Genomic DNA, 144,179 nt, shown 5'->3' with positions numbered 1-144,179 from the left:
TTCACAATGATGTAGGAAGCAAGATTAGCCCGCGTTCTCCACCAAAAAAAAGAAGGGTTTAGCTAGTTGAAAAAGCTCCAGCTTCTTCTGAAAGCTCAGCAGTTTTGGTTGGTAATGTGTCATAGACCCCATCCATTTGACTATCATTTGCATTTCAGAATGTGCATGTTTCATTTCCCTCAGAGAAGACCTGTAGAGAGGCAGCAAGGCACATACTGGCCATTCCCAAACTGAACTGTGCCTTTCCATTGGCTGGAGAATATTCAAGCTGTGCATGTGCTGCCATCAGATCGCTGTTCCCTAAGGCAACATCAGAGATGGGGCTCGGGAAATTATTTATGAGCTTGCTAGGTGTTCACTGCTGGTGCTGCTGTATATTATAGCATATAAGTCATGTGGGGGGGAAAGGGATGACTCAAGCTTTGTGGGGGAAGCTGGAAGGATTTATTGGGGGTTCCCCCTCCTTCGCATGAATTATTAATAAATTACAGGGCGAGGGAAATGTTTTGAGTCATACTGATGGATTTCAGCTTCCTTGTCTTCGTGTTGCTAAGAGAAATGAAAAACTGCAAAGTAAATGTGCTTGCAAGGACTCTGCATCTATGATGAAGAGCACTTGTCACAGTGGATTGCTATGTTTGGCAGAGATGTCAGTGGGCCAATATTCGTTGTCTAAACATTTCCTGTCTGTTTAAACATGCATATTCTATCTATTTTCAGATTAAATGTACTGCAGTGAATAGATTAAAATTCAATCAAACATAGAAGAGACAGAAGAGCTCAATCCTCTATGTGGATCACAGTAGGGAATACAGTTCACATGTACTCTTTGTTGAGTCTAGAACAATGCTGGGCAACTCTGTAACCCTTGATTTCCAGTTTCCTGCAGAGTTTAGCTCCGACTATCAAACTGACCTGCCTGTTTTCTGGTAATCCTGGAAAACTTGATAAGCTTGTGCTGGTGTATTTCACAGGACAGTGGATCTTTAGGGCCAGAGTTGAGAACCCTTGCCCTAGTACAGTGGTTTCAATCCCTGGTCCTGGAGTATCCCACTGCAAATTTTGGATGTCTCTCTTATTTGACTCACCCATCTTAGGTCTTTACTAACCAACTGATGAGTTGAATGAGGTTTGATTAGGGCAGCATCTAAGGGTACAACGACCTAAGTACAACGAAGGGTACGACAATGATGTGCTAAAAAATAAAACGTTTCCACGTTCACACGACAACGTTGTCAGAATGATCCCCGTTCATACTAATCTACCAAAATGAATAAATACGCTGTATTATGCAGCCAGGCCAGTATAGTTGGCAATGTCACTTTGTAAAGAAACACTACGTGCCTATAGACACATAATTCGCATGCACATGAGGTCACCGTTTTCTCACATTTGCGTTTTTGTAGTTTACACAGAGACGATAACATCATAGTTTTGAAAAACTTGCACTTTGAAATCCGTTTTCAAAAGTTTGTGTTTTCAGGCTTCCAAAAATCGTAAATGATTATCTAAAACACCTTTTTTTCCTGTTTGGGTTGAAAACAGTGTCATGTAAATGGCCCCAAAAGTGTGCAGTGTCAGGGGGACTCCAGGACAAAGGTTGGGACCCACTGGTCTACACTGTAAAAAAATATTTAGCAAAAAGTTACCTGGTTGCCTTAACATTTTGAGTTCTTTGAAATTAACATTTTGAGTTAATACAATGAAATTTTTTTGAGATTCGACAACCTTTATTAAAATATTATTAAAAATTTTTGTAAGCATATTGGGTAATTGTGTGTGTTTTATTTCTGATGACGCAGTGAAACATGCCAAATACTGCTATTTTCATGATTTAGCTCATTTTTTATGTGGTTCAGATACAATAATATTTTGAGTTTCTATTTATAAACAAATTTCCTTCATTGTATCAACTCAAATTTTTAATTTCAATAAACTCAAAATTTTAAGGCAACCAGGTTACTTACTTTTTTAAGTTAAACCAACAAAAAACAACACTTTCTTTTACAGTGTAGTATATGCAATGTTTTAGGTTAATAGTGGAACAAAATTATAATCTGTCCATTTTTTATCCTGCCTGAACTGGATTGAATAATTAACAATTCATTTTAATTGATTAGATGTGGAACGATTGTTAGATACTTTCCATTAATAGCTTCATAAGCCCTTTTGGACTGTAATTGTTTCTCATGTACAGGGGCTATAAGATTGTATTGCCATCCGAATCAAGAATGTCAGTGTTTTTTTCCCACCACCCATGTAAAAATACAAATTATCTGACAAACACCAAGGTCATGTGGTCATTTAATTGACATCCGAATCCACAGAATAGATCACTTCCAAATTCTCAGTTTAAATCTGTTATTGTGGCAGCAATATATGCAATACAATTTTAAAATATGTTTTATACAATTATATACATTAAAAATATAAACCAAGCAGCTTTATGCTTACCTCATGTAAATAAGAGGGTGCATTAACTTATTTCCACTAATTTCCATATTTTCAAAATGACATCCAAGATAGAAAACCATTTCAAAATAGAGTTTCTAGCCCCCCTTTTTTAAACAGTTGATTTAAATAATTAAATAATAAATAGGTAATCATGTCCTATTATTACATTAAATATGAATTTATTCTAATTGTTCCAAACACATGACATTTTATTTACAGCAGACAATAATGCGAGTTCCTGGGTTCCTAGGATCACAAAATGGCGATTCCTCTACCATGAATAAATCGGCATCTGAATTCATGAGTTTTATCACTGAGGTGGCATGCAAATTAATTTTTAGATGTCCACATGAGAAACAATTACCATCAAAATAGAGCTATAGATTAAGTTGCTGCATTGCGTGGAATATGCATTGGCAAAGTATGCTAAGGTCTGAATCTTTAGGCCAGAAATGATTCTGCAAAGGTGATACACGAGGGATGGTGGACAGAATATGCAAACATAAGGTAAAACCCCAATTATCTTCGCAGTTTATTGCAAATGGCCAGTGTGGCCCTGACCCCCTCAGTGCAGCAAATCTGATGTAACACTGTGAAATCACTTCTTCTTTGTCCTTTTCTCTTCTTCTACACAAAAAAAGGACTTGACAGCCATTCACGTTTATTTCAGAGATTACATTTCAAAAGACAGGAAGTCACCATATATATATATATATATATATATATATATATATATATATATATATATATATGTGTGTGTGTGTGTGTGTGTGACAATTAGCAGAGCCCCCAAATTCACATTACCGTAATGCATCGAAATGTTTAGTTTATTTTTTTAATTCTCAATTTTCTCATTGATGATTCTCAGTAGATTCTCGTTACTGTTCCACAGCAATGAAAGCAATCCAGTCTGGACACAGTCTTTCTTTTTTATAAATTGGTATAGGTTAAATAAAGTGCATATATAATTAATTAGCAATTTAAACATATCCTGTCTTTTCACATTAATGAGAATAAGGTGCTCGTATTGCAAAATATATTCATTCAAAATATAAATTAAAATTTTGGAATAGAATATGTTTTAGACATTATTGTGAGGTACAGTATATCTGTAAAATGTATGCATGCATGGCCATTTCGAAAACATGGTAATTGTAATACAGCTTGCAATAAATGATATGTATAGAAATATATGTATAGAGATAATATTACAAGGATGTGTATTAGACCGATCTAACAGAAATCTGCTTAGCGTAATCAGGGGTATAGTATTGGAAAAGTGTGTGTTTGTGGAAACACATTACAACCAGGGTTTTTGAAAAGTATTATTTAGCAAAAATTTTAAATGATGCTACAGAATCACAGTTGGTTTACAAGACCAAGTCCAAAATACATGATCATTCTGTTGGTTTCAGTTGATGTTGTTTTACTCCATTAGTTGAATGATATCCGCAATGACGTGGCTTGAAACAATGTTTTGCAGCCTTGGGCTCTGATGTTCTCCGTCTGTTCTGAAGAATCGTTTATTATAACCTGAAAATAACTATTTTTAACACGTGAGCTCGTCTGTTTGTTCTTGAATATGTACATATGCCCGCATGTTCTGAATTTTCTCAGTACCGTTTAGCCTGCCAACATTCAGCTTTGCAGGCTTAATATTTTATATACTAGCAGATCCCTGCCTCTCAGGGACATTGCTGGTGTGTGCGTTAGTATTTTCTTTTGTTTAAAAATACGAGGAATGCGTACATCAATGAAACGGTTGAACTGAAACTGTCAAGAACATGCGCACTTATATTTCACATCAAATGTAAAAAATGAAAAATTATGATATCTTAAGGAGTGTTGTGATTTTTTTTATTAATATTGTCATTAATTTGTTTTTTTTCCCCAAAAATATGTGTTGATGAGATAAATTTATATTAAATTATTTTAAGAATGTATATAAACATTTAAGCCATTCATTTGTATTCATTTATAGTATTCATTTATTTTATTTAGATTTTAGGCGTGAAATATGATCGAGACATGTTTCTTATGAGTTGCTGATATGGCCAGTGTTGGGTGTAATTAATAAGTATTCTAATTACTTTTCCCTTGAAAAATTAAGGGATTACTCTTCATTTTTCTGTAATTTAATTACAGATACTTCTGATGTAATTGCATTAAATACTTTATATAGACGATAGAACAAGTCGATAAACAACAGTGGATTTAAAGCTGCAATCCGTAACTTTTTGCGCTCTAGCGGTTATTAAACAGAACTCCACGTGTCTGGCAGTTCAATAATAATTTATGCAATTGTATATTGTTTATTTGAAAGAATCAAAAGTGCGGTATCCTGTCTATCCTTGCATTGTTCAACTGGTCGAGGATGATATGAGATTTAGTAATGAGTAATAAGTAATAAATCAATAATTTTTAAAGAGCATAATTACAATAATCTTATTACACTGTTGAAGATTTTTTAGAGTAACTCAACACTGGAGCTGTCCACCATCCTTTGAGTTTTTGAAAAGTTGTCAAAATTGTTCTCAAAACTATCCCTGTTCACATGGATTCAAGAAAATCATTAAAAGCGATGTATTATGCTGCCAGGCCAGTAGTAGTTAACGTCACTTTGTAAAGAAACAAACATGTATGTGCATTAAATAGTAGTGTATACACACTAAAGAGTACACAATTGTACCATTAAGGGTAAATTAGTGTAACTCTAAGTAAGGGGCAGGCATGTTCTGTCTAGAGAGCTGATGTCCTGCCGAGTTTAGCTTCAACCCTACTAAGCCACAACAGTATAAAACTCATGGCTCCCAGAATGCATTGCAGCATTAAGTATCATACCATTATTGAGATTCGTACACTGATTCTTGAAATCTGTGTGCGTCTAAACTTTGGTTCCCCTAGATTGTTTTTAAAAATCAAAAATTTTAGTCAGGGATGAGTCAAACATTTTTCTTTATGGTTTATGGCTTCTTTTAATTGAACAGAACATGTTTTGTTAACACTGTAACCACAAACTCACATAAAAAGCCAAGAGTCAAACTGCCCAACTAGAAGAAAATACTGATCACCATAATGGTGACCAAGCATTTTTAATAAAACTTAAATTCTCAATAAGAGCTTCTATATAGACATCTTTCAGGGTTGGAGCCCAACTCTGCAGGACAGTAACTCACTAGGACCGAACTTGACTTGCCTACCCCTGCTCTAAGTAGAGGAAAATTGTACCCTAAGGACCAATTGTGTACCTTTAAAGGTACTGTTATATGTTTTGTTCCCCAAGAAACAAAATTGTACCTCCACTTTACCTTTTTTTCTGAAACTGAAGAGATGATAATGATATTGTTCAAAAACTTGCACTTAGTATTCAAAACGCTGTTGTCTTGTAAATGAATGGCCAAAATGCATACAAAGTTTTCAGTTTTTGTTTGAAAATGGCCGCCTCGTTTTGAAAGTATACTAAACCGTAAATGAAAACCTTGTTCCTCTGGGATGAAACAACCCATTATCATTCTGTGCCATGACAAGATGACGTCCCACAAAACTTTCCTATCCTAATTTTCAAGCAATTTTCCACAAAAATGAATCTCAATCCCACAGCAAAAATGACTCCCAGTTGAATTGCTGGGCACCGTGACACATTTTAACATGGCCCTCGGCGCAACGCGTTGCTGCTGCTTCTTGGAATCCCATTCCACCCATCAGATTTCCGTTGCTCATCCTCAATTCTGCCCGGATAGACTGTCCTGATTCTTCTCCTTTCCGTTTATCTGCCATCTGCAGGCCGCATAATCCACTTAAGCCATAATTATTCCCCGCTGTTTGCAAGTGGGTGGCTGGTGGAAGGAGGGATGATGCGAGATTGAAAGTGAGAGTGAGAGATAGAGGCGAGAAAGACAGCCAGAGTAACAACAAATCAAGTCAGTGCAGATAAATGACTGGATTGTTACAGTGTGTCTTCTGTGAGTCTTTTCTTTTTAAAGAATGAAATGGCATTCACAAATGGTTGTACTTCCATAATGTGAACATTCAATGAGAAAAAATGTAGGGCAGGACATGATTGTGTCCATTGGGAATTGAGTGCATTGTAAAAAGTGGGCGTTTCATGCCAGAAAGGAGCCAGACCTGAATACGAGTTTACAGTTGATTGTGGAGGAGTACTTCCGTCTTGACTTTTGAGGAGGATTTTTGGCTGGGAATGTGGAGACTGAAGCTCTAAGTTGTATTCGGTAAAACAGTATACTGAAATAATGCATGGATAGCTATTTTTCAGTGTTGCCAGATTGGGTCGACAATTTCCAGTCGCAAACCCACCAAAACCCGCTCACTCCAAGAAAAAAAAAACCGCCTAAAACTTTAACTGCCAAAATAATGTGATAGAATTTTATTGCCGTACCAATCAAGGTTGAAAAGTACCATTTTATCTCCTTAAAACATAATGTTGATGAAAGAAAAAAAAATCAAAACAGGGCAAATATATTAAAGATATTTAGTGAATATGACTAAAATGTCCAAGTGGAAACTGTCAAAGCGGCAAACCCTTTGCATAATTTTCGATGTCACTAGTAAGAATATGCCAATTTAAGTGCAAAAAGTGCCCAAAATAAGAGATCGGAAACAGCAACGTAATTATTCACACACATTAATGCACACACCACTGACAAAATGTGTCACTCATTGATCCTGTAAAATAATCCGCCAACAGAAAAAAACCTATGCGCTCACCTTTGTGTTGCGCTTTGCTTTGACAAAACTACAGTACTTTTGTGAAGTACATAAAACACGCACTTAGCCCAGTCAAAACAGATGAATTGTGGATTAAAACCTCTTTCACCAGCTGTCTGGGGCTGCTAGTTGCAGATGTGTAAATGACGATGGAAAGGAGTCATGGTTATATTTATAAAGAGTCTTCGAGTCACAGGTGCAATCTACGTTTGAGAGTTGGATCTCTCTTTACTGTATCACTCTTTACTGTAGGTACATATTTATGACACTTTGGCATAGAGATTACTTGGATATGCAGCTACAAGCAAAAAACCTGTCAGTCATGTCTGCCTGCTGATCACCGATTGGCTGAAAGTGATTGCTCGCCAGCCGTGTCAATACCTACGCTAGCTGACTTTTCTTGGGCCTGTGTCGTCATGATGACTGGTTTAATGGAGTACAAGCACACTTGAGTAGTTTATTAAGCAATTATTTAGAATTTTGAAAAGCGATGAACTGACCAAAAACCAGGCTAAATTTTGGGAACCCGCCCAATCTGGCAACACTGGCTGCTTTGGCTATTTCTTAATGTTGTGTGCAGTGTTTCCTTCACAGAACAATAAACATGCGTGCACCATCCAATTCACAAACAAATGATCCAATTCTCCACAGATTCCTTTTAATAATTCCTGTAATTTCTGGTTATGTACGATCCAAATGAACCACAAACTGTGATGTACACTATCGTTCAAAAGTTTGGGATCAGTATGATTTTTTTATATTTTATTTTTTAAAGAAATTAATACTTTTATTTAGCAATGATATAATAAACGTATCAAAAGGGACCGTAAATAATTTTTTTAATGGTTTTCTTTTAAACTTTATATTAATCAAATGATACCTGAAAAACATGCATCACACACAAAATAGTATTATTTAATAATAATGAGAAACGTTTCTTAAAGGGATAGCTCACCAAAAAACAGAAATTCTGTCATCATTTACTCATCCTCAGGTTGTTGTAAGCCTGCATTAAAGGTATATATAGTTCACCCAAAAAAGGAAATGACCCCATGATTTACTCACCCTCAAGCCATCCTAGGTGTATATAACATTCTTCTTTCAGGGAAAAACAATCTGAGTTTGTCCTGATTTAAAAAAAAAAAAAAAAAAAAAAAAAAAAAAAAAAAAATAATTCTTTTTATTTAGCATGGAAGGACATAATAAACTTATCAAAAGTGACAGTAAAGACATGTTACAAACCATTTCTATTTGTTTTTTAAATGCTGTTCTTTGAAACTTTCTATTAATCAAATGATCCTTGTAAAACATGCATCACACAAAAATATTATTATTATTATAAATATATTATTATTTAATAATAAGAAATGTTTCTTAAAGTGATAGCTCACCAAAAAAAAAAAAAAAAAGGAAATTCTGTGATCATTTGCTCATCCTCAGGTTGTTGTAAACCTGCATTATATATATATATATATATATATATATATATATATATATATATATATATATATATATATATATATATATATATATATATATATTAAAAAAATTTACCCCAAAAATTATAATAAGCCCATGATTTACTCACCCTCAAGCCATCCTAGGTGTATATGACATTCTTCTTTCAGAGAAATACAATCTGAGTTTGTCCTGGCTAATCCAAACATTATAATTGTCAGGGTTCTGCCCTGGCAGTCTGGTCTGTTTTGTCTTTGTTTAATGTTTCTATGTTTGTGTTGTGTCTTAGTACATGGATCTGTCTCTCTTTGTGTTTGTCATGTGTTCCTCTTGTCCTGCCTCCTTGTTTGCTGTTACCACGCCCCCTTGTTTAGTCTGGTCTTGTCCTTGTTTCACTAATTGTGCTCACCTGTTCCTCATGTGCTCTGGTCCCTTTATATTGTGCTACCTTCCCTCATGTCGTTGCTGGTTTGTTGCATTTGTTTTGTGCGTGCAAGTTTCTAGCTCAGTGTCAAGTCAGTTCTAGATTTAGGGTCTCCTGGTTTTCTAGCTTTATTTATTTTCAGTTTTTTTCTTTGTTCCTGAATTTTTTAGTCTAGTTAAGTTTCTGACTTTATTTTGCTCATTTTTCTCCAGGTTTTATTTTGGTATTTCTTCCTAGCCCTATTTTTCAGTTTTCTTGTTTTGGATAGCTTATCTTTTATTTGATTTGTCTCCAGTTTTCCCCTTTTTACTTCATTTATAGAGATTGGTTTTGTTTATTTTTCTCTTTTGCTAGCTCCAGTTATTATTTAGATTTTGTTTTTCTTTATCCATGGTTGTTTGTTGGTCTGTTATTTCTTGTTGTGTTGTCTGTGTATGTGTGTGTCCTGTGTTTTCCCTGGCCGCTGTCTCCACTGCCTGACAGCCAAGACGGGAGGTTTTTGTGAGAAAAATCATCGCCCTGCCTGTGGTGTTGCCTCCCAAGCTGTCCTCAAGTTTGTTGGCTGCCTGGACTGGTCTTAGTGGTCATCTTCCCCTGTCAATTATTGTGGTGTCTGTCCCCTGCCCTGGTGTTTGGCCTGTCACTCATCCACTACCCTCTTGTGTCTTGTTGAACTGTCTCGTTAATACACCATCATTGTTCACTCTGCATCTGGGTCCACTATTTCAGCATTCTTGACAATAATGGCAGTGAATGGCAGCCAAAAATTAGTGAAGCCTAAAAAAAGTGCATTCTGAAGGGAATTGGTGAGTTTGTGTAAGAAAAATATCTATTTAAAACTTTATGAAGTAAAATATCTAGCTTCCCCCTTCCGTATTCAACTTGCGAAGACCGTGTAATTCCTCTCGCGGTTCAAAATGCTTAAGCAACGTCCGACGTCATGCATCGCAAATGACATCTTTTCTGTAAGTAGAATAAGGAAGGCGCTCTGGAGAAAGCTACACTGTAAATAAAAAAATATATATGTTGGTTTAACTTAAAGTAACCTGGTTGCCTTAAAATTGAGTTAATTGAAATTAAAAAGGAGTTCATACTATGAAGGAAATTTGTTTAATAAATAGAAACTCAAAATATTATTGTATCTGAACCACATAAAAAATGTGATAAATCATGAAAATAGCACTATTTGGCATGTTTCACTGTGTCATCACAAATAAATACCCATTATGCTTACTAAATCTGTTAATAATATTTGAATAAAGGTTGTCCAATCTCAAAAAATGTTCATTGTATTAACTAAAAATTTTAATTTCAATGAATTTTTTCTAAATATTTTTTTTACAATGTAAATATTTTACATTTTATTAAGTTTTATACACCTAGGATGGCTTGAGGGTAAATCATGGGATAATTTTAATTTTTGGGGGAATTATCCCTTTAAGTTATGTCTTCTGTTGAACATAAAGAAAGGTGATAACCAAACAGTCCCCACGGACATCCATAGTACAGAAAAGAAGGAAAAAAGTACATATTTAAATATGGTGTTACTGATTACAGATACATTCACAACATTTTGTCACAAAAATGTTTTTATTGGTGTTAATGTAATTACTGTTTATCATATGAGATCCAATTGTAAACTTGTTCCATGTTGATGCAATGTTGACTTTTAACTTATACAATTAGACTGTTGTTTAGTTGATCCATTAGTGTTAGGTGCATTTTCAAATCTATGTCTATGCAGCAGTGTGTGTGCGTCTGTGATGAGGGGTTTCCTGGGAGATAATCTCCCTGCGTTCATAGGCTCAGAATACAAAGTGGAGGTGATATCTGAGGCCGTTTCACACCTCGTTTTTCTGTCGCACTCATTCTGTTCTTCCGTCTCACTCCTCCTGTCCCTCTAATGTTCCAGCTCCACTTGTCTTTCATTCTCTCCCCTCGCACCTCTAAAATGTCAGCTGCTCTTTCCAAAAGATCAAATGCAGCCAATGCAGTGGATGCAGCCCCTCGTGATATGAGACGCATTGACTTCCATGGCCTGTTGTGGGAGTATACTTGCCCCTCGTGATGTGGTAAATGTTCGTGGGGGAGGATTTAGGAAGATGTGTTATACTGACGCCCTGCAGTGATTCAGATGGGAGAGAGAAAAGAAGTGAGTGTGCGATGAGTCAGAGGTGGGGGAAACCAAAGAGAAATGCATAATCAATCGTCGCAAACAATCTCTCCATCCATCCCCGATGGACTATCTATAGATGGCAATAGGGACAGGAAAGCAGGGAAAATTATGGCTTTTATGCAGAGCATTTAAAAAAAAATTAAATGACCCCATAAGCACTTTCCATGAATAGGGTGCAATAGGGTCTTATGCTGTCAAATCTAATCAAAAATGGATAAAGGATGTATTTTTGGATTTTAAGAAAGCTTTTGATACTATAAATCATAATATTTTGCTTTCTAGGTTATCTCATTTAATTTATTCAATTGAGGCCATGGAATGGTTGGAATCGTTGGAATCACTTTCAGAACGATTTTATCCAGCTGATTAACGATAAAAACATTGACAGCCAATCAGAATCCATCCTGCTGTAATGAGCTGGAGCATTTAAAGTACCAGACATGCTTAGAATAAACGGAATAATATCGCCTGCTAGTGTGGGCACTAATATAATTATCTTTATATGTGTGAACAGGCCTTTAAAGCTTTAGAAGAAAAGCCAAATAGTCTTCATCACTGTAGTGTTTTAACTCAGTTTTCTGTTTTGAGTTGGGAACATCTGAAATCATAAATTCATAACATCATAACTTTACATATTTTATGTATTATTAATTTGTATCCCTGATTAAATAAAAAAATAAATAAAAAAATGGTATCCCATTTGTGTGTAGATTAATCCAAAACAGAGTGTGATGGAAGAAGGGTCAGCATTCAAGAAAACTTTAAACACAGAGCAAATACTACATATTCACATATACACTATATTGCCAAAAGTATTGGGACACCCCCTCCAAATCATTACATTCAGGTGTTCCGATCACTTCCATGGCCACAGGTGTATAAAATCGAGGACCTAGGCATGCAGACTGCTTCTACAAATATTAGTGAAAGAATGGGTCGCTCTCTGGAGCTCAGTGAATTCAAGCGTGGTACTGTGAAAGATTGCCACCTGTGCAATAGGTCCGTTCGTGAAATTTCCTCACTACTAAATATTCCACAGTCAACTGTTAGTGGTATTATAACAATGTGGAAGCAATTGGGAACAACAGCAACTCATCTACGAAGTGGACCTCCAAACTTCATTTGGCCTTCAGATTAGCTCAAGAACAATGCTTATCGTGGGTTATCATGGCCGAGCAGCTGCATCCAAGTCTTACATCACCAAGCGCAATGCAAATTGTCAGATGCAGTGGTCTAAAGCACGCCGCCACTGGACTGTTCAGTGGAGTGGAGGCGTGTTCTCTAGAGTGACAAATCACGCTTCTCTGTCTGGCAATCCAATTGACCAGTCTGGGTTTTTAGCAGTTGCCAGGAGAACGGTACTTGCCTGACTGCATTGTGCCACATGTAAAGTTTGGTGGAGGGGGGATTATGGCATGTTTTTTTTTTCAGGGGTTGGGCTTGGGCTTGGCCCCTTAGTTCCAGTAAAAGGAACTCTTAATGCTTCAGCATACCAAGACATTTTTGACAATTTCATGCTCCCACCATAGTGGGAACAGTTTGGGGATGACCCCTTCCTGTTCCAACATGACTGCGCACCAGTGCAAAAAGCAAGCTCCATAAAGACATGTATGAGCGAATTTGGCCATAGAGTCCTGACCTCAACCCAAAAGAACACCTTTGGCATAAAAGAAAGTGGAGACTGTGAGCCAGGCCTTCTCATCCAAAATCAGTGTCTGACCTCACAAATACACTTTTTGAAGAATAGTCAAAAATTCCCATAAACACAATGCTAAACCTTGTAGAAGGCTTTTCCAGAAGAGTTGAAGCTGTTATAACTGTAAAGGGTGGACCATCTCCATAATAAACCCTACATATTAAGAATGGGATGTCATTAAAATTCATGTAAAGGCAGGCATCCGAAAACTTTTGGCAAAATAGTGAATGTTGACGTCAACGCAGAACAAATGCTGCGTTCCAAACGAGGTTGGACGTTGGAAATGTCCCAGGAAATCAGACGTCATGTTCAGGGTGCGAACTACGGGGGAGCTAGGGGGAGCTCGGCTCCCTTAAATAAGACATGGGCTCCCCTGAAAATGTGATTTGTGAAATTTTGGGGGGTCTCAAAAAATATTGACACTGTTATATTTTGAGGTGCAATTTCAGTTTTGTGTGCCATCGTGGATTATTATATGTAAAATTGCTCAAAAAATATAATTAATTCATGGATGATGGCGATTTAAATCTAATTCACGTCAATAAAAATAACTATATGCTATTCTAGTCCTGACCATCAAGGTGAGGTGGCGCTGTGGTGCAAATTCCACTCGTTTAATACATTTAGTAACAGCAAAGGAAGCGTACCCCAGGCCTTTGTGGTCGATTAGTGTTAAGTTAAGGCATGTTTTTTTCCAATTATGTGTTGTAGCCTATTTGAATGAAGGAATTATGGTATTCTTTTGTAGCCTGACGAGAAACTTTAACCGTTGTTCATGTGAACTCAAAGACAGCCGGATGCTTGGTTTATAGGCTATTTGAGGGTGGCTTTTTGACTTATCAATTCGTGTTTTTTTTCTTTTTCTTCTTCATTAAAATCAAAGATGTTCATCGATGATTGTATATTAAGAGTCTCCGGAATGGCATTAAGCGATAGATTGGTATGCTTGTCTGTGTGTGACGACTGTGTGCACGAACCAAAAGAGAACGCAAGCAAACCCCGCCTACTTTGATTTGATTGGCCATCTCAATAATTTTTACATTGACGAGCACCGTTAGATCTGAGGCAAACCAGACTAAAATGTAACTTTTAAACCTTTTTGGCATCCTAACATACAGATATCTGTGTACTGAAGTGAAGCAGAGCAGTGCAAGAATATCAAAAATATAGATCAATGACTATGGTGGTTACCCCCCCCCCCCCATCCCCCATACACAAGTGGGCTCCCCCAAAGGCCATGGTATAGTTCGAACACTGGTCATGTTCACATGTTGACTACATGAAGTTGCTACGACACAACGAAAACTTGTGTTTTTGTGTCAATTATGGCAAAAACTGAATAAAAGCAACATAAAATTGCTTTAAAATCAGCTGATGAAATCATGGTAATATATGAATGAAAAATGAGTGGCCGGTTACACAAAGCTGTTTTCAGCTAAAAATGGAAAACTTTATATTTGTTTTGGCCATTAATGTACACAACAACGGCATTTTGGGGGCTTGAAAACGGGTTTCAAAGTGAAAGGTTTTGAAAATGATACCATAAACTAGAGAACTGCAAATTTGTGAAAACGGTGACATCATGCTTATGTGTATATAATGTACAGTCATTAGAGTGTGTTGGGTGTTTTTTTTTATTATTTTTTTTTACAAAGTGACATCGCCAACTAAAGGCCTGCAATGAATAATACAACGTTTATAGTTGTTTTCACAGATCTGTGTGAATGGGGATTGTTTTGACAATTTTGTCATCTGTATGTGGAAAAAGGTAGCCTGACAAGCCAGACCCACATCAAGATGTTTGGTCTGGAAACTCACCATTGACAGGGCTCAATCCGAGGGGCGGGATAAACGGTTGTCTTTCAAACTCCCTCTGCACGCGATAGGATAACGCTACCACCAACTAGAGCAACGAAGGTGAAACAGAGCTTGTTGATAGATTAAACATTCGCCGTATCCGGTCAGCAAAACCCCGAACACATCTTCCCTTTTTAAGAATGACTTCAGTGCCGTTCTTTGTTCTTTTCTCAGAGAAAAGCTTAACTCCAAGTCTTCCAGAATCGCGGTCAAAGCTGATTTGAAAGACCGCCGTTCGCCAGTTTCTGTGTTTACTAGAAGCACGCAAACGCAACTCGGCCGTCGTCATTATGGCCCCGCCCGCCGACTCTAAACACGATGTGATTGGCCCGTCCAGAGCGAGGGGAATACAACTCAGAAGGGTATTGAGAGTTCCTAGACGACACTTGAGGGCAGATTAAATTTGCTGCCGCTAGGGTGCGTCTAGATTTCTAGGCTAGGAAAAAGGAAAACCTTTTCCTTTATTATTACATTGTTGGCATGTAAGCGTACGCTAAACAATACAAAACTATTTTTTAATACTAAAAAGTATTTCTTAGATTGTCTATTTGCTCTCCATCTACATACTAGCAGGGTTTTTATTAACTAAAACTAAAATCATTAAAAAAACTTTTTCATTACTTAAATGCACTGTATTTAGCCATGAGGCAACGTTCTCATTTTAGTTGAAGTTGAAGTAATATAAAAACTACAACTAAATAAAATAAAGTTAAATATACATAAAAAAACGAATTAAAATGACACAAATATATATGATATAATATATGATAGTCTGTCACTGATACAAAAATAACATTGACAATTAGATACTGTATCTTAAATTAAAACACTTTAAATGTCCGCAAAAGTTTTATATTTTGTCCCATAATTACACAGAAACTCTCATAAGTAAATTTACATTAACCAAGATGATCAAATCATGTAAAAATATAGTAACTAATGATACCTAATTTAGAATGTAGTACATGCTTACTTTTTATAAATGTATATGTAATGGAGTACATTGATGGGGGAGGAGAAGGTGGGAACCGGCAAACACTTAAAGACTTTTACAAAATAAATACACACAAAATTAAAGTAAAATGCAGGCAACCCCTCACGGACGACTGCCACGTGCACTCATAATAAAACATATAACGTAACACAACATAAAATCCAGGCCTGGTCCTCTCATCCTTCACTGTCGTCGCTTAATTTAATGTTTATTGTGATGTTTATAACAAAAACACTTTAATCTGGGTATTCAATTTTTAATATTAAGACAGGTTTTGTTAATTCTGGAAACCCAAGTTTTGGTAACAGGGTCACAAAAATATCAAACCTCATAGAACATTTTGACCCAAGAAATTTTGGACAATTTCATGCTCCCAACTTTGTGGGGGGAAAGGCCGCTTCCTGTTTCAACATGAGGTTTTCACAAAGCAAGGTCCATAAAGACAAGGATGATTGAGTTTGGTGTGAAGGAACTTGACTGACCTGCATAGAGTCCTCAACATTTTAAGAGTTTCAGGCCTTGTTTCGAACCCTATTAGTGGAAAGTGTCATAAATGTGCAGTATAAATTCCCTAAGCTGCATTGCTCTGTAGATTAACTAGGCGGATCTACGTGCACTGAAGGTTGTGCATGTGAATGTTCTTTGATGAAGTCGCAAGCTGTCTCAGCGCGTCCCTACCTTAATTCATCTCAATGCTCACGAACGCACTTGTGCGAGGGACCCCTAATCAAACGAAACACCGGCGCAGTGGCATTGGCCCAAAGAGGTTAATTAGGCCTGTCGCTGTGCGCTCATTCTCGCATGCATGAAGCTTCAAGATGAATCGCAAGTTTGATGACACTTTCTTAATTGCTGTCGCTATTTTTTTGTAATATGATTGCAAGCGCCACCCGGCACTCTCTTTGCTCTGTTGGCAGGATCTCCAGCGGTCTGTCAGGACTGCATGGGAAAGGTAACCTCAGACTCGAGCAGGAATAAGTGGAATCCCAGATAGGGAGCGGAGAATTTATACACAGACCCTCATGAGAGGGTGCCTACTGCGAAAAACCATGAAAAAGATATATATTGGGAAAACCGCCCTTAAAACCTCTCGAAATGGTTGTAAACATCAGAAAAAGAGGTAAGATGCTCTCTCAACCCCGTCGTCCGCCCACCACAGTCATCCCATCAACCATGTGCATTCGTCGAGTGCTGTGAGAGATTGGTTCTACCTTTACCATCATAAGTGCTGTTGCTACAAGTGTTGACCAATGAATGTGCTATTGTACACACTACATACAGTATGATAATCACGCTCTCCCATCCACTTGTGACTATGGAAGTTTTATTAGTTTGCTAAATAGCAGTGTTTGAAGAAATCAGTAAAACAATAGCTACGCAAACCAACACAAATCATGCAGTGTCATATACAGACTGTGACCAGCGTAGACACATACTAACCTCCATCTTATCTCCTTTATATTAAGTAGAGTCCGGTCTAGTTGTCACACTATATGTCAGTAACTGCCAGGTTTTGAGTCAAAAATACAATGGCATATATATTTAGGAAAGGGAAAAAATATTAACTTGTCTGCTTTTAATCTGTCATTCGGTTGTTTTGAGATCCTTTAATAATTTGGATCTCAATATCTTTTCTAAATTTATTTAATATATTTTGTACCTCCACAGGTTAATCATAAGCATGCCGGCTTGCAGATTCACTGTGTGATAATGTGTGATAATGAAAGTTGTTTTACTGAAAACATGATGCAATTTCCATATCCATTCTGATTCTTGTTCATTGTCGCTGGTTAAGTCTCACCTAAACTACCACATGTAAAAGTAAATGTCAAATAAAATACATATTTATAGATTACATAAAATAAATATATATTTATACATTTATAAATATAAACACATAATAGGTTTATGTGAATATTATAGGTTCACTTAAAGGTGCAGTGTGTAATATTTATGAGGATCTATTTACAGAAATGCAATCTAATATACAGGTCCTTCTCAAAAAATTAGCATATTGTGATCAAGTTCATTATTTTCCATAATGTAATGATAAAAATTAAACTTTCATATATTTTAGATTCATTGCACACCAACTAAAATATGTCAGGTCTTTTATTGTTTTAATACTGATGATTTTGGCATACAGCTCATGAAAACCAAAAAAAAATCTCAAAAAATTTACATATTTCATCCGACCAATAAAAGAAAAGTGTTTTTAATACAAAAAAGTCAACCTTCAAATAATTATGTTCAGTTATGCACTCAATACTTGGTCAGGAATCCTTGCGGCGTGGCATGGAGGCGATCAGCCTGTGGCACTGCTGAGGTGTTATGGAGGCCCAGGACGCTTTGATAGCGGCCTTAAGCTCATCCAGAGTGTTGCGTCTTGCGTCTCTCAACTTTCTCTTCACAATATCCCACAGATTCTCTATGGGGTTCAGGTCAGGAAAGTTGGCAGGCCAATTGAGCACAGTAATACCATGGTCAGTAAACCATTTACCAGTGGTTTTGGCACTGTGAGCAGGTGCTAGGTCGTGCTGAAAATTGAAATCTTCATCTCCATAAAGCTTTTCAGCAGATGGAAGCATGAAGTGCTCCAAAATCTCCTGATAGCTAGCTGCATTGACCCTGCCCTTGATAAAACACAGTGGACCAACACCAGCAGCTGACATGTCACCCCAGACCATCACTGACTGTGGGTACTTGACACTGGACTTCAGGCATTTTGGCATTTCCTTCTCTCCAATCTTCCTCCAGACTCTGGCACCTTGATTTCCGAATGACATGCAAAATTTGCTTTCATCCGAAAAAAGTACTTTGGACCACTGAGCAACAGTCCAGTGCTGCTTCTCTGTAGCCCAAAAGTGTCTTGACCTGGGGAATGCAGCACCTGTAGCCCATTTCCAGCACACGCCTGTGCACGGCGGCTCTGGATGTTTCTACTCCAGACTCAGTCCACTGCTTCCGCAGGTCCCCCAAGGTCTGGAATCGGTCCTTCTCCACAATCTTCCTCAGAGTCCGGTCACCTCTTCTCGTTGTGCAGCGTTTTTTGCCACACTTTTTCCTTCCCACTGAGGTGCGTTGATACAGCACTCTGGGAACAGCCTGTTCGTTTAGAAATTTCTTTCTGTGTCTTACCATTTCGCTTGAGGGTGTCAATGATGGCCTTCTGGACAGCAGTCAGGTCGGCAGTCTTACCCATGATTGCGGTTTTGAGTAATGAACCAGGCTGGGAGATTTTAAAAGCCTCAGGAATCTTTTGCAGATGTTTAGAGTTAATTAGTTGATTCAGATGATTAGGTTAATAGCTTGTTCAGAGAACCTTTTCATGAAATGCTAATTTTTTGAAATAGAAATTGTGGGTTTTCATGAGCTGTATGCCAAAATCATCAGTATTACAACATGACATCATGACTTTGCGTAAACATACATGCGACTTTCTAAAGGCAAGTGGCGTGTTATCTTTAAGCTATCCACGTGTATGTCTACACCGTGTGATTCCGCTTGTATGTCCTCGTGTACGCCTAAACGAACCATCATCTCTGCATGTATGTCTACGCCGTGTGATTCTGCCAACCTGATCTGACAGAATTAATATTTATAGCCAAATTTTATATTTTGGAGCAACTAACTCCACTCCTACCCTAAACCTACCTACTCTCAACAATATGAAACACATAACAGGCAAATAAATGTACAGTCACATGTATTTATTGTAAAAACGGCCCAAAAATAGTATACAAGTATTAATTCATGTTGCATTCCAAGTCTTCTGAAGTCATATGATATCTCCATGTGAAGAACAGAGTTGATATTAATGTTTTAGTCGCTGAAATGATGATCACGCCCCTTTGTGAACAAAACACACACGCACTCGTTAATATTTCTGATTCAAATGATACACGAGACGACAATGATGAGAATGACGCGATCGGTCACGAGACACACGAGAGCGAATGGCATTTTACAATCAAAGCTGCCATATTGACGCAATTGGTCACGAGACACGACAGCCAATGCTGTCAAAGCTGACCTGACGTTTCTTCCGGCAGCAATATTTGAAATGTATTAATCTTTGGCGGATGGACTCGACGTTACTGATCGCTTTTGGGGATTTTCTTCACACAAATCAATCGTTTGGCCTCGGAACACTTGGAATATTTGTACTTTCTGAATAAATTATGCCTGCAGTCATATCTGCCTGTTATACTGTTTTTTATAATACACAAATGGGTAGGTTTAGGGAAGCGTTTGAGTTACTCGTTCAAAATGTGTCTGAATATGTGTGTCCACAAGGTAAATGGATTTATAAACATCCTAAATTTTTTTTTTGAAAATGTAAAAATGCAGAATGTTTCTTGTGATGGGTAGGTTTAGGGGCTGTGTGTGTGTGTGATGGGTAGGTTTAGGGGTAGGGGCAGTGTAGGGGGGTAGAAAGAAACAGCGTTGATAAACACGCTAAAAAGCGATTATGCGTCTTTATAGCAGGCCAAAATGGCATACGAAATGGCGTGTCATACATACGCCATTTCATGAGATCAGTCTGAGTATTAAAACAATAAAAGACCTGAAATATTTCAGTTGGTGAATCTAAAATATATGAAAGTTTAATTTTTATCATTACATTATGGAAAATAATTAACTTTATCCCAATATGCTAATTTTTTGAGAAGGACCTGTACATAATTATGTTTTCAGTGGTGTTCAAAGACCTTACAACAAACTGTTATGTTTTAATTACCTGAGAATGAGCCATTTCTGTGCATAGGTCATGGGTCCCCTTACAGTGAATTCGCCATTATGCACCGCCATGTTTCTACAGTATCCCTAAATGGACAAACGGCATGCTCTACAGAGCACTAGCTACACTGCTGACAGATGACGACGTCTTTGTCCTGTGTCGGGTGAACGATGGGCACAACCTCAAATTCACAACCTCAACACTAGATGCCGCTAAAATTTACACAGTGCACCCTTAAATAAAAAGTTGTTTAAATATTTTTTAATGTTCTAAAATGGTTAATGAATGATAAATTTATGTTTATTTACAACATTCTGTATTTATGTTGTTTCCACTGTAGGCCTACATTAATTTACAATTCAATGTAACATTATATTTATGATTGCAAATTATATTGTTGCATGTGATTATTTGCAATTATTTACAGAAATCTCATTAATGTGTGATTTTTTTCAATCATGACAACTCTAGTTTTTACTATTTAGCACACAGTATATGATTACCACAGTGTTCTTTGACATTTCTTAGAGTATTATGAATAACATGATATATAAATATTGTAATTATTCATGATAATATTACCATGGTACCAGCTTACTATATTTTGTAAAGGGAATTCAGCTTTCATTTTAAGTCGGGCTTAATGCTTTGGCTTAATGCAATGCTCCCCCCCCTTTTTTCTCTCTAGTCTCTATTGAGGCAGCACAAGTGATAATAGTGTGTGAAACTGTGGTGTGTGTTCTGCTGTACATGTAGCCTGCTGAGAATAAGTGTGTGCGGTCTTGCACGTATGCTCGCTTCCAAATACATGTGTGTATCGATTGTCAGTACATTTATCTCTCAGACGTGTTACATTCTCGCCGCTTCAGACACGTGTTGTTTGACCGTCTGATCAAGCTTGGTTTGTGGCATGGTCAGAGCCGCAGCCAGAAATGTCATTACCACTCACCACACATCTGTCTGTCAATACAAAGCCATTAAGAGCTGTCAGTGCTTCTCTTACGTAGCGTAAAAAGCTGTGTTTGGTAGGTTCCATCCATCTCTCTCACCCCATCCCCGCTTGTGTGTTAGATCTATAAATAGACCGTCGGTACATGCCATTGGTCATGTGACTAAGGATCAATGTGGGAAATGGGAAAAAAAAGAGTGTTGCATGGGCATTAAAAAGATTAGTAAACCTGATTTATCAAAACAATCTTGACACAAGTGTGTTTGAGTCACGCTAAATGTGATCAGTGGGTTGTATGGCAGTTATTAATCACGTCAATGACAATAAAGCGAAATGGATTCATAAACCTGGCCCAAACAGAGGTTCTGCTGAGATTCATTTCTCAATTTTCTCAAGTTTTGTTTTTCTCATTTTCCCATTATTGATCCTGAATCTCTGCCTGATCCATGTAGAAAGGATTCAGGGACTATTTTTGCTAGATTTTGTCACTGAAGTGAATGTAATCACATCCGCATCTATATGTAGCTCTCTGCAGGAACAGAAGGAAGACCTGCGGAAGCGTCTCTCCTACACCACTCATAAGCTGGAGCTTTTAGAGCGCGAGTTTGACTCCACGAGGCAGTACCTGGAGACTGAGCTGCGCCGAGCCCAGGAGGAGCTCGACAAGTTTACCGACAAATTACGCCGGCAAGTAAAGTGTACACAATAGCATCTGGCTTTAAAACAGTGGGGCTTTCCATCCACATATGCTAACTAACTGAACTTTTTAATCAGGACAATGAACCAAATTGGCCTACTTTATACTATGTTGGTGATGGAAAAGAACATACTTTTGAGTGTGTAGCAAAAGAGCATGGCAGTATGCTAGCATCTATTTAAATTCATCTCTATAAAAATTACTCAACTACAAGGTTAACATTGTGGTGTGAAATGGTATTTGATTTAGTCTTTTATTGCATGTTTCTCTCACAGTATGAGTATGGTTTTATATTAGTCAAAACACAAATTATACACTGTGAACAAATATGCGTGCTTCCCTACTACTTCCCTGACATATAAAAACATGACACAAAATGATTAGTACACTCACCTAAAGGATTATTAGGAACACCATACTAATACTGTGTTTGACCACCTTTCGCCTTCAGAACTGCCTTAATTCTACGTGGAATTGATTCAACAAGGTCCTGAAAGCATTATTTAGTAATGTTGGGCCAAGTTGATAGGATAACATCTTGCAGCTGATGGAGATTTGTGGGATGCACATCCAGAGCACGAAGCTCCCGTTCCACCACATTCCAAAGATGCTCTATTGGGTTGAGATCTGGTGACTGTGGGGGCCATTTTAGTACAATGAACTCATTGTCATGTTCAATAAAAACCGATTTGAAATGATTCGAGCTTTGTGACATGGTGAATTATCTTGCTGGAAGTAGCCATCAGATGGTTACATAGTGGTCATAAAGGGATGGCATGGTCAGAAACAATGCTCAGCTAGCGTGTGGCATTTAAACGATGCCCAATTACCACTAAGGGACCTAAAGTGTGCCAAGAAAACATCCCCCACAGCATTACACCACCACCAGTCTGCACAGTGGTAACGAGGCATGATAGATCCATGTTCTCATTCTGTTTACAGCAAATTCTGACTCACAGAAATTGACAACATTTTTCCAGTCTTCAACTGTCCAATTTTGGTGAGCTTGTGCAAATTGTAGCCTCTTTTTCCTATTTTTAGTGGAGATGAGTGGTACCCAGTTGGTTCTTCTGCTGTTGTAGCCCATCCTTTGCTCCATATCTTGGTTGTAACGAGTGGTTATTTCAATCAAAGTTGCACTTCTATCTGCTTGAATCAGTCGCCCCATTCTCCTCTGACCCTTAGCATCAACAATGCCCACAGGACTGCCGCATACTGGATGTTTTTCCCTTTTCGCACAGTTCTTTGTAAACCCTAGAAATGGTTTTGCGTGAAAATTCCAGTAACTGAGCAGATTGTGAAATACTCAGACCGGCCCCTCTGGCACCAACAACCATGCCACACTCAAAATTGCTTAAATCACCTTTCTTTCCCATTCTGATATTCAGTTTGGAGTTCAGGAGATTGTATTGACCAGGACCACACCCCTAAATGCATTGAAGTAACTGATTTGTGATTGGTTGTTTAGATAATTACATTAATGAGAAATTGAACAGGTGTTCCTAATAATCCTTAAGGTGAATGTCCGAATTTGTAGTATTCATAAACAGTAGGCAAAAGGTGGGTTATAAATAACCCAATACTTCAGCCAAAATATCTGAATTTGTGCATATGATGGACACCTTACTATCCCATTAAGCCACGGGAGAGGATTTTTGAATGGCAGTGAAGTGGCACATCGGACACTGTAGGTCACAAGACAAAGCCAACATGGCAGATGAAGTATGTCCATTCATGAAACTTTCGTATATAAACTACGAGCAAATTTGGAGTAATTTACGCGTAAAATGGACCTTTACAAAAACTCTCATCCCGATTCACAAACACTTTATAACACATATTCTGTAGTTAAATGTGCATATTAAAGAATTTCAAATATTTGTAAATAAGGACCTGCATGCAAGCTTATTCATAATTAGCATAATCCCAGCCCATGAGTTACAAATAACGCAAATTACGTGTCAAGGAATGCTGTGAAGTCTTCTGGACGTCCTTCTCAGCATTGGCTCCAGTAATAGCTTAAATGCAGAGAATAATTGGCCATATGCCTAATAATAAATATTAAATGATCATGTGTCCACCAAAGCATTCTTACAGAGATACTTTGGTTGCTATGATACAGAATATCCATGGCAGTAATGTGGTACTCATTTTGAAAACAGAACATGTTCCTGAATCTGAAAATTTAAGTCAGAGCGGCTTTTCGAACGATTTACACAAAAATGAATTCTGCTTGTGTTTCATGAATGAGGCCTATTCATTCAATATACAACATACTTTTTAATGGTTACAAAGTACATTCCTACTTAAATAATATATGATTTTGGATGCAGCTATATATTTTTAAATCATTGTTTGTTTGTTTTATAGAAAAAGTCACCAATTATCCATACTGCTGATAAGAATTTGGGGATCATATTCTGTACACAATAATCAAAATGGAAGTTTTCAAAGGTTGCAAGTCATCATGTATTTGGTCGCAAATGAATACAGGATGCCAATGTGACTGTCATACTTACAGTGAAACATGATTAGCCTGAAAAGCCAGACCCACATCAAAATGTTGGGTCTGGGAACTCACCATTGACAGGGCTCAATCTGAGGGGCGGGATAAACGGTTGTCTTTCAAATTCCCTCTGCACGCAATTGGATAGCGCTACAACCAACCAGAGCAAAGTAAAGCGGAGCTATTGGTTAAATAACACTTTCGCCGTGTCTGGTCGGCAAAACTCCGGACACATCTACCCTTCTTAAGAATAATTTCAGTGCCGTTCTTTGTTCTTTTCTCTAAGAAAAGCTAAACTCCAAGTCTTCCAGAGTCGCAGCCAAAGCCGAGCCATTCGCCAGCTTCTTTGTTTACAAGTAGCACGCGGAATCTTTGCAACTCTGCCGTCATTATGTTAAGCCCGCCCACCAACTCTATACATGATGTGATTGGCCTGACCAGAGTTTGTTTCTTTCCAGCTAGCAAGTCTATGGAGAGTTGCTAGACGAAACTGGCTGCAAATTAAGCTTGCTGCCACTAGGGTGCGTCTAGATTTCTAGGCTAAAACATGATGGCACTGCAAGCTATTTTGCAGCCGTTGCCCTGGACGACTTGCTATCATTCAAGAAAGTGTAATTTCTGATACATGCCGGACCCTCCCTAAAGAGAAAACCCACATCTGAATGGCTAAAAACAAACAAAATTAAGGGTTATGGATTGCACTATAGTCAAAGCCCTGCCTTTAAACCAATAGTTTTATACTTTTAAACAGGGGTGATATGAATTTATTATAAAGGTGCATTCAGTAATATTTATCCTCATTAAAAACGTTTTACCTCTAAAGAAATAAATAGTAGGCTACATTTGAAAAAAACATCCAAAATAAAAGCTGTTTTATTTTTTAAAGAGCCGGTCAACTTACTGGGTCTTCCATGTTCAGATCCTATGACCACTATTATCTACACTACCATAAAATTGAATACTAATGGCTGACTGCCAGTAGCACATTTATGAAATTTCATCAGTAAAACGGTAAATTAGTTTTGCCGGTTCCACACCACTTGGTGCCAGTATAATGAGATGACTTGCATATTGGCTAGAGAAACAAACTATTACTGAGTGAACCTTTTAACTGTTTTTGAGGAAAGAACAAAATAAATGCCTGCAATTCTCTTTATTCATTTTCTGTGAAATAGTTGTGATTACTATTAAGTTCCAAATAGTGAATAATATCAGATGTCTTCACACCCTGTACTTTTAAAAATGGCTTAGGCAGAGGTTTGTGGACATTATTCAAAAATAAACGTCGATGGTTGCACACTTCAAAAATCCACTGGAAAAACTAAATCATCTAGACAACTTTGCCTTAATATTTGAAACATACCATGATTCCACAAGTTTGTGTCTCCATATAATCTTAGTGCAGGTGGAAAACATACTGCTTGCTGTCTGCTAAAGAACAGCTAAGGACATTCTACTAGGGCTCCAAATTCTACTAGGGCACTATTTCTTACCTTGCATACTATTTGGATTTATAGTAAGTAAACTGGGAGACAGAAATTGTTTCACTTAGGCATCTGCTGGCCAATGCCAAGTGTGTAGGAGTAAGTTGTACAGTTACATCTTGGCAATGTTTTGGGCTCCTTGGTCCATTGTAAAATAAATGTGAATTGCTATTGCAACAGATACCATAACATAATGTGAAAGATGAACAGGTGCGCCGGAGAGAGTTTTGGCAAACGACTTGAAAGAAAATTGGGAATATCTAACAGATGTGTCTAAGGAAATAAGGATAAGACCGTCCTGTGCGTGCTGGATTTGAAGAAAGACGTTTTGTTCGTGTGTTTCCCACAGAATACAGAGCAGTTACTCAGCCCTGCAGAGGATCAACCAGGACTTAGAGGATAAAATCCACCGAAATGTGAGTGCACACATCGGCCACACTCAAAAAAGGCATAAATTATACAAGAGGTGTCTGGGCGAGCGCACACGCACCGCTTTTTGTTTTAATGTGCGAATGTTTTGGCTCGCATACGTGTTTACAAGTACTCATCTCCCTCTTTAGGTGTTTTCCTGTTTAAATGGGTTTTTAGATGAAAGTGTTTACATCGCTGTCCGCACTTCTGTCCATGTGTGTATGTGTTCCGTGGTGTGACATATTAGTGAATGTGTTAAACATGTACAATAGCACTGAATGCACTAAGAGTCTATTTGAATATCAATACACTGCCACTGGTGCGCCTGACATTAATTACAGTCCATTACAACAGCCTGTCCGCCTTCACATGACAGTGTGATAGTGAGTCTATTATACTCACTGAATCTGCATCACAGCCTGTTTGTTAATTTGAAGTTCGAAACAATTAAATTATAATTAGCCTGCCTGCCGCAGTACATTGTATGACCATTACATGTCTGTATTAGGATCCACCCCTCAGGGTTTACTCCGAGTTTGTTATAGTAAACACTTTTTTTGTGCAACATATTGCGTCAATGATGACCCTGAAGGTTATGGTCCAGGTATGAAAGAAAATTATGTGAAAATCATCTGATATTAGCCTCCTATTGATGTTCTTTTGAGTACGCCAATTAATTCCAATCTGCTGCAGGAATATCCTAGAACGACTTAACACGTGCACTGAATTCTCACTGTGTAAACTTGTCTCTATTCCTACTGGTGGTCTATCAGGGGCTATATCATTGCAAATTTATATCATAGAGGTTCTTTTCTGAAAATGTGCTCCTTTCATCCAGTCACAGCACCACGATGATGAGAAACGAGCTCTCAGCCGAGAAATCATCGTCCTTAACAATCATCTCATGGAAGCTAAGATGACCATTGAGAAACTGAGAGAGGATAATGTAAGAGAAATAATGAAATCTGCTTTCTTTTATACACGGAGGCTTAATGGCAGCCCTTTGGAGGACTATGTATTGGCTTTGGATAAACTAATGTTCCTTTTCTACAATCCTCAATAGGACTTATACAGGAAGGACTGTAACCTGGCTGCACAGCTCTTGCAGTGCAATAAGTCACACTACAGGGCCCAGTTATCTGAGGTAAGTCAGCATGCAGGTAATTCAATTAAATTAATTTAAAAAAAAATGCATTTATATGGACTTTTTTGTGCATTATGACAGATAAAATTAAGGTTTGATTATTTAAAAAAAAAATATTCATATAGAAAAGGATGCTAAAGAAAATAATATTATAGACCCATTATTGTTTCTATGGCACAAATAATGCACTGTACCATGCTTGAGCTGGGTCTACTTCTAAAACTACTCACATGCGGTAAAATATACATGTGCTACAGTAAAAATGGACAATACATTCTATATGTATGTCTATATAACATTGATGAATAACATTAGAACACAGTCTGTCAATGTGGTGGATAATAGTTATTTATAGCACAACCTCTAGTCTATTTATATAGCCTGTTTGCACGTCATCCACACACACTACCTTTTCCAAAAGATATTTTATCTAAATAAGCCCAACCATCCCCTTTAGTGCCATATTGTTTAACCACTAACTCTTCAAACTACATGTTTTGGGCTGATATGAATGTAGGAAATCAAGAGGAAAGATTATTTTTATTTAGTGGGACATACTAGCATTTAGGTCAATTATAGTAAATCAAGTTCTTGTTTAAAGAAATATTGAGGTTCTGTCCCAATTAGAATGAGCGACTATTCTGGCAGGGTGGAAGTGGGATGAAGTTTAAGTAATAATAGTGTGTTTCAATAAACTTGGCATTTTATTCATCAAATCTGCTCCACGCCTCATGCCAATACCATGATGTCTAGAGCATTCTGCCTGCTTTGAAAAAACCTGTTCATACTTGGCAGATATACCTAAATGGAAGCATCAATGTGTCTATTACACAGCATGTTCAGGGAATTCAGCCTTGAATATTGTTTTATATGATAATGTCAAAGAATTGGCACTAAGCATTTGTTAAAAATAGTCAATTGGACATAGCTAAAGGTGTCTCATATGGTTATGAGGAAAAACTGAGTTTCTGTCATTTGAATTTCGGGTACATTTCTTAGAACGCAACCCAAAAGTCTCAAGATGTCATATGAATTAGATATCAAATCGGATTTGTTGAACCAAAACCAACCCTATTGGTTTTGAAGGAACACATTTTTGCTTTGTCTTTGCTCCTCTTATTTTGCTTATATAATTAGCCATGTTCTGTTAGCTAATTAGCTGCAATTTACTTTCTTCTTGTTGCTATGGTGAAAGAACTGAGAAGTAAAAAAAGAAGAAAAAAAAGAAAGAGTTGTGATATTGGATTGATGCCTAGTACTCAGTGTGTAGTGTAGTGTGTGTAGTGTCAGTGACAATGAAATCTGTGGTTCTTCCCTCTGGCCAATTTTCGCTAAATGGAAAACTAAAAACCATGTACTTAAGTAGACCATTAGTACAGATTTGAAGACTTAATATCTTTGGCTGTGTTTTGCAAATGGGCTCTTGTATGTTTCTTACAGCCTTTTAAGGATATTGACCTGATCTATGCTATTATTTCCCTTTAACCTCTGCCAGATAGGGTTCCATAACAGCCAGCCTACCTTTTTCTCTTTGTGTGGAAATCTCTTAACATTGTTCATTGGGTACATCTAATGGACATCTGTGTTTCACTCTCTCTCAGTTGCCTGCGGAGTTTCAGGAGCGTGTGAGCTTGCACATGGAGGGTTCTTCCCTCTGCCACTCCCCATATGCCGACACAGTGCCTGCCTCTGTCATTGCTAAGGTCCTGGAAAAACCAGATGAGGTCTGCAGCAGTCAAGCCTCTCGCTCACCAAGCCCACAACCCCAGGAACGCCAGGGCTTCCTTGTGGGCACTAGCCTTGTGGGTAGCACTGAGCGCCTTGGCCTCCGAGCTACTTACAAGTCAGACTTGTACAGCAGTGACACAGCACTTTATTGCCCTGATGAACGGAGACGAGAGCGCAGACCCAGCATGGACCTCCATGGACAGCGGAAGGTTTATGAACCCCAGAACTCCACTGATAGCAACCCAGAAGAGGGATCCATGTCCCTGCAGCCTGGCTTCTCGCAGGACCACTTCAGAAAGTTTACAACCTCTCTGGGAGGCGGCTCTAGCTCTTACTCCAGCTTTAGTGGAGGAGGATCAGAAGACAAGGGTCAGGATCATCCGAGCAGTGCTGCATCTTCTCCTCGCCACCATGCCCTTTACATGGACTGGAGGGATGGGGCTGAATACGAGCACAAAAGCGACTCTTCCTGGGAGAGGGAGAGTCCAAGCGCCTTCACAAAGGCCCATGCTTTCCAACCGCCTGAGACCAGCCACCATCAGAATGGTAGCTCACCTATCTACAGCAGAACAATGTCCTCCTGTTACAGTGAACCTTATGAGCCCCTGCCAACTTCCACCTCACCCAGCATCACCTATGGTGACAGTCGCCGTGGAAGCGCTTTTGCTCCTGAGGAAGAAGAGCTGATTGGTCGGTGGAGGCAACTGAGTGTGGAGGATCTAAGTGCCCACTCATACCGCAGTCCTGGGCGGGCCTCACCTTACAGTTTCTCTGAGCAGCACTTCTCGGTCCGGCCTGCAAAAATTCGCCTTGGTCCTCTCTACAGTAGCTTCCAAGAGGGTACTGATGTATACCACCATCATGCTGGGGTACTAGACCCCTTCTCCAGCCCCAGCCCTGATTGCAGCCCAGGCATACGGCAGCAGCAAAGCCAGCCTCACCTGTACCGCTCTAAAGAGGATAGCCAAGAGTCCGAGCAGAGCCTCTACAGCCCCAAGGATGGTGTGGCGGCAGCTGGGGGCCAGGCAACAGAGTACGTTGATGTAAGTCCCAACAGTTCAAATGAGTCACTGGACCATGGATCTCTGGAGATGGCTGCAGAGCTGCAGCATTATCAACCTGAGAGGCACAGCGTGTCCCCTCAGGGAACCACCCCACCACCTCCTCCACAACAACCGTACCAAAAATTTGGCACACTAGGGCTGTCACGCAAGGACAGTCTCACCAAGGCACAGCTCTATGGTACTCTACTAAACTAAGAGCAGGGTTTCCTGGTTACCCTCTTTTACAGCTCTGTGGTACTCTACTAAACTAAGAGCAGGGTTTCCTGGTTACCCGCTTTTGTCAGTAGTTTTTGAATGTTAAGCCACAGTTTGAGCCAAACACATGATAAGAATTTTCTGTTTAATATTTTCAGTCCATCAGCTCTTATCTTTTTATTCTCTATCTGTTACAGTGTTTTCTAAACATCAAACATGAATTCCTCATGTTTCTACAGTTGATATGAAGCTCTAACACTCAGCACTATTTGTATAGCCTATTTTGAAAGTTTATTAATGGTTCTTTGTGGTTTGTGAGAAAGTATTTTAAGTGCATTAGGTGCATTATGGATTTTTGGAAACTTGTCTTCAGAGAGAGAATATATTTGTTTTACCAAAAGCCTTCTGGGCTCAAAAGGGTTTGTGAATGGACAGCACATGCTATGTAAAAAGAAATGCTAATTTTTGACAAGAAATTCGATCTTTTATTATATAACTTATGAATAGCTGTATTTATTGTTAAGTATGCTATATCTATAATTGTTTAATACATGTAACACTATGGAGAGATTGAGCAATCTATATAATTGTAAATTATTTTTATTGCTATAAATAAGGCAATCAGCACAATTATACATACTGAAAAGAAATAAAAAATGCCTCAAACAAATTTAAAAACAATTTAAAAATATCTAACGACAATCTATTGGCTGATTGTTTCACAGATTTGTGAAAATAATTTTGAGAGTAAACTCTGCACGGATTAATATTACACTAAATCAGCTCTTCAAGATCAAGTGATACTTCTAATCTATTTCTATTCCAAATAGATTTGGTACTACTCAAATCTATTGCTTCATCAAGCGAGTACAATTTCTTGGAAGCACTGGGCATTTTATTTTTAAACTCCTGATGTGTTTTGTTGGGCAATGGAATTTCTGAGGTGATTGTTCTTTTGATGTTTTCTCTCTTTTGTTCCTCAGTGCTGTAAGCCCCCTCCCTCAGGCCCTCTCTACCTCACGATTAAATCCCTCTCTTCTTTCTTAATCAGCTGGGATCCTGTGTCAGTTGACACAATGATGCATGACTCTGTTTCTTCTGTTTCGCTTTCTATATCTAATAAAGCACAATAGTTGCACCATGTCTGCCTCTTTAACTCCCTTTTGTTTCCTGCTCTACTACTGTTGGAGAGTGAGGCTTGCTGCTGAGGTGAATTGGGGAAAATGTATAACTTAGAGTTCTTTTTTTTCTCTTCATGAAATGTTTCCTTGTACAGAGTGAATGACAGCATACAAAGGAAGGACCTTGGTCCTCCTCCACAAACGACCAACTTCTTTCGCAGCATTCAATTTATTCAGTCTTTACAGTATAACAGAAGCACTGCATTTACACTCAAAACATTCATGTAAGTATGTATGATTATGGACTGTAGCCAGTAAACTCCCTATGAATGTGAATGAAATAAATCTAATAATGGCTAATGCATAGCAGTATATAGCGGAGGTATTGAAGATTAAACAGTCATTACTCTGGTTCATTTGAGTAGTGACACCACACAATCTGTAGAGCACCAGCCTACACATTTCCTTTTTTATTTCATTTGGACACTGGGATGTCACAAACTTTTTCAAATATATCTTGAAATAAGTCACAGGGTAGGAGTTGCCAGGTCTATATAGCATTATGAAAAGGTGTTATTCTGAGAGGCTAAAGTGTCCCTAGTTCACCTCATGAATGAATAAGTCTGTAAAATGAATTGCAGAACAACATTCAAAAATCTTGATCTTTAAACTATGTGAAGAGATATGGAATACTGTTCATGTCATTCTGTATTCGTCTTAGCTCTGAGCCATATGTTTCTTGGGCACGTTGCTTCTGTCATTTGTATTCAAGGGATATGTTGGACTCGATACTTTCAGGCTCTCATTCACAGAGAAGAGTGAGTCACAAGCCGGAGGCCATCTCTGAAAAACACTGCAGCAAAGATATGGGGAACAGATGGACATTTTAATTTTCTGTCTCCTATCCAGCAAGTCCCTTAGATACTTGGCCATAAACACACCCCAAAAAATCCATTGCACTGATGTACGACGTTTAAATTTGCCACACTTGTGAAAGGCAGTTCTGCTTCTTCCCTTCACCTTCTAAGGCCCACCATGCTTTCACTCAGGTCCCACAGCCGTTTGGCTGTATGGTCATCTGTGGCTTTAGAAAGCAATTGTTCTTCTTTGCAATTAGCAAAGCATTTTCCAGACACACCCTCAACTTCAGGCGAGCATGACAGATATAGTGGGGTCTGAGCACCCTCCAGTGGGCTTTTGAAGAACAACCAAGAGACCAGCAAGAAAAGAGGCTTAATCAGCAGGGGTATGTTGACGTGACGACCCAATCTGGTCCTTACAATACCTGGAGTGAGGGCATTTACAGTTACCCCAGTACCATCCAGCCTTCGGGCCAGCTCGCGAGTGAAAAGTAGGTTGGCAAGCTTGCTCTGGCTGTAGCAAAAAGCCTTGTTATAATTCTCTTCACTGTTCAAGTCCTCGAAGTTGATGCTGCCGTACTTGTAGAGTTTGGAGGAAACCACCACGATACGGCTGGGAGCCGACTGCTTCATGAGGTCAAGCAGGAGATGTGTCAGAAGGAAGTGACCCAGGTGGTTCACTCCCAGCTGCATTTCATAACCCTCTTCTGTCCTACTGTAGGGGCACTGGTAGAGACCAGCGTTGTTGATAAGAACATCAATCCTTGGCTCCTCCTAATATTGTAACACAATTAGAAATGTTGGTTTGTACACATCCAATCACTCTTTGTAAATATTGCATAGCAAGTATTCTACGTGAAACATTATTAATACATGATGTAGCTTTTTATCTTGGTTGAAATTTAATACTGACATATTGTGATACCCTTAAGTTTTCTGGCAGGCTGTTTCAGACATGAATCAGGGATGGTGAAAACACTAACCTCAAGGAGGCTGCCTGAGGACTACAGGGATCACCTTTGAGGTGGAGGTACAGCTACGAGGGAAAATTATATTCTATCCAACTGAATTTTGTGTATCTAGGCATTTAAACACTGCAGACAATTTTACTAGAATGGCTTCATTAAAATATCTTAAGAAATACACACTCTTAAAAGGGGTCATGAATTGAGAAAATGTCCTTGATTTTTTTGATGCCCACGACACACCAAGCGATCAGCCACTGGGCCATTTGTGAGTGTCAGCGGACTTAGTTTTTTTGGTGTGTTCTGCATTGTTGGCTCTAGTTAGACAGCGTCTTGGTTTTTTAGGCTGATTCAACATGTAGAATTGGCATTGGGCTGTCGGTGAGAGAGCAAACTCTGATTGGCTGAACATATTAATATTAACATGAGAGGAGTGGAATGAAAAGTGTTCAGCACGATTAATATTCAAAATGGTAAGCACACTAGTGTTGTCAAAATATTGATATTTCGATATGTATCGATACTGAAATTTCTGAAACGATGCCAATACTCCTTTCTACAATATCACTGATACACTTACACCAGCTGTGCTTTCTGTGATTTCTCCTCTCCGACTGATAGCGAGTTGACACGCACTCACCTCCTCTCATTCACTCTAGTTAAATAGTGTTGGTGTGAAGGGTCAAAAATTTGCACGAGATTGCACACAATACTTATTCCCGCAGATTTCACGCTCACATCTGAAACACACACATACAGTAATAAAGCCGCTTCTGACATACAAGTGAAAAAATATGCTTCTTTTTCCAGCTCATTAATGGTCAAATAATTTCTGTAACAGGATCCATGCATGCATCAGGTCTAAAAGGGACTTTTTTAAAATTCAGTTTCTAACCTGAATAATAGTTTTAGACCTACATAGTCTATTTAATTTGTATCTTTATCGAATTGTAATTATTTGTGCTATTGTTAGCAATTTGTTTTTTGTTCTAATTGTATTACTGTTTACTTTTTAAATGAAATGTATAATTTTAAATCAAACTTCCTTTTGCTGTGTGTAAGCTATTGCAAAAAAATTGCCATTTAACACAAAAATACATTGAGTTAGGAAATATTTGTGAGATAATTGAAATGGCAATTGTATGGAGCTAGAAATATGACAAAATTATCTGAATTTGAATTGTATAATGTGAAAAAAGGGAAGTGCAGTCTGCTTTACACGGAATGATGCATCACCTCACCTTTCCTCATATTCTTAATTTGTCCGACTTCATGCACTGGTTTTCATTCACTCGTTTAAGTTAACTCTATTAATGGACTAAAGTAGGGAATAGTGAATGAGAGTTTAGGGGGCGATTTTGGATTCAGCCCTGGGGAACGACAGATGACGTGAAATGCTGAGATTTTCTTCACTAATCAGCGATTTGTAAACCAGACATGAAAATAAAAAATCTAGCCGAAATCTCATTTTCTGTGCATTAATCTAAACTAAACAAAAAAGTATTAAAGGGCCGTTTGATCTATTCTCTTTATCCCATTACAAATAGTAAATGAAATGATCAGATGGTGCTCCGTTGGACTTTTCTGACATCCTTTACTCTTCCCTAATGATGACCTCTGGCCTACTTTCTGTAAGATCTGAATTTCTGCGGTTTGAATTTAAGAATATTGAATTTGATGTTCTGAATTTCTTCTTCATCTGAAATCTTGAATCTGTATTTTCAAAAACGGAATATTTCCAGTCTATTAATTCAGAACAAAATATCTGCTGTTTGAAAATACAAGTCTATACAATTTCAACATAATTTTTTTTAGATGTGTTCAATTTTAAATGTTCTATATTCAACATTTAAAAATTTAAATTCAGAACTATGTAAAATGCAACATAATATTCAATTTTGTTAGATTAAACTTGTCAATAATTCAGATTTATACAATTCAAATTCAGATAATTGTCATATTTCTAGCTCCATACAATTGATCAATGTTTATGTATGAAAAAAAAGCTTGAGTTTTGAAAGTGATCTCTTCAGAATATTTTTTTATTGCCTAGACTTGAAAAAAACTTTTATTAAAAAAACCTTATTTGACAGTATATGCAGTGTTTTTTCCCTGTGGTATCGAATATCGATACTTTTCCAGGTATCGTATCGAAGTTAGAAATTCCAGTATCGTGACAAGACTAATGCATACGCTGCTTTGTTTGCTGTTTGTGTACCTACAGTGTCTGTTTTCCTTTTGAATGATAAATAGACAAATATATCTGCAGAAATTGACAGCGTTCATGTTCGTGTACAGATCATTTAATATACTCACTTTACGGAAAATTATGAACGATGAATATAAGAACGATGGTGCGACAAACAATGGCCATTTATTCATCCTTCATTTACATGGAACACCATAATCTTTTGTCAACTATACAGTATGTGGTAACTCCAAGTACTTTCATTTTATTTGCCACAACCAAGACTTATAAAATATGTTTAATACATGTTTCACAGTTGGCAAATGTTTCAACTATGCAAAGTGATAATTATCTTTCTGTTAATTCTTAAATATTTACTATTCTTTATTTATTGTCTTCTGATTTGGGATGGACTCTGGCTCAATTTTTTTCTTATTTATGGCTGTATTTCACCGATTGCCATTATTTTTAAAACAATGTAATGGCGTGTACCGCTGAAAAGTATTTTAATATTCAAAACAGTTATCCAGTCATAGCAGTGGGTATGCATTGGCAAGTCTTGAATGTGGCACACCTATCAAAAGTGTTTCAAAGAGCGGTCAAAAACGGGATAGAAAATAGCCTATTACTTTTAAATAAGATTAGTTTTTTTTTAAATGTAAAATTCATGCTAGTATAAGTGGACCTCAGAGAACAATTAAAACAAAAAGAAAAAAAGTTCACGACCTCTTTAATTAAATCTACATACAGGCCAGGGACATTGGGGCTAGTTGTTACATATGACACCTAAAAGGTTTTTGAGTCAAAGTAAAACAATGTTGACATGTTTTATATGTCGTAATTGCATTTCAAAAGCAATGATGGTTGAAATATACAACAAATCTAGGTGCCTCCTATTTTCATCTATGTAAGCAAAATGTATCAAGGTAACAAAATACCACTTACTATGATGCTGTTATTTATCATACTAATATGTAATAATAATAATAATAATAATACAAATATCCTAATATGTAAAAATAATAATAATAATAATAATAATAATAATAATAATAATAATAATAATCATATGCAATCCCATAATATGTCATTTATGATAGTGGTCGATAATATACCACAGCTAATAATTGTAGGGTAACAATTATTGTATTAGTGATATAACATATTTCATGACACTAGTGGATAGCTCATGTCAACACATTTACCTTTACTTACACAACATGTTAATTGATGTGGACTAATTCAGCCATTTTCTCTATAAATTTAGCATGGTGTGTGCTATTTCTGCGTTAATTAATACTCCATGGTGCAGTAACCTATATTTTGTATCCATGCAACACAGTTTCAGGTAGTGAAAGTGAAGGCGAATAATGTAAACAAACCATGATAACTTCATCGCAGAAGCTGCGCACGGACTGGAGCGACGCGAGGTCCAAGTGTTTGATCACGACCTCTCCCTGATTCGGACCGGCCTGATTCTTGATGTCCTGGGCCGCCTCCTCCGCACTTTGCCTGTCCCGACAGGCCATGATCACACGGGCCTGCAGCTTCAGCAGCTCCGCTGCTGTAGCCTTCCCAATGCCGCAGTTCGCCCCGGTCACTATCACAGTCTTTCCGCGCATTAGACCCGCTGGGTAACTCAGTAATTTCAGCGCTTTCCGCCTGAAGAATATTCTCCTGGCAATGAAGAAAACCCCACCGCCTAGGACAGCGGCTAAAACGACCGCTGCCGACATCAGTGCAGGAATACCAAAGTATTGAATGACAGCGTGCTGCGATTGTGAGCACCTTGTACCACATTACCCAGAATGCACTGCTCTGTTACGGTTGAAAATAGATATCCTTCCTACGCGACACACAGCGGAGTGTGGAGCACAGCACATACATAATAGTTTAAAATGATAATCGAACCAATAATTATATATTTTAGATAATTTCTTAAAAAAAAACAACAATACATTTTGTTTGACCTTATCAGCGGTGAAGTAAAAATCCATATCCACACTCCAAACCGCTCGTCTTTTCATGGTCGAACATTCAATATTTTTGACCCATCAAGCCCAAAAGTACATTTTGGTTACAAATGTAACAGGTGGGTTTAATTATTTTAAGATATCTCATTAAATCTATAAGCCAGTAGCTTGGCAGATCTGGCAAGCTTTATTTTCTGTGAAAACATGGAGATCAAAGATGATATTAAGCCTATATACTATTATTAATTATAGTTATATAACAGCATTTTTTTTTTTTTTTTTTTCATTTAACCTACCACAATAATGTTGGTTTTTATTTTATTTTCAATTTTTTTTAGATTGAGTTTTCGGTAGGCTTTATATATTTTTTTTTTTCAAAATTTAGGAAATGTATTGGCACTACTTACACATTTAAAGCAGCAGCTAAGTTAGGTTGCCTTTCTTTCTTTCTTTCTTTCTTTCTTTCTTTCTTTCTTTCTTTCTTTCTTTCTTTCTTTCTTTCTTTCTTTCTTTCTTTCTTTCTTTCTTTCTTTCTTTCTTTCTTTCAGCATATCAAATGTGAAATGAAACAAAACACAAAAATACACTTAACAATATTTTTAATTACAAATATTTTTTTAAATACATAACATATCTTAAGTGCAAAGTTCCGAAAGCATATACTGTCAGTGAAGTATAATAAATAGTGTAAGTGCATGTGCTAAAATGCTACACAACTAATGACAAAAACAATTTATTCTAAACTAAATGTTCTTGTTACCTGTAATCTAACGTCACAGTCAGAAAAAAAAATCAATACCCAAACTACATTATTAAAAATATATATATAAAAAACTTAAATACAGCAAAAAGGCTAAACACATGTGTCTGTTAGTAATTAGTAATACTAGCTCCTTTTGAGTAGAATTAGTATATAAGTGGCACTCTTAACAGGATAAGTGCAGACTCACAAAAGAGAGGAAGATTTAAAGGAAGCAGACAAATGGCTTGAATCTAAGGTTGCTAATACTGTAATACTACTGGTCTGCTTGTAGCTCTTAGGGCTGGCTTTCAGTGTTTGGGTCCTCGTATATGTAACTGCCAACACCTCCAGTATTAACTCCTGAACAAAAACAGGGAGAAAACAGTGAACAAAAAACAAAAATCATGATGAGTACTGTATATATCAAATGAAATTGGAAAATGCACCTTTTGGCCCAAAGAGAACAGCGTAACAGGGTTTATGGCAGTAGGGCTGGCCATCATGCTGTAGTTAAAACAGAAACCATGTACAATATTAAATGATACTTGTTTCCACATGTCATTTTCAATCTGGATGCACTGCACAACAATATCATAACTGCATCTTTATTATATTACAAAGTACTGAGACATATACATTTCCACTTAACCCACATTTTATTTGACAAAATTATATTTCATATTCAGAAACATGATAAATATCAACATAAAAAATATCTGCAAACCCTAACACTATTATTTAACTGTGTAAACAGAACTTGCTCTGCTGTAAATGATTATGCCATTTCAAGTTTTGCAGATAATACTTAATTTTTTTGTTTTATGCCTGCAGTAATAAGTAAAACGTCACTTGGTTGATAAAGTGAGGTATGCGTTTAAGGGTTAAAGCGTTTCTTCCCCTCACCTCTGCATGACTGCCTGGAGCTAGAGTCTTACTGCACCTCTCACAGCGCAGACAGGGTCTGTGCCAGTCTTTACCCAAGGAACTGACCTTTTCAGCTGAAACACAAAGAAGGAAACACAGGCCCTTCTGTAAGCATCAGTCAACCCCAACAAAATGCTAATGTGAGTCCTGGCACTGCTGAACACACACGTCCCACACAAGTCCATATTTGGTGAACTTTAATGTCTGAATGTCAGCGCTTACCAAAATACACGGTTTTGTTGCACCTTGGGCAGATGTTCGGCTCACCAGAGAACGAACTGAAACTAGCAGCTGTAGGAAATGAGGTAAACAATTATTCTCACAAATAACATTCATTTAAATCTTCACATTTTAATTTATTCACCATTTTATTCTTAAAAACGTGAGAGAAATCCTCTCAATAAAAACCTTTGACGCTAATATGTCAACAAAATGAAACGAGAATTTTGAACCTGGCTTTGGGCCCTATCATACACCTTTTGTTAGTTTCAGTTTAAGCAGTTATCATTATCACGTCCTGCGCCACGTTGTTTAAATAGCAAATGCATTCGTTCTCGTTTTTTGCGCCCATGGGCGTGCTGGTCTGAGAACGATGTGTGTTAAGGCGCATTGTTGGCGTATTGCTATTTATAAACTGCCATGGTGCAACCGCAACTGGCTTTTAAAGAGAATGCAAGGTGAGAGTCTGACTGGTTTGTTGTACGTTATGCCCAAAACACACCCATGACTCAGAATAGGGACAACCCTTTTAAACCATATGCCGGGCAGCACTGACCATTTTTCCAGACGTTAAACTAGCAAAAGTGGATTCTGACTAGGGCTGTGATTTTTGAGAAAAACCTAATTCGAACGGATATCAAATATCAGCAATGCATTCAAATATATTTGAATATCTACGTAGGCCCGTGATTTGATCATGGGCCTATGCTACAATGCGTTTAGAGCGCCCTCTAAAATAAAAAACAAATGGTCTAATCATAAGCCACGTTTACGTGCACACTTTTTTGTCATTCCGATTAAAATAATTACAATTGAAAAATTCAGTAGACTGTTTAACATGAGACGCTATCTAAACCGATCTGGGTTTTACATGTGGTGACTTTCAATCAGAATCATTTTGTGACATGCGCACACAGTTTGTCCGCCGCATCACCAGCAGAAATGTCGAAGCTCTCCTCTCCAGCAGCTGGAAGGTGTTCACGGATACCATAGAAACTCTCAACAGCCACCAGGACTTATATGGTTTTATAAAAGCTATTTATTTGTTGTAAAGTGTAATAATCATTTCAGAAAAAAATGTATTCTTCTGTCAGGTGCAGTTGAAGTAAAAAGTGCCCGGGACAAACGCTGTCAAGATAAGAGGGTGTAGCCAGGCTGTGTGTCATTATGCCCACATCATCTTCATAACTTCTTACGAAATAAAAAGTTTACCCCTCATAAAAATGAACTTTCCTCTCTTGTCAACATAATAGCCTGATATGAGCACGGCGCGCGCTCTTCAGCGTGCTGAATATCACATCATATCAGAGGTGGAAAGTAACGAATTACATTTACTCGCGTTACAACGCTTAACATTTTTACGAATTAATGATAAAAATAAGTTGTTAATCTAATTCATAATAATTTATTGAATTTAGTTTATTAGACATGTTTTATTGAAATTTTGATAAACAAAATAAACAAATGGTTTTAAGTTTGTTATAATAAAGCATTTGTTCAACCAAATAAAAAAAAGACCAATCTTCTTCATTCATTTAACATCATTTTAACAAGTGATAATAACCATCATTTAATAATAGGTACAGTAAATGTTTAATTGATGTTTTCTGAGATAGTTGTCATATCGTGAAAATCTCATTCTATCACAACCCTACAGGGGAGAGTTCACAACACCCACTGTTAAAAAAGTAACTAAGTAACTTTTACTCTGAGTACATTTTAAATGAGCTACTTTTTACTTTTACTTGAGTAAATTTTTAGACCAGTAATTTTACTTGTACTTAAGTAAAATTTCATTGAAGTAACAGTACTTTTACTTGAGTAGAATATTTTGTTACTCTTTCCACCTCTGCATCATATAAGGAAGCTCACTCAAAAGTAATCGGGTCAGATCGTTTACATGGTGAAATTTTTGGTTTGATCGGTTCATGAAAAGATTTATCCCACCCCTCTCAAAACAGATTACAATTTCATTTGGTTTGCTCATTTTTGTTCCGATTACAGGGAGCATTTTCATTCGGATTGGACTTTTTAAACCGATTACAGTGCTCTATGTAAACGCACAAATAGATTGTAAAAATGCGTTACATGGCACTTTAAAACCAGATCGTTTATTTATAGTTTGATTACGGATATTTCACATCATGTTCGAATGCATATTTGAATATCGAATAAAAAGTGACAGCCCTAATACTGACACGCCCCTGTTGTTCCTAAGTGCACTTGCATCATGCGCTTAGATCGATAAAATAGGGCCCTACATTTTCCGAACCCATGCCTGGTCCACACTGTTTTTGCCAGCACGCGGATGGCCAACAACATACCGGTATTAGGCTGGTGGTTATAATGTTTTGGCTCACTGGTGTGTGAACAGTGCTTGTGAGAAATTGCTCACTGCACCTTTAATTAGACAATGATTCATTTGCATATTTAAACTAAAACATTTCAGAAAACCTAGTTTTACATAAACAAATGTATGTAATTCAGTGTCATCGACTGGGTAAGTATACTGATATATCTTACATTTACATTTTTACCCTATTCACTCACGTTGTCTTGCCTTAAAGTAACACTATTATAAAAAAAGTTCATTATTTAAAAAAACCCTATGACTTTAAGTCTCTGCATTATTATCTACAGCAGTACAACCAATATTTCAAACAAACTTACCCTTCACTGGACCCCTGGTAGTCTTTTTCTCTTCAGCCTTTTTGGTTTCCATGGCAACTGGGGCAGTATCATCGTTGACAGGTGTTTCATAGACATACGATCCCGCCCCACCAATATTTACACCTACAGAAAGACAGGAAGGCAGTACGGTTGCATCTTTTCTCTATTATATGGGTGGTATTTAAACATTTCAGTAGCCTATGTAAGAATTCAACATGGGCTTTAAATCCATGTAGCGTTAATCCGCATCTCAAGATCAGAGATTTAAGAGATAAAACTGCTTCTGTGCAGGCTGTCTGCCTCATTAAGAATCTGTAGCATCAAAGAAGAGAGTGTCCTACTTGCTGCAAGCCCCACAAATTATGAATAGACAGATCCAAGACACTAATTAGATGTACTGTACCTTTTGGTCCATAGAGGGCAGCATAGCATGGCTTGTGGCAGTATGGCTTCCCATCATGCTGTTAACAGTGGATAAAGTACATCACTGAGATTAATTAGGCATCCAGTTCCTGCCATCCTTCTCTGTTGTCATCAAAAATTAACACTCATGCTGTCCAAAGATTAGAATATGAAATAATCTCAACATTGAAATAGCAAACAACCGAACAACAGAAATAATATATTTTAAAAGATCATCCTTAAATGTAAACTGAATGTAATGTTTATGGACACTTAACTACATATTATTTACAATGAAATGAAAAGTGTTATAATTTAAATTCTTATTACATGCAATTAGTTCAACTTAAAGGTGCAGTGTGTAGAATTTATGAGAATCTTTTGAAGATTTATGAGGATTTATGAGGTATTTATGAGGGTCTTCTGTAAACAGACCTTACATAAAGTACCGTTATGTTTCTATGTACATACACCACGGGTTCCCTTACAGTGAAATCGCCATTTTGTGCAGTCATTTTTCTACAGTAGCCCTAAACGGACAACCTGCTATACAGAGCACTAGCTACTCTGCTGTATTAATATTAACATGATTTCTTAATGTCTAGTGATGTATCAGGGCTATTTTATGATTAATTGAAATGCATATCTTACATACAGTTCCTTTAAACTAAACTTATTAAAGCCTTGCCAATTTAAACATTCAAGAGCAAGATGCAAAAGAAAACTAGTGCGCTGAGAATAGATTTGTATTAGTATTTGTGTGTGTCTGTGTGTGCACACTCATCTGAAGTGTGCAAACAGCGCAGATAGCCCGCAAATATTGAGTTCTATTAAGTCTTGCGTTTGATCGGACAAATTCCGATTACTAGTTATATTTATATTCCGCTTGTAGTTTTATTATTTGTTCTTCTTCTGTTTATTTTTATTTGACAAATGTCCTAATTTCCCTAAACAATGCACATACCAAACCATACCGATACCGTGACCCTAAAACTATGATAAAAACCAAACCATATATATATATATATTGATATATATATACATATATACAATATATACATATATTGAACCATTAAACTCCTAATTTAAAAGTTAATGACCAAAAATATCATTACAGAAGTTTACAATGCCTGTTGCATATGAAATATAACATGGACAACATTGAATACATATCTTTTCATCAGGTTAGATATTGATTATTAATCACTCAAACCCCTTAATCTATACCTCGATACTGTCAGACTTCCACATCCCTCATGTTTTTTAACACTTTCGTTGTAGTGTTTGTAGTTCTAATCGAATCCTCAACCAATGTGCACTGGGTTGTGGGCCGTTGAGAGTGCGCGCGGATCTGCAATTTGGATTCTATCCGGAAAAAGTAGACCATCCAAGAATCTTTGGAATACTAATTTCAATATACTAAGATTTGGGATACACTAATTCTAATTTCGAATACTATTTAGAACAAATTGTAAGTCAATTGGGACGCAGCATTCTCCTGATTTGTGTGGCCAGGTCTCATTGGCGCTGCCTATGTCTTCACCTCTGTCAGCTCTGTCTCCATCTGTTGTCCCCTGGTTAAACTAGCCAAATCTCCACCATGGTTTCTCTCGCCTTTTACTCTGCCATGAGCTTTGGTCCTGAGTCCCCGCCAGGCTCCTCCTGCTCCTCCCACCATCATTGGTTTCTCCCGCCACCATCTCCTCTTTCCTCCTGTCCTTTGCCTGTCCCTTGTCTTCCTCCAGAGCCCGTGCACTGCCTGCCTCATCAGTTTATACTATTATCGGCGTGAGGACGCAGCTTCCGGAAGGGGGAGCTACTGTAATGGTTATTGTCTGTTTAGTTCTGTTTTATTATCATTGTGTTTTTCCTGTTTGCCTGTCTGCCTGCCTGTTTTTCCTATTAGTTTCCATTGTTCCTAATGAATGACAGACCTTTTATTTCTGGAAAAATTCCTCCCATTACGTAAATATCGTCAATTTGCGCCATGGGAGGAGTTGTCTTCTCTCTAACTGAACTGATTTTATGAAAATGAACGCGGTCGCGGTGGGAAAGTGATCAGTGATTCAGTGGGTGGCTTTGCGTGTGGCCTCGTAGGGCAGCAAAGCATTCTGGGAATTGTTGTATTTCATCAACATACATTTTCATACATTTTCTGTCTTTTCTCAGTCTAGAAAGCACTAAATAAAAAAATTGTTTTACATTTCTACTATATGAATGACCCAGTTTAAATACAAATTCATCTTCCCAGCGCTGAAGTACTCCTCTATGTCCTTAGTTTCCTCAGTTATGTGTTCCATGTCATCTTTTTATAAAGCAGCTTTCTTTTTTGTGCAAGTTCTCTCTTAAAGATTATTATTAAAAAAATGAACAATTAAGTTTATTATTTTTATTTACTCCTTGTCTTCATGCGCTCATTATAACCACATTATGACACCAATAAGAAAATCTGCTGCAGTTACATAAACAGTGAACCGCCTCTCTTGTCTCTGAACTCTTGCATTTGACATTGTGTGATTAAAAGCATAGTGAATAACAAAAATCTGAATGGATGTTTAAAGACATGTAAATAACGTTTGACTTGTTTTGTGTACCATAGCAACTGGGGTGACCGCTATATTTCTGCTTTTCTGTAAGAGCCACCCACTGTCAGTTTTCATGTTCATTTAGCTCATCTGCTGTTCTTACATTGTTCTGAACAGACAAATGGATTGTGAAAATCGGATTGAATTTTCGTGTCAAACATTTGTGTTTGTGTGAACAGGCCTTTAGTATAGCACACTACTCTTACTCTATAAAAATACGACAGAAATACTAAGAGTAGCATGCTAATACAAATTCAGCCAGAACTTTCTTTACGAGTGAGTCATTGAATCTTTCACTTAACTGATTTGTTCAAAAACACAGATTAATTTGAATGCCACTGTTGCTGAAGCAAACATAGAAGATGTAATTGTGAAAATTATAACTAAAATGTAAATAACTCAATATGAATTATTGTTTATTGAACTGTTGAATAAAATATAAAAAACTGTAATGGATGTGACTACTTGCTATGGTTTCATCTGTGTTGATATTTGGAACAGAACTCTTGCTCATGTAATATTGCTTAATTTATTTCAGACTATCGATATATTTTGTGACCACATTAGATGCAATATTCGCCAGATAAACATATGCATATGCACACCTCACAAAATAAATTTGTGTTTAGTAGAATATACATTCATATTCATGGTTAATTTTACACAGGAAATACAGTTTATTTTATATGGGGTTTTATCTTCAGCACTTTCTTTTCTCAGTCTTACTCTCACCTCTGCATGTCCTCCTGGATTTAGGGTCTTGTTACAGCGTTCACACTTCAGACAGAATTTGTGCCAGTCTTTCCCCAGAGATGTCACTTTTTCCGCTACAAGACACAAAAAAATTTAACACTTTTACTCCACTTATTTGAAGATGTATATTAAGATGATGGTTTAAGATTTTTGAATAAAAATGTTAAACTGAAGCATAACAACTGAGCTGTTAATTACTCTGTAGAGACCCTTACCAAAATGGTGCCTGGCAAAGATCAGAGCTTCTATGAAATGGTGGTTTGAGTGTCTGAGTCTCATTAGAAAAACAAACAAAAAAACTGCCTACCAGGCTATAAACCACATACACGTGTTTATCTATTTAGTTAACACATGACTAGTTATTTTGTATTTTAATATGTTTTCCTTAAAGTTAAACATATAGTTACTATTAAAATCTAAGTTGACCAGTCTTATTTGTTAAATGGAATATTACATTGTTAATTGTAAATAATTTATCTGTGCACACCTTTTTTTTTTTTTTACACTTTATGTGCACTTGTAATCTTTAATAAAATTACATTCCCCTCCATCTTGCAGTGACATATTTATCTTATGGTGTTTACTGGCGTGAGGGCAAGGAAACCTGTCACTCGCATGAGACCCACCAATAGCAATCCACAATCATCCAAATCATTTCCCCATGCACAAAATGTTTCACTAGGATATACTTCACAATATGGAAGAAAAGACTATTACAGTTTATTTGTGTTTTATTTATGCCGACTTTAATGTGTGTAAGTGAGTCCACTAAGATATATTAAGAAGCCTAATGTCCATAAAGTCAGGGATATGCAGACAACAGCAAAACACTCTTAAGGAGTGAAAGGTTCTTATCAAACCTGACCCCTTCATATCAAGGCCAGAATATTCCAGGCTCATGCCTGAGGGAGCACAGAATACCCTCACGAGCCATTCTTCACAGACCAGACATCACATCACGTCAGTTTGAGTCAAGACTAAAGAACTGCACAAAAACATTTTAGGTCAAACTTTATGAAATCCATTCAGGGATGTTTGGGAAAGTATGTTTATTTTTATGTGTTCTATTGCAAGATGTTGCCTCAGGGTAACAAATCCATTTTCTTCACTTTGCAAGCACATGATGCATATAAGGCAATAAAACACTAATAAAGAAGGGATGACTTTGAATAAACCAGGAAAAAGTGTTTCTTTTATTTCACTACATTCTTGCAATTATTTATCTTTTTTTTAAAATCTTTCTCTGGCATGGTACACCATGTGAAAGGCATATCTCTTTCTGTATAGATCTATATAAATATCTAACACAACACATGGCACTGAAGACTGGAGTAATGATGCAGAAAATTCAGCTTAATTTACAGCCATTAATAGCCTGGAAATCTAGACGCACCTAGCGGCAGCAAATCTAATCTGCCGAGTGTCGTCTAGCAACTCTTAATACCTTCTGAGCTGTGAAAACTAAACTTTGGTCTGGCCAATCACATCGTGTATAGAGTCGGTGGGCGGGGCTTAACATAATGACGAAAGAGTTGTGCTTGTGTGCTACTTTTAACACAGAAGCTGGCAAACGGCAGTCTTTCGAATCAGCTTTGACCGCGACTCTGGAAGACTTGGAGTTAAGCTTTTCTCTGAGAAAATAACAAAAAACGGCACTGAAGTCATTCTTGAAAAGGGAAGATGTGTTCGGAGTTTTGCCGACCAGATACGGCGAAATTTTAATCTATCAGCTAGCTCCGCTTAACCTTCGTTGCTCTGGTTGGTTGTAGAGCTATCCAATTTCGTGCAGAGGGAGTCTTAAAGACAACCGTTTATCCCGTCCCTCGGATTAAACCCTGTCAATGGTGAGTTTCCAGACCAATCATCTTGATTTGGGTCTGGCTTGTCAGGCTAAGCCAATACATTTAAATTTTAAACATTAAAATGAAAAACGTATTTGGTAACCTTCATTCCCTGAGACAGGAATGAGTACTGAATATGACAGGAGTGTGGGTTCATAGTGGATTGAGCTCAGCAGAGGTCAATTCCTTTACACAGAGCTGACCCATGCCTACAAAGTGCAGACGTCTAAGTTGTAAAACATTGCAAATGTAGATGGAAATATCCTACCGGCCGCCTCACAGTTTTCACCAATGGAAACACCACAGGACTAAGCCCAGGATGAGACCATGCCTCTAGTAAAGTGAGCTTTTACCCTGATGGGGCATTGTAGGCCCATCGAGGAGTAGGCGAATGAGACCAGATGCCCTTTAGTGTGGCCTCCGAAGCATACAAATAGCTGTTCCAATTACCTGTATGACACAGAACGCTAAATGTAAACTTTCAAAGCCCTTACTGGACCGTAGACAGGTCCCATGTAGGGATGGTGAGAGAGTGAGGCTGGTTCAGCCCCTTTGACTCCGTAAGAAAAGCCCAGTGGCTTAAACAAACAAATTGTTTCCATCACTCTTAACTAAACAAGGTGCTAGGAGGCATAGACGAGGCTGCTTGGGGGCTGGTCCAGCCACAGCAAGACTTAGCCATCGCTTCTTCCTGTCTTCCAGGACAACTTCTGAGGCACTGGGTCCAGCATTATCTTAGGCCGGCTTATCTTGCATGAGCGCTGTCAGGGGTTAAGGCTGTGGCACAGATGCTGAGTGGTCAAGGGTGCAGACTTTGCAGGCTGTTGAGTCGGCACAGTCCTGGGATGACTTAGAACAGCATAAGAAGTGGAATGCTTCAGCAGTGGTGAAGCGGTCAGTGAAGCCATTGACGACGGGTCCAAAGAGACCAATGGGGGAGACTGGGGAATCGAGAAAGGTGGCTTTTTCTGCTTGCTTGATCTCCATAAGATTAAGCCACAAGTGATGCTATAGAATCACTAAACTGGCCATGGATCTGCAAATGGCCTGAGTCATCACTTTTGTAGTGCGCAGGGGACAAGTCTGTCACGCTGCACAGCTCTTCGAAGACGGCTGGGTCAGGTCCAGACTTCATGGAGCAGAGGAGTTTGGCCTGAAAAACCTGAAGGACAGCCATGGTGTGTAGGGAGAAAGCCGCTTGAAGTGTAGGCTCATTCAGCGAGGGCTGAAATAGTACTGCAGGGCTTTGATGGGTGTGAAACTTTTGCTTTCCATTTTATGGCAGTGGGCAGTTGGTTGAAATGGAGACTCATAGGCAGGACAAGTAGGAAGCGTGCCACAATTTAGTGAGCTAATAGAGGATCTCTGGAAAGAATGGGGCTGCTTGCTGACAAGGGACCTGATGGCACCCCAGCTGGAACCATTCGTCCATTCAACTGTGTGTGGGCTAATCAGGGGTAGACCTATGCAGACCGAGCTCTTCGATCGCCTTGGAGAGTATACTGAAAAGATTGTTGTCTATTCCAGTTCTGGCATCAGTTGTTTCTCTAGATGGCAAGGGGGCAGGGTCATCCAGCAATTCTGACCATTCCTCAGTGTCAGAGACCACCAATGACATGCTGTCATCTGGGAGATCTTTATCAGATTCCCAATGAGACCATACCCCTCACGCTAGCAGAGGGACCTGAACCAGCGTGAGCTCAGTCATGTCAGTGTGCTCAGATCCTCTGCTCCGCTGTTTTTCCTCCAAGACCCACACAGGCAATGAACTCACTGTGTTCGTCATCAGCATGCAGGGGTGTCCTACACAAGCTACACTGGTGGCACAACAGAATTTAGCTTTTTTAGAAACTCTTTTAGAATCACCGGATAGCAGCAGGGGACTTGCTGAATTAACAGTTTGCAGGCACGTAGAAGATCGCTCGTGAGAAACATTAACATTGTTTCTCGGGCAATTAACATTGTGTATAGAGTCGGTGGGCGGGGCCATAACATTTGCGTGCTTCTAGTAAACACAGAAACTGGCGAACAGCGGTCTTTCATATCAGCTTTGACCACTACTCTGGAAGACTTGGAGTTAAGCTTTTCTCAGAGAAAAGAACAAAGAACAGCACTGAAGTCATTCTTAAAAAGGGAAGATGTGTTCGGAGTTTTGCCGACCGGATACGCCGAATGTTTAATCTGTCAACTAGCTCTGCTTCACCTTTGTTGCTCTGGTTGGTTGTAGCGCTATCCTATCCTCAGGATGTAGCGCTATCCTCAGGCTACCAAAATGCCCTCTTTTATAACAAGATGTCCCCGCCCCTACTGCAGATTCTGGCGGGCTTCTTCACCATAGCCTCATGCAGCTCCGCTGCCTCGTCATTGGTTCGATTCAGTTGAACTACATAAACCAATGGCCGTGCTGTATCACTGTATTATTGAAAAATGCATCAGTAATCTGAGAAAAAGTATTTTTTTTCTCCACCAGCGTATGAGTGAAGTATAGAAAGGGAAGTTATTTTACATTTTAATAATATTACTGTTTTTACTATATTTTTATCAATTAAATACAGCCTTGTAAATACAGTATTAAGTTAAATGCATCAAATTTAATTGAATGCAGGGGATTTAGAAATGAATTGTTTCTTTGATGCATCGCGATGCAGATGTGGACGATTCGGTATCGGTTCAGTAATAGACCATAATTGGTTATAATGTACTGATTATTTTCTGACGTCATTTGTCACGCACGTGTTTTGTTGCGTTACCATACAATGGCAGAGGGAGGCGAGACGCAAGTGAGAGTAGTTAATGCTCCATACTTTAAAAGTTGACATCTGGGCACATTTCGGCTTGTATGAAAAACTTGCATGACCTGGAGAACAAACATGCTGTGTGTAAATCAAAGCTATCTGATTTATCAAAACAATTTAATTTACACCTGGGCACATAAATGTATCTCCGCAGAACGAATACAAATCTGTTAAATTCTCGCATTATATGCAGATTTAATGGAGTTCACTTCACCGAAAACAACAGATATTAGCTGTGTTTTATTGATCATTAGATCATTTTAAAATCAAAGAATGCAATATAAGCATGCACGGCCACAGCACTGGTAACATCATTCAGTTTCGTTACTTTTAATGATGACGATTGCATGTTGAGCACCTTTACTTTCTGTTTAATTTGCAGTAGTTTGTGCACTGGCTTAATGGAGAGATGCTCGTCTGTGGTGATGTATGCTGCATAGCGCCATCATATCTGGCTATAACGTCATATAGCCTACAACATGCTCTCATACGTGTATTATTCTTATATTTTTTACATATGTGGTTTCAACAACCAGATGCATTTAGACTTTAGTTTTGACTGTAAGATGGCCGAAACCACCTCTTAAAGTGGCTTTTAGTATTTCCTTTTGTGTATTTGCTTTAAATGCTCTTGCTTTCTTCTGTGCCCAGACTTGAGTTTTGTTTGATGTTTGATACTTTTAAGAAGGTTGTTTTTTTTTTTGAGCAGGTAAAATAAAAATGTTAGTTTATATAACTGACTGTTTGTATTTATTGACAAAATGGATGAGGTGCATTGTCAATGCATCGTGATGAATCGAATCGATGACATGATAATCCTAATCGAACCGAACCGTGAGACCAGTGTAGGTTCAGACCCCTAGTGGATATGCAATTAAAGTACTTAAAATTGTAATATATGTATGTATTATTAAATTATATTGTTATTTTAATATTGTTATTTAACATAATTTTCAGCATTTATTTTTTGCTTTTTGATCTTCACTTATATCACTGTGACAAGCAGCGAGGCAAGGGACCATGCATGAGAGCGGGCCGGTGGCGAGTGATAATGAGCACCAGCTGCACGCCACACCGGTCTCGTCTCACGGCGGAGTGACGGGAGCAGGGGTGTAGCACCAAATTTTGGGCCCTGGGTACAAACCATCTTGCTGGGCCCCCGTACCATGTATGTGTATGTATAGAAAACTGACTTCTAAGGCCCCCCCCCCCCCCCCCCTGCCTCGGGCCCTGGTTACTCAGTACCCTTTATCCCCCCAGTCCCACGCCCCTGGACGGGAGTATAAAAGGAGGAGCGAAGACAGTGGAAGACAAGAGAGGACCAGGCCTGGATTTATGTTATGTTTTGTTTACGTTTTTGTGTGTGTGTGTGCGGGCAGTCATCCGTGAGGGGCTGCCCGCGTTTTATTGTGTGTGTGCGGGCAGTCATCCGTGAGGGGCTGCCAGCGTTACTTTCATTTTGTTTATTGTTTTGAATTAAAAGTTGTTAAAAGTTTTCTTCCCATCAACGAACCCCATCACAATCACACTTTCTGTTTCTTTCTCCATCTTTCACCTCACAAACAGACATACCCCCACAGCAAGAAATTAACAAGTTGAAAAACTGAATGTTTTTTTGTATGCTGACAAATGTTGAACAGACAAGAGTTTAACAGACAGTAATTAATCCTTGTCTCTAGACTTGTTGTTCTGCTTAATGGTTTCATAATGCCCGCCCACCTAACCTGAGTATCAAAAGAGCTGTTTCCATAGTGAGGACATCCATGGAATATTTTAGCTGACAGAAAGTTGTAGAGGTTGCAAACAGTTTAGAAACAAGAGAAAAATAGTTTTTTGATATACTAATAATCTAGTATCTAATAAATTGTGAAAGAATGTTTGGCATGGAGCATGAAAAATCATTTTCACATATGAATTGGCACCTCTGTGTCCAGACCTTAAAATTCCCATGGCATGACATTTTCATTTTGAAGTTTTTCAACATTAATGAGTTCCGCCTAGCCTTAATATCGTCCCCAAGTGGCTAGAAATTTTGATCGTTGTAAACTTCGTTCTGGCTGTCTTTCTCTACCTTTGAGAAAATTAGCCGATCTTGAATTTTCCTGGTATGTCATACCCAGAACGGTTACCTCCCTTTCCTCCGCCCAGAGAATTTTGCACGCCCATGCCAGTGCTATATTTGTTTGTCCTTGAGAGAGCATGGCAGTTGCTCAGTGTTTGGACGTACACATGAAAACAGAAGTCTTTTTTCAGTTCCTTCATCTGAGCATCAGAAGAACCAGTGGGTTAATTTTATTTTGTCTGGAAATTTCCTGATCTGTGATCAGTGATTTCTGATGTGTAGCTAATCATTCAAGTTCACACAGACTTTCTTTCTAAAATATTTAATGCTTTTTATCCATTAGTGAATCAAGCCGGTGACCATATGAACAACTTCACATCATTTCTGTTAGTAGCATGAACCAAATTTAAATGATTAAACTATTGAAAGCAATAAAAAAACACTCTCTTTATAATGAATGATGCTGTCAACAGAAGCTCTTACTGTATTCATATTGATTGTTATTATAGTAACAATGTTAGTTGTGTTAATTTTTACGTTGCAATGACGAGATCACTGCATTCTCACGATCAACAGACTGCCTGTGTGCTCAATGCTCAAAGGAGGAAGAAGACAGGGTCGGTGTGACTGGGACTTGTGTTTATTCAGAACTCTCAGATACAAGCAAAATAAACTCGTGCTCACAGCACTCTCAACAACTCAGTAGAATATAACTTTCTCAGCAATCTTTATCATCTCCCGTGTCCCCGAGTGCTCTGCTCAGTCTGCCTCTCTCTGGCTGGCAGCGTTTGCATGCAGAGCAGACCTCTCTAAACCACTTCCCATCCGCCACACCACATACAGAACTAATACTTATTTCAAATGCAAAGATGTCAGCCAGTCATAACAGTGGGCATTTTCCCTGAAGTCTTACAGCAGACACGCCCCTTGAAACAGAGCATTCAAGCCAGAGGGCTAATATCAGGGAAGAAAAATGCCTTTTATTTCTAAGTTATGACATTTTATGATGTAAAAATCATACTAACAATATAAGAACACCTCAGGAAACATTATAAAAAAATAAACAAATCCATGCCATGGGACCTTTAAATTCATTGAAAGACTTTGGGATGAGCTGGAGTAGGCTTTACAAAGTGCTTGACTCTTGCATTGTCAATACATCAAGAGCATTGATAAATCTTGACATTGTCGTTCTACGATAGGGATGAAACTATGGAAATTTCACATCACGGTTATAGTGACCCAAATTATCATGGTTATCAATATTATCATGGTTTTGTTCAAATGAGATAAAGTGTTCAAAAAGAACCAATGCACACCGTGAAAACGTTCTCAATGCACTTTTTAAAACTAAGATTGCATTTTGTGGGATTTCCTTCCTTATATAGGCCGTCGTCAATAGCACCACATAATGCATAAATAATAATTTGGTGTAAATATAATCTCTAATATTATCTCTATAAATATGTTATAATATGTTAATATGTTAAGCAATACTCTCATCAGTTTCCTATCAGCTATGACGGTTTTAAATCTAGCATATTTTGTGTACAAGCCCAAACAGTATCCCAGAGAAATAAATCATATCCATATTTTCATATGATTTGACAGTTTATTTTATTAAATATAAAAAATCCAAAAGGTGCGCATTATATCCGACATATAGATGAACACTTTACAGTCAGTTTTATACAAACTTGTGTACCAATGTTGCATGTAACTTTAGAGACGGTCCCTAAATTTGCAAATCTTGAACGTCAAGCCAACTTTATGCCAGTCATATCAGATGCGCTATGGTTCTGCAGTGTTTGTTTTAAACTATTTTTGCTGCTGAAATAGGCTAGAACAAAAACATTCAACCGTATGCTGAATGAATCTCCTGCGTACATCGCATGTTCATCTCTGCTTTTGAGAAGCCTATAATAAGTAGGTGACTAGCAACAGCAACTAGTGTGAGTGACGCCACAGCCGAAATGACACCAACACCAAACAAACGGCGGGTGTTGATGTCAAGCCCTGATTATTATTCCTTAAATGTCGTGTCTGAACATGTTCGGTCGTCTTTGGCTCAAGCTTCACGTTATTATTTCCCAGATGTAGGTTTGGTATTGAGGTCAAAGTCCACTTGCCTTGCGTTCGCAAATCTTCGCAGATTTGAAGTGTTTCCCTAGCCTGACAAGCCAGACCAACATCAAGATGTTTGGTCTGGAAACTCACCATTGACAGCTCAATCTGAGGGGCGGATAAACGGTTTTCTTTCAAACTCCCTCTGCACGGCGTGCAAACAATTGGATAGCGTTACAACCAACCAGAGCAATGAAGATTAAGCAGAGCTAGTTGACAGATTAAACTTTCGCCGTATCCGGTCGGCAAAACTCCGAACACATCTTCCCTTTTTAAGAATGACTTCAGGGCCGTTCTTTGTTCTTTTCTCAGAGAAAAGCTTAAAGTGGGGGGTGAAATGCTGTTTCATGCATACTGAGCTTTTTACACTGTTAAAGACTTGGATTCCCATCCTAAACATAGACAAAGTTTCAAAAACTAATGTTGGACGTTTGATGGAGTATTTCTGTGTTAAAAATACTCCTTCCGGTTTCTCACAAGTTTCGGAGAGTTTTTTTCGAGTATGGGTCGACTTGACGTTAATAGACCGGAAGGTCCTTGTATGGGCCGTACGGGCTCTTCTCACGGTAGGGTGCGAGCGCGTGACTAGCGCGAGAGAGGAAATGCACGGCCGTAAACACTCTCTCAGCTGCAGATCCAGTCGCCCGTGAACACTAATGTTGAATATAGTCCGCGCCGCGCTCCACTTCATTCCTCCACTTTGACATTAAGCAACTTCAACGCTTCAGCACAGCATTCCGGGAAGGCAGCGCTGCATTTGAACCAATTTGAACGCAGAAATGCTTCAGTCGCATCGCAAAATGGATCTCCACACTCCAAGAAGTGTGTTTTTGACGGAGCCGTCCCACCGATAAAGGTTCGGTCCTGCTTTGGAAGCAGCCGGTAAGTAAACCTGCTTCAAATGTCTGTGCTGTTGCTTATCGTCGCGTATGTAAACATCAGTAAACGACACGATTGCGTGCTTCGTCATTGAAATGCGCTAACAGACTTCATTGCTGTTCTATGTAAGTTATAACGTTACACTAGTCTGACGTGCAAAACCGTTCTGCTTGCTACTAAGGTTTGGTCGCATACAATAGTCCATAAACCGAATCATGTCCTCATAAACTGAGAGTAAATACAGTACATACCACAGAGATGGACGTTCTGCTGTTGCTGTTTCTATTTCAGCCTCCGAATTAGATTCTGGATCATATCTATTAGCTGAGATCGATAGCAAGGGTTTCTCCACGCTTGAGGACGTCACCGCTTTGTTCGCGATCGTCATTCTTTAGCTCCGCCCACACGATACGCCTCCAGGTGCTCGGTTTTTTCCGGAAAGACTCGGTACAGCCCATTTTTTTTTTTACAAATATAATAAAACTAAAGACTTTTCGGAGATATGAAGGATGCATTATGTTAAGCCCCGCCCACCGACTCTATACACGATGTGATTGGCCCGACCAGAGTTAGATGATTACAGCTCAGAAGGTATTGAGAGTTGCTAGACGACACTCACGGCATTAGATTTGCTGCCGTTGGGGTGTGTCTAGATTTCTAGGCTAGTGCTTTCCCCTATTACAGTGACTTTCTTCTGGCATGTTCTGCTGCTTTCTACCAGGGCACGCCTGCACCAAACTGGATAGGATTTACCGCGAGTTTTCAAAATCGTGATGATCACTGACGGTTTTAATGATAATTAAATTTTAAACGATATTACTAACCGTAAGTACATTTTATTGTGGTTTATCATGAAACCGGTAATCGTTTTTTATCCCTTTTCTGGAATAGGGCCATGATGTGTCTCTTACATGGTTGTTTAAGAAATGAAAAGCTAGACACTCCATCAATCAGGGTAAAGAATCGTTGGCAAACAAATAAATATAAACGTAATATATCATACAAATAAATATACTTTTAGATGTTTAATTGCTATTTGGAGCATGTGGGTTGCTAGATGAGGGCTTAATGAACAATTTTTTTGTGAAAACCTCAAATTCAACCAAATTTTACATTTTTCACTTCTTTTGTCTCTAGCTCGTAATTAGTTAGTGTGCATTCCAACAAATTTTTGTCAAACATAACATGGTAGAAACATAATAATCACTGCAATAATGATCCAATTATAGACTTTTAAGCATTTGTCTATTTAAAAACAGCTAATTTTTGGAGAAGGGTATAACTGCAGCTTGGAGAAACCCAAATGGGGGCGGGAACTCCAAAACGGGGTAGGAGCTCCAAAATAGGGCGTGGCTTCCCACTGACAGGAAAGCACGCTAAAGTTAGAAAATAACACTGAAGGTAACTTTAAGTCGATCATATGATACGAGATCGTTTGAAATAACGTCATATCTTAGCTTAATTTTGTTCGTTTTATTGATGAATTTAAGTATAATGTTGTTGTTTTCTGGTGTTAAGTTGCCATTGATATTAAGGGAACGATAGAATGATATTGACGATTCTTAGAAAGCATTCATGGAGTTTCTATCATGTTTTTTCCCTCAAATTTTAATGCTTAAGAAACGTACAGTATGCAGTTTGTGTTGTTAATAGTAAGTGATAAATTAGTGTGATAATTCAATGTGTGTAATATGTTGATTAATAATTTTATCTAAACCTACCCATCACAGGAAATGAAAAACTGCAAAAATATATGTGTATATTAGATTTTTTTACTAAGTATATTGAAGAGTGCATGGTATAACGTGATATCATTATACTTTTCCAATGTATTTTTAAGCAATATATGTTGTATATATTAGTGTTCTTTTTCCAATTAAATTGGAAATTCTATTAAAATCATGGATATATATATATATATAGTACATATATTGTAAAATGTATTGTAACATTTTATATTTACGTATTACTTTATATATTAAAAAAAAATTCTGTATAAGAGCAATTGAATTTTCAGTTAAAAACTGAGTTTTATTATGACCTTTTATTATGTTTAATTTGCGCCCTTTTATTTTGAAATGTAAGTCAATGACAATTGGCTGAATCCACAGCCAATGGTTAAAGTTGTTGCTCGTGGAGATCCCGCCCCATATTGGAGTCCCCGCCCCGTTTTGGAGTCCCCGCCCCATATTGGAGTCCCCGCCCCCATTTGGAGTTCTCCAGTCTGCAGACATACCTACTTGACTTTTGGGGGGGCTGGGCAGTGTATAAAACAGGGCGGGACTTCATTTTGTCCATTGGGACAAGACTGGATCATTGGAGGATGTTGTTTGCTACTGGTCGACCTCATGTGGCAGGTTGTCCCGCCCTTGTGCCAGCAAACATGTCAACAGAGAAGAGATGATGTTGCAAGAGGGAGGGAGTTCACCCAAAAATGAAAATTCTATCATTAATTACTCATCCTCATGTCATTCCAAACCCATAAGAACTTTGTTCATCTTTGGAATGCAAATTAAGACATTTTTGATGAAATTTGTTGAATTTTCATTTTTGGGTGAACTAACCCTTTAAAGGAATACTTCATCGCCTTTTCATATTAAACTATGTTATTCCCTTAACTAAGACGAGTTGATACATAGTCATACCTATAAGTATAACACCTTGATAGGTATCCCTTTAAATATTACAAAATAATTCAATTTTAATTACGTATAAATAAATACTGCATAAAAACACAAGAATTTTCCATTTTATTTCATGGTGTCTTTAAGTAACAAAAAAGATTATCCACCACTGACTAAAAAGAGAAAAGTTCTCTGTTTTACTTTTATGGCATCTGCTCAATTATGTGGGCGAAAAGCTTGTTTCTCCACTAAAAGCCATTTAAAAGTAGCCGTGTGCCAGGGTGCATACACTTGATGTGTTAAATTGAATAGGAATGCTTTCTCCAGGTCACACTACACAGCTGTTCAAGTCCCATGAGAGCAACTAGCATCCAGAGACAAAGCAGATTCTTACATGTTAATTATTATAGTGCTCAGTGGGAGGGAGTCAGCTCAGCCTCAGCATATGATATTAGCAAATACACATTTTTAATCGGCTAATCATACATGTTGATCATCAGCCTTTCATTTTCTGCAATGAGCATCATGGTGTCTTGTTTAAAAGTTAACCAATGCTGCAGTGGCGTAACTTTGTTTTAAAAAGAGGGTGGGACATAAATTGCGTATCATATGCAGGTGAAAAACTGCATACTATATGCACGCCAAAGCTTTGGTGTGCATATGGTACTTAGTTTTTTACCTGCATGTGATATGCACTATATGGCGTATTAAGGGGGGTAGCATTGCTGATACAATGTTATATCAGATGTAAATTATGTACAATAACAATTGCAGAAAAATGTGTATTAAGATGTCCGTAAATAAATTAAATAGTTCATTTATTGATATAGATCTTGTTTAATTATTGCATCTAAACACAATATAGCGTTGTGCCAAGATTTTTCACGTGAATTAAGGCATATAGATTTGCACACTTTGCTTATAATCCCTGGTCTAGTCTGTTAAACTTGTCAGAAGTTCTCGTTTCTAATCTGCCCTCGTAGCCTATTTTTTCTCTCATCAAAACCGAATACCATCAGTGGTTGTACATCAAGACCAGGGACAGTTTTTGTGCATTTTGTTTCGTGATCTGACCGGAACAAATAGAAAGTTTCTGCAAGGGCGTTAAGCGTTCGATTAAAGCGCTCGTCTGTGTGAAGACTGCATGAGCCGCGAGAGAAATCTGCAGCACTGATGATAACAGCGGCAACAAGCGCCAGATGGCCTCTTATTTAAAGCTACACTGTGTAACTTTTTTAGTTTATTAGCTAAAAATACTTAGTTCTTTCAAAAAATATATGTGCTCATTAATGTATATTTACTTCTTTCAAGTAATAAAGTATTCTCGTAAGTTTATAATATGCCATTGAAAATACATACGGGTGAGGGGTTCGAATGCCGGTCTCCATGTTGCCCCTCCATCTTGAAAGTACATTAGCCAAAGAGGGCAAGAAGTCCTCGCTGCAGCCTGTAGCACGATGACGTAGCTGGACCAGATCCAACACGTACTGGACGCGCATGCGCGGTGGTTTCATTCACAATTTGATGACGTCACATACGCATGCGCAGTAGAGTTTTGGGGATATGCGCGCAGTTGAGTTGTTGAACTGGATAAATGAATGCTCAAACCGCTCGTGCAAAAATAATGATTAATAACATGCTCACACCATCAGGACACACGTTTGGCATTTTCCCTTGAATGTGTAGGCTACTGGTATTTTAAGTTCTTTACAGATCGTGTTGCATTGTACCTTGAGGATTAAAATTACAGAGACAATTACTTCACTAATTTTTGCTTCCACTTAACAGCAAATATGACCAGAATATATTAATATTTTAACTATTTTGCATGCATGTAGAGAGAAACTAGGATAACTTAAGCATCACATTTATGAAAAGATGACATTCATCAATAATTACTTGTTAGCCTACTATCTATCAGTACTACTACACAGGCTAGAACATCATCTACAATACTGATCAAATATGTCACTTAAGACCAGAGCATGCATTAAGTTAACCCAGAGATCGGTATGAATGACATTGCCATAACGATCCACCATCCAGTACGTATTGGATCTGATCCAGCTACGTCATCGTGCTACAGGCTGCAGAAAGGAGTGTCTCAAAGAGGGACATACCATAAATTCAAGCTTCGCCTTTCGCGTTTTAACACTCAATGGCACCGTGTCGAATGTGAAGAGGGGGGATTGCCATGTTAATAAACTAAATCGGCCACCGTAGGAGTTAAAACGAAATCAGAATTGAGAGGAACAGAAACTATTATTCACTGGATGGTCATATACCTTTACACCGCTAGATGGGGGAAAATATCACACAGTGTAGCTTTAACAAACAAACAAAATGATACTAGATGGTTCTAGTCAACCAGAGATGTTTTGTTTGTATTAGTTAGGTTCATCCGTGAAGCAAGATGTTTTAAAAAAGTGGTGGGGACATGTCCCACCCGTCCCACCCAAAAATTACGCCTATGCAATGCTGTTTATTTACAGTGAGAGTATGTTTTAATATGAAAGCACCTTGTAGGGAGTTTCACAAAAACGTATTTTAGCCAACAGCTGTTAATGATAAATAATAAATTATTATAATGACTAATTACACTGTAGGGACAAATGCCAAATGACACCTGCAGTTTAAAAGAATTTCCACCTAGTAGCATTTAACCAAAGAAGATAAAGAGGAAGAAAAAAAAAGGCAGAGCCCTGTTTAGCATATTCCAATAAATCAAAATGTGGCACACACCCCATTCACACGCGGCTTTTTGAGAATGAAAGGAAAGGTCAATAAATATCTGGACAGAAGAGTATAGAAAGTGTTAACCACGCCTATTAAATGGGTCAAACCAGATTCATACTGACTGCTCAAAATATGTATCTCAATTTGTGGTGGTGTTGCATTGGTTAATGCTAATTATTTCATTCATAGATGATCAGGTTTTAAAATGAAAAGGTATTCAGTGTATTACATAAAATAATGAACATGAACCTGAGTTTTAAATTGAAAATCCACCTGATTATTAAAGTTGCACATAGTGAACCGTTTTAAGATAAATGTCACGTAACACAGTCATATACTTTTATTCATCCTAATTCTGAATTTCATGCGTAATGCATTACTAATTCAGCAATAATTAAAAGCTCTCTCTTATTTTCATATGGGTGATTTTCATGGTGATTTTTGTAACAACACTGCTATATTCATGGTTTCTCTGATCTCAGCAGATAAAATAGTTTGATCTGCAGCGTCTGTAATCAAGTGCACAAATCTTAATCATCAAACGTAATTAATTTAGTAAGAATATCGTGCGCCCGTGATTAGCCAGTTAAATATCAAGCCCACACACTGTGTGTGGTTTTGCAGTTGAAGACGTTATTTATAACGCATATCACGGTAAATGAGAATGAAATAGGCTAAATTAAGACACTATACATGACACTACGTTGCAGACAGCGTGTGCATTGTTTTATTCATGGTATTTCGAAAAGCAAGCAAAATGAACGACTTACCGAAATAAACAGTTTTGTCACATTTGGGACATTTTGATGCCATGTTCCGTGCAAAGCTAGGATTTCCTTTTGATTTGAGCAAGTTCTCTCAAATTCAGATCTGACACAATAAATGCGACTCCCTGGTTCTTAGCGATGCTCAAAGCGAGAGCGCATCCTCTCTTTCAACATTGCCAGTGTGGATCCTCCCTCGATGACGTCAGGGGGCAAGTGAATGTGCTCACCCTTCATTTCATTAAACTACCGATGCTCACCCCTCATCTGTCTGCCAGTGCCGGCCATAGACATAATGTCAATTATATAAAATATTATATAATTTATATACTGTATACTATGATGCTCTAGCTTACAGATTTTAATACAAAAACAAAAGTAGATGAATAGCCTATAATTAATATAATTCTTTATGCAAACAGCTTTGAGTAAAATAAGTGGCTATTTAATCAAGCAATACAACGGCAACACAAATTAAAATGCATAACCTGTAAGTAAATACGGTCTCATTTTCAGGAGATACTTGTGGAAATTTAGCTCCCGCAGCTATGACTGAGACCTACTAAATTATTTAAAAATAAATAAATAAATGTCATTTAAGCTCTGCTTCTTTGTCAATGTTTTTAACTTAATGTGCTAACATCCAGAATATAAGGTAACACGGCCGCATTTCCTTTATATGTGTATAATTTCATGTGCCGGCAACATATTTTAGACTTTTTCCATAAATGTAGTTATCTTAAACAATCAGACCAAATAAATTTCAGTGAGGATAATGTTTATGTAAAGTTAAGAGTTATGAGGTGTCGCATGTCTGTCCTGTCATGTGTGGCACATTGGTGTTTTGTTACTTTAGGCATATGCTCGTGTCTCTGTCAGACCCCTTCTCCTTTTTATATCATTATTGGTTTTAAATCATTACTCTGCCGACCACCCTGGCCTCCCGAAATCTGCGTCCCACCCTGGTCTGTCCCTCCCGTCCCACCCTGGTCTATCCCTCTAATTCCTCCCTGGTCTGTTCCTCCCGTCCTGCCCGTCCCATCCTGGTTTATCTTTCCAGCCCCGCCCTGGTCTGATGGAACGTCTTGTAGCCACTCTATAAGGAGGGGGTAATGTCACATGTCTCCTGTCCCCCTGATCGATATGTTTAGAGTTAGTTTTTGTTTCTTGAATATATGCTGTTTTGTGTTTACGTTATTTTTGTGTTAATAAATTCCCCTATCCTCTACATATGAGTCCTCACTTCAGTTTTTCCTTCATTTTACATTACACGAGGATAGCAAAATAAACTGTGACATATTATACCCAAAAATTCTTCATACAGTGGGAAAAATTTGAGACCAAATTTATTCAGGCACTTTGAACTGAACATGTTTTGCTTATGTGTTGTTGTTTTTTTTCCCTTAAAGGTGCGCTATGCAACGTTTCCATCCACTAGAGGGCGCCTATTCAAAACAAAGGCATAGTTTGATGATGCCAAGTTTGAGCGCAGCATCTTTGGACATCTTCACAGCCGGTGGGAAAGAATCGGGATAGGACTCAATTTTCATGACAGAAATCATGTTTATGGATGCGGTTATTAACGTTACTGTAGTATGAAGCAGAGCAGGACCAAGTGTTGAGGAGCTGAGCAAGGCCGCTGGAGCAATTGTTAATAAGATGAACAACACATGCCTTGGAAGCAGCGGGACTTTTATTATGACAGGACACAATTGCCGGGCACCAGTGCAATTTCCCCTTTTCTGGTCACGAGTAGGGGGTAATGCTGCTGTTTATCATATTAGATAAATTTGAGTGTGTTAAAAATTATTTGATGTCGTTACTCAGTGGCTGCTGTGATGTTGCACAGTACTAAGAGTAAAGCTTTTCTGCCAAATAAAATCGGAAACCGAGGTTAAGGCAGATATGACGCAATTGACAGGCAACTCCCTCAGGCATCCCGGCTCCTTGGTTAAAATAGCAATTTTCTCACAATTTACAATAGTTGTAAATTTATATATTGTATATTTATATATTGTAAGTACTCAACTGAACAAAATATATAACACTGGCCTAGTGGCTTTTGGATATTTTACTGCAAAATTACTACAAATGCACCTTAATTTAATTATACAATCAATGATAATATCCCTTAAAACTCATTTTGTTAATCAAAATAGATTAGGATTGGTGAGGGGGAGGTACAGACAGGTATAGAGGTCTCCTTGGCGGTGTTGTGTCCACTTTAGGGTGGAAAAGCACTGTTTTCAAAGACAAAACATGTCTGATTGTTCCATGGTTGATTGGTTCTGCCTAGTTAAAGGAGTTAGGATTCTCTGGAGAGTGAGAGTAAACAAAGAGTTGTTCACTGCATTTCTGGCCTGGTTGTATTTATTTTACACTATAGGTGGGTTGAGAATTTTGGGGCGGCCAAGGTGGGTCAGGAGCTTTGGGTGGCCATGGCAGGTCAGGAGGCATGGGATGCCATAGTGGATCAGGAGCCCCATCCCTTGGGGCTTGTGTAATGTAGCACATTCATAAGTTGGAGCGGCCTCGTGTGCTGGAGTGGGCTCATGAGCTGTAGTGAGCTCGTGGAGAACAACTGGAATGGGTCCGTGGAGAATTGGAGTGAACTCGTGGAGAACTGGAGCAGGCTCGTGGCAACTTGAAGGTGACAGGCTAACTCCAAAAAGCAACGAGCCAGTGGTCCATGTAACTGTGGCTCTGGCATCGTGGCGGCCATCTTGGACTGAGACGAAGGCTCTGGCGTGGCAGCAGCCATCTTCTTTGGTGGTTTGGATTTTGGGACAGGCAGGACAGAATGGGAAGACCCACAGGTGGGATATGGGGAGAAAACTGGCTGTGGATGAACTGACCAGGCCTCATGCTTTTCTGAGGGGACCAGACAAGGAAGACATCTTTTCTTCAACCTCTTCAATTTTGAACAAAACGATTTAAAAAGAGAATCATATTAATAGACTTGTCTAGGGAGAAGGAACAGGTAGGTTCAAGATATATTGAATTATGTCCTCGTCCAGATACTTCAAAAAACACCTGTTAAGTGGATCATATGGCCAGTTCACCAAACAAGACAGCTCCTCCAAAATTCCTCCACGTACCTTTCCACCGGGCGACTGTCTTGTCGAAGCCCCCAAAGACAATCCACCGCAGACACATCTCCCTTAGAGAGTACGGGGAAATACCCATATTTCTCAAAGTCCTTACTGTGAGGTCCATAGTTCTGTCACATGTGTGGATTGCAGGGATGAGACAGAATTTGGCTTCAGCAATAGACAGATTTATTTAACACAGGAACAAAACAGCAACCAAACACTAAGCAAACATAACCAACATTAATAACGGACAAGGAGTGCTGGGAAGTGAGTCCACTATAAAAGGAGTGCAAATGACGAAAACCAGTGCTGCGTTCCACTCCACTTTTAGACACACACTTGCAAACTTCCCTAAGAATTTTCCCTTTGGGGGATTCCCTGCCGCCATTTTGAAGTGCGTTCCACTTTGTAAAGTGGACAAGGGAAGTTTATATGGACAGAACATTGCTCCCTTGATTTTGACCAAAGTAGCTAGTCTACTTCATATGTACACTTCAGGCAGCTTCATATACCACAATGCAACACAATTGTGACATCACTGCATATTGCGTTTAATTCATTATAAACAATAAACCTCACTATAAACAAACTCTGTGATATTTTAATTAAAAATTAAATATTTTCAAAGTTAAAAACATTTTAAACAACCCAAGCACCTATATACATATAGAATGCTGCATTAAACAATTTCTTAAAAAACTTAAAAATCAACTCCATAGTGGATTCCAAGTGATCAGGGGATTAGGACGTTGAATCCAGGGAGAGCAGGAGAGAAGATGACAGAGTGAGTTCAGGTGTGGGACAGGGAGGATCATGGGAAATGGACTCCAGGAAGAGCGTGGATTGTAACACATATATGTTTGAACCAGAAACTGATTCAAAAGAAAAAGAGGAAGAGTGAATTATACAAAGCCATTGTTAAGGGATAACAGTTTATGACTCAAGCCATGAAGACCAAAAGTCAGGAGTGCAATTAAAAATTTACTGAAAGAATAGTTTGCAGTTTCATCAGCAGAAGCCATCTTCAAGTCTCAAAAGGAGTTTGTAGGCCACACTCCCTCTCAGTCTATCGTACATACAGTTTCTCAACAGTTATACTGTTTTCAAGGTCTATCCAATTCATTATTGCAAGGTGGATGATTCTGATTGGCTCAGAGAAAATGAACAGTCATGGTGAATTTCCACATATTGTCAGTTAATCAAATTCACGTCATGTGTTCATGGATCACTTGTTGACGCTTTCTCCCCATATTTAGGAACGTAGTGACCTTCCAGGTCTGGAGCAGGGGTCAGCTTGCCCAGAACAACAAGTCCTCCCCATCTCTTATGATGCCTGTAATCCACATCCAGTACTAATCTGTAACACAGAATACTGCACACATACCCATATACACAGTTTCTCTAAGGCTGGAGTTGATTAACACTGTTAATGCACTCCTGGCATGTTAGCATGTTAGTGCGATACCTCCAAAATCCAAACACACGACAACAAGTTCTGCTATCAAGGGTTTAGCGACACATCTCACATGTAACATCCCTAGGCCAGACCTTCAGTCACTCCTCAAAGAACAAATACAAACTTTAGAAAACAATCAGAGGTTCTCTTGATTAATTAATTGTATAACTGGAAACAACCATTAAAAATCATTATAATAATATAGTGGAATAGATATTGATTAAGGCTTTAATTATGAATTTAATTTGTATATATACAGGTATGTTGAAGCAGCAGGGGATTTCAAAATCCAACCTTTCATCATCTATAAGTAGATGTATTAGAATGGTAATGTGTTTCATGTCGCCTATCACATGGACACATAACAGTAATTGATTTGATTAGCCTCCTTTGGCGTGACTGTGTTATCAAACAGCTAATATTGTGTTGCTAATGTTACACACAGCATGTTCCCGTTCACCATAGACAACTGCCTTATAAAAAGAAGCATCTTTAGAAATGCTTTGAACATCATAGAACGTCAGTGGAGAAACGCTCTGCCCCCCATTTTGACCCATTGGTTACATGTTTGTGATTTGAGGAAACGGGCGTGTCAAAAATGTGTTTTTGAGACACTATACAGGTTTAAAGATAAACTACTGATGAAGTTGCACATGGTTTGTCTTAAAGCAGTTTAAAAACACCACTTGTACATATAAACAACATCAACAAATTTGATTTTCACAACAAGGGTTGTTAAACCAGGCTTCTGCCAAAATTCCACTGAAATTATCCAGAACTATTTGTCCCATGAAACTTTTTTCTCCCTTGACCTGTTACTGTTTGTGTTTCCATCGTAGTCTTTAGAGTACTGTGAAGATTACGCAAATTAGTCAGGTGATGTAGGTGAACAGTTTCATTGCCGGTCGCCATTTCCAGTTCCTGCTGGATTTCGTCCTCTGCATATAAGCTAAAGCCTGAACCTCATCGTTGGTCCATCTGTCGTATTTTTTAAACTCCATTGTTGATTCAAATAGCAAACAACTCTTACTGCACGCAACACAACATAAAGTTTTGGTTGAATTATTTGGTTGAAAATTGGAGTCAAACAATCAAAATGCTGTGTGAACTCATATCAGCATGTTCGCCCAAGTCCCAACCCTGAAAGTTCCTGAACTTTGCAAAAATACTGCAGTAACTCTTGAGCAGGGACTTTCTGAGTTTTTTACACAGAACTTAATTTAGACCCTAGTCCCTGAGGTGGAAACATATGAAGTACCACCCCAAAGTTCTTAGTTCCTGGGGAAAGTTCCTGTGGTTTAATTTACACGGCTTTAATTTGAAGTGAATTTAAAGACTGAATAAAAACGTTTCCACCTAAATTAACCAGAACAATTTGTCCCAGGACCTTTTTTCCCAGGAACTCTTTTTCCCTCAGACCTGTTGCTGTCTGCATTTCCCTCGTGGTCTAAAGTACAGTGAAGATTAAGGGTGCTTTCACACCTACCTTGTTTGGTCCGGATTTTCGGACTTTTCAGTTTGGTACGAACCAAAATTACAGGTGTGAAACCTCCCTCGGACCACGGTCCGGACCAAACAGACGAAATTTGGTCCGACGTCAAGAGGTAGTCTCGGTCCGGACCAAACTGAACAAAGGTTTGGTTCGTTTCTTGTGTGAAAGCATTTTCTGTATAGTTCGGACTGTCAGACCATTTACAGGAAGTTCTGGTGTAGGATTAGTGAAAAAACACAGATTAAACTCACAGCACATGTAAGCAGCAGTGATCGCGCAGCATTTTAACCAGAACCGCTTGTGTACTCATGTCAGCTCGCGTGAACAGCGTGCTCTGCTTGACTATATGAGTTTCAGTTTAGTTATGCGACCGCTCCAGTTCATGTGCAACACAAATGATCACTCCGTCACGGGATGTCTGCTATATTATTTATTTAAGCTTATTTATTAAATTCAGGCAAACGATTAAACATTTATTAAAATTAAGATACAAAATAAAGCTTTCTACAAAACAAATCTAATGAAGTGGTCAAAATTATTTCTGACTCGATGTCTTTGCACATCTGTGCACGTTTCATAATCAATATAGCCTAGATGAAATTTAAAAATAACATTATAATATTTAAACATAACTAGGCTATAAAATAAAATACATTGTTTGGCTAAAAAGCCTGTCTTCTAGGAGCTCCTCCTTTCCTGTCGGTGCCGATAAAATGTTTGCACAACGAGGACGTTCATTTGGTGAATTTGCCTCGAGTATAGTTAGTGCTGCAGATAGTAATGCCATAATATTAACATTATTGGCAACGATGCGTCTGTTCATTCATTCTTGTCAAAGTTAGCCGCTGAATTGACAACACACTGACGTCAGACGCACGTCCGCTAACAAACCAATCAATGTTAAGATGCAGCCCACATAGATGATGACGACAGGACGCCAGTGCGTCATGTAAAGTTCTTTGGTGCGCTAACATAACTGCAATGTGAAAGCAAACCAAAAAGAACCAAATGTCCAAACACAAACTTTGGTTCGGACCTTGGTGCGGACTTTCAGGTGTGAAAACGCCCTAAGTCCGGTGACGAAGGACTGCACGCGACTTTCCAGAGCCCACTGGATTTCGTCCTCCGCAAATAAACTTAATAAAGCCTGAACCTCATCGTCGGCCCATCTGTCGTATTTTTTACACTCCATTGTTGATTAGAATAGCAAACAACTCTTATACTGCAAGCTCCGCAACAGACTTTTATGTTGAAATAAAATGCTGCTTGAGCTCACCCAATCAGCATGTTCAGCGCTCAATTCCAACCCCCAAAAGGTCCTGAACTTTGAAAAACTACTACCTCGCAAGTGGGGCTGTTTTGAGGATGAAATCTTTGACATTTAACAGTCATGCATGCTTTTGGCAGACGCTTTTATCCAAAGCGACTTACATTGCATTGTACACATTTTACTTTTTTGTCAGTTCTTGCATTCCCTAGGAATCGAACCCATGACCTTGGCGCTGCCAGCACCTTGCTCTACTGGTTGAGCTACAGGAAAGCCTTACCCAGGAAAGCCTTACCCAGGGTAAATCTTTACCCTGAACTTTGTTTAGACCCCATTTCCTGCGGTTGAAACACACAAACTACCACCCCAAAGTCCCTAGCCCCTGGGGAAAGTTCCCGCTGTGGAAAGTGGCTTACATTACTCATATACATGCTGTTTTTTACCCTCTAAAAGAGAAAGCAAGAGAAGGAATATAACGTGTGAGATACACATTTATCCATTTTGACCCTTGTAGGCCATTTCTGAAGTTTAAAGTTTTTTTTTTTTCAGTGGAAGTTACTAGTTTTGTAAACGGTACTGGAAAAAAAAACTTTAAACTTCAGTTTAGGTTTTATAAAAGTCCTGCCTGTTTCTGTATTTCAAGCAGTTAATGTAAATTGATGAAAACAATGTCTTTTTTCTTTCACAGGGCATTTATAATTAGCAGGTGAAATAATTATGTTTTGAGTTCTGCATTAAATATTTTACAAATGATGCATTTTATATTAAAACTATACATTATATTTATATCGGCCAGATGTATCCGCAGTAATTCCTCTTAGTCTATTTTAAACAGAGGACATGGACTGACAGGGTGCTTATCTCTATCAGGTATAGAGATAGTGAAAGACAGGCCCGATACTTTGTCCATACATGGCCCTCCTGTGTGTCTCAGTCCAACTTCACACCGGCCGTCAGATGCCATATGAGAGCTTTCTCAAGTACTTGTGGGCTCAAAGAACCTTTGTGAACGGTCAGTGAGTTTCTCTAGAGCATTTCTTTCATTTAAAAAGGGCATTTAGGGCAGTTTGATTTGATTTTCAGATGTTAAAAATATTTCTGGTGCTGATTTTATCACAGTGATCTCCTCAAAAGCTTGGTCACTTGATTTTGCGACTATTATGCACTCTAAAAAAGGCATCGTTTTTTTCAAAAGCCATAATGACTCTAAACTATTTTTGAAGATTTGGTACTTCGGCCCTCACACATGTTAAAATATTGTGAGAAATTGTTTAATTTATTATTTATCATCGCCATTCCCTTGCATTTTTAGCTAAGAATGTTGGAACTCTTTATTCTCGGATCACTGTAAAAATATGATAAACATGTTTTTACATTTACTCATCAAAGTAAGTTGAACTATATTTAAACATTTTTTTAACGTTTTTTTTTTGTTTAGTTTTTAAGTTGAAATGACTTAAACATTCAAGGTGATTGTACTTAAAAATTTAAGGAATTTTTTTTTTTTTTTTTTTTTTTTTTTTTTTTTTACAGTTAAAGAACTAAACTTTTCACTTTTAAATCTTCAGTCTGTTTTCTTTCTCTTCTGTTTGTGTAACCCTGAAATTTGTTGAATCTCACCACACCTTGCTTCTCCTCCATGCAGGTGTAAATTAAGTCTCATCTCAAGAAAATTCCCAAGATTATTAAAATGAGAAAACCATAAAAAGACCTCCATCGGACTGACGTCATAGGGCAGAGTTGACAGCGAGGCATGACAAAAATAACTTGGGAGGATCACCAAGGTTATCAAAACATTAAGAGGTTCAATAGGAAAGCATTTAATCAAACCAAGACAAACAAATATGGTGAATTATGATTTATTTTCAGCTGTTAAATCGTAACATTCTTTATAAACACAACTTCATCATTATTGCTTGTGGCATACCCTATACATTTTTAAATAAACATAATTCCTTTCAGTGTCATGATCAGTTATCAAATAATTTTGTTAAAAGTGGCCCACTGAAAAATATAATTTTTGTCATTATAAATTTATGATTAATAAATATCACATAGCCTACTCACAGGTAAGTAAAAACCACAAATTACCCACGGCTGAACCGTCATATTTGATGTTATAATGTAATCATACTGAATAATAATACTAATAATACTACTAGGCTACACTACTACTACTACTACTACTAGCCTACTACTACTAATAATAATAAATTACTAGCTAGGCCTACAGTTTTACTAGAATTATTAATTTTCAAAAAACAAAGTAGACAGAAAACATATGTTCCTCTAGCCAACAGTATATGCCAGAATATTAACTTATTTATTTTTGTACTGATTTAAATTTTGGTTAATAAGTCCAAAGTCATTTTTTCATAATACAAATTTTAACTACATTACCCACAATCCACTTGCGCTGTTTTTTTTTTTTTGTTGTTGTCTTGTTTCCGGGCGCGCTTCGCAAAACTCATAACGTTTTTTTTTTTTAAATCAAGCCCAAAATCTAAAGCTGTCTGTAACGTATCATGTGTACAGTCGTCACCGAAGGTTGTCATTCAGCCTATTATAGTTATATCACGATCGCATAACTCTTAAGGGTTTTGTGTCAATGGCAAGTAAGAAGTTAAGGAGGACGGGCGTCTCAGCTGATCTCTGCGAGCGACTCAAGCGGCATCAGGTGGAAACCTGCCAGGTAAGATAATTCAAGCATCCTGCTCTTTTATTATATTACGACCACCTCTTGGAGGAATCATCGTAAAGAGAAGACGTGTGTAACTCTGGCCTGTAGGATGTTCTGTCCACCACTCCCGTGGAGCTCATGCGCCTGGCTGGACTCAGTTATCCAGCCTCTCTGGAGCTCCTGCGTCTAGTCGGTAAAGCTTGTGTACCGGCTGTGACGACCGTAAGTTACGCACCCAATCAGGTCCTGTTGATTCTGAGTCTTACATTATTATTAGTGATGTTGTTTTTGTTGGCAGGCACTGGATTTATGGAGGAAAAAGGGAGAGCTGTGGTTCTCCACATCACTTCCTGCCCTTGACAGATTACTGCAGGGAGGTCTGCCACGGGGTGCTCTCACTGAGGTACAGTAGTCTAATTTTGTATCAGCTTTAAGGAATAGTTCACCCTAAATTGATATCATTCCATGTATTCACCATCATGCTGCTGAAGCCTGTTTCTGCTACATAAGAAAAAATAAAAATACATCTTGTAAATCATAATTATGAAATCATTCAAAAAGTTATACTTAAGCTGGGTGCACACTTTTTGTATATGACTTTTTGACTATCAAAACCTGTCATAAGGATCATTTTGAAATGTGCACCCATTGATGTATGGTTTGTTAAGAGAGGACAATATTTGGCAGAGATACATCTATTTGAAAATCTGGAATCTGAGGGTGCAAAAAAATCTAAATATTATGAAAATTGCCTTTAAAGTTGTCCAAATGAAGTCTATTTACATATATATTTACGGTATGACAAAATATTAAAATATCACAGAACATGATCTTTACTTGGTATCCTAATTAGCTTGGATGTCAGTCCACAACATTTGAGGTCGGGAAGTTCGTTCTGGACTTGATCCGTTGTGGAGCTACTCCAACCAGAGCTGTTCGGACTGTGGGTACACGATCCGTTCCACCTGCATGATCCGCTTCACACGTTTCACGCATGCACGTAATTATGTATTAGAAAACGTCACGGTTTTCCTACACTATCGGTACCTGCTAATGAAACACTTGACGGCAAGGCAGCACAACTTGCGTTAACTACAAACAAGTGTGGGGAAATATTATGTATTTCAAATTGACAATGGAAATGACTTTAAATAAGCATGTGTGCACACAAGTTTTATTTAAGAGTAAAAATTATCTCTCTCTTACACACACACACACACACTCCCGCTCCCTCTCAAACACACACACACACACACACACACACACACACACACACACACACACACACACACACACACACACACACATATTCACACTCTCTTTCTCTCTTTCTTTTCTCTTAAGTGTCGCAGTACAATTATCCGCATGCATGGAAAAGATCATGCAGTGTCGTAAATCCTTGCAAAACAGAATTATCATTTCCGCATGTGCGTTTTCTAAAGAGTCCACTCCGCATGCGTAGAAAGGATCATGCAGGTGGAACGGATTGTGTACCGACACGGACCAATCAAATTGTCAGGGTGGGCTTATATGATGATGGACAGATGATCAACTGTAAAGCAAGCATTCACGTCACCAAAGAGCGCTTGGGTTAACTTTGGTTACTAAATGAAGAACTTGCACGTATATGCAGTCACCTTTACTATTTGTCTTCAAAAGTTACGATCCATACACAAAATTGTGGTGTTCTCATTGGCCACAATATTGGCATTGAAACCCTGGGGGAAAATGGCTATCAAAATATTTTTAATATTATCTCATAATCTGGCAGCAGGAACAATATGCTTGGCTGCTCTCAATTTAAAGGGATACTTCACTGCCTTTTCATATTAAACTATGTTATTCCCTTAACTTAAACGAGTTGATACATACCTCTCTCGTCTCAGTGCGTGCACTTAATCTCTCTGACACGCAGTGACGATCTGATAGCATTTAGCTTAGCTCCCTAAGCCCAGTTCATTCACTATGGTACCAAACAGAGATCAAGTTAGAATTACCAAACACCTCCACGTTTCCCTATTTAAATACAGTTACACGAGTAGTTGAACGATCAAGTATGGTGACAAAATAAAACGTGGCGCGTTTCTAATCGGATTAAAAAGGAGAACTATAATGTATGGCGGAATAGCACTTCTGAGAGTACTTCGGCTCGGCGCAGTAAAAAGTCCCGGCCGAAACATCTTCCCTCACATCTCCCTATTGACAGAAATGAGAGAGTGAGGGGGAGGTGTGAGGAAAGATGTTTCTGTGTAACTGTATTTAAATAGGGAAAAGATGGAGGTGTTTGGTACTTCTAACTTGATCTCTGTTTGGTTCCATAGTGAATGAACTGGGCTTAGTGGGCTAAGCTAAATGCTATCAGATAATCACCGCGCGTCAGAGAGGTTAAGTGCACGCACTGAGACGAGAGAGGTATGTATCAACTCGTTTTAGTTAAGGGAATAACATAGGTTAATATGAAAAAGCGGTGAAGTAACCCTTTAAGACCTGACGCACAGACCCATGTACTGTTACACATGCTTTTTCTTTTTCAACTGTTTAAGGCATTCTTTAAACGTTTGTATACTCACCAATAACTCAATTTGGAATTCTTTTTAAGTAAGCATGACCGTCTTTGTTTTATTTGTCAGGTGACCGGCCCATCGGGCTGTGGAAAGACTCAGTTCTGTATTATGCTCAGCGTTTTGGCTACACTGCCAAAGAGTATGGGAGGTCTGGACAGTGGAGTCATCTACATCGACACAGAGTCGGCTTTCTCTGCTGAAAGGTGTTTAAAAAGTTTGCACGCTCTCTCTGATCTGCGGATTTTGTGTTTCCTCTTTAAATAACCTTCTTCCTCTCTAAGATTGATAGAAATGGCACAGGCAAGATTCCCAGAATTCTTCTCAGTGAAGGCACGGCTGCTGGAGATGGCATCTCGTGTTCATCTCTTCAGGGAATTGACCTGTCAGGATGTCCTGAATAGGTTAGATCACCTCCCAAAACAAATATAATACAATTTAATTTAGTATACTTCAGCTCAATTCATGAATCAAATTCCTATGCAGAGCTTTTAGGTGATCAGTTTCCTTTAGCTTTAACAACAGAGCATGGCGCTAGCAAGGGAATGCGTGACATGATGTGATAAAATGTTCACTATCAATCAAAGAAATAATGTTTTTTTTAAAGGTGTTTCTTATGCTCAGCGAGGCTGCATTATCTTATTAATATACAAAAATACAGTAAAAACAGTCATATTATTACAATTAAGTAATTGTTTTCTATAAAAAATTAGGGGTGTCATACAAAACTGACATGTTTTAAATCATGGTTCTCTATGTTTTGGCATAGCAGGGAAAGATCAAAACAAAACAAAACAGTGGTTTTCTGAACAAACTATGTCTTTAAAGGCTTAAAGTTGACCTAATATGCCCCTTTTCACAAGATGTAATATAAGTGTCAGGTGTCCCCAGAATGTGTCTTTGAAGTTTCAGCCCCAAATACCCCACAGATTTTTTGTATACCATGTTGTACATTTTTGAGTGGAAGAAAAAACATGCTGTTTTGGTGCATGCATCTTTAAATGCAAATGAGCTATTGTTCCTCAGAAGAGGGTGGAGCCTGTACAGCTTGTGCCTCTGATACCTTGTCATAAACTAAAATTGGCTGTGATTTTATCTACAATGGTCACTCTCGCATGACATTGCAGTTCTTTATCATCATGAAAGTTCATTATCTGTATCAGGTGGCTGTCAGGCAGGGTGTCCTGTGAGTTTTAAGCGAAGTTCTCTTTCACGTAAACTGTCACAAACACACAAGGTTATATAAAAATCACATGAAACCATTAGGAACCTTTTAGTCTCCAGCACCACCATTTGTGCAAGGTGTCAGGATCTCAGAGACCTAAGTTAGATAACGAATCCAAAAAAAAGTGCCCGCCCTAATAAGAATAACAAGCTGAAGTGTTGTAAAATACATGATGACTGTCTTTTTTTATAGGCTTAATAGACAGATAGATTGAGAGTGAACAGCACCATCATACCATTATTTGAAGAATTCATCTTCCAAAATCTAAAGAAAATAAGTTTTGGGACTTCAGTTTTAGTCCATCTCCTATCCTGAAGTCCGTTTTGCAGAGATTCACTAAAAAGGAACTCCCAATTTGCAATTTCTAGTATTGTATTAGTATTGTATCCTTCTCATGGGCATTTCATAATTTTTGAATTTTCAGTCTTGAGTTAAATCTCTTTTTTGGCACATTTGATCTGTAAAAGAAAACGTGCCTAATAATTCTGCACACTAGAATATAAGGTGTTTTTAATTTCTATTCACACTAAGTAAATAGAAATGAAAGTGAGAGTGTTTATTCACACTAAGTGCAAATAGCGTGTCTTGTTGACAAGTGTATTAATCCGAATTAACAAGTGTATTAATCCGAATCGTGAATCAATCCGCTGATTTTGAACAGTGAAACTTTGTTTTGAAATCGATCCATCCCCTATACAAGTAGTTATTTAGTTTTTATGCGCAAAAAAAACTATTCTCGTTGCTTCATAAAATTATTGTGAACCTCTGTAGTGAAATGGGCATTGTAGCGACGTCTTTAGTGCCTTTTATGGGTCTTGAGAGAGGAAATAACATCGGTGTCAATGGAGGCCTATCTGAGCTATCCGATTTCAAAAAATAAATAAATCATAATTTGTGTTCTGAAGATGAACGAAGGTCTTACGGGTGTGGAATAACATTAGGGTAAGTAATTTATGACATCATTTTCATTTTTGGGTGAACTAACCCTTTAATACTGTAACTTGTAATGAACTTGTAATACTACTTTACAATATTACTGTTTTGACTGTATTTTTGAACAAATAATAGCAACCTTGGTGAGCATATACCTTTCAAAAACATAAAAGCAATTATTCCAAACCATTCATTCACCAGTATTGTTTACAATAACAAATGCAACTGAATTCACGTTGGATACAATTGACTGCTAAATGCATGAATGTAAAAGTAATATGTAAATGTAATGAATGCAAATCCTGAATTTAAAATTGATTACAGCGTTATTGCACAAAGGAAGTGTGAGATGATGATAGTCTCTAACGCTAGGCCAGGCTGTATTTAAGCTTGTGAACACACATTAGTGGGGCGTTTTATTGCTGCTCTGATGTTACACAGGCTGGAGCGTCTGGAGGAGGACATTATTGCTTGTCGAGTGGGGCTCCTTATTTTGGATTCTGTGGCCTCTGTCGTAAGGAAGGAGTTTGACACGTCGCTGCCGGGTAATCTAATGCACAGGAGTAACTTACTGGGCCAGGAAGCTGCTGTACTGAAATACCTCTCACAGGAGTTCTGCATCCCAGTAAGATTGTTTACATGGTTGTGTACATCTGAATGTTGCAAATTTCCGCACTTGTAGTACATACGGTCAACCACAAGGTGTCGCTACACATTTATGTTTCTGCGTTTCAGTGATGTATTTCAAGTCACCTCTATAGTTCGAACACCAGAGTGTGTGAGAGAGCCCAGATGTATTAGAAAAACTCGCTAGGCCCGCACTAAGCCTGATCCATGTTATTTGATCTTGGGAATTTCCACACTACTCTCAAGATCTTCATGATGCATACGTTTACTCACCTCCTGCATCACCAACACATTTATCTAGAAGAGGAAAAGTAGGATTGCACCGGAATATGGTTTTCCGCTTCCTGCTCATGAAGAGTGTAATAGCTAGAGGGCTAACCCAGGATCAGGTTTTAGCTCTGTCTGTATTCCTCTCATCCACTAGTTTAAATTAATACAGTGGAGTCCCAAAAGTCTGAGTCTGTGTTTTTCTAATTTAATGCATATTTTAAGCAATTATAATAAAAAAAGTTATGATTATTATATAGAGAAACATACTGTATAAAATAATAGGAAGTTAATGTTAATGTATGTTAACTGCTTCTGTAGTTTGATTTAGTTTTGCTTTATTGAGTACATATTTCCAGCAAATGATATTTTAAACATTTAAATAGTATTATTATTATTTATTTATAGAGAAAAAAAAATACTTAGAAATTCATGTTAATTTGTTAATTCAATACGGATTCCAGAAAATTGTTACAAATTTAAATTATTATTATTATTATTATTATTATTATTATTATTATTATTATTATTATTATTATAGAGAAACATAAAATACTTAGAAATGTATGTTAATGTCACACTTGAGGTGTATAGATAATCCCATGATTGACGCAGAACGAACAATCATGAATGACTTTAATAAACACTAAAGAGAACACAAATACCATAACTTAAACGCAAGTTGAAATGATGAAAACCGATGGCTAAAATACACGATAATCAACAGAACATGGAACAGGTTTGAACTAATCCGGAGCCATGACCACTAATGAATGAACGAGCTCTCAGGGAAAACAATGACAAAAAAAAACTATGAGTAGAAAATAAACTGAACAAGACAATAAAACAGAAATCAAGCGTATAGCGTCAGTTATGGCAGGCCACGTTTGTCAATCTCGCATCAGCTGACTGTCAGCTGATCACGTCTACCTATAGAAATACAACTTATATATATATAGAGAGAGAGAGAGAGAGAGAGAGAGAGAGAGAGAGAGAGAGAGAGAGAGAGAGAGAGCTTCTCAATACTATCAGCAGCTATCGCGTTTCTCCAGAGCTCATTTACCCTCCTCCATCCCCAGCTCCTCCTCTCGTCAAGTCAGGATTTGGTATTCTAATTCCCCTTAAACCAGACTAAATTCCTGAATTATTTTGTACATTTAATATAAACAATGATACCTACAATACATCATGTTGGCTCTATTCTGTTTACCATAAGGGGGGTTATCACTACTCTCCCTGCTCTTATCCATGCTAGGCTGCATGGATGCGCAGGGAGTTCTTGTCCAGGAAAGAAACATACCGGCAATCCAAACCTCAGTCAATCAATCATCTTTGACAATAGTGGTCCTGACTGAACATGACTATGAACTAGACAAGACATGATAGTAAAGGCTCACGGCAGAACTGATTTTGCAGAGAGCCAGGCTGGAGCCAGGAGTCCAACTGATTGAGCTGAAGACTTGACCAGGGGGGACTTAGGTGGACCAGAGGAGACTTAGAGCCAGGGTGACATCGAAGGTCTGTAGAGCCACGGTGGAGCTTGGCAGATCGGGGCAGAGATGGTGGGAATAAGAACAATAATGAAACCAGAGGGAAAAAGGAGCACGGTGGAGCTAGAGGGGAAGAGGGTCGAGGCACTCAGAAGACTCAGAAGTCCAAGGTGGAGCCAGAATGAGGAGGAAGCCAGGCGGAGCCTGAGAGATGACATACAATGGTGGAGGAAGATGGAGTTTTAAACCAAGGTGGAGCCGATAGTTTGGAGGACCAAGGTGGAGTCCAGGGATGCACAGTCCGAAGGATGCACAGACCACAGCGGAGCTGATGAAGCCCAAGTATTTGGAGCTGGGTGGAATCATTGGTGGAGCAGAGGGGCTGAAAAAAATCAGTGGAGATGAGGCTGAGGAACTGGATGGCTTTAGCAGAAGAGGAGTGAGAGGGAGGCTGGGTGGGTGGGATTATCTGTGACAAGGAGCCTTGGAGCTAGGCAGAGTCAATTGACTTGATCGAGTGCCGTTTGACTCAATGCCGACAAAGACGACTTGGAACTGGGCTTAACCAGCGACAACGAAGATAACTTAGAACTTTGCTTAACCGGGTAAAGACAACGACTAGAGAACCAGCAGAGACTATAGTTTTAAATGCTGTATCAATAAAAAACATTGAATTTAATTAAAAAAAACTAATATAAATAGATAATATTTAAAAAGCATTTTCAGCATTTTTTGACCAAGAGCATCCAGAATTTTTGGTCTCTGCCTAAAATGTTCATTTAGTATCAAAATAGTAGAAATTAACATAAAAGTCTTGGTATTTTGTATGTGTTCATTTTGCTTTTATGACAGCAGCATGACTTTTTCTTTTTCTAGATTAAAATTAGATTTTCAGATTTAAGATTAGACTTTAAATTATTTCAGATTTAATATGGGTTGCACTGCAAAATGTGGTTACAGATCATGTTTTATAGTTACTTGAGGGAAATTAGGATGGACATATATTTAAACATGACTCTAATGTCAACAAAGCACCAACTAGTCAATAAAATTATAAGTGTGTTACAATACAAAACTGGCCATTCCCCTATATTTTAAAATGACTAGTCAACTATTCTCAGAGGACATCCCAGACTGTAACCCCAAACTCATCTGATCTGCAGTTATTTGCTTCTGGTTCCCCTTCAGCCATGATCATTTTAAAGATAGCTTTTGTGTTTTAAATCAGTGCAGTAAATGTCTGTGCTTGACAACGCCAGTGGCCACAAGTGAGTTTTAATACAGCTTTCTACAGCAGTAGAAATGGGCCTCAACATGAAACCATATGGTAGATAACTCTTAGAGGTAGGTAACTATGTTATAGCCCCCCTCACACACATAAAAGCTCATAACCATAAAATAGGTCAACCCATTAAGTTTCCAAAATAAAACCTTACACTTTAGCACCTAGAGCCAAACCGTAATGAGGTAATTAAGTTTGTTCTCCCAAGTTTTAAAAATATAAAGAAATGTAGAGAAATGTTTTTTTGGCTTATTGTTTTTATTTGTGTAGTCTTGAGTAAGAGAGCCATGAAAGATATACACTAGTGCAGTGGTTCACTTTAGATCACTTTACCTAGCACATTTGCTCAAATCAGAACATTGACCTAGTTTCAACATTAGCTTTTTGAGTACAAGCTTAAGTACCGTACTACATTTTAATTAACTCCAATATTCATGTACTTAAGATAGATCATGCATCAAGGCCTCAACGTAAGGCCTCAACAGTCCATTATTTTAACTCTCTTCGGGTTTCTGGAAGTCTCCTATCAGAAAAGCCTCTTAACTCACATTTCACAATAATACCATTTATTGCAATGCAATTTAATGTGAATACATTTTATATAATATGCATAAAATGGAAAAATATTATTGTTATTTTTTTTTTTGTAAACATATTACACAGTTGTGCTTGCTCGGAGTCCATTTTTTATTTGTGATGACATGGCAAATTGTGAGGACATACATTTTGGCCTGGCTGTCTTACAAAAAAAAAAAGTATATAAACGCATGCAATAACGAGAGCACCTACAGAATATTAAAAACTGACTAATGTAGTCAATATTTTAGTTTTTTTGCATTATTGTTTGATTTTTGCATTAATTACTTGCCCTCATGTCAATCCAAACCCATAAGACTTCTGTTCATCTTCTGAACACATTCAAATCTTTTTGATGAAGTGATAGCTTTCTTTTTCTTTGAGAGCTACGCAACTACCACTTTGATGCTTTAAAAAGTTCATAAATGGGTTGTAAATCTAATCAATTTGAATTGAACGGTTTAGTCCAAATTTTCTGAAGAGACATGATCGCTTTATATGATGAACAGATTGAATTTAGGCTCTTATTCACATATAACATTCATCGACTCACATCAGTTGTTGTAAACGGAAGCTCAGGCGTGTTCACTTGACATGAGAGAACTAATGAGGTTCATTCCCGTGTGAAGCGCAGCACGTTTGAGCTTCAGCAAGAATCAACGAGGTTCATTCTCGTGTTACGCAGCACGTCTGAGCTTCAGCAAGAGGTTTGTTCTCACACATCAAGCAGATTCAGTTGAGCTTCTGTTTATGTTTGATGATCAATGTTTATATGTGAATAAATGCCTAATTTCAATCGGTTCATCATATAAAGCGGCCATGTCACTCAAAATTTGGACTAAACCACTCAAATCATATGGATTCGTTTTCGATCTCTATTAACTTTTTGAAGCGTCAAAGTGTCAGTTGCGTTGCTGGCAATGGAGGGACCGAAATCTCACAATTTCATTAAAAAATATCTTAATCTGTGTTCTGAAGATAAACGAAAGTCTTATGGATTTGGAATGGCATGAGGGCGAGTAAATGATGACAGAATGCTCATTTTTGCATGAACTATCATTTAAATAAATACATTTTAAATTGTTTCAATTTTAATAACTTTTGAAAGGTAGTTTATATACATGACGTGGCCCAATAAATAACATTATGTAATGAGTTATATCAATCAATCAATCAACTTTTATATAGCGCTTTTACAATCACGATTGTGTCAAAGCAGCTTCACAGTGTCAAACTTGATAATATTGCATCAAAATTAGATTTGGCTGTACAGTCGTTCTGGAGAAAACAGTGATGTTATCAGCTTATTTTAATTTATCATATAGCGACAATGTTGGCAGATCAGTATTATAGTTTATAGAATTAATTAAAACCTAATTCATAAATTTTATCTGTATAACTAGTTGAATAACTTGGATCATAATTTTAGTGTCCCCAACTGAGCAAGCCAAGCCAAAGGCGACAGTGGCAAGGAACCAAATCTCCATCAGGGCATGATGGAGAAAAATAAATCTTGGGAGAAACCAGACTCAGTCGGGGTGCCAGTTCTCCTCTGGCATATTAACACACCGTGTATGATTATTATTCTGGCAACATTACAGGTCAGAAATCATATTAGATCGGATTATTCAAAATTTCAGGGTATCACGGAAGAGACGGGTTTATTTAGGATGGTGCGTCGATTACACAAGAGTATGAATACATGAAAGATCAGAATTATTGCGCCGGAGACGGGTTTTTTGAGCATGACGTGCAGTTGAGGCAAATTCAGAGGAGACACCAATTGACACGGTCTCAGCAGACACTCCAGGATGCGTTGGTCATGTCCAGGCGCAGGTCCACCATCCGATTCGGACACGGCCCAGATCCGGGATAAACCTGGGGATAAACAGAGAGACTAATATGAGCGTAGATGCCGCTCTTTTTATATCAACAGATATGTTATGATGTTATGATGTATGGTGTGATGATGAATTCAATATCCGTTTAAAGCTTGAATTTTAGCAGCATCTAGGGGTGAGGTTGTGAATTGCAATCACTCAACGCTCACCCCTCCCTTTCAAAGCATATAGAGAAGCTATGGGGGGCATCACAGGACAAAAATGTTGTCGTCGGAGCAGAGAGTGACTAGCGCTCTGTAGAGAAGTTTAAGGTCACTGTAAGGGAACCCGCGGTGTATGTTGAAAGAAACAACGGTTCATTATGTAAAGTCTTTATACATCACTGAAAACATAGTACATGTTTGTTATATTGCATTTCTGTCAATAGATCCTCATAAATACTACACTGCACCTTTAATTTACATAGTGTCAGCAGACTGTTTACTCTTATCTTTGTGTGATCCAGTCAAAATGGACTGAACTCCACTGCAGATGTTTCCCTTCTGTCTCCCTCAGGTGGTTTTAACTAACCAGATCACCACACATGTGGGCGAGAAGGTTCACTGTCCTCAGTGGAATCAGGCAGATGGTAAGAACAGCCTTCCATCATCTGCTAGAGTCTAAACTGATTTTTAAGAATGTTTTTGTTTAAAACTACCTTGTGTCGGGATTTAATGGTGGAAATTTAGACCAGGAATTCCTGTCAAGAGGCTCTTCTGTTTCATCCCTCCCTGATGAGCCGTTCTCTGATCTGGCTAATGGAAGCCATCGTTCCAAGCCATTCCAAGATGGTATGTGAACAAATGAGCGTTAGATATGACCTTCCACACAAGCAGCTGTTGTAGGTTCTTTGGAGCTATATCATTGAACCTGGAGAAGATGTTATTACTCTAACCAGGGGGCTGAAAACACGATCCTCTCGCTCAACAAGCCTGTCTGGGCCTTCTGCGAATCCCAGGACGTCTCTTATTCCACGGCTGTGCAATGACCCATGTCTTCTGTCACTGTATATATGGAATACTGCAAGTATTCTCTGGCGTATATCCAGGTGTACAGTTGGAGAGGGTCTTGTTTTGGGGCAAAGCTTTGAGGAAAGAGATACAGGCTCCATTTTCATGTTATCTAACAGACACATGTTTCTTGTCCTGTAACTTCACCCTCAGACACCTCTTTCTTTACATCTCACTGTTCCACTCGAAAAGGTGGAGCTACCAGTAACTCTTTCTCCCACTCATTTACTCTCTATCTTTCTCTCACACATGCACACAAATGTTTTTCCATCTCTTGGGATTTTGTAGGGAAAGTATGGCCCTTATACAGCCTCACCCTGTTTATCTCTTCTTTCGGCCTTTCTCTCTCCATCCTTGGTCTTATCTGACCTCTCACTTAAAGTGATTGTTCACCCAGAAATGAAAACATTGTCTTTATTTACTCTCCCTCACGTAGTTCTTTCTTAGTTCTGAAGTTTGAAAGCAGAAGTTTGTTAGAATATCCACACTGATATTCCATTAAAACCCCATAAAAGACAAAAATTTGGACCCACTTTATATTAGATGGCCTTAACTACTATGTACTAACCTTTTTAATTAATAATTTGATACAATGCACTTATTGTGGACATACATGTTTTAACATTGTACTTACATTTTAAAAATACCTGCATGTAATTACGTCTGTAATTAATTTCTGTAGTTACATTTGTAATTACACAGTTAGCACTTCCCTTACACCTAACCATACCCTTAAACTGACCCACACCACCATACCTGTATCCAAGTCAATATCAGCAAAAGTGCTTTGCAATACAATTTGAACACAGTAAGTACATTGTACTTATTTTTTGATGTAAGTACATAGTACTTAAGCCCACCTAATATAAAGTGGGGCCAAAAATGTATTCATGCTTGCTTTCAAATCAACATTTAAATGCATCTTAAATTGTCATAAGACACTTGAGAACTACTATCTACTAAAAACTACTCAAATGTGTATATATATCAAAATAGCTTTACCAAAAAAAGTCTACCGAACATTCTGTTTCATTTCTAAATGTTTCTTTCCATTCTTTCCATATTCGTACTTTCCAGAATTGTATGTTTGCTTTGTATCTTTCTAGTGAGCTTTTTTTTCCATAATAGTATCTTGCTCGCTGGGTTTGTAAGGCAGTACGTGAGCTGTACGTGATGGATTTTAGGAAGGGGGTCCATCATAAAATGTTGATCATATTTGGGGGTCCTTGGCATTATAAAGTTAAAAAGAACAAAAAAACAAAACCCTTGTTTGACTTGTCTCACACATCCCTATTAAGACAGCCCGTTCTTGAGAAAATGTGTTTTTCTTTGACCTTGGGAATGGAAGCTACTTTTGAGGTCTTTTGTTGAAGTTGTAGACAAAAGGCCAAACCTGCAGTTTGTATCTGCTTCCATAGTTAATCTGAGATTTTGACTGTGGTCCAGAATCGAATTTGCTCTCAACTACAACTGGCTGCTGTTTGATGCTTGAAATAAAATTCACATAAATAATAACAGACCTCAGCAGATTTACTGTCCATTTCTGCTTTAGTCACCAGCCATTGGCTTCAGGTTACGTTTGGGGTCAATTTTGATTCCACTGCTTGTAGTCTTAAGGTCTGTGTGTAATAGAGGCAACAGTGTTTTAGTTCTAAGCTCCTCTGAACATTGATAAGAAGGCTATTTTGTGTAGTACGATAGGAAAAAAGAAAGCCAGAGGTTTTTATTGTTTAATTTTGTTCTCCTGCATTTCTGTAACTTTCTAGACAATTTTAGTATACTGATATTGTGTTGTGAAATTTCCCACAGCCAAGGAGTTTTCTAGGAAGTTTCACATTATTTTTTTTGTATGAAGAGGCGACAGTAGTGAAGTATTTTTACTTTCTACTCAAGTATATGTACTTAATTTTTTCAAGTATATATGTACTTTATCAGTGTTCTTATTTGGAATACTGTTACTTCACAACATTCCAAAACATAATATTGTACTTTTTAATGCACTGCGTTTTATACTGAATATAATTTAATACTTAATTACATAAAACATTTAGCACTTTCTGACTTTTCCTCAAGTAAAAGTAATTCAAAGTTTTACTTGAGTACAAGAAAGTTCTACATTTTATATGTAATTATTAATGGTAAAAAAAAAAAAAAAAAAACTTATTTATGAAACGTAGTGGAGTAAAAAGTATGACATTATGCTTTGGAATAAAGTGATAGTTTTCCAAAGAAGAACACTGATAAAGTACATATACTTGAAAAATGTAAGTTCATATACTTGAGTAGAAAGTAAAAATACTTCACTACTGTCGCCTCTTGCCTCTTCATACAAAAAACCCAATGTAAAACTTCCTAGAAAACTCCTTGGCTATTTCCAAAGAAAAACTGATAATGTACATATACTTCAAAAATGAACTTGAGCAGAAAGTAAAAAATACTTCTACTGTCTGACTCTGCTTTATGAAAACATCAAGCAAGCTTAAATCATTGGTTTAAAAGCTGTGGTAGCTTTCGGTAAGATTTATTGTCCAGTAGCTACACAAAAAATATCCTAATAAAAATCAAATTATCCCATTAAAAACAGCAGCTGCTTTTGCAAGAAATTCACTGTGAAAAACAGTGACAATTTTACAGATGTTATAGAATGGCACATTGGTACTTGTATATTTTATAGCTTTTTTACCGCATGTTTTATTATAATGTTAATATACCAATCAACTTCAACTCCCAAAATATACTTTTTACATTAATATGTAATGAAATCAAAAATGAAGAAAAAACAACAAATGCTGAAAATACTCACTTGACACTAAAATAATGTTAAAACATTACCTAAATAGTATAGTTACATAATAGTGTTAGAATTTTCTGTTTTTCCATTGTAAATTATGTGTAAATGATATGGTTTTAACTTACAAAATAATTATTTAATAAGTTTAATATTGTACAATCAGATGACTTATAATGCAATGTTACGCCATTCTCAGTATTTCCACCGTATATGGTAAGCTAACTTAAAGTTAAAGCAGTTAAAGGTGCACTGTGTAGTATTTTTGCAGTAAAATATCCAAAAAACCACCAGGTCAGTGTTATATAATTTGTTCAGTTGAGTTCTTACAATATCCCAAATGTTTCTACCTATTTGTAAATTGTGAGAATATTGTTATTTTAACAAAGGAGCCGGGCCATCTGGGGGATTAGCCTGTCAATTGTTTCATATCTGCGTTACCCTCGGTTTCCAGTTTTAATCTGCAGAAACGCTCTACTCTTACTGCCATGTGCAACAAGGGTCACAGCAGCCGCTGAGCGAACGCACAGAGTAATGTCATAACATCATTTTAAACAGACTTAAATGTATCTAATATGATAAACGGAGCTGCGTTACCTCATACTCATGACTGGAAAGCGGAAATGGTGCTGGTGACTGCCCCCGTCATAATAAGTACAGCTGCAATCGCTCCAGCAGCCTTGCTCAGCTCCTTCAACATTCGGTCCTGCTCTGCTTCCTATTACAGTAACGTTAATAATAACATCCAAGAACAGGATTTCTGCCTGAGTCCTATCCCGATTTTCCCCTTTCCACCTCACACAGACCACGTTCCAAGATTCTGTGCTCAAACTTGCCGTCATCAAACCTTTGTTTTGAATAGGCGCCCTCTAGCGGACAGAAAAGTTACATAGTGTAGCTTTAACAGGTTTGTACTGTAGCATTTTTACAGTTTTTACATGTACATTTATTTATTTAGCAGACGCTTTTGTCCAAAGTGTATTACAACTGAGGAATACAGGAAGCGTTCTTTCATGAAAAGGCGAATAGTCACAAAAAGTGCTGTTAATTTAATATAAGGTATTTGATTGGCTTCGAATTATAAACATTGTTCCACTCTTTCCAATTGCACTGAAAACAACTTGAACGTTTATGCTGTGGTACCTCTTTCTATTAACATAAACGTCCTCGTCTTCCGACGGTGCAATAATTCGGATGTGGGTTCCATCGATTACTCCGACAACACCAGGGAAGCCTTCTATATTCATGAATGCAGTTTTTTGAGCCTGTAAGGTGAGAAGGTCCAGTGGAAATGAAATGAACTGTGACACAATGTGAGGTTCTGAAAGTGCTGTAATTGTTTGTGTGATCACTCTGCTTACAGAAGGTTGTGACAGACCTAAATCATCACTGCTGCATTGTTGCATTTTCCCAGTTGTCAAATGTCGTAATGTAGTGATTACTTTCATTTCTGGCGCTATGGCATTCCTGCGCTTTGTCGGAGATGTTAGCGTGTCTCTTATAAGATTTGTCACAAACATGATCCCTGCACGATCTAATCTATAGCGTCTTATTAAAGGACAACTCTGGTGAGATATTAACCTAGGGGTAATTAACAGATGGTCAGCGAGTAGATCGTTCTCTGGGATGCGTTTTCATGAAAATCGAATGTAAAGAGTTTTATCTCTAAAAACAGATTAGCTTATAACACTAGTCTATGGGGCACAGGGTAGTGAAATTAAATCGCTAGTTAATACCACTAACAAGGCTAAAAATAGCCTCACACTAACACGGTAGCATAATGAGGGTCCCTACATGCAAACCGAAGCATTGAGAACTTTGTAAGAGTACAAACAGTTTAATAAGAAGATACGTTGTAAACATAGTGCCTTACGCGTTCACGGACAGGCACCGTCTCGAAAAACAGTCTCGATGAATCGAGCGACGAGAGCTTTGCTAAGTGATGAACTGTGACTTGGAATCTCATATGGTCCGTTGTTTCCAGAAGAAAACACAGAACACAACAGAGAAAATAAATAAATAAAAATAAAAATGTCCATGCAATTACATTTCACAAACTTAATTCCTATCGACCAGCTCACTTAGAACAGCGCTCGTAGATCGATTCATCGAGACTGTTTTTCGAGACGGTGCCTGTCCGTGAACGCGTAAGGCACTATGTTTACAACGTATCTTCTTATTAAACTGTTTGTACTCTTACAAAGTTCTCAATGCTTCGGTTTGCATGTAGGAACCCTCATTATGCTACTGTGTTAGTATGAGGCTATTTTGAGCCTTGTTAGTGGTATTAACTAGCGATTTAATTTTACCACCCTGTGTCTACCCTGTGCCCCATAGACTAGTGTTACAAGCTAATCTGTTTTTAGAGATAAAACTCTTTACATTAGATTTTCAAGAAAACGCATCCCAGAGAACGATCTACTCGGTAACCATCTGTTAATTACCCCTAGGTTCATTTCTCACCGGAGTTGTCCTTTAAAGAAAATATAATCACCCCGTGAGAAACATGATCAATGTATGCTAGATCTGACCTTAAATCAGTGTAAATAAATGGGCCTCCTTAAAACCAACTACTCATTTAAACAACCCACCAATGAAAGCATATAGTTTTGCAGGTTCTACTTGTCCATGTAAAACAAATGAGCAGGTTTATGAAACTTTAACAAAGAAACATTCACAAGTGTTATTTCCCACTAGATGGATAACATTAGAGAGAAGATTGTTGGAAAAATTGCACCTCTGATTATGATTATTCAGCTTTCAAACCAAATCTGCCCAAATGACAAAAGAGGTCCGCAAATGTTTTAACCACATTATCTTTGAATGTACATCAATCCATGAAAGCCATTTCCTTGTCTATGTCCAGCCCTGGTCAACAACTCTGCCATCCAATCCAAAAACATTTGGATGTGCTGAATTTGGTCCAAATGCAAATTGGATCCTATAATAACTGATTTTCAGGGTATTAAAAAGACAGCTGATTGAATTCTTTGAATAGCTATGCTGTCACAGTGTGGGAAAGTACCCATCGCTTCTGTTGGGATCGGTGAGAGTAGGCGGATTGTACTGGAACCAAGAGAATTGATTTAAGAAGCTGGGTCTTAACAGGGCGTCACATTTGTTTAGTCTGGCTCTCTCCAACCTTATTACCATGAACTTGCATTAAGTCGCATGGTCATTAGTGTGAGTTTCCTTCAGACATTGTTGGGGAATCAACTCAGAATGAGTTGTTCCTTTTGATAGCGCTGTATATTTACACGTGGTTTTAGTGCTAGAGGCACTATATAGTAATTATTCAAATAAAGTAACCTGCAGTGCAGACGTGCAAACAAAATCTGTTGAACGCAATGCAGATACTCATCTTGCAGATCAGTTCTGAGTGGAGAATACAGCTGACTACCGTTTTTGGTGTATTTTAAAGGCGCTCGTCTCGTTAAAATGTGCAAATTTACAAACAACGGCATGTTTATTTTGCAATAATGACTGACTGTATAGTTACTGTACTTATTACTCAGCTACTCACCAAATAAATATGAGGACATGAAGTGTTGGTTTAAGTTTAAGTAGTAAGTACAATTGTAAATTCTCTTTAAAGCTAAAATAAAGCAAGACAATTGACCTAGCAACAATATGCACATTCCAAACCCGTAAGACCTTCGTTCATCTTCAGAAAACATACTTTCAAGGCCCAGAAAGGTAGTAAAGACATCGATAAACTTGTCCATGTGACTCCAGTGGTTCAACCCTGAAACGTAGAGAATACTTTTTGTGCGCAAAAAACAAACAAAAATAACGACTTTATTCAACATTTTTTGCACGTCTGTGTCAGTCTCCTACTGTAGTAAACACTTTGATGTAGTAAAAACAGTCCAGCGCTTCCGAGTTGCGTCAAAGCTACGCCTGAACGCCAACTTACCATTGGCCAAAGCTGTTCACGTGAGCACCACAACACGTGTATGATGCTGACGCAGGAGCTGACCTGAGACTTGACACAGATGAGAAGAAATTGGTGAAAAAAGTATTCTCGTCGCTTCCTTAAATGTACAGCTATATTTGTGGCAAAAGCCAACAATACATTGTATGGGTCAAAATTATTGGTTTTCTTTAATGCCAAAAATCATTAGGATATTAAGTAAAGATCATGTTCCGTAAGAGATATGTTGCAAATTTTGTACAGTAAATATATAACAAAAAATATTAGTTGTTGCATCAATATTTAGAAACCTCATTGCTGCTTGTGCGTCAAGCAAGTATGTTTGATCATCAATTATCATATTTGATATGCTCTGTTTGTTGATCAATGCTTATATGGGAATAATAGGCTAAATTTAATCTGAACATCATATAAAGCAATCATGTCTCTTCAGAAGCCTTGGACTGAAAAGTGCTCTATCCATACGAAAGTTTTGGTGGAATAGACTTTCAATAGAGATACAGAAGTCTCTGAGGTTTCATTAAAATGTTAATTTGTGTGAAATAGTTTAAACAAAAGTATGAGAAAATGATGACAGATTCGTATTTTTTATGTTGGGGTGAACTGACCGTTTAAATTAGTGTCGGTTTAAGTTGCACCAAATGTACGGTCTTGTATACTTTGATTTTAGTGAATATTAGGAATGTGAAGTTAAAAAGGTGTAATGCTCTTCTTATTTGATGACTAACTGATAAGTAGAAAATACACTACATTGCCAAAAGTTTTTAGGATGCCTGCCTTTACATGCACATGAACTTTATTGACATCCCATTCTTAATCTGTAGGGTTTAATATGAAGTTGTCCCACCCTTTGCAGCTGTAACAGCTTCAACTCTTCTGGGAAGGCTTTCCACAAGGTTTAGTAATGTGTTTATGGGAATTTTTGAATATTCTTCTAAAACCGCATTTGTGAGGTCAGGCAATGAAGTTGGCGTGAAGGCCTGGCTCACAGTCTCCGTTCTAATTCATCCTAAAGGTGTTCTATTGGGTTGAGGTCAGGACTCAGGACTCGCTCATTCATGTCTTCATGGACCCTGCTTTGTGCACTGGTGTGCAGTCATATTGGAACAGGAAGGGGCTATATCCAAACTGTTTCCACAAAGTTGGGAGCATGAAATTGTCCAAAATGTCTAAGTATGCTGAGACATTAAGAGTTCCTTTCCCTGGAACCAAGGGGCCAAGCCCAAACCCTGAAAAACAACCCCACACCATAATTCCTCCTCCACCAAACTTTACACTTGGCACAGTGCAGTCAGGCAAGTACTGTTCTCCCTACTAAGCGCCAAACCCAGATTCGTCCATCGGATTGTCAGACAGAGAAGCGTGATTGGTCACTCCAGAGAACACATCTCCACTGCTCTAGAGTCCAGTGGCAGCATGCTTTACACCAGTGCTGTCGACGCTTTACATTGCACTTGGTGATGTAAGGCTTGGATGCAGCTGCTTGGCCATGGAAACCCATTCCATGATGCTCTCCACACAGTGTTCACTTCGTTCAAAGTGATCCATTCTTTCACAGATATTTGTAGAAGAAGTCTGCATGCCCGGGTGCTTGATTTTATGCATCTTTGCCCATGGAAGGGATTGGAACACTTGAATTCAATGATTTGGAAGATTGTCCCATAACTTTTGGCAATATAGCGTTTACACAAACATGTGAAATTCAGCTTTGGAAATTTTTAAAAGGTAAATGGAAATTTAAATGTATTTTAAAATTAAATTTCACTTGTTTGCTCCCAAAAGAATGACAGTGACATAATTAAAATGCTCTCGGCACAGCAATGTTTCATTTTAGTTAGCACCTGGTTCAACCGGATTGCGTGTGTTTAGTAAATAAAGCATGATTTTGTGGTGAAATTCTGTGTGAAAAGTGAGTTTAGTGTCACTGTTTAGTGAGTTTGCCCTTTTTATCCGTTAATTTGAAACTGAGCTCAAAACCCATCTGGAGCTGTAAAGTGGTTGGCTATTGTTTCCAAATGTTCTTTTTTTGGTGGGGGGTTATTGAGGATGTTGTTGTTTTTTCAGAGGAGGGGCCTTCCAGACATCCAGTTCACTGACATGCCGTGCCAGCCTTTTCAGGTTTCTCCTGCACTCGACTTTCCACAGGAAATGTTTTGAGGAAGTGAGAGTTGCTGATGTGACAGTTGTGAATGGTATTGTCAGATTACAGCATGGTGCTTAAATGTTACACAACAAAGAATCATGAGAAAGACACTCAGACCGTGACCTCAGAGGCCCTGACTATTTCTGGTTGCGGCACAGCGGGCGAACAAAAACACACAGGTGTGTTTACATAGCAGTTCGAAGAAGACCCGGATGAGTGTTATGTCAATAGTAACATTGGTAACTTCCTCAGGTGTCTGACCCAAAGAAGCGTTCCCATTGTTCTTCAGGCTTATCATCTGCTCTACACTCAGTCTTTAAACCACAATAATGACTCAGTGGCTCCAAGTTTTCAAGTGATTCACAGTAGATGAGGGATTTATAGCAATGGAAATGGTGCAATATGGTGAAACAGCTGTATGCAGAGTACAAAATTAACCTAATGGTGGGTGAAATGAGTATGTAGTTGAAAAGTTTGGGGTCAAACTGTCAATATTCAGAAATGACTATTTAAAATGGTTAAACGGTTTTTAAAGGTCCCGTTCTTCGCGATTCCATCTTTCAAACTTTAGTTAGTGTGTAATGTTGCTGTTAGAGCATAAATAATACCTGTAAAATTATAAAGCTCAAAGTTCAATGCCAAGCGAGATATTTTGTTTAACAGAAGTTCCCTTTCAAAGCCTACAGCGAACGGCCGGTTTGGACTACAGCAGGAAGTGCAGGGATGTAATGACGTCACTAGAACCGTTTGTTGAACCCTCCGCCCACAAGAACACGCAAAAAAGGGGGCGTGGTCTTGTTGCTCTCCCACGTGGAGAAGAGCGCGCATTCAGCGCTTGCATCTCCCCGTTGTGGTAAGAGGCGGGACCTTTCCGGGCAAAGTGCGCTAAGCTGCTGTCCAATCAGAACCCGGGAAGCGCTGGCCCAATCAGAACTCGTTACGTGTTTCTGAAGGAGGGACTTCATAGAAAAAGAAAATCATCAGGCCGTTTTTAGGACAGAGGAAACTGCGCTGTACAGATAAGTAAATTGTGTGAAAAATACTGTTTTTTTTTTTTTACACACGAAACATGAACTCAGGTTATATTGCACACTGTAAACATAATCAAAGCTTCGAAAACACACGAAGAATGGGACCTTTAATCAAAGAATGCCGGATATCACAGTTTCCACCAAATATTAAGCAGCACAACTGTTTTCAACAACGGTAATAATAAACTAATGAGTTATAAAAAATAAAAAAATCACCCCTTCACAGTTCTCATGAAGAGCAAAATTAGCCGTATAGCCCAAAACCACAATTTGTACCAGACTAAATGCTTTTTCTGCCGTAAAGTTGGGAATTTTAACATAGGGCCCAATGAGATTCTGCTCCTAGTCTGTCCCTAGTGGCCAGTCAATGAATTGCATTTTAAGTTACTTTCATATTGGCTTCAACAGAAACTGGGGGAGGTTGCTGCATGAGTTACACATGCAGAGGGAGCATGTGTACCCCTGACAGAGGGGTTCTGGCAGACCAATCACAGCGCTTGCGGTCTGCGTAGAATTGATGCGTTACATTTTTGGAGAGATGCCATCAGGGTACTTTGTAGGCTATGCGTGCAACACAGCCTACGGCGTAGCTACAGCGTACAGTATAATTTGGGCTTAAACCAAAGAAAGAAAGAAAATCTTACCCCAAATTTTTGAACAGTATAGCTAATTTATCTAAATAATTACTAAATGTGTCTCAGAGCACGCAGATGAACCACAATAAAAGCATTTCGGAGGAAGATGCCTGCTGTTTGGAATTAAGTTGTGTAAGAACGTTTCGGGAAAGAATTTTACTGAACCACTTTGTTGACAGACTTTTACTCAGGCATTTCAGAATGACTAAACCAGCATTTCAGATTCTCTGCAATGGGATCTATTCCGTCCCATTTTAAAAGTCACATGATTTTTTTTTTAAAGAGCATCGAGAAATGTATTTGGTAAAAGTGTTTCTGTCATAGTTTATGCGCATGTTTTCTTCTCCGATAAAAAAAGTATCTTGTTTAACTTTTTGTTTTGTTTTTTATTTGCAAAATGTGCATTTTTTATGTGCAAAATAGGTGGATGGAAACAGCTTTTGTCATAAAGGATATGTCTTTATTTTTATTTAAATCAAGAAATTTAAAAGAGATTCAGGTGTTCATTGTTACAAATTGGTTTAAACCATCTTGCAAGTTCTATAAAGCGACTGGCTAATTGGCAAACAACTGATTTATTTACTCAAAGCCAGTTTTTAGCCTGCTCTAAATGAACTATTACTACTACTTTCAACTTTGACTATATTAAATCTGTTTATTTTTTATTTTTTGGGGCTTTCAGTATCTACTGAGGAGGACTCAGGGTTTGTGACAGCGGCGTTGGGAAACACATGGAGTCACAGTGTTAACACACGCCTCATTGTCCAGTATGAAGACACAGAACGGAGACAGGTAAACACCCTTTTTCTCCTCTTTGTGAATAAACAAAATGTTGTTTGCCATAATACAGTTTTTCTCTTGTGGGAAAATGGACCAAAGATGACATCACCTTAAACCACACAGTTTTTTGTCCAATTAGATTCTCTCTAGAATTATAATATCCCTCCCCTAATTAAACAAAACAGTTAAAGTTGGGTTCCGGAAGTTAAAATTATGTTCATTTTCTCCATAGGGAAATATATTTTAACAAAAATATATAACCCTTTAAAGACACAACTGTTATGAGCTTTGAGGTTGTCATCTGTTCAATTTATTATAATTTATTTTTTTAAATAATGGTGTTTAATAGCAGAATTTGTAGTGAAAAACCACATCACCCATGAATGCTTTACAATAAATTCCACCAATTGGAGTCACGGCATGCAAATAACTTTTTCACTACCTTCAATTTGTCCCCCTGTATCAACCGGAAATACATCAGCACAAGAAAATAAAACTTCACTCATCTAGTGATTTCATCTTTAAAACAAGCTTAAAAGAAAGAAAACCGCTTACTCCACCACCATTGTGTCGGCTTGCCCTACTTGTTTTCATCCTGTCAAATGATGGCATACCTCATTGACTGTACACCCTGGCCTAGAGCCCTGAAGATTTTGTTTTTCTTTTTTCCGACTGAGCTCCCACCTAAAGAAAGGCGCACTGATAGAGAGGCACTGGTCCAAAACTGCTGGTACACAAGGAAGGCAATGGTGCCTGGCTCTTTTGTGCAGTTCAGTGACTCTGGCAGGGCCATTTCAGTAAAAAAAAAAAAATCCCTCAGAAACTCCCTGCTTTTTAGCCATTTACTGTGGATGTTAGCCATTAGAGGTAAAGTCATGCCACTTTATATGTGAAATATGTGTGTTTGGGTCAAAGTGAAAGGAAATGGACTGGTTTGTGTGACTGGAAATATTTGCACTTGTGTGTCACGGCACAGCAGTGAGGAATCACATTCACACAAAGCAACTGGCAGCAGGTTTGTAAAAACTAACTTATTCTTAACCACAGGTAACAAGATACCCCTGCAAAGGCGAAAATAAGTAAATGTTCCCGTTTATTTTTATACAAATAACCCCAAGAGCAAGTCATGCCGTCTGTAGACGGTTAAACTTGAGAAGGAAATGCTTTCATTTCATGAGTACACAAGATATAAGCACAGTCATATTAGGCAGAAGTCACAAAAGCTTCATTTGTTTACTTTTGTTTGGGGATCTGATTCATTTCCGGTATGTTTTGCGCAACAGTTACCAGACAGTTTCCTCTTTTGAGTTTTGTTGAGTAATTTTCACTTAGGTATCTCTTTTCGAACATGGCACAGCCCAGTGCAGGGTTTTGAAATTAGAGGCTGATAACAAAAAAAGTAATGTAGATTCACAAGAATCTCTAATAGGCTTAGACGCAGGTTGCCGGCAGACACTGCTGAGTCTCGTAACCCAATGCTGCCGCAATCCTATGCTTGCTTTCATGCCCACGCTTTAAATAAAGACTTTTATTCAAAACAATTCTCAATGCCTGGCCCCACTCCATGTTTCCAGACATATGCACATCTTATGTATCTTACTCATGCTGCTTTTTTTAACAATCAACATACCAAATAAAAAAAATAATATAGGCTAATATTCAAACAAAGCCTAATTAAATGTAGGGTAAGTAAGCATTGGTTAAAAAATGTTTTTTTTTTTCCAAATTTATTAAAACGTTCTTTATATATCAATACATAATTAAAATGTAAGTACTTTAAAAAAGAAAGTATAAAATTTGAGTGTCTGTAGACCTCTCACGACTGTTTTAAAGACAGCTCATTATTTCCATTCACTCCACCTTCTCCCTTCTGAGGAAAACGCTAGGCGCTCTGCTGAAAACGCCTTGCTGTGAGTGCTTGAGAGCGTTTTGGCAGGCAGCGTTTTTTTTCCTTCAGTTGAGACTCGGATACAGTCTTCCTCTTCTTCATCTTCTCTCAGTTGTAGACTAGGGATATTATTCAGTCTTATTATGCCGCTTTCATCGTCGCATAAGTAAGTAGCCACACTTCCCTTGAAGGGCGGGGCAATAACAAGCCGGGCTTATCCAGTATGCAAATACACACAGAAGATGACACCCCTACTGTAAGCTAGACTCTTCGAAAAACAAGCCGATTTCAACCTCAAAATGTATGCTTTTTAATATACCAATACTGCTTTCTCAAACACTGAGAGGCTTTGTTGTGATTTCAACTAACAGATTCTGCAAAAAAGCAAAAATCAAACCTTCTTTCTCATTTTGCACGAAAGTAGTGCTGACGACTTGTGTCCCTTGTTTCTGTGACAGGTCACATATTAATTTAATTAAAATTAGTCCATTGTCAGCCCTAATTATTAGCCTTGTATTGATATTGTGGCCATGAAGTGACAAATCTCTTCTTGTTTCTTATTTTTCTTATTTTTCATAGATTGTTATAGCTAAATCACCCGTGGCCCCTTTTGCTGTGCTGAGCTACACTGTTCAGAAGGAGGGCATCTGTCTTGAGGGTGAGTGTGCTTGACACAATGTGTACTGACAAAACTGATATTGCACAGGAATTATATTGTGATATCACATAGGATCTGGTTGTAGGTGACATAAAATCGACATTGAAATTGTTTATGGGAAATACATGAATAATGTATTTTAAAGGGATCTTATTATGGCTTCTTTAGATTTTCAACTTTCTATAGTGTGTAATGCTGCTGTTGAGCATAAAAAAGGTCTGAAAAGTTACAAAGCGCAAAGTCATTCCAAAAGGGAGTTATTCTCAATCAGTAATGTCTAGGTTACTAATGTAACCCCTGCACCCTGAAGGAGGAAACAGAGATGTTAACTGCCCTGTGTAAGCCGCCTAGTCCCCCTGCAGTTGTTGGGGTGGAAAAAGGAAATTAATTTGCATGGAAAATATCAATCGCTGGTGCATATACTTACCCATACAGTGGATGTGTACCTATTCTAATGGATAGGGAGGCTATGTTGGCCACATCTTGCCCGTAGGTAATGTTGAGTTTACACATATGGACTAACCATTAGGACAGTGCTAGATATGGAAGGTCTCTGTGGTAGTAAAGAGCTGTTCTGGGTCTGTCAAGAGCGCTGTCTGAAGAGATGAGATCTTAATCTCAACTGACTGGGGCAGCTCTCTGTAGAGCTGTTAAGACCAGAGAGAGATCACAAGAGGGGATGAGGTGAGGTCAAGGACTTTCAGGAACCTTATGACCAGGTTGTGCTAACTCCATAAGCAGTAAGATACTCTGCATGGGGGAGATTTTGCTATTTTCCCAGTTGACCTGAAGCTCCAGCTGAGGACCTTGTACTGATATGCTCATCCCTCAAACGCAAAGTGTAGGAACCGTCCATGAGGGAGAATTGAGACATGAAATTACGTGTCCCTCAGGTTGATTGCTGCCAAACAAATCTTGGGGAGAATGCATTCAAAAAGGCATTTCTGCATGCAGGACAAGGGCATCCTTGTCCGCCACTGAGGCGAACCGAATGCCCTTGAACCTGAGGAGACGCTGGGCAAACTGAATTGCATAGCTGAGTTTGATCGTCCAAGTGAGCCAGCATGAAGGGCTGGGAATCCTTAGCCAGGCTTCCAGACACCGAGCAAGTGGAATCAGTGAGACCACAGTCATACCCGCTGTGCAGGAGATGCGAGTGAAGGTATCATGTCCTCGAAACAGACTCTTGCTTAGTGGCGATTAAAAGAGGGGGACAAGAGTCACAGCAAGGCATAAGGTTCTCAGTGTCAACCAAGCCCTCTTCAGACCCAGAGTTTGAGGAACTGCTCTTTTGTTGAAAATTTGGGTATAGAAATTTGACAAACAAAAGCCTCCGACAGGCCATCCTCTAGGGCCTAAACACTCATATCGCACCTTCCTGTAACTTTAGTAATCCTGAAGACCTTGATTAGCTTCCGATGTGTTTGATTAGGGTTGGAGCTAAACTCTGCAAGAGAGTGGCTCTTCTGGATCAACATTCCCCACCCTTGCACTAGGGGAAGAGCAGCTCCCTACATCTCCAGGTTGCCCTGAGGGGTGGTTTTTCACCTGCCACGTGTAACAATTAGCAGCAACTGACACTTCCTCTTTGGCTGCAGCAGGGGGATGGATACCCTTGGCGACAACCTGACTGAGCAGGGTAGCTCGCAACAGCCTTTTAGCAGCGCGTCGAGGCAGGCTCTTGATCTGCTGGGCAGTGTCAAGGGCCATTGTGAGATGGGAACATCGAGAAAGTGCACTTTTGCAAGGCTCCGCCAGGGGTGCTTCTGGATCACCAAGGTGAACATTGTCTGAACAAGGGCCTGCACAGTGATTTCATCACGGCCAGTCACCATGCGCAGTTTCTGCATCAACATCAGCTCAGAACTACCCTTTTGCATTATGAGTGCTTTGGCCTGGTAGACTTGCAGGGTGGCCATTGCATACAGGTCAGAGGCGGCCTGTCCAGCAGCAAGTAAGCCTTAGCAGCTAGAGCTTCTGTTGTCTCAAAGGTGCTGGATGGGAGTTGCGGTAACCCCACCAGGTGGCAACATTTTATTGGCATTTCTCTGCACACCCCACCTGGGAATTCCCCATGAGCCCCCTGATCGTCCCACCATCCAGGGTAGTTAGAGAAGAAAACATTTGAAGCAGATTTTGGCTTGTTTGGACTTCCTGCTCTTTTGGCACTAATTCTTCCATACTGCTCAAGTTCTTCATGCAACTCTGGGAAGAAACGCTCGGGGGCGGGGGAAATCGATTTCCATGTCATGCTGCGCCCCCAGAATCCAAGCTCTGTCTGAAGTGGCTTTCTATGCGCACAAGGCATGTGTGTATAACAGATGTGCGTGCCAACACTGCACTGTTCTCTTTTGTGTCTTATTGTGTTTGAATGGCTTAAAAGCATTTGCATTAATAAGAGTGTGATCATATAATATAACCCCAGCCAAAGGATGATAGAAAAAAAAATGGATGTTACACTAATTGCGTTAAACATTAACCCTAAACCCACGTTCATTTTGACAGCACTAGTTGAAACTCATAGTCATGGTACACTCTTAAAAATAAAGGTTCTTAAATGGTTCTTTGGCAGGGTGTATGGTTCCATAAAGAACTTTTAATATTCAAAGAACCTTTCCATTGCACAAAAGGTTATTTGTAGTGCAAAAAGGTTATTTAGACTAACAAATGGTTAGAAAAAATGGTTCTTTAAAGAACCTTTCACAAAAAGGTTCTTTTGGGAACCAAAAATGTTTTTTCTATGGCAGTCTAAAACCCATTTTTGGTTCTTCCTGGCACTTTTATTTTTAAGGGTGTACTGGGCGTGACATTTCTAAAACACGCTTGAAGTGGTTGACCAATCACAACACGCTAGTCCGGCTGATCAATTAGAGCACACTGCGCTTTTCAGAAGAAGGGGCTTCATAGAGACAGGAACTAAATAGAGCGTCACTGACTGACTTGGAAGATAGGTGCTGCAAAAATGTGAAATATGTAACAAATAATGTTTTTGAATATCATGGTACAAAAACTTCATCTAATCGACCCCAAAAGCAAAATCAAGACTTTGAAAAAGGGCATAATGGTTAGATGGTTAGATTTATTTTAGTCATGCAATGTGTATTTCAGTTGTTGGATGCAAATCTAGTTTTTAACAACTGAAAGTCACACTGTTTATGTTAGTGCCATTAATCGATATCATAAAAAAAATTCCATGGTTGGTTTGACAAATGGCTAATAACACAAGTACACTCATTTGTGCGGGTGGTATGTGCTGTTAAACCTTCTTAGTCAGAACTTCTGGCCACTGCAGTTTAACTTCCAGGACCTCTGGCTGTCCTGTCAGTACCATTTGAATTCATCCGTGGGCTTCACAGTTTACCTCGGGCGGTTTGTGTGGATTCCCAACACCACAAAACTTTAATGGGAAACAGGATATCAGAAGGAAAACATAGTGGGACTGCTTTGGCTTTTTTGCAGAGGTTTATGGTGGTGTATATGTGGTGGATTTTTAACAGCACTTGGAGAAGAATTTCAAAGCAATTCACCTTGATGTACTCGACTTCATTTTGGGGTTTGGAATGGAAGTAGTTTATACAGTTTTACTAAAAGCTATGCTTGATATCAGTGGTATCAGTTCAGCATAAATGAATAACAATGAATAAAAAAACAGCTCACACTTCCTGTTAATGCTTGTGCCACATGCTGATATGAGCTCACATTCAGGAGCTTGTTCTTGTTTTTGTTTGGTTTTATTAGAGGAAGCAAGCACTAAATTAGCACATTCGGTGCTTTTGTTTAGAGAGATGCTGTAGAAAATAGTGTTGTGACACTTAGTTTAGGGCTGCAACTAACAGCTATTCTGATTATCTATTTGTTAAATTATTATTATAGGGTATTCCACATAAGAAATGCCACGTGAAAGGTCAGAGAATCCACATTTATTTTAGAAATGGAAAATATACATTTGTCCTTTGTCATTGAAAGGTCTTTTTTTAGATGTATTTTATTTTAAAATCTAATTTCTGTGATGGCAAAGCTGAATTTCAAATGATGTCAAATGATCATTTAGAAATCATTCTAATATGCTGATTTGGTGCTCAAGAAACATTCTTAACATTCTCAGTATATTTGTTGAAACTGACACTTTTATTTTATGAATAGAAAGTTCAAAAGAACAGCATTTTATTTTATTGGATTTTTTTCATAATTAAAAAAAAAGCCTTTTCTATCACTTTTAATAAATTCCTCCCTTAAAGGGGTGGTTGTATGCGATTTCTTTAGTATGTAATGTTGCAGCTTGAGCATATACAGTATCTGCAAAGTTACAGCGCTGAAAGTTCAATGCAAACAGAGATATTGTCTTTTAAAGTTATGGCAGTTTTTTGCCTACAAAAACGGCTGGTTTGGACTACAACAAGCTTCTTCCCGGGTTGGTGACATCATAAACCCTTGATAGTCACCGGAGATGTGACTTCTGCATGTAATGGTAAGTGGCGTGGTGTTACCGGACAACCTATGTTTGGCACTTCAGCCAATAAAAATACATGAAACTACATTTGGCCATCTAACCAATCTAAGACAATTGCATTTTTTCTGGAGGGGTGGGCTTCATAGAAGCAGGTAGCAAACGAGGCATTTAAAGGACAATGGAGACAGCGGTGTGGAATAAAGGTAAAATATAAGAAAAATATGCCGTTTTTAAGAAAAATAAGTATTAAGACATGTTATATTGCGCTCCATAAACACAACCAAGCTTAGAAAAATACCACGGAACCACCCCTTTAATAAAAATATTCATATATTTTCAAAAATTGCTCTGCCCAAATGTCTCCTGAATTTTTTTAGTTTCAGCCAAGAATTAGTTTTTTGTTGCATCACTACATCTAAGCAATTCCTTATTTCTGTACTTTGCTAACAAGACTTCTCTATAAAGTGATTGTGCGGTTGTGCGTCTTTGTGTTGGAGAGTGAGAGAGTCTTGTGTGTGTCTAGTTCAATCCAGCTATTGAATAGTTTTGCTGTGGTCTGGCTCTGTGCATCAGTTGTGTTAATCAGTCTCTCTCTCAACAAGTGCATCTTTGATGTGTGGCGCGCAAAGCCTGCCAGTTTCAAATAAAGACCCTGTATGAGAAAGGCCTTTGAAACACTCTTCGCTCACTTCTCTATGAGCTCCTTACACGATGTCCTCAAGTCAATCGCACACACATACACTAATGCTTCCTGCCAATATTTGATCTCAACACGCCTCTGCACTTTAATCCAGAAATGATTATTGCTGGTTACTGGTATGTGGTAGATGACAAAAATACTAATGCAAATTATTGAAATAAAAGAAACCTCAACTTCCTCATCTGAAACAAACACCTCTTCCTCTTTAATCTTAATTTTAAAATGTGATTTATTTCTGCCATTAGTCCAGTCTTCAGTGTCACATGATTTTTGGAACTTATTCTAATATGCTGATTTTGCTGCTCAGTAAACATTTTTTATTATTATTTTACCCCATACCCCAAATTAAATATGTGCTATTTTTCTGGAAGCCCTGATAATGAGTTTTTTTAAAGGAGTCAAGTTTAAAGTTCAAAAACAGGATTTATTTGAAATATATAATTTTTTATAGCGATGTAAAAAAACTTTAAAAAAAAACGAATCTGTATTCACGTTTGATCAATTTAATGTAACTTTGCTGAATAAAAGATTTTCGGCAATATTTTATGGTTATACGGTAACACTACAATGTTATACACACAAAAAAAGGTTGTATTAGTTAAAATTAGTTTACACATTAGTTACTGTAACATGAACTAACCATGAACAACCCCTCTGTTCAGCATTAGTTAATCTTTGTTAATGTTATAAAAATACAGCTGTTCATGGTTTGTTCATGTTAGTTCACATTGCATTAATAAATGTTGAAATTAACATTAACACAGTTAATTAAGTGCAGTTCATTATTAGTTCATGATAAGTAATGTAGTTAACTAACAGTGTTGGGAATGTTACTTTAAAAAAGTAATTAGTTATAGTTATTCACTACTTGTTCTAAAAAGTAACTGAGTTAGTAACTAAATTACTCTATAATGAAAGCAACTCGTTACCAGAGAAAGTAACTATTTGCGTTACTGTAAAAAAAAAAAGTTGCTATAAGTCAAAGAATTTAAATTTTTTAAAGTCAGTTGAAATGAGTAGAACAGACAAGTGTTTGTACATAACTTTCGATATTTATTGCCAGTGTTGGTCAAGTTACTTTAAAAAAGTAATTAGTTATAGTTACTAGTTACTTCCCACAAATAACTAAATTATTAAAATGAGTTACATCATTATAAAAGTAAATTACCAGAAAAAGCAACTACAGTGTTACACTTTTTAAATGTTCAAATATGTAAAGTAACTTTGATGCCCCCAATATTAAATGTTAAATGAATGAAATGGACACTGAATAGAATAAATGATTATTATAAAACATTGTTCACTAATCTACACTATTTTAATGTTGCTGTGGGACAATGTGAGAGACACCTATCAAATTCAATACATTATTGTAAATATCAGTAATATAGTGGAACAATAGAAGAAAATAGATTGTTTAGAACTGTAATATTTATTGCACAGACGCCAACTGGCCATTAAATAGGCCCAAATCTAAAAATAACTGAATCTCCTTAAGAAAAGTCTACCAAAAATAGAAAAATATATTAGCCTGAAGGGGGTCGCACACCGGACGCGGAGCTCGGCGGCGCACCACGTCTTTAAAATTCGAACACATTGTTTTCAATGAGTGTACGCACACCGGTGGCGGCATTCGGCGCCTGTCCGCGGCGACTCAGGAAGTTGTTCTAAATCCTGCCGCGCCACAGAGCGCCATTTCAAGGCTTTATATTAAAAGTATATTATCGTTAAGGTATACTGATTTCAACCTTTGCTACAAGACAAATTTGTTTTACATTCTGAGTTCAACAGCTTGAATAAAGTCTAAACATATTTTGGGGAAATGTATAATAAACGTAGCCTTTTAAAATGTGCGCGTCTGGTGTGCGATACCTGAGACGCTGCGTGGCGCGCCGCCGAGCTCCGCGTCCGGTGTGCGACCCCCTTAACTTGCATAGCGTAGACCTAGACTCTTTGCAGTACACATTAAAATTCTGTACACAACTTCAAGCAGGCTACAGTATGTCTACCAGTTGTGAAGTATTTTCTTCCTCACAAAAGTAAATAGTTTAACAAGAAGTGCTCTCAAGTCTTGTTTGTATGGCGGGCTTACCCACTCTCTCGCGGGTATTTTCGCAATGATTGCGAAAATTCTGTTTTCACGTCAACTGTCGACAACGGCAGAATGTCCTCAACTATATATCTAGAAATTATTTTGTTAAATTCTGTCTGGGTGATAGGAGTTTGGAGGCGCTGGAGAGAAACCTAGTTTTGGTTGCTTTAATGCCGTGGCTCTGTCTCCTTTGGTAGCGGAACTCACGTTATCTTTTGCGTTCACCGACGTGGAAAGACTCTTTATTCCTGGGCACAAGTTGCATGTTACATAAACATTCTTACCTTTCACCTCAACGAGTGTTATACTTCCAGTTTGTGAAAGATACATTTGAAGTCATTGGACATGCCATCTCTCTGACTCCTGGTCGCTAATCGCATGCGTGCGCGCTTGCGTGTGTGTGTGTGTGTGTCTACCTAAGCCAATCATGAATCATCTTCAGTTGTGGTTGTCTCCCACCCACTTTTTATAATCAGTTATGTGTACAACACCCACCACACACACACACAGGTTGCAGGTCTGCTGCCTGTTCAGATGAAAACCGCTTCAGTGAGCTCAGTTATAGTAACGCCTCATTTTATTCTCAGTAACGGTAACAGTGTTTATCTATAACGCCGTTATTCCCATCACTGTTAACTAATGAACCTTATTGTAAAGTGTCACCCACGTAAACATATTGTAATAACAGTAAATCAAACTAAATTAAGCCCTGACTTTGCCCATAACCCTATAGTGATTACATTAATTTATATTATTGCTTATTTGTTCATTTACACTGTAACAACGTCACCTTAAAATAAAAATTTGACTGCTCTAGCCCAGTTCACTTGATCCCAATCAGACACGTTTCTTGAGGGCATTTACTTTAAAACAGCTGGATGGAGTGAAATGGAATGCAGGGGTCTCAGGTCGAGATAAGTTTTTTAAGCAATATTTAAAGTGACAACTACTTATAAACACACAACTTCTCATTTAGAAAAAAAAAGGAAAATATGCACTTGAAATAAATAATTTGGCCCTTAACCTTTAAATGTTTACCATGACATACTGTACCAGTCAACACTGCATTATCCCGATGAATGATCTCATTCTATATTACTGTCATCCCGCCATGTTGCAACTTCCTTTGCCTTAAGTGTCATGACTCATAATGGTGCATTTCTATGGGTTTCTGATGGGAGTTGTAGGATGAATAGTTGATCTCAGCGTTTAAACTCAATGTCAATGTTCTTGCCAAGAAACAAAACCATAGGCACTCTTTCAGCAGACCTTGTCAAAAAATGTGAAGACATGAATAATTTTCACCATCTGTCACATTTACGTAAGTAAACCAGTAACATTTTACAAGAAATGCATTTGTTTATACTAATACTGTGTTTGACCCCCTTTCGCCTTCAGAACTGCTTTAATTCTGTGTCACATTGATTCAACAAGGTGCTGAAAACATTCTTTAGAAATGTTGGCCCATATTGATAGGATAACATCTTGCAGTTGGAGATTTGTGGGATGCACATCCAGGGCACAAGCTCCCGTTCCACCACATCCCAAAGATGCTCTATTGGGTTGAGATCTGGTGACTGTGGGGGCCATTTTAGTACAGTGAACTCATTGTCATGTTCAATAAACCAATTTGAAATGATTCAAGCTTTGTGACATGGTGCATTATCCTGCTGGAAGTAGCGATCAGAGGATGGGTACATGGTGATCATAAAGTGATGGACATGGTCAGAAACAATGCTCAGGCAGGCCGTGGCATTTAAACAATGTCCAATAGGCACTAAGGGGCCTAAAGTGTGCCTAGAAAACATCCCCCACACCATTACACCACCAGCCTGCACAGTGGTAACAAGGCATTATGGATCAAGTTATTCAGTTCATTCAGTTTACGCCAAATTCTGACTCTACCATCTGAATGTCTCAACAGAAATCGAGACTCATCAGACCAGGAAACATTTTTCCAGTCCCCAACCGTCCAATTTTGGTGGGCTTGTGCACATTCTAGCCTATTTTTCCTATTTGTAGTGAAGATGAGTGGTACCCGGTGGGATCTTCTGCTGTTGTAGCCCATCCGCCTCAAGGTTGTGCATTTTGTGGCCTCACAGATGCTTTGCTGCATACCTCATTTGTCTTCTCAAGTGGTTATTTCAATCAAAGTTGCTCTTCTATCAGCTTGAATCAGTCGGCCCATTCTCCTATGACTTTTAGCGTCAACAAGGCATTTTCGCCCACAGGACTGTTGCATACTGGATATTTTTGCCTTTTCACACCATTCTTTGTAAACCCTAGAAATGGTTGTGTGTGAAAATCCCATTAACTGAACAGATTGTGAAATACTCTGGCCCGTCTGGCACCAAAAACCATGCCATGCTCAAAATTGGTTAAATCACCTTTCTTTCCCATTCTAACATACAGTTTGGAGTTCATGATATTGTCTTGACCAGGACCACACCCCTAAATGGATTGAAGCAACTGCCATGTGACTGGTTGATTAGATAATTGCATTAATGAGAATTCGAACAGGTGTTCCTAATAATCCTTTAGGTGAGTGTATAATGTTACAATGTTATAATGTTACAAAAAGTTTCTAATAAAATCTGTTTTTTCAACCCCTTTATGTACAAAGATCGCCAACAGCCCCAGATTATTGTTTTTCCGCATTTACTGCATGTTAAACAATCCCACTCTTATCTGAACAAACGGAGTATCATTGGAAAGACTCCAGCTTCGGTATTTGACCAGTTAATAAACCTTGCAGTGATATAATTTCTTAATTTACTCAGGAGTGCAAAATAATAAATCCGTAATTTTTTATATTTTTGAATAGAATAAAAACACAAATTCATGTTCTGTCACATTTGCTTCGATGTATTTCTGTTCACATACGTAGATGCACTAGACAGTGTCCGTTAGTGCTCTTAGTCCAAAAGTGTGCATATTTGGAGAAAGATTGATTTATTCCACATGTCTGCACAATATTTTGTCATACAAAATATAATTTCTCTTCATTTCCCACTGAATTATGCAATATGGAGAGCTGAAAGAGTGTGCCGTCTCTCCTGTTCCTGGTTTGTGTCAGTTATGTACATTCAAGCACTCATTTTGCCTAGAGCTGTCATCTTACGTGTTAAATCTAGTGACGGCGCTACACTGTTAAATATTGATTATTTTCTTAGCACCCCCACATACTGGTCTAGCCCATAGACCGTAAAAAAATATGGACGACTCGACATCATCCGTTTCCGCTTGGCAGATTTGAAGCTTTTAGGCGGCCTGCACGGCGCGGACATCTTGGGACTGAGTCTGCGCAGTAGCGATTTCGGGACCGGAGTTGCGCAGTAGAGCGCAGGAAGTACAGCTGCGATATCAAAAGCCCGCCCACACTCTCGCAGATGCAGAAATATTAATTATGTTGGTGTAAAATAAATAGTTATGGAAATGTAGAAATTAAACCTAAAGCTCCAATCTGCTCCCAAAAATTCAGAAAAAAGTCCGTTAGTGCCTCAGTGACAACTTCACTCAGAGAAGCCGTCAGTCTCAGCTGTCAATCATGACGTCACACCCCCGGTTTTTATAGCATCAAATAACTAACTAAAACTAAACTTATTTTAAAAACGAACACTTGAAATGATATCATCGTGATGACAACTGCTTTCAGTGACATAAACTAACTTTGGGGAAAAAATATTTGAAGTGTAATTTTATTATTTAGTTTGCCTCGCGTCCTTTAGAAAACACAGAGGGGCGGGTATACTGGGACCAGTCACCGGGGGGCGATCGAGGCGCGAAAGCTTCAGTAAATGAGAGGGAAACTGCAGGCTTGGTCTAGTCCCCCTTAGCACTGGTAGAGAAAAGATTCTGGCGCTGTGCACGGTTACATGGATGGTCTGTGTTCCCTCCTTCATTGTGTTTTAGGTTCTGCCTGGTGACTTAAGCCTTGTTTATACCCGACGTGTCCGCATGAGCGTGAGGGTGCGCGCGGCAAAAATGACGTTGGCGCGGAGGGGGCGGTCATGTGCGTTGGGTCCGTAAGACCCCATTTTGCCTGGTGGTGTGCAGCGCATGTTTTGTAACTACGTGCGCAGCTCCGCATCTGAAGATGAACGAGTTCTCTGCGAATTTAGCCAAGCATGACGTCTCATCACACCAGCACCCAGTTTGCACATAAAAATTAGGTGCTTATATTTTATAAAATGAGCCTACAAAAGCAGAAATAATTCCTTTTAGATAAAGGTCCATGTTTAAGAGATCGTTAATATAGTTCATATTTTGTTCACAAGTAATAATACATAATATCAAGCAAAGGTTTACTGAGTTTTACACGATTCTTTTGTGGTGTGGTTTTTGGTGAAATGTACTAGAATAAATATCATCACCTGTGTACATTAGCCCACTTCTTCTCGACGCTTTATCCTGTTGGTTTATAGAACAATTACTCCAAGTCGCCCTCTGTCGTTTCAAAGAATAGCACAACGGCGAGCACATCAAGTATAAATGCCTTGTCCGTTTGGGGAGGAGCGTGCGCAGTCAGCGGAGGCTCACGCAGCGGAGCCAGGCAAAAGTAAACAAGCGAAAATAAACAAGCCTTTAGGCTCTGTCCTAAAACCTACGTTTTTATCAAACACAATGATTTATTTCTCATCCACCTGTGATTGATTGGACTTTTATTTTTGTATTACATAACCTGCACGATTGTTCGATATAAGTGAGAAACGTGCCTACACACATACACGTGCGTGAGTGTGCCCTTCAAATGTCAAGAGACAGAGAATAGCAGAACAAAAAAGGAATATTACGAGATTCATCGGCCTGCCAATGGGCTTCCGTTTTGGAGTCCAGCGTGCTAAAGGTATGTTCTGTTAGACACGTACACATAAGCAACACAATCTATAACAATGCAATACTATTACATATTAAAAAAACATTTTACTCACATAATGTCTAATTTAAATTAAGTGAACAGAGCACCACTGTCTTCCCTATGTCAGCTGGAACTTGATTAAAAATAAAGTTTAACCACACATTCCTAATATTAGGAACAGAAGGAAGTTTGTTTGTGGAACTTTGTTCTTCCACAACCAGCAATAGTGCAGTATCTTGCTATATTCTTCAGCATGTTTATTGCTGCTGTCTAGTGTGATCCGATGAGTTGGTGGGCGGGGCTACTGAATTACACGTGCTTATTATTCTGTAGAGGTGGTGTTTCGTCAGTTAATGATGTCAAGATGCGAACACGTTTTCTGGGCCTGGTGTCTATAATAGCTTTTCTTTGACTAACAAGGATGTTATCAGCTCTAAAACTTACAGGACGATCTTATATAATCATGACCTTTTATATATCAAATGCTCAAGGGAAAATTCCATCCAATCTATCTATCCATCATCTTCCATGCAGAGACGCCCAGACTTCCTTCTCCCTAGACACTTCCTCCAGCTCCTCCGAGGGAACCCCGAGGCGTCCCCAGGCCAGCCGGGAAACATAATCCCTCCAGCCTGTCCTGGGTCTTCCCTGGGGCCTCCTCCTGGGAAGGTTCCCAGAAGTAGCACGCAGAACCTCCTCCCTAGGAAGGCGTCCAGGAGGCATCCAAAATAGATGCCCGAGCCACCTCAGCTGGCTCCTCTCGATGTGGAGGAGCAACGGCTCTACTCTGAGCTCCTACAGAGTGACCGGTCTTCTCACCCTATCTCTAAGGTAGTGCCCAGCCACCCTGCGGAGAAAGCTCATTTCAGCTGCCTATATCGGGGATCTTGTCTTTTCGGTCATGACTCACAGCTCATGACCATGGATAAGAGCAGGAACGTAGATTGACCGTTAATTTGAGAGCTTTGCCTTACGGCTCAGCTCCTTCTTCACCACGACAGATCAGTACATCGCCCACATTACTGTAGATGCTGCATCGATCCGTCTGTCAATCTCCCGTTCCATCCTTCCCTCACTCGTGAACAAGACCCCAAGATACTTAAACTCCTCCACTTGAGGCAAGAACTCTCCACCAACCTGAAGTGTGCAAGCCACCCTTTTCCGACTGAGAACCATGGCCTCGGACTTGGAGGTGCTCATTCTCATCCCAGCCGCTTCACACTCAGCTGCAAACCATTCCAGTGCATGCTGAAGGTCCTGGTCTAAGGTTGCCAACCTGACAACATCATCTGCAAAGAGTAGTGACGAAATCATGTGGTCCCCAAACTGGACACTCTTCGGCCCTTGGCTGCATCTAGAAATTCTGTCCATAAAAAATTATGAACAGAACCGGTGACAAAGGGCAGCCCTGCCGGAGACCAACATGCACCGGGAACAAATTTGACTTACTGGCGGCAATGCGGACGAAGCTCCTGCTCTGGTCGTAAAGGGACCGAACAGCCCTAAGCAGGGGGCCACGGACCCCATACTCCCAGAGGACCCTTCACAGGGTGCCACGAGGAACACAGTTGAATGCTTCCTCCAAATCCACAAAAAACATGTGGACTGGTTGGACAAACCCCTATGAACCCTCCAGCACCCTGGAAAGGATATAGAGCAGTGTTCCACAACTGGGACGAAAACCACACTGTTCCTCCTGAATCCGAGGTTTCACTATAGGCCAAATTCTCCTGTCCAGTACTCTGGCATAGACTTTCCCAGGGAGGCTGAGAAGTGTGATCCACCATGTAGTTGGAATGCACTCTCGGGTCTCCCTTCTTGAAAAGGACCACCACCCCGGTCTGCCAGTCCAGTCCATGACTTTAGCCCGGTTGATGGACGAGTCCCCCTCAGAGCCCTCAGCCCCTGCTTCCTCAAAGGAAGACGTGTCGGTGGGATTGAGGAGATCCTCTAAGTATTCCTTCCATTGTCCAACAATATTCCCAGGTGAGGTCAACAGCTGCCCATCTCCACTGTGGACAGTCTCTTCGAGGCCAACCAATAGTCTTTCTCCATGGCCTCATCGAACTCCTCCCAGGCCCGAGTTTTTGCCTCCACAACTACCCAGGCTGCAGTCTGCTTGGCCTGCCGGTATCTGTCAGCTGCCTCAGGAGCCCCACAAGCCAGCCAGGCCCAATAGGACTCCTTATGGCCACAGCTCAGAGCGGCCGCGTCGACAATGGAGGTGGAGAACATGGTCCATTCGGACTCAATATCTCCAGACTCCCTCGGGATCCGGTCGAAGCTCTGCCAAAGGTGGGAGTTGAAGATCTCTCTCACAGCCAAACGTTCCCAACAGACCCTCACAGTACTTTTGGGTCTGCCGAGTCTGTCCAGCTTCCTCCCCCACCATCGGATCCAACTCACCACCAGGTGTCCAAGACATACGGCCGGAGGTCAAATGAGAAGACCACAAGTCCATTATCAACCTTCGGCCTAGGGTGTCCTGGTGCCATGTGCACTGATGGACAACCTTATGCTTGTGCACCCTTATCTTTGTTCTCTTCTCAAAGAAAAGCTTAACTCCAGGTCTTATAAAGTCGCGGCCAAAGCAGATTCGAAAGACTGCTGTTCGCCAGCTTCTTTGTTTTCAAGTAGCACGCAGAACCTTCGCAACTCTGCTGTCATTTTTAGGCCTGCCCACTGACTTTATACACAATGTGACTGGCCTGACCAGAGTTTGTTTTTTCCAGCTCGCAAGTTGCTAGATGACCCTCGCTGCAAATAATGATACAAGAAAAATGAAAATTAAGTCTCCTTCACGTCAGAGGTTTGAAAGGTTCGTTGAGTTTCAACCTCAGATTTTAAATAAAGCATATGACTTGTGGCTTCAGCTTCATTGTGTTTCTAAATTTTATACAACTCAAACGCATCATATTTTTATACATTTAAATGTCAAGGTTATTTTTATTTTTTTTATGTTTGAGCTTATATATCGACATATTAATAACAGTCTGAGTAATTCTTGAACTGTTTTAAAGTTTAACTGCAACCTTTTTATTTTGGGTATGTAATTTATGCCCCACTATATAAATTCCTAATACAAGGCAGAACAGAAAGGAGAAAAAGCAACAAAAGAGATATTACCCAAGATCTCGCATGTCTGGGATTTCACTTATGGATACAGGATTGTTTAACAGCCTGCTGGGACTCACCATGGAGCACATATGGAACATGCTGTCACTGCAGAATAGAAGAGCTGGACGGCACTGTGTGTGTTTGTGTCTGCCTGTCTATCTGTCTGTCTGTCTCCATATGGTCGCCCCTTTTTATCTCACCATGAGTAAGAATTGACTTAAACTTGCTTTCATATGTTACAATAAACGGCGTAGCGCCAGATGAGATAAGCAGGCTGACATAAATCATGAGTATGTCTCTCAGTCTTATTCAGCACATGCTGATTCATTTGACTTCGCTTAGAGCTTCACACCTAAATTAACAGTATGATCCATCATTTAATAACTTAGCAGATAAAGAGCTCTAAAGACTATCACTATGATCACAAAAAATATTGATAGAATTAAAACTGCTGATAGTAATACAGGATTGTTCACCCAAATTCTAATTAGACCCCCTTGACATGCATTATTCAAGCAACGGTTGGAGTTACAAAATCTTCATTCGTGTTCTATTGAAGAAACACACACCTACATCTTGAATGCCCTGGGGGTAAGCAGATAAACATCAAATTTAAATTTTTGGGTTCATCGTTGCATCACCTCTCTTCCCAGTCTGTTTAGTTCTTGTCTCTCTATGAAGCCCCTCCTTCTAAAAGCGTAGTGTGTTCTGATTGGTCATCTGGACCAGTTTTTTGTGATTGGTCAACCACTTTGAGTGTGTTTTGGAAATGTCACACCCTTTACCATAACACAAATCAGTCAGACCTTGTCCCTTTTTTTGCATATGCCTTGGGCGGGACTAATTTAAATGAGGAACATTGTGATGTGTATGTTACGTGAAGAAAAGACTACAATTGACGTGTTTTAGAAAGTTCAGAAACAGTGCTTAGTGATGCAGACAATAACTTCCTTTAAAGTGACTTCATTACCATTTCCCCTGTAAACATTTCTGAATTTTTATCCAGTCAAAGGGTTTGTATAACATATTTTGGTAATAAGAGTTCTTGGTTTTGAATGTATTTTGCTTCCTCTTTTGTTACTTGTGGTTTATTATATTTAGCTTTGTATTAATGTTTTCAATGCAAGAACTAAGAATATGCAAAAGAAGCTCTAGGATTTTAAAGGAATATATTTGAATCAATGTTTGCTTGATTCCAGCCCAGGCCAAAGGCCAAGCCCTTACTGAATGACTTGGGAATACTGGTTTAGTACTGTAATAGTTCGTTGGTAGAACCGCATCTTGGCAAAGAGGGTGTAATGTGTTGTAACTACCACTCATGTCTTGCCGGGAAATTTGGAAAAATGTGTTTTCCAAACTGGTCTTTACAGGTCATTCTTATATTTGAGTACAACATTCTGCTGCTGATGAATGTTGTGCTACTTGCTGAAGTTGACTTTTTCTTGAACACTTTTGAGAAGTCCAACTTGGTCCCATTCTTATTGAATTGAAATAACTGGATTTGTCACCTTAATTGCGAGTGAGCGACGCCTCGCGGTTCCATAACAAAGAGGCATGAAATCACTCTCACAGACATTTTCCTGGACCGTTCCCACCTGGTGGAATGACCTGCCGATCTCAATTCGTGCTGCCGAGTCTGTAGCCATTTTTAAAAAAACATCTTAAGACACATCTCTTCCAATTGCACCTGACCAATAAAGAATAGCACTTAACTATCCATTACATTTAGTTTGTTTGTCAAAAAAAAAATTGGTTGTGTACTGTGCTTAATTAACTGAGACTTCTTACAGCTCTTATAGGTTGTTGGCCTTGTTTGTTTCGTTGCTGAGAGTGGGATTGGCACCTACAAAAACAAAATATGGACCCAAATTACGAGTAGCCTACTCTTAATAATGTGGAGGTTGAGAAGCGCACTCCAGCAGTTTAAATAGCTGTTTGGATGATAAATTACCATCACAATGCATTATTTTACAGCACGTTTTGAAACAATTAGCATTTAATTTCGTATCACGGCACATGTATTGGGGTGTACAATAGTGATGATGATGTGATGTGGAGTAAGATTCATTCTCATTAATAATTACATGACAATTTGTAAGATTCTTCTTCTTATTATTATGATTATTATTCTTAATGACGCTTGTTATTTAGAAGAAGAATGTCGTTTTTATTGATTTTATTATTATTTAAAAGAAGAAGGTCATTTTTATTATTTTGTCAGTCTGAATTATTTTAGTCCCAGTCCGTGCGCAGCTGCCGGGCCAGGCGCGGGCCTGAAACGTCCGGTAAAGCGCACAGGCTCGCGACTGGAGGAATACATATGCATACAAATCAAACGCTTTGGTAAAGTCACACAAATTAAACATTGACGTTCATGTTGCACAAAAATAAACACTGAATGTTGTTGTTGTGGTTTTTAACAGTGGGTCATATAGCATAACTTGTCAGTGCGTTTTGTGGTGTTAGGAATTGTTTTTCTGCGCATTTTCCCACTAACTCAAAACGTGCGTACACCACCTCCTGAGCTGGCATAGGATTTGAGCGTGCCATACGCCAACGTCCATATTGATAAATCTCAAAGTCACCGTGGGTTTGGGTGTACGCAAGGTGTACGCTGGAAATTTGGTGTACGCACTTTTGATAAATGAGGGCCATTGTGTTTATGCCACATTCTGACCCTACCATCTGAATGTCTAAACAGATATCTAGACTCATCAGACCAGGCAACATTTGTCCAGTCTTCAACGGTCTAATTTTGGGTGAGCTTGTGCAAATTGTAGTCTCTTTTTCCTATTTGTAGTGGAGATGAGTGGTACCCGGTGGGGTCTTCTGCTGTTGTAGCCCATCCGCCTCAAGGTTGTGCGTGTTGTGGCTTCACAAATGCTATACTGCATACCTCTGTTGTAATGAGTGGTTATTTCAGTCAAAGTTGCTCTTCTATCAGCTTGAATCAGTCGGCCCATTCTCCTCTGACCTCTAGCATCAACAAGGCATTTTCGCCCACAGGACTGCCACATACTGGATGTTTTTCTCTTTTTAAACCATTCTTTGTAAACCCTAGAAATGGTTGTGCGTGAAAATCCCATTAACTGAGCAGATTGTGAAATACTCAGACCGGCCCGTCTGGGTTGAGCATGGCATGGACCAACAAACATGCCATGCTCAAAATTCCTTAAATCACCTTTCTTTCCCATTCTGACATTCAGTTTAGAGTTCAGGCGATTGTCTTGACCAGGACCACACCCCTAAATGCATTGAAGCAACTGCCATGTGATTGGTTGATTAGATAACTGCATTAATAAGAAATTGAACAGGTGTTCCTAATAATTCTTTAGGTGAGTTTATATATTTAAGAAATATTTGGATGTATATACTGTATGTTTGTTTAAATAATTTATCTTATATATTAATGATTAGATAGATAGATAGATAGATAGATAGATAGATAGATAGATAGATAGATAGATAGATAGATAGATAGATAGATAGATAGATAGCTAGATAGATAGATAGATAGATAGATAGATAGATAGATAGAAAGTCTGAGTATTGTATACATACATATATACATCCATATCATGCTCTCTCACGCACAAATTTTATATCAACAGAAACTTGTATTTTAGATGCGATTAATCACAATTAATTGTTTTGTCAGCACTTTGTCCCCTAATATACATGTGTGTCCCTTTATCCCTTAATGTCTTAGAGATAAACTACCATGCCATTTTGGGCCTCTTATAAAGCTGCAGTCACTAAGGGTTGTGCTTTGTGCTTAGCCCTCCTGGTCAACAACTTACTATTTCTACCTTGGGCATCAGGTATTCAAGAATATATTTTTTTTTTTTTGTCAAAGCTTGTCTTTTACACAAAGGATGCTCAGCTCTGGGTCATCAGTAGAAGTCCTCACCTAGAACCTCAACAATACTGCTTGCACAGCTCACAATGTATCTTTCTTACTAGCTAAATCTTGAACATGTCCTTGAGGTTTAGCATTGAAAGCAGTACAATTCTATGCAGAAACAAAAACTCCTTGTCCTCAAAACTGTGATTCAAAGTAGGTTTTCGGTGTGAGTCTGATATAACCTGAGGTAGTCATGGGGTTAGTCATACACCTCTCTGTACCTAAGAGATGAGTGTTAGTGTATATGCACTTTAATGATTAACCTTTACACCAGTGTTAGTGAGGTCACAGACGGCAGCTTCTAGTGTAGGTCAGAACACAACAGCTGCTTGTAGGGATTAGCTGTCTTTTTCTCCATTCTAGCTGTAGGCTATACATCTCTCTCTTTCTCACTCACTCTCGTTCTGTTTCCTTCTGGGTCTAAACACATGTCCTTGTCAGCTCAGTAATTTTACCCAATGATTAGTATCTTCCAGTTTCTAATTACCTCGTCCTAATATACAGTATTGTTCACTTAAAGGCTTTGTGTACACCTCTCAGCCGTCATGCCGTCAATATGAATTGTATAATTGCATTTGAAGGTTGAAGGTTGCAATCTTGCTGAGCTCTTAGCAAGTAGCTGATTTTAAACATCTAAACAGTGCTTTTCATTGTATGATTGTTTCCCTTGACCTGTTGCTCAGAGCAAAGATTGTTTTTTTATGCTTCATTCAACAATAGGGACATAGCGGGTTCAGCTGATGTGATGTAGCTTACATCTTTGAATTTAATTATTTTAAATTATAATAAAAAGAGTATTACTTATTCTGTTAATCCTATTTAAATACCTATTTCAATACATATTTAAATACCTATTTAAAAATCCTATTAATACCTAATTAGGAGAAATCTAAATGTAAAAAATATGCTCACAGAGGCTGCATTTATTTCTGTGTAGCAGAGCCATTATGCCAGTCTTCTGTGTCACATGATCAGAAATCATTCTAATATGCTGATTTGCTGCTCAACATTTATTGTTATTATGAATGTTGAAAACAGTAATATTATACAATATTAATGAAATAAAGAAATATATGTAATACTAACTAATATCTAACATCTGAATGGATACTTTGTTATTGGTGAAGTTCACCCGAAAATGAAAATTATTCCATTATTTACTCACCCTCATGCCATCCTAGGTGTATATGACATTCTCCTTTCAGACGAAAATAATATAGAAAAAATGTCCTGGCTCTTCCAAGCTTTATAATGGCAGTCCAAAATTTGAAGACCAAAAAAGTGTATCCACCCATCATAAAAGTTTTCCACACAGCTCTGGGGGTTAATAAAGGCCTTCTGAAGAGAATAGGTTTTTGTATATATATACTTACATATACATTGTATTCGAAAGAAGACATGTACCCCTACGGTGGCTTGAGGGTGAGTAAATAATGGGGTGATTTTCATTTTTGGGAGAACCATTCCTTAAGTTTCCTAAGAAGCTGAACTTCAGCTGTACTGGCACAGCTAAAACAATGGGACTTTATAATTGTCCTTATCCTCACATTAGATTCTGTTGGAAAACTTTTTATGTAATACCTTTAAATGACAAGATTCTTTGGTCCAACCTCATTGGATTGTGGTTGAACTGACGGAACGTTCTTTCCGTAATGGGCAGGAATAAGCAGGTCTGGAATAATGCTGCCCCTGTTGCTACTCTACAGCTTAAGACTCTGCCTTTAATGAGAGGCGTAACAGGCCTAGATGGCTGGGGGCCTTTGGGAATGACAATATCCTCTTGGAATTAAATTGCCAAGTTCAACTTTGATCCTTTGGAGAGGGGATTTTATTTAGACCAGCATTGGTTTTTTGACCCCCAGACCCTCCACCCCACCCTCTCAACTGCTTTTTTTTATTCCCAGCAACTGGGTAGAGATCAGTGCAGTTTGGTTGTAGAGAAGAGTGTAGAATACTGTATAAAGAGGTGGCTTGAGAATGAGTTGGCTACCATATTTGTGGCCTCCAGGAGTGGTCAACCCCAATGATGTGCTGCTTTCCCTTCATTATCTCATGTTCCCTCTCTTTGTTTAAGGTGTGAACACATAAAATCACAGACGGCGCAAGGGTGGGCCCGTCAAAATAGGCACTGGTTGTATTTTCTTGCTTACAGACCTGTGTGTGGTCCTCCAGGACTTCGGAAACAGACCTAATCAAAGAGGTCAGAAACCATGACCATCAAGCTTGGCTCAACAGATCAAGCTAATGCACAGCTTTGTTCAAGACACTATGCAGTCTTCAGAAATGGCTAATGCTTTCTATACAGGTCTTTAGAAATGCCTTTTGTTGCCCTGAATGAGAGAATGCAGAACAATTGTATTGATTCAGGCATTTTTCATCATCAGGTCAAACGGGTACCGTTATATAGTGCCATTCTCTACTGGTCATGGCTAAGTTTTTTTTTCTTTTCTTTTTTTCATTATGATGCTTTTTAATCGGGTTTAGAATGTATTAGACCGATTCCGAGTCGCCACATACCTGAAGATGTTCCGCTAACATGCTTTTCCTGCCCTGATTGCGGTTAGCTAACCATGCTGAGAAATCAAAGCATGAAAAGTTTTGTTATTGTATTGTACCAAACCGCGCTCTAATGGAAATGCTGTTTTTTTGGGGGGGGGTTACAGTGTTTGGTAAGAAACAATAAGTGATAAGTCCTTTGTGTATTGCTTTACATTTGCTATGATCTTAAAGGGATACTTCACCACTTTTTCATATTAAAGGTCCCGTTCTTCACGATTCCATCTTTCAAACTTTAGTTAGTGTGTAATGTTGCTGTTAGAGCATAAATAATACCTGTAAAATTATAAAGCTCAAAGTTCAATGCCAAGCAAGATGTTTTATTCAACAGAAGTTCCCTTTCAAAGCCTACCTCGAACGGCCGGTTTGGACTACAGCAGGAAGTGCAGGGATGTAATGACGTCACTAGAACCGTTTGTTGACTAACCCTCCGCCCACAAGAACACACAAAAAAGGGGGCGTGCTTGTTGCTCTCCCACGTGGAGAAGAGCGCGCATTCAGCGATTGCATCTCCCCGTTATGGTAAGAGGCGGGACCTTTCCGGGCAAAGTGTGCTAAGCTGCTGTCCAATCACAACACGGGAAGCGCTGGCCCAATCAGAACTCGTTACGTGTTTCTGAAGGAGGGACTTCATAGAACAAGGAAATCATCAGGCCATTTTTAGGACAGAGGAAACAGCGCTGTACAGATAAGTAAATTGTGTGAAAAATACAGTTTTTTACACGCGAAACATGAACTCATGTTATATTGCACACGGTAAACATAATCAAAGCTTCGAAAACACGCAAAGAATGGGACCTTTAAACTATGTTATTCCCTTAACTAAAATGAGTTGATACATACCTCTCTCGTCTCCGCGCGTCAGAGCGATTAAGTGCATGCACTGTGACATTCTGATAGCATTTAGCTTATCCCAGTAAGCCCAGTTCATTCACTATGGTACCAAACAGAGATCAAGTTAGAAGCGACCAAACACCTCCACGTTTTCCCTATTTAAATACAGTTACACAAATATTTGAAATACCTTTATGGTGACATAAAATAAAACGTAGCGCTTTTCTAAGCAGATTAAAAAGGAGAACTATAATGTATGGCGGACAGTAAACTCGGCACAGTAAAAAGTCCTGGCTGAAAAATTCTCCCTCACATCTCCCCCTCCCCCTCTCATTTCTGTCAATAGGGGGGAGGGGGAGATGTGAGGAAAGATGTTTCACCTGGGACTTTTTACTGCACCGGGTTGAAAGTACTCTCAGAAGTGCTATTCTGTCATACATTATAGTTCTCCTTTTTAATCCGCTTAAAATAAAACGTGGCACTTCATACTTGAACTATTCATGTAAGTGTATTTCAATAGGGAAAACATGGAGGTGTTTGGTCGCTTCTAACTTGATCTCTGTTTGGTACCATAGTGAAGGAACTGTGCTTAGTGGGCTAAGCTTAAAGGGTCATGAATAGAGGTCTTCACGGGGCACCCGAGACCCGTGGACCCGGGATCCGACCCGGGACCCGTACGGGTCCGGGTCTATTTTTTAAATGGTCAGCCGGGTCCGGGTCGGGTCCTAATCTATTACTTCGGTTCCCGGGTCTGTTAATGTTGTAGCCTATGTAATACGTCAATCGGACTCGGAGAACACCTGGCCGTGAGAGTCAGCGCGGCTTGTGTGTTTTGTGTAACTTACAAATTGCTAAATTAGGATAAGAAAAGTGTGAGCCGGGAAATGAGGTTTAGAAATACACAACAACAACAAAAACACAAGCGCTCTCTCTCTCTCTCTCTCTCGCGCGCGCGCGCTCTCTCAGCCTTTTAGAAAGCGGGCAGATTTAATGCATGTGCGCGGTAATAATGTACTCAAGAATATATTTCAAATCAGCAACAAGACCTCAGGTGAACTGTCACATAAATGTTTTCTGTGATGCTCAAATTGTGTAAAAAAAGGCTCATATTTCAGGTTGCTCCAGCTGACGCGCGAGTGCAGTCTCAAGCGCGTGTCATGTTTCTATGGCAACCCGAGCTTCCGCAGACCGCAGTGACTGTAATGACTTTAAAAATAATATGAATGAACCGTCTTGTTTAATCTTAAAGTTCTGCTAGTCAGACTCAGAGAGATTATGGCAAATAAATAATGGTAACGCAAGCGGCCATGGCACTAAACGAGCAATAGTTATTAGTTCAAAAGGGCAAACAGTCAAAGTTATTATGCGAATTAACTCATAAATCCGTCACTGTGAAATAAAATTTACTTTTACAGCTGAAATGAGTGAATTAAGCATGCTTGGAACAATTAATGAGGAATATTGTAATACATCACAATCAAGGTACAAGGGAGACAACGGCTATATCGTTAGGTAGGCTGACTGAGACAGTTATTTTTCGCAGCTTGTTCATTAACTTGTTAACAGCAGTAACGTTATATTGTGTAATATGAGACAATCGGGTCCAGTCGCGTCTGTGTCTTCCCGGCGGGTTCGGTTCCAGCTATCAAATAATAGACGGGTCCATGTCGGTTCCGGGTAATATATTTTTGGCATTTTTCGGATCTGCACGGGTCCGGGTCCAGTTTTTAAAATAATAGACGGGTCCGGGTCGGGTCTGTGTTGAACATTGCGGGTCTCTTCGGGTTCGGGTGCGAATTTTTGGACCCGTGAAGACCTCTAGTCATGAAACCCCCCTGCTGCAGCGGTGTTTTTTCACACCTTCGATTTGAAATGGCTTGTAAAAAGGGGAGTGGTCGACTGTGAAAAGGTGGGATGGTATTGTGTGGAAAGAGGGAATGGTTTGCATAAATAGGGGAATGTCAGTAGGTGCATTAAGATTAGCGATACCAACAGCAGCAGTTACAGCGGTTCTGAGACTTGTTCTTGGTTCCCGTTGGCATTGTTTACCACAGTGAGATTAAATGAGGGATGAGTACAGCGAATGAGAGAGCTATGAGTGGCGTGCAGCAGAGATCGCAAATCATTCAGCTCTTCAAAGTTCAAACCAGCATAATTCAGTGAGAAATGAAAATAAATGTTATTCTGCATGACGAAATATTTTGCAAACGTGATAAAACTATATTTGTCCAAATATGCACGCTGTTTGGCAAGATGAACAACGTGCCGACGTGATAAGAGAATGTGAACCATCCAACATGCGATGTGACAGAGATGTGTAATTCTAGATCGGGGTAAAAGCGAAGGGGTTTGAGGCTTCATAGTCTCGACCGCGCATCTGAAGCAGAGCGACGCGCGCTGGGTTGCCGTGACGATCCGCGCTGTCTATCACTCGGCAGCTAAATCTATATTTGTCCAAAAATGCACACTGTTTCACTAAGAGCCCGAACACATGCGGTTTAGTGCATGGCTGTGACCACAAATAAAAGGGAGAGGACGTGGCTTTTGTTCATTGGCCTACAGATTACAGATTGGTTATTTTGCACTCCTGACATAGATCAACGCTTGGAGGTCCGGCGTGCGATTCCTCAGGTGAATTTTACTTTACCGAGATTTTGTAGCAAAGGCTTCCACAGACGGCGCCGGTTACAGCTCGCTCGGCGCCCTTTACGTTACTTCGTATCAGCACAACGCCTAGCTTTCCTCCGTGACTTTTCCGCACGCTGCTTCCAAAACTTCCCCACCATATCTCTACAATAAGGATTTAAGACGAGCCTGACAGAAGTGACTGTCTCATGCATATTAACTAAATTATCTTGTATGCATATTACAGCGCAGGGATTGGACTGAATGAGCTTTATGTCATGAATATATATCGAGAATCGCTCGGAGCGGTCGACGTCAGCATGTGCCCAGCAGCCCATACTTGGGCCGAAAAGGCCGTGCCGACGTCAGCATTTGTGACGTTGCTCCGACTAAGCTTTTCAAACCGGAAGACAGAAATCGCTCTGAAAAATGCAAAAATAACTATTTTCACATATGAATACCATTAATGAGTACCCTTAGTGTTTTCAATGATGTGCAGCCTATACATATCTGTTTACATCTCAAAAAAAGTGTTTTGGGGTTTCATGACCCTTTAATGCTATCAGAATGTCACCGCGCGCCAGAGTGAATAAGTGCACACACTGAGACGAGAGAGGTATGAATCAACTCGTCTTAGTTAAGGGAATAACAGTTTAATATGAAGTATCCCTTTAATACAAATATACATGTCAATCAATCAATCAATCAATCAACTTTATTTATATAGCACTTTTACAATGACGATTGTCTCAAAGCAGCTTCACAGTGTTAAGCAGGACAATATTGCAACAAAATTTGATTTGGCCGTACAGCCGCTCCGGAGAGAAAAACAGTGATGTTATCAGCTCATTTCAATTCATCATACAAGCGACAATGTTGGCAGATCAGTATTATAGTTTATATAATTAAATACGACATAAATAATTCATTTTATTTGTATATTTAGTTGAATAACTTTGATCATAATTTTAGTGTCCCCAACTGAGCAAGCTAAGCCAAAGGCGTCAGTGGCAAGAAACCAAATCTCCATCAGGGCATGATGGAGAAAAATAAACCTTGGGAGAAACCAGACTCAGTCGGGGTGCCAGTTCTCCTCTGGCCTATTATCAAACATTGTATGATTATTATTTTGGCCACCTTTCAGGTCAGATATCATATTAGATTGGAATATTCAAAGTTCTGGGTATCACGCAAGAGACGGGTTTATGAAAAAGCCTGTAGGTGAAAAAGGGTATTTCTTAGCTTTATTACATTGTACCATAAACCAATTTTTATCAAATGAGCTTCATAAAGATATATTTTGCTTCCACATTCTCAAAAATCTTCCATTTTTTACAGACACACCACAGTGTGTGGCCTCCAGTTAAATTCATCAGATCCTTCTTTGAAGTTACGTGCTTTGGCATGTTTTGAGTTTATCCATCTGTCCTTCTTACCACTTATCCTCTCTAGAGTTGCGAGGCTGGAGATGATTTGATTTGTTTTTAGCAAATTTCCTCAACAAATACTTCTGGTTGCAGATAAAGTACGTAAAGTTTCACCTCAGGTCTGCCTTTGTGCACGTAAAGAATATCCAGCGCTGGGAATCCCCAGTGTAATCGCTTCAGGCTGAATTAGCCTGGATTTAGGGCTGTCTGATGCCGCAAAACACAAAGCAAAGTCAATGAATGACTGTAAAGCAATAACCAGGAACTACAGTCTGTAGTTGGGTCTTTTGGCAAGCTGTGTTAGGTCATAACAATACTTTTTTTACTTGCATAGTATTTACTAACTGGATAATTATAAAGGTTCAAGACCAGTTGATGAGAGCCGATGGACAGTGAAGGGTTAAGTGTGTTTCCTGCAGGAGAATAAATTAAATGTGGCCATAATCACATTGCAGGAATGCAGTCAGTGTACTCTTGTGAAACACCCCCTAAGCCCTGGCTCTGCTCCACTCTCTCAGCGCCTCACACAAAGATGGCTTTGTTCTCTCCCCCCCCCCTCTCCCCTTTCTCTTTCTCTCTCTCCCTCGACTTTTCATTTCTTTGCCTCCTTCTAACTCTCATTTGCTTTGCTCTAGCCCAGTTTTACTTTTCTTCTCTCAGCCACTTAGTCAATGTTCCTGCTTTCCACTTTTACTTTCTCTCTTTTTCATGAATTCTGGGATTTTTCCCATACTTTCCCCTACTTTTATTTAGTTTGGAAGATCATATTTCTAGACTGCTGATTCATTTGTGCTCTTGCTAGTTTCCCTAGAAGAAAAGCTTTATGATTTATAAAGAAACCAAGTTGCTAAAAGCAGCAACGTCATAAGAAAACGTTTTTTTGCATTGCCCCACCAAGCACTACTAAAAACGATATTTGTGTTTCTCATGTGGGCTCATTAAACATATCAATAACTGGGATATCAAAAATGCATTAATGCAAAATGTAGTTCTTTATTGTCTTTGATGACCAACTTACAAGCAACCAGTTTGCAAAAGCCTCTTTGGAACCTGACTAAATTGTTACACAAACATAACTTGCTTGCTGCTTTGAACTTCAAGCTTTAGTTTTGTTGTAAGACACTAGGGCTGGGCGATAAATCGATTTTATGAATTAATTCGAGTTTTTAGTTTACGACGATTTTTGTGAATGAAAATCGGTTTTCTCTTTCAAATCCGCCGACGCTCCCCTCTGAGCTCCCGTAATGGCTCAGCCCTCCCCGCGCGCGTTTGCCACAGAGGTACACAAACAACAAGGATCGCGTCTAACAACATACCGTGTCATTCGTAATTGGTTCAGTTTTTCACAGAACAATTAACAATACGTGTGTTTGAAGTCTGAACGGAACCGCGGTAGGCGCTATACTCATTTAAAGCTGCGCTGACACGAACGCAGCGCGAGCTCACACACGGGCCAATCTCGTGACAGACACGATACACAGCGCTGGTGATCCAGTGAGAGAGCGTTTAAATCAACACACCATCGCTACTGTGATCTAGTGGAAGCGGTCGGCGCACAATTCTGTTATAAACCACAGATATCAGCTCAAACAGAGCTGAGCGAAGGTCAGGGGTTTCAGTCACAAAACACCAACATTTACCACGATTGTACTGTAGTAAAACCACATGGATTTAATGTTGTTGTTGTCATTATTTATCTCAGGATTCGTACAACCTTTTGAGATTGAAATTCAAGCACTTTCCAATGGTTTTCAAGAGCTTCACACTTATTTCCAGCACTTCAAAGCTCTAGATATCCGATTGTAATGTTATTTTTAATGTGATGGTTTGTAAAACTAAAAGTTTAAAGGGGTCTTGTGAAAGAAATAGTCGAATGTTTTTTTAGTTTATTTTTTTTAAATGTGTAATCCATTTTGTAGCATTTTTATTTAAAAAAAGATATGAAATGCCCACCACTATAACCAGCAGAAGAGCACTTATTGATTTATTAGCGATTTCCACTCCCTAATGTATGGAAAGTACGAAGTCACAGTCTCAGGAAAAACTAAACTTTTCTTCAAATTGTGACTAAATTACAGTAAAGTAAAGAGCTCCTTTAATAATCACTGAAGCTGTCGATCAGTTCAGTGTGAGACTATTGAAGAACAATGCTAATCTATATTTAATAAGAGCATTAGGCTACATTTAAATTTTCCCTATACTTTTTTTGCACATTACTGTTGTTAATAAAAGTTAATTTTATCTGCATATCAATTCATAAACATTTGATATGTATACTGTTTATTGCAAAAGATAAATAAATGGTGCCCATTTATACTGTGGAATAGTCGGGGGTTATTCACATGCTGAAAGTTTTGCACCCCAGGTGGCACTTCTACCAAGCTGCAAATATTTAATTTTACCTAAACAAAATAAAGTTAAAACTTGTTTTGAACAATTTCTTTGTCATCTGCAGACTGATTTTAAGTAGGAGGGGAAAAAAATCGTTTTAAATCGTAAATCGAATTTTTGGTGAAAAAATCGGGGATTTTTTTTTTGGGCCATATCGCCCAGCCCTATAAGACACTTTCTCAAATTCATATTAGAGAGACATTGAGAGAGCTCCTGCTGAGAGGCAGTTACTGATTTACCCAGGTGTTGGGTAATTTCTGGTAAATTCTTTCCCTCTCGCCTGATCAATTGGATTAAAGACGTGCAAGAACTGGCGGGTTTTCTTTTAGGAACTGTCATCTGCTCACGTCTCGGACTGCAGCTGCTGCTCTGTATTCCAGCCACACGTGCATCCATGTGAATATGGAAGCAACAAACGAAAGCCTCTGCATAAGCCATGTTTTTCTTAAGATTCATTCTGTTCACAGGTGCTGGTTTACCAGCACCCATTGAGTGTGTGTGTGTGCACAGAAGCACATGTGCAGATTTCTGTCTGTACTTATGTTAGTGTCATTGTTGAACAGAAACCCCCTTTCTATTTAAGTGCTAAACTGAATGACTCACCCTGTCACAGCTGCAAATGCCCGTGCTCCCAGAACTGTGTTCCGCTTTCAGCAGAGGGCATTGCATACATGGGTACCAAACCCTTGAAAGTAAAATGGGATGTGCATTACACTTTCAGGCTCTGAGTCAGACCTGGATAGAAGACTGTCAGTTAAATTAATCTTTCTAATCCCTGAGGTCTACCCTACAAAGAATGAGGTTAAGTTGAGCTACATGAACTACCCTGACCCTACCTCCCATAAAAAACAAGCCTTCAAACAATGGTGTTTACTGTCAATGGTGGTTATCATCCAATTCATTAAAATTATATTGTGATTATGTAAGGGCAATTACACAACTGCAATCTCCCTTTTCTGTTCTTTATTTTTTGGCTCTCTTAAAAAGCCACAGTGTCCTCAAATCTCCACAGAGGAAATGGAGCATTTCTGAATCAGAAGTTTTTTGCTGATGTCCCCAGCCTTGGCTCACAAAGGACAAAACGAGGCCCTTATTAAGCTGCCCCTTTGCCAGGCCACATGGAGGATTTGCGAGTTCAATGGGATCTGCAGGAACAACAAGGGAACAACGAAACTCTTCATCCTGTCAGGAAAGCATGGCAGAGGACCCTAAACCTACGGCCTATTTTTCAAGACAAACTAAGCAACTTATTTGAAGCCCGAGCAACATGAAAGTGACATTTTTTTTACCCAGCGTGTCTAAGCTGAAGCCTCACATTATCTTCGCACAGATAAACTTGAAACAAAAGGCCTTGGCTGACTCAATATTTCCAGCGCAGTGAGGAGTAGAGGGATTTTTACAGAGCTGTACCATGTGTCTTGGCCAGTACCACACTGACTCATTATTAGCAATCAGTGTTGGATCTGGATGGCTTTAGCTGCTGTGGTTCTGCGGGGTTAAGACTCCCATGATTGTGAGACGTTTTTCAAGCTGCTCATCTCTGTAATTTAGCAATTCGCTTTGATTATTGTGGGGTTTTTGTTTCGACTGCACCCAGAATAGCTCAGGCCTATGAGTATAGGGGGCTTACTAATGATTTCTGTTTCCTAAGACTTACAACATGCTACTCAAGTACAAAAACACATTCTGGTGGGGCTGCTCCACTAAAGTTCACTCAGTACTCAGACAGTCATACTGATGTGTCCCCCTAATGAGAAGTTTTCTGGACTGCAGTGCTCCAGGTGAAGGGGCCTTTTCTGTGTTATGTTATACAGCAGCAGGTTTCACTAAGGTGTTCATTTCAAGAGACCTTTTATCTCCTCCTCCCAGCCCTCCAGACTCCATCTGAGCTCCATAAATCAAAAGGCGGAGTTGCGGGGGTCGATACGAGAGCCCTCAAGAAGAGTCGTCTCTTGTTCGCTCTGTGCTTGTCCTGGTTCAATGAGTTGGGCATTGCAAACCGGATTACTTATTTTACATCTGTACTTCTACATGTTCACTTCTGCTAAGTTCTCAAAGCTCTTACGTTCCATTTACAAAAGGGCAGAATGAAAAACAGTGAGTGATAGACACACCCCTCCTGATCTACAGGTTTCCTTTCGCTATATCCTGTCTCGCCAATCTTGCTAGGACTTGCCCCATGTGTTCTGCTTTATGGAGTAATAAAAAAGCGTAATAGCTCTCATCTTTTCTTGTTAACAGCACAGTGTGCGCTTGTTTGAGTGTGACAAAGGGTGAGAGAAAGGCTGGATATGAAGTGAATTTGGAGCGGCCCCCTTAAAGGCATATGTAAACATTTACGGTTTGTCTCAAGCTGCTGGTGTGATTACAGAGGCCGTACTGTACCAAGGCAGTCAAATGGAAAATGCAGAGCACATGAGTATGAGTGGCCTACTTGCTGGAGAGCATTTCCCAAACCACTCTGCTTCACGGTATTAACAGGGCGCTGCCTCTCGAAACTAATGCTTTATGTCTGATATAGAGGCTTGTTAGGAGATCCAGTCAACATCCTTCTGCACTCTGTTCAAGTATGTTTATGGGTTTGCTTATCTCCAGATTGAATAGATGGCATAGCACAGGGAAGGGATCAGATTCGGCTGCGTAGAATGACGCAATGGAAACAGAACCAGATGAAGTAAATTATCATGTTTGTAAGCAGTATGTTCACGCTTAGAACTTTGGAATACCAGTTATGCGAAATCACTAGTCATAGTTTTGAAGGACTCATCCAATACAGAACCTCTCTCGATTTAAAGTGTTATTGTTATGGGGAACTGGAGAAATCAGTCATGCTTGTTATTACTCCAAGCATGGAAGTTGCCAGTGTGTGGGATGCCAATATCGCTCTACAGAGGTTTTGCTAGCTTCAGTACACAAGTCTTTAGTGCGTTCGCTGATGTTGATGTGCAGCGTCAACGGACCTAATTCGTTTCAATGAGCGTTTGCAATTTATACAGGTGATCAATGCTGAGCCTTCCAATGGGAACGCCTACAGTGATCCTCCAGTCGATACAGATTTGTATCTCTGCCAGTAGAAACGGCTTGACTGAGTGTTGAAGTTTGATGTTCATGCATTTGCCTTCTATTTTATGGCCCCATCATGAGGTTTTGACAGAAAACGAAACAAGACTAGCACCCAGCCTCATGGGAGGTGTTGTTCTTAAGAGCAAAAGCCTGAGAATATAAAGGTTTCATAACAAGCATCACAGCCACAGGAATGAGAGTAGCAAAACATAGCTGGATGTGTATTTAGCCATGTTCTACATTGTCTTCGCCCACAAACCTGGCCACATCAAATTTGGCACCCATTCCTCTCAGCTGGTCACTAGGAGTATGTTTTCTTGGTTTTTATAGGAATTCATATTGGTAATTTAACTGCTCCTGTTACTTACCAAGACTTAAACTACTGTTGATTACAATGGGGGTTCAACCTAAAGGCTCAGTGGAGCCTTTATTTCCTTCCACAAACTTTCTCTCAAATTGATGCCTGTTTGCATGCTGTATATCTGTGTGTAATACTATGATGTCAGCCTGTGCCAAAGTAAAACCAACCACAATTTTTCTTGTCTAGTCTGTTGTGGTCATTTTGTGTAGCGTTTATCAAAAACATGAGCCACTTGCATCTAATCAGTTAAATTGGGAAGACAGTGCACAAGACTAAAGGGTCGCTCATGGGTCAATTACAAATAAGGATGTCCAAGATAATGAAAAGGAGATTTCTTTTTTTTAAAAAAGAATGTTTTTAGACATGAATTATTTGTATTCATGTTGATTTCATACTTAAAACATAATTGACTTGAATAGGGGTGACCCCGAATAGTCGAAAGATTTGATGCATCGATATGCAGAGCCGGATTCGTCCACCGATCTTACAGTCGAATCTTCGCAGGTGTTATTAAATGAGGATCATACAATTTTGGCAATATGGGGGTGCTCAATATGTTAAAGACGCTGTGCTTCGCGTCCGGTGTGTGGTGTGCCTTTAAAGGGGTCGCACACTGGACGCGAAGCTTGGTGCCGTGCCACGTCTTTAAAATTCGAACACGTTGTTTTCAATTAGAGTACGCACACCGGCAGCGGCATACAGGGCCTGTCCGCGGCGAGTCAGGAATTTTTTCAAAATCCTGCCGCGCCAAAGAGCGCCATTTCAAGGTTTTATATTATATTTCCCTCAAATCGTCTATGTATATACTGATTTCTCCCTGTGCTACAAGATACACCCATCGTGCAACTCTTCTCTCAGAAGTTGATTCAAAACTGAAAAGAGTCTGGTGTGAGATACGGCGCTAAGTTCGCGGCCAGTGTGTGACCCCCTTTAGGCATAATTGGATTAAAAACGTGCATGTAAACACACTCAATGTGTTCTTGTTTTTTTCTTCCAATTTATTTATCAAAATGTTATGTTATATATATGTGTGGTGTTCTATATTTCGATCACGGCTTTAAAATGTTATGAGAAGCGTTTTACGAATGTTTATCCACCATATTACCTTTTCTTTAAACCTGAATAAGAAAGCCATTGTCAGTTCGTCTGTCAGTTGGCAGGCAGTTTTGGTCGCTTTATTAAAGTTGTTGCTGTGTGCAGTGTGTAAAGGAAATAAAAATAGTTTTACCCTTCTGTTGACTAGTGTCGTGCCCCTCCCAACCCATTCACACACACACATAGATGATTCAACTATCAGTCGACTATTGAAAGATTTGACAATTTTGATTCAAATGTGTAAATCATTAGTCGGGGACACCCCTAGACCTAAATTGACCTCCAAATATCTGATATTGTAGTTACATGTTGAATTTTTGCAGACAAAGTCATGGTAATCATGGGTCATCAATTATATAATTGGCATAGTTTTAATTTTATTCTTTTATGTTTTCTAGAGAATGAAAACCCAGAAAGTTTTTTAATCCAAGGAACAGATCCAGGGCTTCAACCAATCCGAGTGAGGACGGGGTTCATCTACAACCTCTCCCAGGCCACGCCTTCAACTTGCTGAGAACCCTTGGCTGCAGAACTTATTTTTAAGGCTAGTAAACAAATGTGAAGTGACTAATGTTTTTTTTTATGTCAGTTAAACACTCAATGCCGTCCATTATCTGAAGATAACCAAGCGTGATGATGTATTTGAACATCAAGGTTACTTCAAGGTTATTTTGATGGTCATTTGATGACTATAGTGACACTTTAGTTAGCATGATGTTATTAAAATTGTAGAGGCACACAGAATTGAATATTTATCATCCACCATAGATATTCCTAACAATTAAATTCTACGATTGCTTTATGGTTTCTTTCAGGTACAAGCCATGGTTAAACATTGCAGGAACATGTGGTGGATCAGCAGCTTGGCCTTTATGGCAACAAAGAACGACCGACACAAAGTGGACAGAGCAAACTCCACAGGTTGACGACCAAGCCTCCCCTTTGGTAGAACATTACCTCCGTTTTCATCGAGTTAGAAAACTGCAACATCAGTCAGCTATTGATTGACAGGCTTAATTTTCCTCTCGCTAGTCGTGTGATAAGACAGCAGTCTTGGACAAACGCTTCTTGACCCTGACTGGCCGTTGCCATGGCTTCTGTTCCCATGACTCCTGTTCCCATGGTTCCTCTGCCTTAAAGGGAAGTTTGTCTGATTAGATGAACAATGGTGTTATTTTGGGTGGTTCCTCTTTTTTCGGCTTGTTTTGCTTTTGGTTGTATATGTGCACATATATGCATTCACATGTTCTCTCTATACTTTGTATTTATATTTATTGTCTAATCTTTCCTAGTGAGTAAAGTGCAGTATGTACAGCTTTTATACTTCTAACATTAATAAATAAAATCGATTTTCAATTTTATGGTCTTCCAATCAAATTATTTTAGCTTCATTAGCAGATTGTCCCGACAGTGCAAACGACAATGATATCTTTAGCCCTCTCCGCCAGCAGATAAAGTCGGTTTTGACAACGCAACCCGCAATGCTGAGTAGGTGTTCTTTCTGCCTGTCTTTCTCTTTCATCCTCTTTCTGTATATCTCTCCTCCCTTCCCCCCATAAGCAGACTGATAGGCTGAGAGTTCACATGTTTTGACAGATCATTTAATGGTTGACCTGTGGCGATATCGCTGCCTGTGCCTGTACCGAGGGGAGGAAAACTCTCCTTCCTTCCAAAGAAACTCCTTCTTTCCCTGCAAACCAGAAGGCTCTGGAGAATAAAACATTCAGGGTGAATTTAAAAATCCGAGCAGAGAGTCATGAGATTCGGAAACGAGTCTAAAATCTATGATGATCTATACTCATCCCTCGCATCAGGCTTCAATAAAAAAATAAAAATAAAATAAAAACACACCATGAACACACATTGCTTGGGGCTTTATTGCTCTGAGAGATAACACTGTTGAATGATATCTGTCGGATATCAGTATATTTAAATTAGACTTGATTCCTTTTTCTTTTCTTTTTTTGAGCAGTGTTTGCTTTTGAATTGATACAATTGGATACTCATGACCTGAAGTCAGTTCTGTTCAGAACCTTTTGCTTTGTTCTTGGCTCATTTAGTCTTGAGGTTAAACCAACAAACCACACATTCCCCTAGCACAAAACTCCCCGAAATGCCCCTTCTATACATGCATTAGTATAAATCGTTTCAATCTTCCAACATTGTGAACTCTTCTTTGTTTACTCATTGCCCTCTGAAACACTCAGAGGAACAAAAAGAGCTGATAGAGGAATTACAAAGTCTATGGTGCGAGTATTGCTCAACTGCGACTTTGGCCTTATTCCTCGCGTCTGTTCTTAAAGGCCCAGTGACTCGCAGCCATGGTGTGCATAGACACTAGCCCCTTTCAAGTTAACAGAATCATTTTATTGGTAAATAGTAAATACACAAATATGCTGTTCACACAAACAATGGCTTTCTGGCTTTTAACCATTAAGAGACCATTCACACATCAGCACCAAAATAGCGGTAAATTCTGTGATGTCATTGGAAATTATCTTTAAACGCTGTGTTGTTGTCTTCATTCGCCTGCATAAGGTGAACCGCTTGATCTATTCAATTTGATCTATTAAAAAATGTTCACTTCTGAGTGACAAATAGACTGCATAAGAGCATGTTTTTGCTCGTAATAATATGAAACGCGCATAATGTAGTCCAACTGCAGAGCTGACGAATGACAAAGGCAGGGTCTTGCGCGTGGCATGCTGAAAAACATTTTTCAGTATTTTTCTTTCTGTGTATTTAATATGGAGAGATATAATATAGATTGTTAGCAGCTGATCCAGAATGCAGCGGCGAGAGTGGTCTTTAATGAGCCGAAGAGAGCGCATGTTACGCCTCTCTTCATCAAACTGCACTGGTTGCCAATGGCTGCTCGCATCAAATTCAAGGCACTAGTTATCGCCTACAAAACAACCACTGGCTCTGCACCAATATACCTAAACTCACTTGTTCAGACTTACACACCCTCCAGAAGCTTGCGTTCTGCGAGTGAGTGGCGCCTCGTGGTTCCATCCCAAAGAGGCATGAAATCGCTCTCACGGACATTTTCCTGGACCTTTCCTACCTGGTGGAATGACCTGCCGATCTCAATTCGTGCTGCCGAGTCTGTAGCCATTCTTAAAAAACATCTTAAGACACATCTTTTCCATTTGCACTTGACCAATACAGAATAGCACTTACTGATCACCACAGCAACGACCAAAAGCGCACACTCCTGGATCAAATCTACGTCTCTCATCCGGATTTGTGCCTTCAGGCGGGTATGTTACATAGTTATCATAACTATCAGAATCCAGTGTTCTGTATATTGCGTACGTGAGTTTTTGTTGTAGATGGCTATTGCTGCGCGTTTAGCTAGAATACAAAACCAACCCATTGGGCCACTGAATCTGCATTAACGACAACAGCTGGGGCAACAGCCTTAGTCCTAATGGGTTGTTATCATAGCTATCAAAATCCAGTGTTCGGCACTTTGCGTACGTGAGTTTTTGTTGTAGATGTCTGTCTTAAAAAAAAAAAAATGTTGTGTATTGTGCTAATTAATTGAGATTTCTTACAGCTCTTACAGGTTTTTGGCCTTGTCTGTTCCGTTGCTTCTATTACTCTCCCCTTTTTTGTAAGTCGCTTTGGATAAAAGCGTCTGCTAAATGATTAAATGTAAATGTAAATGTTGTTCTTTCTGTTTTCGTTTGCACATTTATTTACACAGTTGTGCGTCAATTTATTGCATTCGGCCTTAAAGTGACAGCAGCCTAATATAACCTAACTGCTTCCGTCATTAAATTAAAGAACAAAAGAAAAAAATCAGTAACTGAACTTGACTGAATAACTTTTTGTAGCTTTTAACAAGGATTCTTCTTTATATAATTTATACAGTGAAAATTATGTAATGTTATTTTTACATTTGATTATTCAGTTTTTTTTTATCATGCCTGAATTACTGTTAGACCTGAAAAACTTCAAGCACTTAATTCTTAGGACTTCTTCTTTTACTACTGACTGTTCACGTGAATTCAATAATGTTTTAAATTTATATAAGTTAGGCTTGTAGTTTTTGCTGATTTTTAATCAAGAATTGTGAAATGTCATTGGTATCTACAACTTTACTAGCTTATTTATTAGAATGCAGTGTTACATGGGTCAAAACAATAAAAAAAGTGTATTAAGTTTAATAAAAAAATAAGTATTATTATTAAGAATATGATGTTCCATATGTTGTTCATCCACCATGATGTTATTTCACTGTCTATAGACCCCCTTAAAGTTGTCTTGGCCTATGTAACTTCTCATTCTGTTAAAACACCTCCATGTTACCCCTATTTAAATACAGTTACACAAATGAACGACCAAATATGGTGACACAAAATAAAATTTGGCTTAAATAAAATGTGGCAAAATAAAAGTGGGTTAAAAAGGATAACTATAATGTATGGTGGAATAGCAATTCTGAGAGTACTTTGACTGCACAGTAAAAAGTCACACCTGAAAAATCCCTCAAATCTCCCCTCACCCTCTCATTTCTGTCAATAGGGGGAGAGGATTTTTCAGGCATGACTTTTTACTGTGCCAAGTCGAAGTACTCTCAAAAGTATAATATCTAGCTTCCAACTGACCGCCTTCCGTATTCAACTTATGAAAAAAGCGTAACTGCTGTGACAATGACGTCGGACGTAGCGTAAGCATTTTAAAGTGCGAGAGGCGCTACACTTTCTTTGTAAGTTGAATACCGACGGCGGTCAGTCAAAAGCTAGATATTGTACTTTATAACATGTTAAATATGGATATTTTTCTTACAAAAACCAATTGCTTCGCTTTAGAAGGCCTTTACTAACCCCCGGAGCCGTGCAAATTACTTTTATAATGGATGAATGCACGTTTTTACTTTTCAAATTTTGGGCTGCCATTATAATGCTTGGAAGAGCAAGCAGCAAGGACATTTTTTTAAATATAACTCTGATTGCGTTTGTCTGAAAGAAGAATGTCATATATGCCTAGTAGGATGGTTTGAGGGTGAGTAAATTATGGGATAATTTTCATTTTTGGGTGAACTGTCCCTTTAATGGTAATTTACCAGTAAAGCCTGTATGTGTGAAAAGGCCTTATGACAACCCCAAATACGGGATTGCAGTTCTGCTTTGCTACATAACTTTTCGTGTTGCTTCACCTAAAAATGTATATTATGTCATCATTAACTTAGGGCTGTCATTCATAGAGACCATGACAAAAAAATGTCTCTAAAATGAGGCCCAACTAGCCTAAAAATCTAGACGCACCCTAGCGGCAATAAATTTAATCTGCCCGCAAGTGTCGTCTAGGAACTCTCAATACCCTTCTGAGCTGTATTCCTCACAATCTGGACGGGCCAATCACGTCGTGTATTGAGTCGGGCCAGGGCCATAATGACGACGGCCGAGTTGCGTTTGCGTGCTTCTAGTTAACACAGAAACTGGAGAACGGCGGCGGTCTTTCGAATCAGCTTTGACCACGACTCTGGAAGACTTGGAGTTAAGCTTTTCTCTGAGAAAAGAACAAAGAACGGCACTGAAGTTATTCTTAAAAAGGGAAGATGTGTTCGGAGTTTAGCCGACCGGATACAGTGAATGTTTACAAACATCTTGATGTGAGTCTGGCTTGTCAGGCTAAGGCCCAACGTGAATCCTATAAAAAGCAGGGTTTTTCAAACTTTTTAAATCCATGGACTCCCCCAAATATTATCCCCTTTTGAGGGACCCCTTTCTTAAAACATATGGCAGCTACTAAATGAAATATGTACTGAAATATCAACTTTGTATAAATGAAAAACAAAAACAGTACAATTTGGTTAGTAAATGACAACATGATTTTACAATGGCTTAAAGCAGTAGAAAGGCTGAACTCTGCACTACTCAGATGGCCATCTGGCTCCTATCTGCTATGAATGTATTCATGATCACAGCTTTCCTCAGGAACTTAGTTTGGTATTCTCTCTCTAAGGGAAATTAAACTAAAACCCAGCAAGGACTTGACAGTGCTCGCTGAGCACGGATGCTTGTTCAGTGACGTAGGGAGCAAACATGTAGACGGCTAGTCCCAGCAGAAGACCCCTCCTTACTGTTGCTACAGTAACAAACTGTCTGTTCTCAAGGGGCCTGTTCTTTCTATCTAGTAGTCCAGCCGTTGCCAGAACTTTTGAAAGCAGAGATTCCAAAAGCCATTGACATCAGTGCCAGGAAAAGACATAGTTTAGGGGCTTTCACATCCTTACTATTGGTCCGGGACAGAATTTTTATTTCCTGTGTATGAGCACTTTTCCAGGAAAGCAGTTTGAGCATTTTAGCTGGTTCATTAACATCCTCCCCGTCTCATAGTGTTAAGCTGTATTGGGATTCAGTGTGGAATGCAAGGTTGTGGCTTTTAGGAATAAGAATTTATCCGGGGAGAATGTCAAAATACGGCATGAAATAATAAGCACAGCTGTTTGCGTTCGAGTTTATTACCCTTGCTTTGCCAAACATACAAAAACGACTTTTTGAAAGCGTTTTGAGAGAGACATTTTGTTCTTTTGTCACATTTGTCATTGGTGTAGAAATAAAACACAATGTTGGTTTGCTTATAAATAGGTATTTTATTGGTTTAAACTGCAATCTGTCGTTACAAAAGAAAACATATTGATGTGCACAGCAATAGCTGCTAACATAGGACACATTCAAATGTAGCTCTCTCAATGTCAATCCTGTTAACCTCGAATTTCCACTAAAAATCTATAACAATGACTCTGGATTACAATCCTAAAAGGTACAAGACTCTTGGAATGTACTGTTAGGCACTTAGCAAATAGAAGTGGTCCAAAATCTGTAAATAAATAAGAATTTTGAGTCATAACGAATCAAAACAACACATGCTTTCTGGTGTACATAACATGGTTTCAAAATGGGCAAAATAAATACACAAATGCATATTTCACAATTCCCTTATAAACCGTCCATTTTAGACATGTCAGATCAGAGGTTTGGACCACCGCGGGGGTCATGAGATTGGTACTATAATGCATTTATTGTCTGTGATTTGTTCATACCAAAAGAAGTCTTATTGAGAGGATCCCAGTCTAAACATCAGATTTATAAAATCACAGGCACAGGACTGTTATTGTCAAGAACTCGGTTTACATTCTAGACGGTCGGAGCCAAATAATAAAGGATTATAGAGGCATAAACATCTTGAAACTGCAGTCCAACATTAGGGAGAAAATAATAAATAAATGCAAAACAATCCTCTTGCATTCTCATTTTTAAATTAAGTTTCACTTTAAAAATAAATCAAAATGTAGTTACAAAATGTCATTGCAGTATAATATATTAACTGTTGAAACTGAACGAAAAAGGTCTTCACAATCTTACGATTAATACGGAAGATCATAATTTAACATAAAGGAAAATATATTCTATTGTTTCATTATCCAGATAAATACAAACAAAATAAAAAAAATGCTTACAATCAGCAATAAATACATTTTGATAAGTTAAATAAGCACTGAGAAGCAAAACTTTCGGTTTGAAAGTTCTCGTTTTCAAACAGAAAATACCAACAATAATTGTAATGATGCAATAATAACTATATTATAACAATAATAGGGGAAATACAATATTGAATTAATGATAGAACATTTCAACGAAACAATTAGTGGCCACTGAAGTCACATCTTTAGTGGTAACATGAACAGAAGGAATAAAGGAAGGACGTCCTCTCTCACACATATTCTCTCTCTCACATAATCCAACAACCAGCAGACACTATTTTAGCATTAGGGATCACATGTTCTAGGGATAATTACCATGGTGACTGCACATTTAGCACCACTAGACATACAAATATCTCTCAGAATTATTCATACAAATCTAAGATGGGTTTGATTTTTATTTATTTTTTCAAAAAATACTTTTCTACCCCAGATCTCCAAAAAAATATCGACGCGATTAGAAAAGTAGGAAAGTAATTGTTTTATAGGCACTTTTAAGTCCCGATGATCTACCGGCGAGTTTTCTGCAAGAAAAGTGGCACTTTCAGGTCTGTAAAGCGCATTGTTGCTATAATATTCAGTAGATTCCTTAAACTTTTAGGAATTTAGAAAACTCTAGTTTGAACAAAATGAACTAAATATGAATTTAACATGTTCCACTGAGGATTTTGAGACATTTGAGAACAGTTCTGTTTTTTTGCTTTACATCGGGCATGTTCAAGACGTCTAGGGAGGCATGGGTATGCGCTCAAAGTGGATGCTACTGGGTAATATGGTATCTGATTTGACTCAGTGGCTACGAGAACACTGCACTTTAGTCCACTTCTCTGCTGTAAACAAACCAAGGACAGGAAGGGATTGCTAGGAGGAAAATTACTATCTCTTTTCTCGCCAGCTCTTTCTGTGCGTTGTCCCTCTCAGGCCTGAAATCTCTGAGGGCAGGTTTTAATCATCAGAGATGGAGAGTCTGCTGAAGATGGGGAGACGACGAGTCGCGTCCAGCACAGGTGACTCGGATCCGCTCTGGCTGCCCAGACTGCTCTGGTAGCCTTCCTGGTCGGAGAGGGAGTCCGGTGGGCTTGGTGGAGACTCGGACATGGGCCTGAAGAAGGCGGGTGCGGTGGGTGAGTGAGAACCAGGCAGATCAGGAACAGTGTTGCCACCTAAACTGGGACCAAACAGGTTGGCGAGCTCTTGACTCGAGTAAGTGAAGGGGTTGCTGGGCCACTCATTGATGTCTTCGGTGCAAAATATGGGCGGAGGTGTGACAGAGGTTGGGCTGTCCTGAGAGCCACCTGAGCTTGGGAAACCGGCAAAACTGTAGCTGTGATGAAGGCGTGGGCGCTCCATCTTGTTGAAGGCAGAGAGAGGAGGAGGTCCGCGGCGCTCCTCTGCGTTGTGGATGAAGTGGCAACGCGGCCCGTATGGGCAGTACCCGATGCTGTGGAAGGTGCGACAGAGCTCGGTCTTGTACTTGGGGTGGCGATTTAGACTACGAAGCTCGTGCATCCCGTGGGCAAACTGGCACTTGTCGCCATATTTGCAAGTGCCGTTCTCCTCGAAGGGTCTGCAGAGTTCAGTCTTATAGCGGCTGGAGTTGACCTGGCTGTTTCCGTTGGCGCTAATGCATGTGATGTTGCTCGGCCTTAGACGCTCCCCGGTTTCGGAGTAGGACCGGTCGCGAAAGCGGTTCTCCTTGTTGTTGCTGTTCCCATTCATGGAAGCCGAGCCTTCCATCTTGAGACTGTTAATAAATTGGTTCTGCATTGATTTGGAGCTGGTAACGGACACAGAGTGGCGACGCTGGTAGAGTCCCACTGAAGGGGTACCCACCACCTTCCTGTCCAGCAGGGACCCGGTGGGGGTAAAGGGGGTATTGGCACCGGATGAGGGGACAGACTGTAAATGGGGACTGGAGAGGGGACTGTTGTAGGTCATCATCTTATTGTTCTGAAAATGAAGTAAACAAAACAGTGTCTCAAAAAGTTGGCATGATTATGACTCACTTTGCTCCAAATACCCCCGTAGGAGTTTATTACATGCTGATGGTATTTTCTGTCTTCAGGTCAACTCTAGGGCCTGTTTTTAAGAGATAACACTAATGACCCAGCATGTTTAACCTACATAGCAATCTCTTTAAAAGTGAAAGGTTTATTAAGTCATAAAACACAAACTGTGTGTGCTAGACTCATGCATCATCTGAAATTTCTGCAGAAATGATGCGCATTAGCATTATTGCGTTATTAATGGCACTACGAAACACTGTCATTAAGTTACAAAACCGTTTTCTGACTTTCTATAAATTTGGAGGTACGAGGAAATACAGCACTGTAATCAAATTTAGCCTATGTATTGGGGATGAGAAAAATGACCACCCAGGCTATGTTTGAATTTTAGGTAGATGTGTCCGAGAGATAACTTTGGCCATTATGATGCATCTTTTTAATCTTTTTTTAAAGTGTCAGGTTTTTAAAAGCCTGTCATGATTTATAACAATAGTTAAATCAAAAATAAAATGTCTGTATCATTTGCATGCCCCATGAAATGATGTGATGTGAAATGTGAGCAATACTCCAGATCTTGCTATACAAAGTGTGAGAAATGAAGGTTGTTATTGACTGATAATATTCCCAACAGTAATAACTCTCAAACATAATTAATTTGCTGTCGGTTCAATAAAAAAAATGCTGTGGCATTATAGGGCAGAAATCACTGATGTCAAACACAACTGGCTCTCACAAGTCATATGACAGCGTTTAAAATGAATGATGGCTTCAGAGTACTTAAAAAATTGCTCATATTTTAAACATGGGTGTTTAAAATAATGATCAATTTTGATTAAAGCAGAATGCCGCCTTAATGACTTTTTGTTGAAGGGATAGTTCACCCAAAAATGAAAATTCTGTCATTATTTACTCATCGACATGGTGTTTCAAACCTAAAGAACTTAAAAAAAAAAAAAATGAAAAAGTATATTTTGAATGCTGGTAACCAGACAGCATTAACTACCATAGTAGGGGGAACAACTATGGAAGTCAATGACAACCTTTATCTGTCTGGTTACCAATATTCTTTAAAATATCTTCTTTTGTGTTCAGCAGAAGAAAGAAACTCATACAGGTTTCATACAGGAACAGCTTGAGGGTGAGTAAACGATGACAACTTTTTCATTTTTGGATGAACTATCCCTTTAATAACACAACATTGGAATGGCATGGGTGAGTAAATTTAAGTTTGGGCAAAACAATACCTTTAACGTTGGTTTAACTGTTAAAAGCCCGCCTCGAGACCCTTGTGTTCTGCTTCATTCCGTCTAACTGTTTTGAATGCAAGAACGCATCCTGCGTGAACGCCCCTTAAAGCGTTCTCCTGAAAACTATTGTACGTGCTTTTACGTCACAGTTAAGATTGCATGTTTACAGTACAATGTTGCAAGGCTTTTAGAGATCGTGATATGCTCACAACTATCAAAAGATAGGTGTAACTAATGTAATACGACATATGGGTCAACTTGCCTTCATTTTAGGTTAGACGTTACTTGGGTTAGAACCTACTAAAAAAGGTCAATTATTAGAAGTAACGTTAAATCCATTAACTCTAACCCACTTGTCCTCGTGTTATTTCAAATGAATAGATCTGTGGCCTTTCCTGTTGTGTATCGAATCGAAAGCTAATAAAGCACATCTTTATGGGAAGCATACGTTAAACTCATGACGCATAAACCCAGATAAATGAAACTAATGCAATCTATTAGTTTTCCTTATTAGCCCCTTATCGATTAGCAATCGATTACTGCAGATCATGAGATGCACAAGACTAGATACATTTCACAAGCACGATTCTTCAATCTCTCTCTCTCTCTCTCTCTCTCTCTCTCTCTCTCTCTCTCTCTCTCTCTCTCTCTCTCTCTCTCTCTCTCTCTCTCTCTCACACTCACACACACACACACACACACACACACACACCAGCCAGAAAAGTTTGACATCGGTGTAGAAAACAGCATCTCAGAGCACTGCTGCATTTTTATGAGATATCGATCTGTTTCGCACTCATATAAACTTATCAAATGCTTAAAACCACTTCACAAAAAAAATATAAATTACCTTGTTTGTCACTTCGTAGTCGAAGAAAGAAGACACGACGGTCGCAGTCATCGTCGAATCGGGAGTTGTTGAAAATACTTAAGAGTTGACAAACTGATGGTTTGTTAAGGCACGGTGGGAGTATTCCTGTTTTTGAAGGGTCTTTGATATAGTTCTGCCCCGCAGAGAGCCCCCTCTGTCCTGCCAAAACTTGCGCGCATATCCTTTATAAAAACTTGCGCAGTCTTCCTGGCGGAGTGGGCGTGGCTATTTCTGGCCACTCCCCCTTTCCGCATGTCTCTCTGGGTGCTTTGACGTGATATATGGCACTACATCGACACAAATGATTACGAAACTTTATTTCTACGAAACTTCATTATCATACATTTAATCACAAACTGGAGTTCTTCTCGAGAATTTCTCTTAACCCATTCAGTGCATTCCAAATATAGCTATTATATTTAAATCTTTTAACAACGCAAATATAAGTTTGACTATTTAAAGTGAAGCTGTGAAGTGACCTTAGTATAAGTCATAATATAATATTGAATGTTATTTTTAAATTGGATGTCTATTCTAGTAGTTCTCAGTGTAAGCAGAAAGCTGTATTGTAGGCTACACTTATATACTTATATTCTATAATATATATATATATATATATATATAATATATATATATATATATATATATATATATATATATATATAATATATATATATATAGCCTACATTACAGCTTTATATAGGCCTATATATATATATATATATATATATATATATATATATATATATATATATATATATATAATTTTATAGAAAATCACTTACATTTGAATCTAAAATATTTTGTATTCATTTAAAATGTAGTTAAAGGCACCAAATAGAAGCATTATTTAAAAACGATGGGTGCATTATGAGATGAATGACAGTGTTGTTATATATTTTTTTCTGTCACTTGATCTGAACATGTTAAAGAATTAAGTGAGGGAAAGAATGCATAAGTGAGGGATCGTGATAGATGCATTTTTAGGAGACATTGTATGCTTTCTTATCTCTGAAATGTGCAGTAGTAAAATCTTTTCGATTGTTCATAGATTAGAACATGTACATAGATTGTTAATTTCCTTCAATGATTGAGTTTTTTATTTTAATTTTATTTTTTAATTTTTTATAAGTCAACAATCTCAAAGGCATGGATAGATGAAAAGGACACACAGTAGTATATGCCTCAGATAGTTTCTGGTTTCCTTTCTGTTGTTTTCTCCAAACATTATCTAAAAATAATTTCTGCAGATTCAGCTGACCCATCAGGACCTCCTGTCCTCGATGCTTTGTCAACCGCAACGTCCCTCGCCAAAGACCCTGACCTTCGGTTTCAGTTTTTATCAGCGCTTTAGAGCTGTATCCAAAGCATTCACAGAAGTGCTTTTCAAAGTCTATTTCAGCTTGTTTTGTATATCATGACTTTGGCAATCAGATATTTTAATCATGGCAGAATGAGT

The 144,179-nt window shown here is 38.7% G+C and overlaps 5 protein-coding genes across 7 annotated transcripts in view; 2 read left to right on the top strand and 3 right to left on the bottom strand.

The window, feature by feature from the left end:
• si:dkey-174m14.3 (uncharacterized protein LOC563117 homolog) overlaps window positions 1-31,844 on the top strand; it is a 32,342-nt gene extending 498 nt beyond the window's left edge. Inside the window, exons 2-7 of one of the 2 annotated variants that reach the window (XM_067417252.1) lie at window positions 16,702-16,904; window positions 22,000-22,161; window positions 26,511-26,577; window positions 27,411-27,518; window positions 27,636-27,716; window positions 29,318-31,844. In XM_067417252.1, the coding sequence (XP_067273353.1) occupies window positions 16,807-16,904; window positions 22,000-22,161; window positions 26,511-26,577; window positions 27,411-27,518; window positions 27,636-27,716; window positions 29,318-30,703 (1,902 nt within the window). In that variant the 5' untranslated portion in view covers window positions 16,702-16,806 and the 3' untranslated portion in view covers window positions 30,704-31,844. The remainder of the gene's footprint in view (window positions 1-16,701; window positions 16,905-21,999; window positions 22,162-26,510; window positions 26,578-27,410; window positions 27,519-27,635; window positions 27,717-29,317) is intronic. The other variant, XM_067417251.1, reaches the window with a different exon arrangement.
• Window positions 31,845-32,034: 190 nt separating this feature from the next.
• rdh14b (retinol dehydrogenase 14b) lies at window positions 32,035-37,660 on the bottom strand. The gene is made up of 2 exons (XM_067417250.1): window positions 37,220-37,660; window positions 32,035-33,458 (listed from the first exon to the last, which is right to left on the bottom strand). The coding sequence occupies exons 1-2, from the start codon at window positions 37,571-37,573 to the stop codon at window positions 32,841-32,843; spliced, it is 972 nt and encodes a 323-aa protein (XP_067273351.1). The 5' UTR covers window positions 37,574-37,660; the 3' UTR covers window positions 32,035-32,840.
• Window positions 37,661-38,392: 732 nt separating this feature from the next.
• On the bottom strand, window positions 38,393-62,134 carry crip2l (cysteine-rich protein 2-like). The gene is made up of 8 exons (XM_067417249.1): window positions 61,937-62,134; window positions 46,085-46,179; window positions 42,769-42,826; window positions 42,366-42,488; window positions 39,699-39,767; window positions 39,456-39,550; window positions 38,999-39,056; window positions 38,393-38,912 (listed from the first exon to the last, which is right to left on the bottom strand). The coding sequence occupies exons 1-8, from the start codon at window positions 61,977-61,979 to the stop codon at window positions 38,848-38,850; spliced, it is 606 nt and encodes a 201-aa protein (XP_067273350.1). The 5' UTR covers window positions 61,980-62,134; the 3' UTR covers window positions 38,393-38,847.
• Window positions 62,135-71,734: 9,600 nt separating this feature from the next.
• On the top strand, window positions 71,735-132,773 carry rad51b (RAD51 paralog B). 2 transcript variants are annotated; one of them, XM_067417246.1, is made up of 11 exons: window positions 71,735-71,929; window positions 72,026-72,139; window positions 72,216-72,320; window positions 74,548-74,684; window positions 74,763-74,882; window positions 77,078-77,261; window positions 83,275-83,347; window positions 94,982-95,091; window positions 97,547-97,625; window positions 131,497-131,642; window positions 131,914-132,770. In XM_067417246.1, the coding sequence occupies exons 1-10, from the start codon at window positions 71,846-71,848 to the stop codon at window positions 131,610-131,612; spliced, it is 1,122 nt and encodes a 373-aa protein (XP_067273347.1). In that variant the 5' UTR covers window positions 71,735-71,845; the 3' UTR covers window positions 131,613-131,642; window positions 131,914-132,770. The 2 variants fall into 2 exon arrangements, with proteins under 2 accessions (XP_067273347.1, XP_067273349.1); XM_067417248.1 differs by lacking the exons at window positions 71,735-71,929; window positions 72,026-72,139 and adding an exon at window positions 74,239-74,329 and having other exon boundaries at window positions 131,914-132,773.
• A 4,912-nt stretch (window positions 132,774-137,685) lies between these two features.
• On the bottom strand, window positions 137,686-142,892 carry zfp36l1b (zinc finger protein 36, C3H type-like 1b). Its single transcript, XM_067417245.1, has 2 exons — window positions 142,700-142,892; window positions 137,686-140,546 (listed from the first exon to the last, which is right to left on the bottom strand). Exons 1-2 carry the CDS (start codon window positions 142,748-142,750, stop codon window positions 139,542-139,544), a joined length of 1,056 nt encoding a protein of 351 aa, XP_067273346.1. The 5' UTR covers window positions 142,751-142,892; the 3' UTR covers window positions 137,686-139,541.
• Window positions 142,893-144,179: the final 1,287 nt, after the last annotated feature.

This window comes from Pseudorasbora parva, chromosome 15, assembly GCF_024679245.1.
Source record: "Pseudorasbora parva isolate DD20220531a chromosome 15, ASM2467924v1, whole genome shotgun sequence".
Taxonomy (NCBI): domain Eukaryota; kingdom Metazoa; phylum Chordata; class Actinopteri; order Cypriniformes; family Gobionidae; genus Pseudorasbora; species Pseudorasbora parva.
Note: the sequence above shows the minus strand (reverse complement) of the source record. Positions and strands in the feature narration are given on the sequence as shown.

Coding starts and splice junctions, on each gene's coding strand:
- rad51b (XM_067417246.1), top strand. CDS start 71,846: ATGGCAAGTAAGAAGTTAAGGAGGACGGGCGTCTCAGCTGATCTCTGC. Junction 72,140..72,215: donor GTGTACCGGCTGTGACGACC/GTAAGTTACGCA, acceptor TTTTGTTGGCAG/GCACTGGATTTATGGAGGAA. Junction 77,262..83,274: donor CACAGGAGTTCTGCATCCCA/GTAAGATTGTTT, acceptor TGTCTCCCTCAG/GTGGTTTTAACTAACCAGAT.
- zfp36l1b (XM_067417245.1), bottom strand. CDS start 142,750: ATGACTGCGACCGTCGTGTCTTCTTTCTTCGACTACGAAGTGACAAAC. Junction 140,547..142,699: donor ACTACGAAGTGACAAACAAG/GTAATTTATATT, acceptor CTTCATTTTCAG/AACAATAAGATGATGACCTA.
- crip2l (XM_067417249.1), bottom strand. CDS start 61,979: ATGGCATCAAAATGTCCCAAATGTGACAAAACTGTTTATTTCG. Junction 42,827..46,084: donor ATCCAGGAGGACATGCAGAG/GTGAGAGTAAGA, acceptor CACTGTTAACAG/CATGATGGGAAGCCATACTG. Junction 39,057..39,455: donor CTCCAGGCAGTCATGCAGAG/GTGAGGGGAAGA, acceptor TTTTAACTACAG/CATGATGGCCAGCCCTACTG.
- rdh14b (XM_067417250.1), bottom strand. CDS start 37,573: ATGTCGGCAGCGGTCGTTTTAGCCGCTGTCCTAGGCGGTGGGGTTTTC. Junction 33,459..37,219: donor TCTGCGATGAAGTTATCATG/GTTTGTTTACAT, acceptor TTACAATATTAG/GAGGAGCCAAGGATTGATGT.